Genomic DNA, 117,090 nt, shown 5'->3' with positions numbered 1-117,090 from the left:
TCCCCATGAGAAGTGAATGCCATGCCGGTCGCTTAGTTTGCCGTATTCTCTGGATTACAAGATGCGAACATTAACGGTGCGTCTCACAATCCGGTCGGTTGCGTACGTCACTGTGTGCACGAGCGTGCCGGAGCGTTAGCGGTTAGCGCTACGGTGCGCAACCCAACATCAGTGACGGTTGTCTGAACCAGTCCTGGACCTCCCCTAGGTCGACTCAGCCTCCAAATTAGTACCTGGTACAATGCGTCAACATTGCCACTTAAGAGAGATGAAGGCGGCCGGTCTTCATAGGTGCTGCTCGCTAACAGCACTTGCCCCCAAAAAGTATGTTGAAGGCTATACGGGGAGGCTGGCGGTGGGAATCTTTGGCTGTGTCTTTGTGCGCGCGACCAGCTTCATTAGAACTTTCTGAACACCGTCCGCGCGCGTGATGATGTCGGGTGGGTGGTGGTCTAAACGTTTTCGGCGCGTTTTTTATAATTCAGAGAATACGGTTAAACAGTAGCGGGGAAGAGGTCTCGTTTATTATTATGACAGGGAGCGGGAGGAACTCGCTAGAGCGAAGCCAATGAAGGCGCTCGTGTTTAGAGACCCCCGTCTCGTCGAGCCCCCCCCCGCCCCCGCTCCCCCAGGTGGCGGTGACGCTGATGAATCGACAACAACCGGAGAGAAGTTTGTTTTCCTTCTCGTGATTTGTGTCGAGTACCGAGGACGGTGTTTGTTTGCCATCATTTTAAAAGGCGTCCCTGACAAATAGGAAAAGGTGGTGGGGAAGAAGGGGGGGGGGGGGGGTTGGAGGGTTGTGTTGGGTTGTTGGGAGGGAGGGATGCGAAGGGTCCATGGTGGTGGAAGTTGGTTCGAGGGGGTGCGGGAAGAGATGTTATCTCCATCGCCTAGTATGCAGGAGCTCGTCGGTTTCATCACAACCCTGACACCTCCTGTAGTTTGCACGGTCTCTCGCCCTGTGGTCGCGTGGACTTTTCTCCGGATCCTCCGGGGTTTTCCCTCCACATCGCGAAACGTGCGTTTCGAGTAATTGCCTGCTATTCATTTCCACGTGATAAGCCACTTCGTTGAAGTATCATTTGTGGCCAGGTCGCTGCTTAAAAAGAGCTATATTGCTCGGTGGGCCTTACCTGGTGAAATAAAAATGTAGTTTAATATTTAGTTGTTTTGCTTTATTTTATTTACCAAGGCAAAGTCTCACAGAATTTCAAATCCAAACAGGATCTCCTGCCATTTGGGATGTCTGGCCATTGCCACGAACGAGCGCTTGGATGATCTTGACCGAATCGGCACGTGGACACGTGCAGGCAGATCTCTTTGAGAATCCCACCGCCGCTGAACGAGGGCCTCCCCATTCCCCTGTGTGGGTCACGGGGCCGGGTTATCTGACCATACTTCACCGCTTGGTGCGTGGGAGGTAAAACTGGAGGTGTAAAGCCTACCCTTGGGAAACCATGCGTAACGAAGGCGGGGGCAACTCTGCAAAGTTCCGCAGAGTCGGATTGACGAACCCACTTGCTGTACTGCTTCGTCACTTCCCCTGACCACGCCGCAGCCAAGCGAGTTCGGGGGTGGGAGTTGCGCAACTATTTGCGTGATCCACCAACCCTAGCCTCCAAAAGCGATGGCCTACATGGGCTTCGCCGCTATAAGCCGGACCTGCCACAGCTCCCGTAGCTGATTACACTGCGCGCCTTTAATTGCTGTGACAGTCCTTTGCAGGAAACCATGGACGACTGGCCCCGATCCCAGCACCCCCGCGTCATCAGACGCTCTACCCCAACTCCCATCTCTTCCTTTCTGCTCCACTCCCACCTCCCTTTACTCCCGAACCCCGTTGCCCCACCGCCCGAGCACAGCACGGCGTACCCTGCAATGACCCGCACTCATAATATCCCTTTCGGCGGAGGCGGGCGCGCTTGGGAGACCTTTAACGTGATCTGTACGGGCAGCGGCCGGCCTTCTCTCCGCGCTAATTGCCGAGCGCTTTAATTAAAGCGGCGTCCGTCTGCCGCCCGCCGTCTCCTCTTTGCTTTCCCCCCCAACGCCGCCACCCCCCCCCCCTACAGACCCCACTCCCTACCATTCCTCCTCCACCGCTCATCAGCAGATACAGGTTTCCCTCGCTTTACGCGGTAGATGCATTCTAAAAAATATAAATAACATAGAGCGTAGAGTCCACCCAACCCGCGATGAACCGCACGAGACGGCTGCTTGCTGAGAATATTTGGGATTTTAAAAAAAGTTGTAAACATACAATTATACATCCCTCACAGCGTCTACCTCTTCTCTGTTGCCCATTCTCTTCCTCTTCCTTCCCCTCGCCCCTCCACTCCTTCCCGTCCCTCCCCTGTAGCCCTTTTGTGATCCCCAAGTACGCCTCGATCGCGCACGTCACTCATTCCTCAATCCTTGTAGCACGCCACTGACATCTTACTCGGGTGTATTTCCACCGTGTTTTAAACCACGTCAAGTCCCTTGAGTGAGGGCACTCGACGAACGTAACATTTTAAACTAGATTCGAATCATTCAATTTAAACTCCATCCCCTGCACTACTACCGACTCACGCCCGGTGCCTTGCGAGAGCCGTCGGGGCACGTCTGCATCGGTGGCCAAAATAGTCCCCCCCCCCTCCGCCCCTTTGCTCCCGGAATTATCCATCCGTCCTTGCGGAGATGGATTTGGCCGAGGGCCCAACCCAGCGTCATTCCCATCCAATGGGTACAGCTCCCGAGTGTGCAGGCGGTGCAACTGCACCTGGGGCGCATAGTTCCGCTATGAAGAGGTGGGGGCATTGTATAGGGCACTCGTCCCCGCCCCCCCCCCCCCATTTCATTCCTTATACCAGGCCACTTGCCAACCATGCTTCATCACTGATGAAGCCCCATGTGTACATAAATCAGTTATGCATATACATAAAAATGGGGGGTCTTGTTAATACTCAAATTGTCTGCGATGTGGCCCATCTTGTTGTATCTTGGAAGCCGAGCAGGTTTCTGAGCCTGGCCAGTACCGTAGGCACAAGAAAGCGTGTCTGGGAATACCATGAAGCTCGCTGTAGGCATCGGCTGGGAGTTGGCCCGAGACATGGTAGTCCAGTAACAGATTCTTGCATCCTTCTGCACAGAACGTTTGTGCATTACTCACCTAGCACGCAAGCGATTCTCTCGTCAAAACGGTCGCGAGACTCAAAAGGGAGGCGTTTCTGGGTACACACAGTACATTTAGTTATTTATTTTTATTTTTTTCCACTACACAGCAGAAACAACACAAGCAGCAAGCAGACAGTCTCCCTGAGGATCGGTAATTATTTGTCGGAGAGATGGAGCGATGACATTGGGACCCACGCTGGAACAAGATGGATTGCTGTGGCACACAACCCGGTGAGAGACTGCACACTTTCAAGCCAGCAGCGGATGGAGAATGGCTGGCGATGACAAAGATTTATTGGCCGCTGGTGCAATACAACAGGATCTATTTTCTTTAAACTTTGCTGAAACATAAATATTTAAACTAATACTCTTTGATGCCGACTTGGCAACATAAATAAAAATTTTCTTCTTTTTTTTTACTTTACCGAGAAGTTACGAGCTTGTCACGTTACCGGGATTATTTAAGGCGGAGTTCGGGAGGGAGGATATAGAAAGAGGGTAGAGTGGGAACCACAGGAGTGTGGAGAGGAGGAGAGAGTGGGTTCATTTTGCCAAGGGGGGGCAGGGGAAGAAAAAAAGAGAGTAGCCATAAAGAGAGAGTATAGGAGCGGCAGCAGGCAGGCAGGCAGGGGGCGGGGAAGTGGGGTCTACGCGTTGTCCGTGCATTTGAAAGCGGTTTTCTCTCCCAAAGACATTAACGCAAAGCGCCCCCCACCCACCCCCCCCCCCCCACCTGATGTCAGGGCAAGGCTTCACGATCTTTTGTAGCCACAAAAAGCGCAAGCGGTGGCGGTTTTTGTATTTGGCTCGTTGGTTGCGCATGCGCGCACACACACTGTGCGTTACTAACGTAAAAATGTTGACATTTTTAGTTGTGGCGGTGTCGCGGTGGATGCTGCACTGTACTATGAACCGTACCACCTTGGATCGATTTACGGCAAGCGGCATCTCAACTGGTCTGGGGTGGCCTCCTGTTAGCCACCCAGCACTGACCAAGCAAAGCGAAGTACAGTCAAACAACCTCCATGACCGACAAGGTGTGGAGATGACTACATCCAGCGGTAGAGTGATGAGGGGGCTGTAAATAATTGTAAAATTAAAATGTTGTAGTGTATTTTGGTGGGGCCATGGAAGCACTCGACCAGTACAATTATTTCCGTACGCAAATTAAATATAACTCGCACAAAGAATCATACAGTCGGTGTTGTTACCTACTGCTCCAGTCTTGTTACTGAACGAGGTTTTGTTGGGTGCAGCAATCTACAAAGAGTTGGTGGCTCACACAGAGATGATGTTGTGCAACACACAACAACATGGCCAGAAGGTGGCTGTCGGGTGACAGGACAGCAATTGTGTTTCTGAGTTTCTACTTACGTTAAATTTGAGTGTGTACACGTGGATGAGACATAAGACTCAGCGAGACTTTTCTTAGCACAATAAAGTAGAAAAAAAAACTCACATTGTACGAGTATTTGTCACGAGCCGGCAACCTAAGTTTGATTCCAAAGCCGTGGGTAACATCTGTGCTGAGTAACCTGCACTGACCAGCATGGTGAAGTATGGTCACACCACGGCTGTGACTCACGCGGCGTAGCCAAGCCTTTATCCAGCAGTGAACTGACACAACAAGGGCTCAACGACAACCAGTGGCAGCATCTGTCCAAGGATTCCTTTAAACAACAAGAAATACGACCCAAGGGTTCGGAGGTCTGGGCCCTGGGCACTGATGTCACCGCCGCAGAGGGCCCGTCTCCACCTCCTCCTCACGCTGCTCCATCTCCCGCCCTGTCGCAAACGGAAACACGGCGTTAGAATTCAAACGGTGGCGGTGCGCCAATTGGCGTGGCGGCGACAGCGGCTTTTGTGGCATATTCCCGCAAAGCAAACGAAGCGGCCGAGAGGAGCGGGAAAAAGTCTCACCGCTCCTTGGGTCGTATCTCCTGAAAACCGTCCTCTTCTTCCCGTCGCTTCCCATGATGGTCTTGCGCTCCTCTACCGTCTGGTGGTTAACACGCGCCCACAAAACATGCAAATCCGTCGCCAACAGCTACATAACGCGGCTTACAGTTGTACGATTACAAGTGCTTTTGTTGTGATCCGCTATCGGATTAAGGAGCTCCCCCACGTCATGCGGGTCTCTCTGTGGGTAATTTGACCACAGTTCACCGCGCTGGTCAGTGCAGATTGGTGAAGGCAGGGGGGGGCGGCAGAGATGTTGGACCATAGTACAGTACAACAATCGACTTTGCTGCACTGCCGAGTGAACGTTAATTACATACATGTATAGATGTGCAAAAGAACACACAAACACACACACGGGTGCCTATTTTAGGGCAGAGCATCCGAACCAACTGTTGTTAGCGATCACCTATTTAGGCCAATACGGAACACTAAACAATACTGGGGCCTATACTACCATGCACGCCCGGCTGCCCCTGTCTTGCAAGTGATCTCAACACTATGCAACTATTATTGGGCAGGGATTGTAGCGAGTTGTTTTCTAAACCATAACATCACCACTGCTCTAACACAAACAAGAAGCCGCAAGACGGACATTCACAAATGCATACACTTACGCGAGCACACACACACACACGTCGCCATTCATATCAATCAGTCAAGAAGAAGAGACACACGAGTTAAGGGCTTTACATTCAAATTACCATCATAACAACGCCTAAAAGGGAAAAGCATGGAACCCCTTTTAAGAAAGATATCCAAGTAAATTGAATGCTTTTTTTATCATTAAAAAGGCTCAACAGTAACGCAATGGTTAAAACGGTCGATTCTTTGTGAGCAGTGAAAGCCGTGCGGTTAAAGGGAAAAAAAAAACTGGCGAGTCTACTTAATTGCTGTGCTTGCCATCTTTCAAATCCTAGCATGCGTTGTTAAACCTATTTTTTTCAAACTATAGCGTGGCTTAAGTGCCGTTTCTTTTTTTGGGGTGAGGAGGCAGGGAGGGGGGGGGTGCAGTTTTGACGGCCTGGTAATGAAGTAGAAGGCAGAGCCAAATGAAAGGCAGTGAGGCGGAAGGACGGAGCGTGTTTGAGAGAGGGCCAGAATGCAGGAGACCGAAACGTTACGGGAGATGGCAAGAGAGAGAACGCCACGTAGACAGGCGGCAACTTCTTAACGGACGAAACGCGCACAGGACTTATTCTTTTGTACGGCTAACGTAGACGCAGAGCAACGACTACAATTTCACGTTCAGGTGGTCAAGCCGGATAGCCGCGTCAGGAGCAGCGGAGTGTACCGCTGTATTTGTGGATCGGGTACCGCATCGTTACATGTTGTACGGTCTGTTCTGGATGACCACAAACGCACATTGGAGAGTTTTCCATTTGTGCATCAGGTATCTGCATCTGCCATGCTTTGTACGGATGCGGTTTAGGGTGGACCATGAGCTTCGGGGGAAGATCAAAACTCAGGGATCTTCGGCGTTAGGTCACGCATGACGCGCAACTCCATTAGTACGATTTGTTTACCCCAACGTGATCGGACTGAATAAGACAGGATTTAATGTTTTCACATTATGTACGAGCTAAAACAAACCAGTCAATACATCAGCATAGAACAATTAGTTTTTTTTTTCTTCTACCGCGCGCAATGGCAGCCGCACACCCATCGGTGTACGATACACTGGGACGGTGCTGAGCTAATGTAAAAGCTTTTCCTTCAATTTCCACCAACAAAAATGAGCCGAGCAGACTTGTTCGAAGCATTTTCTCTCTCGTAAATCATCAGGGGGTCCCCTCCTCCTCCTCCTCTCCTTTCTCTGCCATATCAGGCCTCTTTTTCACCCTTATATCTCTCTCCCTGTGAAAACCCAAAACCTGCAAAGGCCATCACAAGCCCAGATGTCTGCCTCCCCTACAGAGTCCGGGCCCCCAATAAACCCGTCACCCAAGCGCACGCATTAGATTAACGAGGGAACGCAAACGACTTTTAAACGAGTGCTCACGCCCGCCCACCGCGTTTGGTCTCCATGTGTGAGTTACGTTTGTCCCTTTTTACCTTTTAAAAAAAAAGGGAGAGGGAGTGGAGGCCCTCCACTTTGTTTCCCCCCCCCCCCTCTCTCTTTCTACTGTCCATGAATCATGGGCATATCGTATATTATGGCTGTTTGCATAAGGAACACAGTTCTGGGTCCGCCGTGCCGCCTGCATGCCGCAAGAGTCTACTTTTATGTCCTCCGGGACAATACGCTCGCGACCCCACGGTCAGGACTTTAAATTACAACTTTTGCCACCCCTTTGCCGTGTTGCTAAAGGGCCGGGGCGAAGCGTCACTACGAGCAGAAGTCGCACCCGAGTGGGGTTAATGCGGTCGATGTAAATCTCCACGGCTGCCTTGCCCTCTCTCGTTCGATAAAAAGCAAATTACCATCGGTAAAACGAACAGGGGGCAGGTACTTGAGCGCAGTGATCTACCCGTGCGGTGACTGCAACCACGTGGCAAGGAGGAGGAAGTGGAATCGCTGTCCGGGCTTGCGCTCGTTGAGCCATTTAAACAAATGCCTCGCTAACTAAACAAACCGATAAACACAGCTTTCTGTTTTTCGTATCGGCACGATGTTTCCTGAATTTTAAGTGAACGAAAGCGAAGGCAATAAGGATCCGGCATAATTTACCAATTAATTTCATTCACTTCACGGAAACTAAAATGAAAAGTTAACAAGCGAAAAATAACTTTACACAATTACCTGATGGAATCCTGCCAAATAACCGTTTCCCAAGCTAAAAATATGAAAAAAAAGGGTTAGCTTTATGACTTTAGTACATCTACACATTTTCATTCTCACAATGAGTAGAATTCCTACACTTTACTCTCAGGACGTAAACAGAAATAAGGAAATATGCACGAAACAGCTCCAATGCCACAGGCCAGTATGAGAAACGAAGCACATGTGGATTGTCAGGATGTGCCAGTTTAAACATCCGCTTCCTTCTCATCTCATTGTAATTTGTGATTTTGTCAATGAATCATCGTTTGACACGAATTCTTATTGTAAACAACTCTTCAACGCTTCATGCCAGAGGGAGCCACGCTATTTACCACCGGGCGTGATGGCGCACGCCTGTGATCCAGCGCTTTTTTCTGCCAAGGGTTTGGTGGCTTGCATAGATTTGGTGGCCTGGGGATTGGGCAGTAGAGTTAACGGTGTTCTTAACCTATCTGTGCAGACCTTAAAAACGTTGTCACCTCAAAGGCCAGAATTTTCTCTGGACACTCCAGTTTCCTCGCACACGAAGCCAAACAATGTTTAATATAGGGGTGGGGGAACCTGTGGGACTGTGGACACATGCAACTTCGTTTAATTCAACCCAATTAACACATGAGGCCTATCATGTTGAAAAAGCCTGCAAACGATGCTTATTCATCACCAACGGTATATTAGCCACACTAATCGGGTACGAGAGGGAAACATTTTTGACCTGGCAACACTGCGATTCTAAATTTGGCAAGCTCTGTAACTTTCTGTCCCCACAAAAGACCTCTTTGCAATGACAGAGAAGTAGCTGTTGTGCGTGTAAGTGAATGTGTGGCCTGCCAAAGATATGTGAATGTCCTATTCGGTCAAGAAAATGGTTTGGAATTGGCCATATATCCACATGCAGAACCCGATTGATGTTCAGTAAGTATTTCCGGGATAAATAAATGAAAAAAATATTGAGATACCGTGAATGCTTAAGCAAAGCAATAAGTGCAATGTTTCTAAGGGTATAATATGGCAGCAAAAAACTTAAAACATCAGTTTCATACCAGTGACAATACCAGTGCTACCTAATTCATAAGTACGGTAAAAATGTGATTTTGTAAGAAGATAAATTAATAACGTTTAGAATTGTAAGAGCCCCATAACTCTGTAGTCATACATGGGATGCGCGGCGACAAAGGACATCAACAAGAAACTTGGGGCAGACGTCGTTTCTGATAAGTGAGGGCTGCCTTGTATACAATGGATTGGACACTTGTTTGGAAAAAAGCTACTTGGAAAAACTATCGAGTCGCGCAATGAAATTTAAACAAGACTCTCAACGCGGAAATATTTACTTCCGCGGAATTACGAGGGACATTTGTACACGGTCCACGGTTTGTTGACTCGCAAGCAGCACATTTGGTGCGCATCTCCTCGACAAATGAACAAATCTCTCACGCACGCACGCACACACAAGGATAATAAGTACATGTGGTATTTGAGGCATTCTTCTCGCACGAAGGCGCTCCGGTTGTTCCTTGCAAGCTGTACAGAACATTATCATTTTAAATTTAGTGCAGTACTGTCTGGCAGTGAAAACCACTCACAGTGACCGGCGATGTGTAGATTGGCTGGACATTGTAAAACCGTGGGGGTTCTCATCTAAGTGCATAGGACGACCAGGTCAACGTGTGCGTCCGACTGGAGTTGATGACGACTGGCATCGGCAGAAATTGCATCTCAACCAGGCAGGATGGTGCAATTTTGGTGCGCGTGCGTACACACGAAAGCAGGCACCCTCGCTCATACGCGCGAGATACGCGGAGCGAAATGTGACGCGACGCGGAGTGAAAATGGCGCCGGGCGCTCACCCCGTCGGGCATGGTGACTGTGGAGACCGACATGCTGCTGAAGAAGGAGTGGACGCCGGGGGCGTGGCCCGGGGTGAGGGAGGACCGTGGCCCAGGGGTGGATTTGGGCGGTAGTTGGCGCAGCAGAGAGTCCAGCCCTTCGGACTTCACGCGCGAGTCCAGATCTTGACAAACGCGCGCGCGCACACACACACACACACACGTGCTTGATAAATGTTGTACGTTAAACCTTAGTGACAGACAGCCGGGGTAAGTGCTGTTGGGGCGCTGCGGTGGTGAGATGTTAAATCCCTCGCCTGATGTGCAGGAGGTCGTGGGTTCGTTCTCGACCCTGACGCCTGTATATTTGGAGTTTTGATGCTCTCCATGTGGTCGCGTGTATTTTTCTCCGGGTCCTCCGGTTTTCCCTCGACATTTAGAAACACGTGTTTGGAGTATTTGGCTGCTATACATTTCCACGTGATAAGCCACTTTGTTGGGCTATCATTTGTGGCCAGGTCGCTTCTGAAAAAGAGCTTTATAACTTAGGTGGGCCTTACTTCGTAAAATAAAAAAAAAATTGGATTTGTTGAGTTGCCAAGCACCTATTAAGGTCGGCATTGTACGACAGGGTGCAGTGTGTCCAGTAGGCATACAACGATGCATCGATTAAAGGTGATTACTACGCGCACAACACATGCTCTGACTTGCACTTGTGAGAATTGGTTATTTACAATGTGTGGACATTCTTTTTTATACAGTTACGTTTAGGCTGATGGGAGTCAACAGAACTGTACAAATGGAACAAGACGAAACAAGAAACCATCCAATGAGGCCTGACAAAATATGACAAAAAATATCTTATTGTTTTGAATCGTGACCATAATTCATACAGTCGCTGTGGGGGGGGGGTGTAAGGTGCCATGCGTGCAGTGTGACATTTGCAACTCAGTGATGATGTTCACGAAAAAAAAAGAGACAACCTCTTTTAGTCTGCACGAACGTGGAGGAGACACAGGCCAGATTCATGCATCACATACTTTTACTGTGCACAGCCCACGGTAAAAATTGCTGCCCAGCGCAAGGCATAGCGGTTTTGCGGATCTTCACATGCGCAATCACGCAGGCAAAAACTGCAGCGTTGTAATTTAGCTATTTCAAGTGGATGGACTACCAACTTGCACATTCGAAATCAAGCATGGTGCAGCTGTTAAATGAACACAAACGCTTCATCTCTCCAGCAATATTTAGCCGAAATCTCGCAAATTGTGTTCAAATGAGAAAACCACAGTGGCATTGCCTGTGCAATATAAAATGGGCGATCACCTGGTACAGCAATGAACGCTTGGCGAAATTACTTTAATTAGTGCTCTAAAAACTTCCTGGATGATTCAAGCGTAAATAAAAAAAACACACCTGTGCACAGGATTAGCAGCGGGTGCACGCAGTGACGGGAGAGTTTATAGAAAATGATGGCATTAAGGCTACTTTTGGCGGCACGGCGGGCGTTTTTCTCTGCGTTTGCGTGGTTACGTGGTTTCTGTAATGGCGTACGTGCGGCGTGGCACGCAGACGTATGTTAAAATGTGCTTCCTAGCGGCGCGTACGCACGCACGCACGCGCACAAGCGGAGACACGGGCCGCGGCTTACCCTGGTCCTCTTTGGCTGCGGGAAGGTGCTTGGGTGGCTGGAAAAATCCTCTCCTAAAAAAATCAAACTGAAAAACAAAAGAACAATCAAAGCGCCCAGCAAGAAATAGATTTATAATTAATACATCGTTGTGCGGCACTTTTGTCAATCCACTGCTGCATGGATGCGCCACCAAGGCATGTTTATCACGGGGGGTTGGGGGTTGTTTGACCATACTTCACCACGCTGGTCAATACGGGGTAAAGGGAGGAGCCCAGGATTGGTCCAGATATCAGTCGTCACTGATGTTAGCCGTGGCCATGAATTGAACTCTGGCTGGCGGTTCATAGCACAGTGCGATTTAATACAGCACTATATTTGTGCAAAAATGCAAATAACAAACATTTGTTGCAAATAAGCATCTTACCAAGCTCATTTTCAGTTGAAAAAAACACTGCAAAATGGCATTTTGAAAAAATGCGATCACGGCTTATGACATACTGAGCACTTGTACCCAAAATGTACATATATAAATAAAATAAAACGTTACAAAACCTGAACGTTAGATCTTTTGTACGAAACAACGGGCACAGAACGCACTGCAAACAGCAGCAAGGCGACCAAAAAAAAAGCACTGTGGGCTGTAGATCAGTGGTCTAGTTACAGACCGTGACTTTGAGGCGATTTAGTCCCAGTTACACATTAACGGGGTCGCAATCAGCCGTGGCCGGAATGTAAGCGAAAGGGTGGCGAGCGTGCAGCGCGCGCAACCGGCGATCTCATTTTAATTCAAAATTAAGGCCAAGTGAGAGAGAGAGGGAGGGACGTGGTGGGTGGGAGGCGAGAGGGGAGGTGTTTGGAGTGCCCACAAAATAAATAAATGTCACGGGCTCGGTCGTAAATTACCGCGGTGCTCGCCCGCCAAAACATAAATCGAGGACGGTTTCGTTGATTTCACCCGTCGAGAACGAAACGCGCCGGGTTTCCATATCCATCTCCATCAGCCCCGCCACTTTTATGGTGACGAATCGAATTCCAAAGGGAACGCTACATTGTTCAGGCAAAGTTTTTGATCCTTTTTTTGGGGGGGATTTTTGTTTTGTTTTTAAACTCTACGGCTTTTCAGCACTCCCTCTCTTTATGTATATTTTTTTCACACGTCCTAAGCGTGAATTTCGTCTTGTCAAACTGTTGTTTCAAGTCAATCTTGCATTGACGAGCGATGGGAGAATCGCACGGGTTTATGCAAACTCGCCGTCTTCCCACGAGCAACCAAAGCGCATTCCGCATTCAACCACAAAACACAATCTAGTCACTCCAAATAATACTTGTAAGAAGCAGGACGCTTGCGTTTAAACAAATGAAAACAATGAGATTCCAAAAGGAATTATAACAAAATTTAAAAACCCTAATGTTTGCTGGACATGCTTTTGTTATTCTCAGTAAACAAAAAAAATCTAAAATAAAATAAAATATAAAAACAAAAATGCAGGCAGTGACTATTAACGATCAAACGGGGCAAGGAAACGTTCTAAACCATTGTGGGGGTGAAACAGTTAATATAAAAAAAAAACTAATAAAAAGTCTCACCATTAATTGCACCGCGGCATTTCACAACCGACGTACAGAAGAATCAGAACGAACTTAAACAAATTTGCAAACGAACAAATACCAAGTCGAATGGTCTGGAGGGATGTGCTGGCAGCCCGTCGAACGATCCCCGGTTGCTGGGCGGCGAGCTGTCCTCGGGAGGACGCCGCGGGTCCCCGCTGTGGCCCCCACCTCTGCCCGGGAGCCCCCCACGGGAGGGAGTGTGGGGTCCGGCACGAAGTTCGTCGTCGGGGCTCTTGAGCATGTAATCTCGGAGAGACTGCCCTTCCTTCGGGCCCGGCTGGTCATCAGGCCCTAGAAGCAAAGGCAGGTCTACCGTGAAAATAGGAAGATGGCACAAATTCTGTTACAACACCATTATTTTGGTGTATAAGTGATGGATTTTTTTGGGGTATTTATATATTATTCCCACTTACGATCCATGTGCATGATAATCAAATTCAAGTGTCACTAAAAGCCCGACTCAAAGGAAAATAGAGTAAAAGGATAAGCATTATTTTGATATCATGCAAACAATGTTCAACTAAAAGGCAATCGACTTAACCGAGGTAACACATATTCTTTGGGTCTTTCGGTAAAGTCACGTAGATAGGTTCAAATAATTTTTTTTTTTTTAAACTAGGAGGTTTCGATCGCAACACAAGCGGTCGACCGCTTGTGTTCCGATCGAAACGTCGTAGTTTTTTGCTATTTTCTTTGAAGCTATCTACGTGACTAATACCGAAAGAAAAAAACTACGACGTTTCGATCGAAACACAAGCGGTCGACCGCTTGTGTTGCGATCGAAATGTCGTAGTTTTTTGTTATTTTCTTTGAACCTATCTACGTGACTTTACCGAAAGATCCAAAGAATATGAATTCCTGAGTCGCGAAAGCTTTAAGTCAAGATTCAAGGTAACACATTTAAAACAATGATGACATTCTGTCAATTTTAACAGTACTCATGGGGTAAATATTTCTCATAATTAAAAGTTCTCACTTCGAGGTTCAAAACAAAATGCACTATTCTTGGGAATCCCCACAAGACAAAGCAACATTAGAGGATGATCCTATGAGACAAAAAAAACCCCACTTTCAATATTTCTCCACCAGGTCTCAAATACAATTAATATATGGCTCGATTCACATCAAATGCTGGAATTTTAAACTAGAGGGTTGGACTGGACTGAAATAAGTGCCACATTTTAATGTTTATGTTCAGTCTTCTTTTGTAATCATCAGTGACCAGGCTGAGACCACCGAATTCTTATTCATACATGACCTCGACTCAGAAGCTGAGACTCAAATCTATGATCTTGATATTGTTTGACTGCGATTTTTTTCCCAGGCGATACACACAGTGACCACAGAGTTGCCATTCGTTCGAACTGCTGATACAGTATCTCCGAACCACCACTTGAAGCGTCTCAGCAATCCTACATAAGTATCGGGCGATAATGTAACATCACATGATGTGGCTGGGCTTCCTGATGGAGCGAGTGCATGGCCAGAGGGTAGGGGAGGGCATCAATCCGGACAAAGCCCGACGTGACACCACAGCAATCATTGCCGACTGGTCCGTTAACAATGCCACGCCAAGCCTGCCATTGCTTTATCTTAGAATAACAGTGCCTGATGCTCCACAGAGCGAAGGTCTTGATAACAATCATTTTGTTGATCTCTCTGCGACGGAAAAGGACCGTTGCCGAAACGTCGCCCATTATATATTTTTCCCGCTTTAGAGCGAGGAGCGTTATTGACAGATGTATGTTGAGTTTCTGCTTATTTCTACATGTGCACTACTGCCAACGCAGTATCACAATTAAAAAAATGGTTAAGTTCCTTGTAAAGGTCACCGATGTGCACAACGGGGCTTAGCGCCGGCACGGTTGTGGCCGCGGCATACCGAAGCGACGCGGCGGCTGCGCGATCGTGCTGTCAATGTTCTGGAAGAGCTGCTCCATCTCGTGCAAGATGTTCCCGAAGCCCAGGTTGTCATGGAAACGGAACAGCCCTTCCGGCCCAACGCTCAGGCCGAAGCCGAAGCGCTTTCCGTCGCCCTCTCTGGCCCCGCCCCAACCGGGCGGGAATGAATCATCGTTCTCGTCGTCATCTGCTAAGAGGCCAAAGCCGCCGAAGTGGTGATCGTCATCTTCGTCGTCGCGCCACGGACCCCCGAAAAAACTTCCCTCGAAGTCCCTGAAGTGGTGGGGGGAGGAGGGGGAAGATACAAGTAGACATTCTTACAGTTATAAGTTTGTTCTCCTTAAACTTATACATTGGTTTGCAATGTTTCTTCTGTTGCTTCAGTTTGCCCATTTCAAATACATTTTGTAACATCTGAACCTCATGGTGGTACCCCGGGGTACCATAGTACCCCGGCTCTCGCATAATGTCCGTGATGCGGTCATTTTTAGTCTGTTGATGGTCGGCGATGCGGCAATCGACTCATCTCGACGAGCTGTACACGATGCACCGTGGTGCGTACGAGCGTTCAGGGTTTCAGCGGAATCGTCCTCGCTGCGTTTCGACATCGCGGAGTAGCACCGATTTCGGATTGATTAGTACCCCGGTCGCAGAGTTAAGTAACACCCCTGGAGAAAAATTGTGTCCCATAAATAAAACATTTAATTGCCTCGGCCATTTTGTATTATTTGGTACCCCGGGGTACCGCCATAAGGATCATCTATCCCTCGTTTATGCTATTAGCCACTGTATTGTATAATGAACAAAAACAAAGATCGCCCATATAGCCTTTAACAGACTGTTGGGTAAAGTGCTGTTAGTGAGCAGCTATGAAGGTGCGCAAGGCACACGATGGGGTGGGGGGTGGCAAGCACCATGTTCGGCAGCCTTTGTCTCCTCCGTGCTGCTGATGTTTAGACACCACACCGGGTAATGATTGAAAGCTGAGTCGACCTAGGGGAGGCCCATAATCAGTTCAGATATTCGCCACTGTTTTTGATTGTAAGGGCAAATCGAACTCGAGTCGCCGGGTTTGTAGTGCAGTGCGAGGGAGGCTTTCATTGAGAAGCGGATTGACAAAGGGCTGTATCATTATACTGTGTTTCGCATTATCCAGTTGAAGGAATAGTAGTTATAACGTGTGGTTCTCACACCCAAAACGCTACAGATTAATTAAAATCCCAGTTGAGCATCGATTCAGCTGTTCATCACTCTTATAGCTAAAATGGGTATTTCTATGTAAAAAAAAAATACGGTGATAATAATCTAGAGGTTGTCCTATGCATTGACTTGCAATAGGAATGTGGAATTTCCACGACTCGCTAAGCGCTATAAACATAAGATAAGGACCGTCTTACACTTGTTTCAACGGAGAAACCACTGTCTCATATTTTTCCTTCGAAGGACGTTATTTTAACAAATGCGTTGCTTTTTTTACTTTTTCTGCTTTTGCACCACTGCGAATGCAGTATCACCAAACAAATGATATCACTTTGACCCTTGTGTCATCAGGCTCCCCCAATTGGTTTAACATCGAGTCTATCAGGATGGAAGCCACACATTGACAGAAATGGTGGTGGTGGTGGTGGTGAAAAGGCGCTTGGAGCCGAGACAGGCAAGGGAAGGAAAAAATAAGTTCAAGTCAATCACATAGCGCCACCACGTGGCATGATCACGTTTCGCATTCTCCCCCCCCCCACCCAAAGTTAAATGAAATTTCCTTTGCATACCCAACCTACGCTAAGGTTGAAGGTTAACCCACACTATACTGAACTTAATTACATTAAAGGTGGTGTTTTTTCGAAGAAGAAAATTACCACCGTGTTTTACATGCGTACATTTTTTTTGTAACATGACGATAATTGTTCATTACACGGTAGTTATAAACCTAATGGTTAATTCCACGCGTGTCCAAGAGGTATATATAACATTGCACACTCAAAACGTTTCCCCAACGTGGAAACTATGCGCGGCATGGTCTAACATTAGCGTCCATCGTCGATCGGGGAGAACCCGTGTGGCTGCTGCTCCCTGGTTGTGGGATCGACATGAACTTACAAAACCGCAAGGCCCATCCCCAAGCCCATTCTGCTTATTATTACACGCTTTCATCATTATTACACGCGTTTATCATTATTACACGCTTTTATTGTTGTCGTATCCTCTAATCTTGTAACTCAATTTTAACCCACTTCCCAATGTGGTTTCGACTGCAAACTTGGTATACTTATGTCATACTGATAACAATACTATATTCTATCATTAAAAATAAAACATATATTTTTAAACAATCTTTTTTATATGTTATGTTTCGGCTTGGGTCTAATTGTCCACTGTCAACTCACGTTGACTGTAAATGACCACGGTCCCCTTACGTTATGGCAAGCTTCAAGGCCACTTCCTGGAGTTCTGCCATTACTCGTACGGTACATTTCATTAAAGCGTGTTTTTAAAAATGTGTTTTTTATTTTATATCTTTTTTTCTCGCACATCTCTGTGAAGACAACTCTGCGGTGCCGTTGGCTTATTGATAAAACGTCGAGTGTCACCATTGACCAACGACGGGTTCGGTTCGATCGCCTGGCGCGGCAGTTCAAATGGGGGTCAATTTCTTAACACCTCCCGGCCCCCACCCAGCCCCCGTCCACCCAGCAGCATAAACAGCGATACTGTGAAGTCAATCGGCAGGTCATATGCGGTGGGCTAAATTGTGGATGATCCCGCCTCTTTCACTCGGTGTCCGTCTGGCCAGACGTGGGAAGAGTAGGCCAAATACCCGCAAAAGGGGTTATCTGTGTAGGTCCTTCTCTGCCCCCACAGTAGGCGAGAATAAGCAATTGTAGGGCTTTCGGTAAAGTCACGTAGGTAAAAATAAAGTTAATCAAATCACGACGTTTCGGAGGCAACACAAGCTTCCATCATCAACGGCTTGTGTTGCCTCCGAAACGTCGTGATTTGATTAACTTTATTTTTATTTTTACCTACGTGACTTTACCGAAAGAAACAAAGTATGGATCATTGCAGTCACGAAAACTTTAAATCTAGAATTGTAGGGCTGCTGCATTTTTACCCCTTTACCAATTATAGAATGTACAGCTTGTAATTATAAAGAAACTGCCGTGGGTGAGTCCTTCATATCACCCAACGATGTAACTAACACCTACGGCTCTTTCGTCAATCCACTTTTGGACGAGGGCCTTTCCCCACGCCGTGTGAGCGATTTGACCATACTTCACCACAGCGGTAAGTGGGCGGGGAGCGTATTCGTTGCAGCACAGTGCAGGTAGTTGACACATTGCCCTCTGCTTCACAGCACGTAGCAACCCACAGGCTACTGTGGTCAGTCACGGGGAGCGGTAGTGTAGCGGTTAGCGCGCTGCATTACGAACCATGCGGACCCAAGTTGGATTCCCGCTCTCTGCCACCGCCAGTAACGAATATCTGAACCGGTCCAGGGCCTCCTCAAGTTCGACTCGGCCTCAAACGAGTAACTGGTGCGATGTGTAAACGTCACCACTGGGGAGATAAAGGCGGCCGGGCATGGTGCTGGCCTTCGTGTGCCGTTCCGGCCTTCATAGGTGCTTGCAAAACAGCACGTGCCCCAACAGTCTGCTATCTTGTCTTTGTGGTCATACGTCCAAGCACCATCTCGTATCAAATCTGCGTCGTTTGTGACATCTGATTAACTAAAACTGCACTACTTCATACTTCGTGAGCTGTAGCGCTGTTTAACAAAAACACACGATTAATGAGGATGTGCAGAGTTGTAATTACATTCGGGTGAATATGGGGCAGGCGAAGCCTGCGCACTGCAGTATTATCATTATACGTGCAAGAGGGCACCTTGGGAGTTTATGTCCAGTCGGTAATAATGCTGCGGTGACACAGCTGCCCTTGATGTGCTGTCAAGAACCCGCCAACAGTAATATCCTTCGAATGCTCAATACAAGTCTGTTTTTTTTCTCTTTCTCGAATAGAGACATCATCATGAGCTGAGATAATAAAGGTCTCCCCAAGCTGCCGCCACCTCTCGTTATATGTGTTGCAGCAAACTAAATATGTATGCACATGTGTGGTGATGTACAGTGGTACCTCGTTATACATCGTTAATTCGTTTCAGAAGGTAGAACTTATACCGAAAGTGACGTATACCAAACGAATTTTTCCCATAAAAAATAAAGGGAAAGGAAATAATCCGTTCCAGAGTATAAGAAATTATATTTTATATGGCATATTATACATTAAAGGGGTTGTATAACATAATGTAGACACTACTTATTACTAAAATGCATAAATAAATTAAAATAAATGCATAAATTAAAATAAATTGAAATAAAAATAAAATGTAACATCACTTTACCTTGTTTAGAGGAGTTAAAATGACAAAAAACACGTGAAAATTCACAGAGAGTTATAGCAAGGGGGTTGTGCACTGAACGAGATCTACAGGCAGATTGAGGAGCGGCGCTTTGTTTAAGTCGTGAACGGGGTCTACGCGGGTACGCGGTGACTCATCCCGACCCATACAAGTTCTAGCCAGCGCGTCGTATCCCAAGAATTTTTTTTCGTCAAAAACACGACGTATACCAAATTCGACGTATTCGAAAGCGGTCGTATACCAAGGTATGGCTGTATATTGAGTCACAATGGCGTCTAGCGCCAGCTATTGGAAGGCACCGTGCATGTTAGCGTTTCTCTCTGGCACCAGTGTATGGCATAGAAGCGGGCCCGAGGGACAATGCTTCTGGTGACGGCCAGAGAGAGGGCACTTCGGGACATGATAGTTTGGGTGAACCCGAGAGGGCACGTGACCAGCAGAGGGTAGCGAGGGGGGGCAAGGGTTGGCGAGAGGGACACGTGACATAAGGCCCAGAACCTTCTAGTAGGATCTAGAAGGGGGCGTGGCCTGGGGCGTGGCCAGGCCACGCTCAGGGGCATAAAAGGGAAGTCCCGAGCACCGATCCAGGCTGTTTTCTGGAATCAACCCGCCGTGTTAAGTCTCCTCGATATTCAGTCTTCGGTCGTCACGTTCAGCATCGTGGGTCAGGCAGTACGTTACAGACCTGACCCGGTTATGTAGTTGCCCGTTGTCGTTTAGTCACTAGTGGAAGATAACTACCACCTATGTCGTTATCCCGTACGTTTATGTAGTTACGCTGTCGGGGGTGTTGTAATAAACGTGTTGCATCCAAGTTCTAGTGTGTGTGTCTCCATGGATGCCACTACACATGTACTGCCTTATGGTTACTTCTATATTCATAATTCGGTTGGGGGTGCTCAGGTCCTGACGAAATACAAGTTGGCAGCGATGATGGAAATGATGGTTTCATACGGTTACATAAAACGATTCAATAGACAACTCTTAAAAGTCAACCAAAAGTTAAAACCCTGGTTAAGTGGTCAGAGGCAGGAGGGTTAGCGGTCGGGTGCCAGTGGGCAAGTTAATAACTTAGTGGGCTTGTGAACAAGATAATATTTCTCTGGTTTCTCCAGTAACGTCCAGGCGATTGGCAGGGCGAGTAGTCGTGGCTGGTTGACGAGTAGGGGAAGGGCGAGCATGAGTGGTTAGCTAGCCGAGTTGGTAACGGTTCAGGTGAGAGTGTTACTACAGTACCGAGTGGTTGGTTGTTTAGAGATAGTGATGTATTGGTTAAGTTTGCTCTTCCTTGCTCCAACGTTGTCGCCTTTTCAACGTTTGTCCACTTTCACGTTTTAGGCCACGTCGTTTTAGCTGTGCCACGCACACGTGTAAAGCCCCCCCCCCCTCCGTCGGTGTTATTTGTATCAGGCAGTATAGCACAACGCGGACACGTGTAATGGTTATACAGTGCATGCCACCTAACACCTTGGTGCCAATCCACTGCTGGATGAAAGCCTTCTTCTCACGCCTGTGCGGTTCGTGGGTGTTATTTGACCAAACTTCGCCACGCTGGTCAGTGTACAAAGCGGTGAGTATATGTAGGAAGGTGGAAAGTAACAGATTGTGATAGGCTACCCTCATCGTCCATCTCCCGTGTAGAGCTCCCCAGACAGTAATGGAAATTCCTCATTCCTGTGGCGGGGACAAGACTTTCCAGAGGGGATAACCAATGTAGACTTCCCCACAATGTTTTACTGTGTTTTTAATCGACCTCGTATGGATTATGGGCGAGTAAACCCCCTCAACAACAGGATTTGAACTCGGATTGCGCGTCGCTTGTTTAACCTGCTTAGCTTTCGCGATCAACCCTAACGAACGACGCAGCGTGGGGCGGACGTCAGGCGGGGGTGGGAGCATTCATCCAGCAGTGGATTTGACCACCGTCCTGTGAAACATGACTTTATGATGATGATTATGGACGCATATTGGCACTCACTGGGGGCCGCGACTCCCACCGCCGCCACCGCCATGGCCTCGGAGCCCGAACAATCCCCGGAAGAGGTCGTGCAGGCTCATGGGCCCAGAGGAACCCGCAAACCCGGGGTCGAACTCGGTTGGAGATAGGCGGTGGTATCGGGGTGGGGGGGTTTGGGAGTTGAACTGCGTGGGAAGAGCTCCACCGTATGTTGGCTTGCCGCCCTATCGGCCGAGCGTTGTAATGAGCGCCTCTCGGCTCTTGTTGGGAGCGGGGGGGGAAGAGGAGACGCGAGGCGGTGGCGACCCGAAACAGAGGAAACGGACGAATGACGTCACGCAGCACGTTCTAGAAGGATGACGCCACGCAAGGCTTGGCGGTGTGAGGGCACGCAGGCACAAAAAAAGGCTTTCCAGCAGCGTGACGTCACGCGAGCGCGAAGACCTTCAAGCTGTGTGACGTCACGCAAGCGCGAAGGGGTTCCGAGCTATGACATCACGCGAGCTCGAAGACCTTCAAGTTGTGACGTCACGCGAGCTCGTGACCTTCAAGAAGTGTGACGTCACGTGAGCGCGATGGCTTCCAAGCTATGACGTCACGTGAGCGCCGCCATTGCATAAAATTCGCTTTGGCGATCTCGCGTCATAACTCAGAGAGACTCGAGGATCGCCTGTTGTTATCGTGCGCGCTGTGACGCGTTTACGTTCCCCCCCCCTCTCCCCAACCCCGGCGTTGCGCATCCGTGCGTCACGACTCCATCGAATTATCGCGCTTCTCGATGAACTCGTGCGCGGTGACGTAAAACCACGGCGGGTGCGGTTTCGGCGTCACCGCGTCGCTTGCGGGTCGCGCGCGGTGACGTCATCGCGCAAAGGACCCCCACCACCCTCAACCACCACCACGACGACTGTCACACCACGAGCGTCGACCGGCAAAGATGAGCGGCGCGGCTCTCTCCTCTCTCTTCGCCGACTACAGGGGCATGGCGGACTCGGTGGCCGACAAGCTGGTGGGCTACAGCAAGGACGACGGTGGCTGGCGAGTCGCCAAGTCCAACGTGAGTTTTGCGCGGCGTTGCTATTGAGATTGAAGCCCCTCCTCCCCTTGTGACCTGGGCTGCGTAACCTCCACCGTATGTTGAACTTCTTTCGCACCGTACGTGGCCAACCGTGCTGATCGGATGATTAGTATTTCATGGGCGCCGGGTCGAGAGGAGGAGATCAGCGTGCATGCTTAGGTCTGGTGTCACAGTGTCCAGGGTCTAAGGTTACAAATAGGTGGGATCTGTCAAGTCCAGCTGTCAAGTTGAGGTGTGGTAGGGTTCGGGACCAGGGTTTGAGTCGTCACGTTTCTTCTCGATGCAAGGTGCAGGGATGGAAGGGTTTAGGTCTGGGGTTAAGGTCCAGTTGTCAAGTTGACAGGTGATCCAGGGTTTATAATAGTAGTGTCCACGGGCTGGTCAGGAGATGTAAACCATGGATCATCTCCTCAGATGCCCTGCAGCGCCACAGTGCATCCTCAAGATTTGGCAATGCCCAACACCAGAAGCGGTGGCCTATGCAGAATATTGGTCAAATACGAGAGAGGTTGGACAGGAGTCACGAATAATAATAAGAAACACACCGGTGGGCTGAAGAAATAACTAATTGGCGTTTTGTTAACGTGACAAAATTTCTTACTGATTGGCCATGTCGGGTGGTGGAGGGTTGCGACACATTTATACTTGGGCGATCGAACCCAAACGCCTTTATTATGAAGAAGAAGCCTTTCCAGCTGTTAATTCCCTCCACGTCTAGGGGTTTGACACGATATAAGATTGAGCTGTCCCGTTCCCTGTTTCAGGATGCAGGGATCAGGGTTAGCTGTGAGGTCCAGGGTTCACTTGTCATAGTAGTGGAGCTCCCCAGGTCTATGGATCTGGTCGATGAGAGTATAGGTCGTTGGCAAGACGTGATGACTATCAACGGCCTTGGCCACGATGGCACCTCGATCGACAATAACGCAATTAAGCCGGGGATCCAGGATCCTGGGTGTCATAGCAGAAACATTAATCTGAGGGCCGAACTGGACTCTCTGCATGCTTTTGTTGCGCAACCACACATTAACACACACGCGCACACGTTGCGTTAACCATTAAGAACGCTTTCGGAACACATCGTGTCTGGCGACATCGCATAGTGCACTAGAACGAAGCGCGCACAGTGACTTAAAAGCGCTGACAGAACAATTGTTGTTGTTTATCCCTTGGAAAATGTTGCGGCTGTGGGCAGGATATAGGTACATTACCCCGTAGGTTGCGACCTGCGGGTGGAGGTTGGTTATAGGTTCACCACCCATTGACTCAGGGTAAGGTTCAAGGTCGGTTGGGGTTACAGTGGTTGTTGTGCTCGTTGTAAGGGGTATGTTTAGAGTGGAGAGTTAAATGATCAGGTCGCAGATTCGTGCCGCCAGTTTCATCATTGGTTGCATGGTTCTTGGCTTGTGGTCCATTGTCCAGTGCCCACGTGGTGCAGCGATGCAGATGGAACTGAAGATCCCTTCTCGCTCTAAGCGACGCCTCGGTTTCCGTGTTTTGAAACCACGCCACAAAAACGGAGCTGCGCCGAGTCTCCAACCCGTGTTAATAGCCACGACACCCACGACACTCCAGTATTTTCGCCGAAGATGTTGTCATGGCAATGAGTTTGCAGAGACGAATTGACTTCTGTAGGTGGCGCTGTCAGACCGATGACTCGCATCGATGATGCCTCTGGAGGCGGTGTCACCGACTCGCCATGTTCGAGCCCCTGCTGGTTGAAGGCTTCCCCCAAATGCGCTGTCACCTGTGACCATCGCGCAGCGTAACAATCCATCCCGCGCCTGCACACAAAGCGATCTCATCACTCCATCTCCCCGCTGGGGTCGCCCGCACGGACGCGTTCCATTTTATAGTTGTCATGAAATGTCTCTTCTCACAATAGGGATTTGAGAATGACAAGATGCCAGTTGCTTAGTCATGAAATATACAGTTCATTGTAAAAAAAAAAGTGAAAATGCGACGTTAAATTATTGCGTGGGGTAGAGGTGGCCCTCATCCAGCCCTACCTTGACAACATAACTGTAAATGTGCCCAGCAGTCACACACGTGTGCTGCCACTTATTTACGTTTACACGGCATTGTAAACGTAAATAAGTGGGTGTAGCAACAGGAAATCCACGTAAGTTCAAGGTCAGGAACTCATGACCGGCGTTGATATTTCCCTTTACATTTGAGAGGCTCCATATACCTTTTTTACGCCTACAGCCAGTGGCTCCTATGCCTCCGCCCTGGCACGTGGTGTCGTCACATGAGGCCACTCTGCCAGCCGCCAATGAGGGACGGCACGTGGTGTGAGGCCGGTGTTGCGTAATGAATGAGCTGTTCATAGCGCCTCCTAGAGCTTAACTTGTTAAGGCTGGGCTGCAGTCACTTTTACGTGAGGGGGTGGCGCTTGGTGAGTGAAGAGCCCCTAGGTTTTCAGAGTTGGACGCTGCTTTGCGTTTCTCTGGCTCGTGGGATGACCACGACAATGGCGGTGCAGTCACAAATGAATTGCTGGATCAGTCTGTGCAGAGCTTTCAGTGTGTGTGTGTTACCTACACCCTTGTTATATACGTGGTTGATTGTCGCTGGTGACTCGGGTTTCCTCCCACATGACAAACACACATGAATGGAATTGGCTAAATATCCCATCAGTGCAGGACTCACGTGAATTTTTTTTAATTGAAACTGAGGACTTGATAGTGTATTAAAATAATTAAACTGCGTTTGTCAAAATGGAAAACCATACTTGTGTTGGTAGATTAACAATTCAATATATATCATGGGATTTACTGTAAAATATGGCAAACACTTCATTAGACCTTTGCCAGTACCAAAATGTAATAATAGGGTTTTCCCCTTTTTTTCTGGCAACAACACTGAAACCTTTTTACAAGGATTCATGTCTGCATTAACCACAATACCTGCAGTCAAAATGCAAACAAAAAACATACTATGATAATATATGCATTGTCCTTGAAACTGATTGGTCCACACAATGCATATATTACCATAGTATGTTTTTTGTTTGCATTTTGACTGCAGGTATTGTGGTTAATGCAGACATGAATCCTTGTAAAAAGGTTTCAGTTTTGTTGCCAGAAAAAGGGGAACAAACCCTATTATGGCAAACACTGTTGTCTAAGGGGATTGCCAAAGCTTAATTATGCAACATGTTGCCTTGGTCTCAAAGATCACACGCAGCACTGTACGTTAATCTAAATGGCAGTTTAGTTTTCAGTTCCATCTTCTTTCATAAACATATAATGACGACGCAACAATTACAGCAGGCAAAGAACAACCATGATGCCTCATTAAGAATGATAGATAGCTTGGAAATCATTGTAATTATGGTGCTAATTTGCAATATGTAAATATGGCTAATTGACGTTTAGAATAAAACTGCCTGGTTAGAATGTTTCCACCCAGCAGACTTTTAGGCATTAATATTTTACTGCTTGTTTTTTTTTGTATTTGCAGAAACTTGTTACCATATCGTGGAGAGCATCTACAGAATTTCCTGGCTACCTGTAAGAAAAACTACAACATGCGTGTACAAACTATACATCCTAAATTAAATCTTTACTTAAAGCTTTCGTGACTGCAGGAATTCATATTCTTTGGGTCTTTCGGTAAAGCCACGTAGATAGAAAAAAATATAAAAATAATAACAATATCACTATATTGTTATTATGTGATATTGTTATTATTTTTATAATTTTTTTTCTATCTACGTGGCTTTACCGAAAGACCCAAAGAATATATCCTAAATTAACTTTTAGTATTTGATTTCATGTTACAAAACATTACCTTTTGGATTTATATAGCCAGTCTAAATGCAACCTCGTCTTGAGACACTGCAAAACAGTGGGACAGGGGCATCATGGGGGAAATTATTATTGTTGTGTTAACAAGAGAAAGAAGCAGTCGGTCATTGGCAGGGAAGAGAAAGTCATAAGCCTGGATTTCAAGAGGGGACAGTGAGTCAAAAGATGGGATTGCCGGTGGGAGATAATTCCAGACCTTAGGGACAGGCTGAGGAGAAAGTGACCTTCTATTGATGGGTGACGGTGGACATTGATATGGTACTGTATTTTAATTTTAACAAGCATCACATTTGTATGTATGTTGGACATCTTTCACACCGTATGTAGCCAAACCATGCTAATCGGAGGTGCGGGGAAAGGACAAATGTAACACCAAAAGCAGTACTAAAGAAATTAGTTCAATCTAGATTCAAAATGTCATGAATACACTATACCCAAATTATATACAGATGTAGTAGAAACACCACATATCTATGTACGTATGTTGCTAATTGTAAGTGCTATGCGTGCCTCTCACATGATGAAATGAAAAGCCAGGGCTTTAAAATAATCGCGTAAACTTGTGCTCGGCGCCCGCTGACACCAGGTACAAAGGCGAGGGTCTACTGGAGATGGCCCCCGACGAGCTGTGGGAGTTCGTGAAGCCCACGCCTGACGGCCTCCGCGTCAAGTGGGATCGCAACGTGCGCGCCTTCCAGATCTTGCAGTTGCTGGACGAGGTACGCTCGCGTGACGGGCAACGACGGAGAAGATCAACAGCGGCTGGGCGAGCCCCTTTGTCAATCTGCTTTTGGGTGGAGGCCTGTCCTGGCTGTGTCGATCGTGGGGGTTGTTTGCAAGGTATAATTTCAGCCCTGTCTGTTCAGCAGATTGACAGTCACAAAATATTTTCTGCATCAGGCACACCACATCCATAATTTCTCTCGGTATGGCTGTGACTATTACTAGTCAAGGCGCCTACTCAAGTCGAACCAGCGACCTGGAAATTGATACACCGCAGAGTACCGCCACTGCACACTTTGATCACTTACTGGCAGTAGTTCAGACATTCACCATGAGGCTACTCCTGAAGCCATCCACCGGCTCGCTCACCAGCCGCGACATGGACGTGTAAACGTTGCTGACAAACTCCGCGCCAAACGAACGAAGAAGAATGAGAACTGATTATTTGTTTTCTCAGGAGCTGTCTGTGTGTCGCACCATCACCTCGTCTGCTGCCATGGGCGTGATCTCCGCGCGTGACTTTGTGGACGTGGTGCTCGTCAAACGGTACGACGACGGCTCCATCGCCTCCAACGGTGAGACGCGTGCGCGACTCACTCGCGAGTGCGTGCTGGGCTCAACCAGTTAACACGCCGGAGAGGCGAGATTGGGACACTGTGTTGTCGAAACCGGTGCGGAGTCTGCTTGTCTGGAATCAATGCTGTTGATATTGCGCACTCCCAGCAGTCCGTGCGGCTGATATGTCGTGTAGGAAATTATTTATATTTTTACGTGGAGATACCTGTGCAGATATATGAGGGAAGACGTATTGTATGCTTATTTATGTTGTTAAAACATAGTAGGTCTTATATGCAACCACTTGAGGGCGCAAGTGTCACAGTTTCTAAGCCCGCTTGCTTTCTCGTTTTATGGAATCCCAAAATTCCTGGGAACATGACTTGAAACTCAGTTTCTGGGGACAAAGAGACTGGAACTTCTGAATCCTCATTGATAACAACACTTTTGAAAAATATTTTGGTGACATCTAAATGTACATTTCTTCCTTGTGAAACACATCACCTGTATTATTACAATTAATTCAGCCTCACAATGATAATTATAAAATACTGAAATGAAATGGGTGAGTAGGGACACATATTCTTTATCACTGCGTGTAACGAAACAAATCAGTGTCAAGATAAGACATTTTAGATGGACGCTTCAGATGCAACAGCTGTGGCTACTCTTCACTGCAACCCTTTGTGGTTGCAATTACAATTTACAACTACTCATCTCCAGTCAGCTTTGGATGTGCCCGTAAAATGACAATCATATATTGCATCTCATTCTACCAGGAATGCATTTCAAGAGACACAGTATAGCTTCACATATCCCGTATATTCATATGAAATGTGAAGGGAGCGATATTTTAATGGAGCCGATTACCGCACGCATCTTTGTGTCTGTGCAGCGACGCATGTGGTCCACGAATCGTGCCCGCCCCAGTTGGGCTACGTCCGTGGATTCAATCACCCCTGCGGTTGCATGTGCCTACCCGTGCCCGGGTAACGCAGCACGAGCACTAGCATGTGCGCTCACTCCGCTCCCGGGTGCACACACACGTCGCACACACTGACTCGCACACACACTCACTCGCTCGCTGCGCTCCCGAGTGCACACACGCACACATTCCACTCCTGAGTGTGCACGCGCACACTCACTCCACACACACACTCTGCTGCCAAGTGCAACACATGCACACTCACTCCGCATGCGAGTGCTTACGCACACTCACTCCACACAAACGCACACTCGCTCCACACATGCGCACTCACTCCCACTGTCATTAGAAACACACACAATGACTCCACACATTTCACACTCACTCCTCACTCGAGTGTATACATCCACACTCACTCCTCGGTTTCTATTCATCCTCTCAGCCTTCTAGTTTAAATTCCACCATATCCTTGATATAAATGAAGCTGCTTTCTTCTTGAACTACCTCCATCGCATCTGTCATTTTATCTGTATCAGGCTGATCGTTTCCATGTGTGGCAACTCCTTTATCACTCTCCAAGGACTCGCCAATTACACTCACTACTGCTGTCGTTGCCTCTGATTGCTGTGACCCCTTCTTTAGGAGGCCCTTTTAAATACGTTTCATCCTAGCTTCTAATTTGATACAGAGTCTGAACCGCTTGTATTACCCACCATTTAACAGTAAAGTTTACGTGTGAGACTAGCTCTGGTCCTAGCCCTATCAAAGACAATAACCAACCGAGTTCATCGGTTAAAGCTTTCTCATCTTATTGAGAGCAGCACGTGGTGGAGATGCAAGAAGCGAATTTCCTGCAATCGCCGCATGTCCCTAACCTAACGCCGCCGACTTCCCACGCCGCTTTCCCGCCCTGCTCACCGCAGGGAGCCCAACAAGACGAAGATGGTCACCTTCTTCCAGACGGACCTGGGTGGCTACCTGCCCAGGTCCCTCGTCGACTCGTTCTTCCCATCCACGATGGCCGAGTTCTACAGTAATCTCAGCAAGGCGCTGACAACGCTCAAGCCATAACGAACGCCGCTGTAATCCTCATCCGTGCCACCCACCCGCTCGTTGGTCTCAACTCCCATCAGCCACACTTTTCACCCTTTTTTGGCCCTCCACCAAATGTAATAATGTCTTCGCGTGGCCTCAAATGCACGGTTGCATATTTTTTTATTGCGATACCATGGAGATCTGTGTGCTGTCCGTGTCATTATTTGTGACATTTTTCATTTTTGATTTGTCACTCTTTTAAAGAGAAGAAGATTGTTATTAATTGTCAAGGGCATTAAGGCGGTGGCGAGAAGCGAGTGTGGGTTAGTGGGTGGCAGTGCTGTCCGTTCCGTACTTTACAAAATGAATGTGCTGTGTGATCACTTAGGTACTGGTGGAAACACCGGTGTTTACATTTAACCTGAAGTCACTTGAATAATTCGAACCTGGTGCGGGGTATATAACGGAGCAGAGGGCACTGCCACTGGTGGCTTAGGTTTTAATTATGCATGAATTGTGCTGATGTTCTTGAACATTCACTCACTGCCCCGACACAGCATGGCTACATTGAGAAGTGAACCCAGGTTCAACCAGAAGCTGATGATGGCTGCTGTGGCCACTGCAGGTGTGGCCCCTGCAGGTCTACTGAGTACAGGGTTAAGCATTGTTTTCCCCACTGTACAACCGAGCCATCCTGGTCTGGTTTTGCTAAGTCAGCCCGGGGCAACTCAGGAGGTGCCAGGTTTTTTTTCTGTCACAACTGAGCCGTGCTGCTGGCATCACAAGCAGTGCATGCGCTACGTCAGACTCGCACGTTAAAGTGTAGTGACCGAAGCAATATAGGGCAAAAAACTATTAACCCCACCTTATCTGGCCCCAGGATGGGCCCGAGCCAGATTTCAGATGTCACGTGAGGCCAAAGTTTTAAGGTTTGGTTCTGGCTCAGCAAATTTCCAGTGGGAAAAAAAAAACCTCTCGTTTTTTGAGGGCCCCACACTGTGCGTGGCTCGGATGTGCCAGTGGAAGAGATGTGTATGAATGTGGCAATGCGATGTGACTTTTATCAAACTTGGGCCACGATATATGTGTTTGCACTGGGCCCGTGTCTATTTTTCCTTGCGCATGCATACAAGGTGCCCCAATAGGTGAGCACTTTGTCTCGATGTATATTTTTGTTGTGGTCTTTTAAACATTCCTGGGGATTGCTGCTGCTCGTTATTATCATTGTGAATACATATTAAATGTGTATACTATAATAAAAATTTAAACAGAAAGTTTATTAAATAATAACAATGCATTTTTGCATTATGTTAGGAGGAAGGGGGTGTTAGCAAAACTGATACGATTGTGCCGTTTTAACGTCGGTCGGTGTGGTCATGTGAACGAGAACTAATTATCAGCGCGCCTGCAGCGATAACCGTAAAGAATGTGTTTTAATGCATTGAAACTTCTTGTGAATGTTGGAATGTAAAATGTTTGTCACATTGATGGGCATCTGAAGTTTCATTTACAAAAAAAAATGTACACGGGTTAAACGGTAGGATGGGGGTGTAGATGCATCCATTTGTACACACGTATCGCAGGAACGCGCGATGGTGATACTTGCGCGGAACCCGTCATCCAGCAGTGGACACATCACGGCCCGATGATGCACGTTACTGGATTTCACGTGACTTCCTCCAGCCGCTGTGAAAAGAACAATAATCTGTGCTGGCATTGAATCGCGAATGGCGACTCGTCGATTCATTGGATGGCGAAATAGGGCCAAACTGTAAAAACACTCCAAGGGTGATGTCGGAAACAGGGCGCTTATTGAACGCGTGTATTGCTTTCACCGCCCTCGAGTCAATCCGCATTAAATGATCAAACAGTGCCTTGGCTGATAACAAAAACAAACTACAAGGCAAAACGTCCCCACCCAGCCACCTTCTCTGACCCCTGAATTCTGCCGTGGTAGTTTATACGGCAGATTCTCTTAAAAACTTGCTTGCCAAGTCACACACTGCCTGGTTTAAATTCCGCCCCCATCCCCCCCTGACCCAGAAAAAAAAAAGTTTTCACCTTCCCTTGCATCACTTTAAAAACACAAAAACTGTACGTGGCAAACACATGTGCAGCCAAGCAATATAAAATCTTTATTTTTTTATTATTTTTTGGTAACCAAAACTCTCGTTTTTTTTTTCTTTTACATCCGGCAGTTTGCGTTTGTGTTTCTTTGTAATTAAAATATAACGTTAACACAATGACACCTCCATATATACAATTGAGTGCACGTTTCACACCAGCTTAATGGTAGTTTGGTTCATAGTGGAAATATTTTCCTAAGCTGGAGCGACAATATTCCGCGTACATTCGGTCAAGGATTGAATGGTGATGAGAAAGGTCACACGATAGTGTGCAATTAAACACTTTTTTTAAGGCAGCAGACACAATGGCTTTTTTAAATGGAGAATACTTGGCTGTTTGTTGAGCAGAATAAACATCTGTTAACCAATAAAAACAGCCTCAAGGTTTGTTGTCATTGTGTAGAGTATGAAAAATCACGCGGCTATAACGCCAGCCCCCATACTGGAAGGTGTCACACATCACCTTCGGTTAAACGCAGCACGGCAGTGTGGAGGCTGTTTGTGCATCTCTTGGCTTGAAATGGGAGGACGTCCACCGAGATGGAGCGATTCGATCGGCTCATGCGAGATGTCTATTGCCTTGAAATCTGAGATATCCACGAAGAAGGTGGAGCAATTAAATCGGTTCGTGTGCAGGTGCCAGGTTGATCGTTACACTGCAGGATCGTGGGAGACGGCGGCAGCTTAGGGGAGGGCCTTCATCCAGCAGTGGATCGACCACGGCTGACAAGGTGACCAGTTGCAGAAAGCACCATAGAGGATTGTTTTTATTTCCTCCCATGAGCTAATTCTGCTCAGGATCACAAGCCTAAGTTACAATACACACTTTTTAAGCCAACGGCCACTGCCGTTTCAATCGCTGAGTTTAATCAAATATATTAAATAAAACAAAAAAATTCCCGCTATTATTATTTCACCATTTTTTTACCATCAGTCCACATCCGAGACGCTAGCAGCCTGAAGGTGGAAGAAAAAAATTACAACAAATGCCCTCCACAAAGTCCAACGCTTGAAACCGCGCTTGCCATAAGGTCAAGGCATCGACAGCTCTCAAGTCTCAACCCAAAACCAAGACGACGCCACATAGTCCAGGGAGAGTGAGCGGCTCAATTCAGTTCCTGAAAAAGTTCCCGGACATGCGGAACGAAACATCGGACACCGTGCTGGACACCACCCGCCGTACAAACCCGAAAACATATCGGAGAGCTAAAACCAGGGCTTAATTTCTCATTAAATATTTGCTGGACATTGCCCAATCCCCCCTCCCCTGCCCCCCACTTCTCCTTTGGTGGGGGGGGGGGGGGATATTTTCTGGAGTTCAGCCACAGACAGCTCCAGTTGAAATTAAGCCCCGGTTAAAACTATAAAACCAAGGCCACCCAACGTCACGCAAATGGGGCGCAGTGCATTGCCGCCACCCATGTTGCATTGACGCATTTCCCTTGTTGCGCCAACCATCGGTGCCAGTAATTGCAGGGTTGGAGGGTTCAATTTCACGCCACTCTTATTAACTCTCCCGGCTCGTGCTGCCCCCTGTTTAAGAACCATTCAATCTTCGTAGGTATGTGTGTGTGTGCGTACAAGCGGGCTTTGCGACGTTGTGCGAAGTAACTTAAAGATAATATTTTATACGTACACAGTAATATACGAATCGCCGCAAAGAAAAAAACGAAAATAAGAATCCTGAACCCTGAGTTACGGTGATAAAAAAGAATGTGTCCGTCAAATCGTAAAACTTTTTTGTTTATTTAAAGCATGACTCCCGTTTTGATTGAGCGCCCGTCCAACTCGTAGGATAGTGAGCACGTGCGTTCATGCGTTCATTGTGCGCGACACGGCGGCGGGGGGGAGAAGCAGCAACACAGCTCCAATGCATTCCCATTTATTTGTGATGCTGCGTTGGCAATTGTGCACAAGAGCACAAACAACAACAACAACAAAAAAACTTTAACGCATTCGTCGAAGAAGGGCATTTGCCTGAATATATTATTTTCCGTTCGCAGGCAGCGTTATTGACGAATGAGTTGAGCTCTTGTTGTTTGTCCCCCGGGGGATTACGAGTGACTTCATTTGCCAAGAGGCCGTGTGCAGCGTGGCAAGACCTTTCGACTTTACGGTGACTACGCGCAGAGGAGAAGGGCTCAAACTCTGGTGAACGTTACGTAAAAGGTGCAACGATTCCGGCGACGAATGTGAAATCCTTTAGGCTCGCGGCACACGCATCGAATCACGCATGTGCAAGAATCCCGCGTTTACTTTTTTGACAATCCGTACACCGCTGTATGCAATGCGTTTCCTGCGAGCCTCTCCATCCAGTGCCCTAGCACCGTGATCGGCATGGACCCTGGTGTGAGCAATGAAATGGGGGGGGGGGGCATGGGGAAATGTGCGATCGGTGGGGAGCAGTTCAGTCACACCGCCTGCACACTCGTCAGTACACTCGGTTGTGCGCATGTCCGTTGTTAGATCCACATTATTGGCGATGCTTTAGCACAAAGAAGTGCTGAGGAGGAGGAGGAGGGCAGCTGTTTCAGCTACTTAAAAGCACGTTAAAATAATGTACAACCCTCTATCGATATACTGCTGGATGAAAATGTGGACTAAACAAACATCCGTCCCTTCCGTACGGGAGAGAGCGTTGGCCCCCTCGTGTAAAAAAAAAAAACTCAACTGGCTGAAGACATCTGAATATATTATAGGAGCGCAGAGCTTGGGCAATTTCTGGCGCAGGCTTACCACCTGCCTGCTGCCTCCTCACCTGTCTGCGGTTCCTGCTCGCGCCCCCCTCTCACCCTCTCTCACTTTTAGAGTGAGCGAATGCTGTGCGGCGCGTCACGAGTTAAAATCGCCCATTCTCCTTATTGCATTATTATTATTATTACAATAAGACATCTTCTATTTCTCAAGAGGTGCTCCTCGCGCCGCCGCCGTCGTCATCGCCGCCCTCGCCGGCCCGGCGTAGCGTGACGGCCGTCGCGCCCTCGGGCAGGGCCTTGATGAGGTTCCACGCGTCGAAGCGCGAGAGGCCGCGGACGTCGCGGTCCCCGATGGAGAGGAGGACGTCGCCGGCGTGGACGCCGCTCGCGTCGCCCGCTTGAGACGGCGACGCGGCAGGGCGGGCGGTGGCGGCGGCGGAGAAACACGGCGGGGGAAACGCGACATCGGCATTAGCTGGGACCAGCGGCGTGCGGGCACATTCGCGGTGGACTGGATAGCAAATGTTCAGACGCTTGCTTGTCTTTGTGTATGCAAGCGTGCGTGTGCGTGAGTGCATTTAAGAGTGCATTTGGGTGTGTGTGTGGCTGCGATTGTGAACACGCGTAATTGAGTGTGTGCGTGCATTCGCACGTGAATTGGTGTATCGGGTGTGTGTGTGTATATATTCAAGCGTGTGTGTGTGTGTGTGCGCGCATGTGGGCCTGCATCAAATTCAGGCGTGTGCACGTTATTGAGTCTATTACGGTGTGTGAATGTGTGCGCGTGTGAGCGAGGGATTCCTCACCGGCGAACACCCGTCTCACGGTGAGTTCCCGGTCCCCGTGGATGGATCCGCGGCCACCCTCGAGGCTGAAGCCTAGGCCCGCGCCTGTCTTCACGAGCTCCATGGTCACCGTCTCCCCTGGCAACCGGATTCCGATGAGACGCAAAAACCAACACAAATCGGAGCAATCGGCGATGCGATCGAATCGAGCGCGTGCCAGTCAGCGGAGTGATTAGGGGAGCACTGAGTAAAGGATAGAAAGGAAAAATAACAAAAACTAACAGCTCTTATCTCTAACACATCGGCTGTTGCGACGAAATATTATGATTCACGTGTCGTGCACCCTCCTCCACCAGAGTGCGTACGACGCACATTGCCATTTTACTTGCGCAATCTGACTCAAATATCGATTATGAATCAGCTCTGGCCTTGTAGCTGCAGACCGAGGCCGCGTGTCACGGGCTGCGTGGCTATTTTCAGGCTTTGCTTAGTGAAAAAAAAGTCAAATCACAGTCAAGATATTTTTTTTTTCCCCAGGGTTGTGAGCAGAGCGGGCGGCTCAAAACTCGTGTTGCAATCCGACGGCTGTCTCCGATTTGTGTTTTTTATGATGGCCTCCGTCTCGCCCCTGTCAGTTTTTAAATTGCATCAGCGCACGCTGCAAGATCCTGTCGTGACTCATGCCGGCTTAATCCTACGAGTCCATTGTGAAACTTTGTTTTCATTCCCGTCGCGTACGCGCTCTGTTCGTATGAATGAGTCTCGCTTGTACTGAGATTTGGGGAAAACCTTTACAAGTAAAAAAAAAATCCGCAGTCAAGCTATCTGCCAAGCACCCGAGTGACATCACCGCACTGACGTTTTTAAACATCTGGCAGCAGCTTCACGGTGATTTAAGCGCAGTGCCATTAACGATGCTCTTGGCCATTGCTTTCAAGCCTTTTGTTTCTCATGAATGCAACTGGACACCCGCGTGGGACAGCCCGGGACACAGCGACAATGTGTGTTCCTACACGATAAGAACCAAAAGCGTTTCGGTTTGAAAAAGAGTCGCTTTGTCGGGACGCACCATCGCCACCATCCCGGCCCTTTTCCTTGCCATCGTCTCCGGCATCGCCGGCGTTGGCCTCGCCAGCCACGGACACCACCGGCGCCACGCCACGAGCGCTGCCCGAAGCTCCGTCGCCCCGCGGGTCCGCGTGCCGTCCCACGGCCGCCGCACCGCCACCACCGCCAGGGCCGCTCTTCTGCACGACCACGACGGCCTGGCGCGGCACACGAGCCTGGCGCACGGCGTAGAGTGCCTCGTCGTGGCTGGCGCCCTTGAGGGAGCGGCCGTTGATGGAGAGGAGGCGATCGCCCAGGTGGATCGTTCCCTCCTGGGCCGCCACGCCGCGCGAGAAGACGCGGTGAATCTGCGAGCGCGCGAGAGAGCGGAGGATGGCAATTCGATTACTTTTTTGTTCGTTAAGTAGCAAAAAGAACGAGATGGAATGAACGTGAAAATGTTTAATATTTTTTTTCATTTGTAGGGTTTAAAAGAACTGCTTTGAAATTCAAGCACAGCTTCAAAGGCATCGCCATTAAATGGGAGGCACGCCAGGAAGATGAGATGTGTGCTGTGAAGAAGGGACATTGCTCACAACGTTGCCTATTATGTTATATGAATTTTAAGCAGTGTTATTGACGAATGTGTTGAGTTTTTTGTGTATATGCACACGTAAATAAAATGTATTGATTAATACAATAGCAGATGTGAATTCCAAGAAGAATATTGAATAAGAGAAAAGGTATTTCATTAAAAAAATAATACTTTAAAATGTTACCCTATTATATTACTTACAGTAGGGTGCAGAAATTCCTTTGACAAGGCTGAATACAAGAGCGGTGGCCAAATCACCCGTAATGCACCAGATCTTGGCAGATCCCAGAAGCCAAGTAGGGCTTAAAATTCTTGGATGACCGACCAATAGAGGTTGGCGTATATTATCCCAACGTGCATCCACGTCCGTGCCTCCTACCCACAATAACCGGCATGGTGAAGTATGGTCAAACAACCACCCACGATGCGCACTGATTGGTGACACCCTCGTCCAACGGTGGGTTGACAAAAGGGGGTTGTGCATGTGAACTAAATGACGAAGCCAATCGTTATGTTACCGTGACGACAGCGTTCTCCTGGTCGCAGCCTCCGGCGACGCTGAAGCCTAGGCCCACGCCCTCGTCCTTGTGCAGCACGACCACGCGCACGTCCTCCAGGCCCTGCACGCCGGCGCCGCGCCAATGGATGGGGGGGTCAAACGGCCTTTGGCCTCGGAAGCGACACTCGAATATTTGCACGTACGCATGTTGAACTTCTGTCCCACCGTACGTAGCCAAATGTGCTCATCGGCGGTGCCGGGGAAGGACAACAAACCAAAATGACTGTTCTGTTTTAAAGAAACTGTTTTAAAGAAATGACTTTTCCATCTAGATTTAAAAGTGCATAGCACCAGCGGCTTCTTAATATCGGAAGGAAGAGCATTCCAGACGGCCTCCTGAACCACGGCGGGATGGCCCAGCGGTGCTAGCGGAAATGAAGTTATGATGATCGTTAAGGAAATGATATCAGGCAGGGTGCGTTGCTAGAAGGGATGGAGGCCTAGGGGGGTCGAGACGAATGGGGTAGCAGCAGCAGCAGGGTGGGAACCGACCTCGTCCCCGAGGGAGCGCGACTCCTCCACGAGTCGCTCGATCTCGGCTGACGGAAGCAGTGACGCAACGGAAGCCACGGAGAGCGTGGAGCTGCTCGACAGCGAGCGCTCGTGCCCGCCCTCGTCCCACAGCGCCGACGAGGCCGACTCGTTCAGCTCCGCCAGGCTTGCGGGCCGGGGTGGGGGTTGGGGTTGGGGGGGGGGCACCACACCGTCCGTTCGCTATCACACTCACGACGCTTCCGCACTGCTTTGGGCCCCGCTCGCTTAAAACTCGGTGCTCCCTGGAGGTGGCCGGTGGTTCAGAGGTCAGAATGCTAAGCTGGTAGGTCTGTAGTGTCTACTTCCACGGTTCATTCTCTAACATGACGGGATGCACTGCTATGTTAAGAGTTCCGAATGCAATCTTTGTCTCAAGATGCGATGCCGATAGTGCAATCAGGACACAATTGGGGGGAAAATTATAATAACGTAATTTATAGCCTTAATAAGTCTCAATACTTATTTTCAGGCGGATCTTGATTTGAAGCTTTCGTGACTGCAGGAATCCATACTCTTTGGTTCTTTCAGTAAAGTGACGTAGGTAGAAAATAAAACTATTATAATTTTTAATAATTATTTAAATTTTGTTTTATTTTCTACCTATGTGACCTTACCGAAAGAACCAAAGAGTTTCAGGAGGATCTCATATCAAGATGTTAGGCCAATTTCATGAATGAGCATTTGACTTGTAGCAGGAGACTGGAGCACCCGGGAAGAAACAAATCAGGAGATATCCATCAAAGTTATGCACAACTCCCACGTTTGACCACCTCACCCCAAAGCAAGCTGCTTTGGGAGTTTCTCAATTTCCTAGGGGAACCAACAACTCTCACTTGCCTCCATGGCACGGGTCCACCGGCGTTGTGCACCACCACGCCACGGTGCCACTGTTCGCCTCACCTGATGGAGAAGCTGCGATCCAGCTGGCAGTTGTCGCTGTCCGCTGCTGAAATGCTGTCCTCGTCGGACGCCGACTCGGGGGAGCTGCTGCTCGCGGTGGTTGTGGCGGCGGCGGCAGCTGTGGCGGCCGTGGCAGCGGTGGCTGTGGCGGCAGCGGCGTTTGGAGGAGGAGCTGGCGCAGCCTCGTCCCGCAAAACCTCTAACCGCCAATGAGCGGACCGGGCCGCTGGCGATCGCGGCACCGCTGGCGAGCTCGACGAGATTTCCAGGCCGTCGCTTTTCGACGAGGCGGAGTTCCCAGCGGGCGAAGCATCGTCGCTCGGCCGCTTCATGAGGTGGCCAGACGTCCTCGAGCGGGAGACGGAGTTTGAGCTTGGCCCGGGATGGTGCTCGGCTCCGGCGGCCGGAGGAGGACTCGTGTCGATGGACAGGTAACTCTCTGCGCTCGCCGTCTGACCCCTGTCGGTAAACGTGTGTCCATCCGCGGATGAGGTCCTCTCGTGGAAGATCCTCTTGGCCTTTGCCGCGTCCTTGCTTTTGCCCGTCATCTGATAAGAATGAACGTCCAACGATGTTGACTTGGAGAGCTGCAGTAGGTTTTCCCTCTTCCCGCCGTGAAACGCGACGTCCTTCCTCAGCAAAGCTGTTGGCTTGTCCTCGTCCGAGTGACCGACGGGGACGTACCCGACCACAGACCTCCTGTCCCCCGGTTTCAGCCCGGACAGGGGTGTGTCCTGGATGCCGAAGAGGCTTTCGAAGGAGCAGATCTTCTGGCGGACAGACAAGCCGGTCGGCTTGGAATTCTCAATCGAGTCCGCCACCCTCGATTTGTCTTTTTCTGTGTCAGACCATTTTACTTTCCGTGGCTGACTATCGGACAGCGCGCTCCTCTCAACGTCACCGGCCATGGGGCTTGCAGTCCGTTGCCCCTGCGTCGTTGTCGCAGTGCACGGGAGGATAACGATCTTCTCGGTGCCTTCAGCATTTGTTGCGTCGCTTCTGGACGCAGAAGACGTTCCCTTGGGAACGTCTTCTGCGTCGTCCAGCATCACCGGCGTCGCTTTCACCTTCAAGAACTTGGCGGGCGTGGTGCTGCCACTGCCGCCACCACTCGCTCTCTTGCCCTCCGTAGAAGCTCCGCTAGGAAAGGATCGGCTCGCGACCAGCGGCGATTTGGGCTGGAAGCTCTGGGCTCTCCCCACTGCCGCCGATCTCTGCTTGGACTTCTCGTCGCCCACGCTGGCGGTGCTGAAGGCGCGGAAGGAATCCGCCGCTGGTTTTGTCGCCACCCACTCCTTCGAGTGCCTCCTCGACAGGATCTGGCCGGGCGTCATGGGCTTCACGGGCCTGCACACCACTGCCTCTGGCTGGTCCTCCGCCGTCGCAATGTTTGTCACTTCAATTGCCCTGTCCTTGTCCAGCGGTTGTTCAGGACCAGAGAGAGTCACAAACGACACCCTGGCCGCCGAGTGAGAGGTGCGTTTATCGGGCTCGGGGTCTGCTCTCGTGGTCACAGAGCAGGCGGCGCTTCCTGGCGGCTCGTCGAGGGAGGAGTTTTGGCTATCGGCACGTTGCAGGAGTTGTGCGAGCGGGATCTTGGGTTTCGGGAGCGTTTTGGGAGGACGGTCGGACTTGGCCACGTTGGCAGAACTCTGACCATCGCAGAAGGTGTGGTGAACCGCCGTGCAGGGCAGTCCCTGAAGTACTGACCTCTCCTGCGGAAGCTCTGGATGTTCCCGATTATTCATCCCTAAGGCTTCTGCCCTGGGGTCACTGTAGTCCAAGCTCGGCGCTGGAGGTGAGTGGGGTCTCATTTTAACGTTTCTGACCTCTCCTTGCACAAAAACGTCGTCCTCCATCTGCCTCGGATTTTCACTCCTCCCCTCGCCACCGTCCACCGCTCCGCCAGTCACAGCTTGCAGTCGAGGCTCAACAAGCCCATCTCCCTTGCAACGGTCTGCCCGTGGAAGGGACGAGACTTCATTCTCTACGCCAGGAGCCGAGTCCACGTCACGCACGTGTCCACCAAGCACCTTGACGCGAGCGGCGTCTTCATCGGCCCCAACATCCGCGGCCTCGCTCCGAGGATCCGAGGCCAAGGGCGCTCGCTCGGCCACGACGAACGCCTCCGAGCACGGATCGCCACCGCGCGTCCTGTCGCCTCCTCCTCCGGTGAGCGCCTCGCCGGGCGTCGCTCGATCGGCGAGATCCTCCTGCTCGGCGCGGGTGTCGTCGTCGTCGCAGTCGGCTGGCGCCGCTCGCTTCGCGGGATCGTCCCTCTCCGAGAAACCGTCCGTGCGCCGGTCCCGCGCCTCCCGCTCTGTCCCGCGCCGGTCTCCCTCGCGGTCGTAACTTTCTAGCGCGGGGAGGGAAGCGGGGCGCGGTTCCGTCGCACTCCGCTCTCTCGCTTCCTCGTCGCTGCTGCCGCTCGTTCCTTCTATCGCTTCCGTGCCGACTATTCCGACTCCGCTGGCCAGTGGCACCGCACTTCCCTCTCCCGCGCCGTCACCGCCGCCGCCATCGCTGCAACCCCTATCCTCGAACGAGATCTGGTCGAGCACGTCGTCGATGTATGACACGGGGATGTCGCTGTGGTCATCGTTGTTGTTGTCGTAGCTGTAGTCGTCGTCTCCGCCTTTGCCTTGAGGAGGCGGTACCTCCTCCTCTTGCTGCTTCTCTTGCTGCTCCCCCTCCCCCTCTTGCTGCTCCCCTTCCTCCTCCTGCTGCTGCTTCTGTTGCGGTTCCGCGAGCAGCGCTCGTAGTGGGAGCTCCGCTTCCCCTGCCGCTTCCCGTTTTGTTTCGCTGACGAGGGGGTCGGAGTCGGGGTCGGGGTCGCAGCGCCGTTGCCGGGCCTCGCCAGCCTGGCCCGCCGGGCCCCCCTCCCCCATCGGGGGGTCTGCTGGCATGGCGCCGGAGCTCATGGTGCCTTTCTCTGCTGCTGCCAAATTAAAAATAAAATTGGTTGATATGATTATTGCTACTACTACAGCATTACGATGACTCACGCATGTTTAGTTTGTTGTCCTTCCCCCGCACCTTCGATTAGCACGGTTGCCTACATATGGTGGCGAAACAGTTAAACATACAAAGTACATACATACCAAGAACTCGAACGGATTTTCATTTTACTGATAAATGTGGCTTTTTGTGGGTAAATCCGAGTACTTGTTAGTTACAGCAGAAACAAGTAAGCATATTGTCATGTTGTTAAAATTGTAATAGTTATGCTCACTGTAGCTATATCTACACACTCAGTGATGTTAAGACAACGACATTATCGTCTGAATATTAAATTTTTGCAGCAACGGATTTAATTTAATCGTTGAAATGGCCTGACGTTGTTCGGTCTTTCTGCGCCGATATTCCATTCTGTGCTTTTGTTTGGACCTTGGGTCTTAAAGAGCTCTCACTTCTGTACTTAAACTGACCGTCTTTGTTTTCCCAGTGCTCGTACTTATTTACCCACCACCGCACCACTGTTGCACATTTGGTTTGAGTTGACCAAGCGTTGGTGTGTGACCAATAATACTTAAACCAAAATCTCCCTGCGCAGGGCACTAACCACTTCCCATACCTTCCCACACACACACACATTTGCCATTATTAATCAACTTGCTTACCCGGGAAAATCTCACTGAGTGGCTCAAGGCTCAACACCCTCCCAACTGGCGCCCGCCCGGTTGACTACGTACGGTGTGAAAGAAATTCAAGACGAAGACAAAGATCCCCCATATAGCCTCAACAGACCGTTGGGGCAAGCGCTGTTAGCGAGCACCTATGAAGGCCGGCACGTTACACGAGGGGGTGGGTGGCCAGAAAAAAGCCACGACCGCCTTTGTCTCTCTTGTGGCGATGTATAAGACGTTCGACATACATACATACAAGTCGCAAGGATCAGAAGGTGCGGGACACGCACATGTCAGTCAGTGTGACTTCTTCACCCAAAGGCAAAACTCGCTTATGAGTCTTGTGGCTCTTTTTCAGGAGGGTCCTGCCAAGTTTTTCACAGGAGGGCAGCGATGTCGCTGCTGTGCGTTTTCCCAATTGAGTGATGTAAGAGGTACTTTTGCAGCGTCGGCATGTTGGCCAATACCAGGAGGGCTGTAACTTCTCGGACAAGCGAAGCAAACCTCACCGCTGCTCCTACTGCTGCTGCCGTTGCTTTTGCTATTGCAGCTCCTGCTGCTTCTTCTTATACTGCAGCTGTTGCTTCGACTGATATTGAAGCTCCTGCTACTGCTGTCTTCTACTGCAGCTGTCACTTCTACTGCTGCTGCTGCTGCTAACCCCCCGAGGCCCAGGTGCAGCAGGCAGCAGCAGCAGTGTGAGGCGGGGGTCAACGCGAGACCCTGACGCAGGAAGACGATCAATCACACAATTACGCACCCCGGCCGCTGTCAACACAGGCGCTGGATATCCGGAGCCCCTCACCCACCCACCCACCTCCCCATCTACCCACCCACCACCCCCACCAATCCCTGGCAAATCCACATCCTTCCTGAACGTGGGGTTTAGTTACAGCTCGAGCTGAGCCGGCGGGGGTCGGTGGTTAATGTTCATTATTGGAGCGTGGCGCTGACAAGGGGCGGCTGAGTCGCGTGAAGCGAGAGACACGGAGCCGATCCGGGCTTCGAAATACTCATAATGATTATGACGACGATGAAATTCATCATAAACATAACGTGGCTTTGTATCGCGTCCAAACACTCCCAAGCGGCTCTAGATATTGTACAGGAACAACTGTTGACGCCAAACGATGCGGAAGGAACTTTCCACGGCCACCTTGCACAGCACATGGCAGGAAAAGATAAAAACATTCATTTCAGTAATAAAAAAAATAGTTTGATCGAATGTGATAACTGAATCACACCATCCGACTGGTAGTATAATGTTTTCCCGGTAGGCTGGAATAGCTGGCACGGTGAGGAGTGGCAGCCACAGGCCAGAGGGAGAGTGCATACTTGATGTGGTGTGCCGGGTAGGAAAGGTGGAGGAGGAGGAGCTGGTGGGGGAGAAGAGGAGAATTTAGGATGATGAGAACGAGGTGAAGTGTGCAGAGTATGATTATGAATGATAAAGGGGTTTAATTTTGGGTTGGATCGCGGAAATAAAAACGTGTTTCGTTCAACCCGCCACCACCTGACAACAGCCAGTTGGCAAGGTTTCGTCACGTAAACGAAACGTGCTCGTAATTAGTTGCTAGTTCAGCACAACGGGGCATTGGAGAGTAAACATACTCTTTGGTTCTATTCGGTAAAGTCACGTACGTAAAAATAAAATGACAAAAATCACGACGTTTCGGCCACAACACAAGTGGCCTTCATCAGGTGAAGGAACCGGACTGTCCAGAGGACAGCGTTGGAGTGAAGACAGCCAAGCCCAGATCGCGTCCTTTATGCTGTGTGGGAGTAAACCCACAACATTTACAATTCGGGTTCCGATGTTTCGCTGGTGATTACGACCAGCTTCATCGGGTGACAGGCAGAATTGTGAAGTCCTCTTGATCTACCCCCCCACCCCCCAAAAAAACCCTTTATCATGGATAATATTGGTGGTGAAAGCCTACGTGTTTAAACTGTGACTATGAAGACGATGGTGAGAAGGAGCTGTGCACGTAATTACTTTCAACCTCTTTCGCACCGTACGTAGCTAACCATGCTCATCGGAGATACATACCGCGTCAACCCATACGGTTTATACCCCGTAATCTTCTTGTACAGGGAAATTGAGTTCAGGTACATACAGCCGTTTCAATATGGAGAAGAAAAACATGATATTTGTTTGTATTTCTCCCTTGTGATGGGACTTTGTAGTGTGAACGTTGAGATTAGTAAGGGCACGGGGTGACCGATGAGGTCCGAATTGGTCTGCAATCACGTGGGGCACTGCTGATGAGGGTTTGACAGGCGTGGAGATGCGGGGGAAGGACAACAAGGTGGGACTATGGCGAAGTTGATGAGGATGATGAGGAGGAGGATCAAGACGAGGATGGCAGGGAGGAGTAGGAGGGTGAGGAGGATGAGGAGGAGGAGACTGAGGAGGCGAGGTGGATGAGGAGGAGGGCGAGGGGGATGAGGAGGGCGAGGAGGAGGAGGATTCGGGGGATGAGGCGAGGGGGATGAGGAGGGCGAAGAGGAGGAGGGCGAGGGGGATGAGGAGGAGGATGAGGGGGCTGAGGAGGCGAGGGGGCTGAGGAGGCGAGGGGGCTGAGGAGGCGAGGTGGATGAGGAGGAGGGCGAGGGGGATGAGGAGGGCGAGGAGGAGGGCGAGGGTGATGAGGAGGATGGCGAGGATGAGGGGGATGAGGAGGGCAAGGGGGATGAGGAGGGCGAGGAGGACAAGGGCGAGGGGGATGAGGAGGGGGGCGAGGATGAGGGGGATGAGGAGGGGGATGAGGAGGGGGATGAGGAGGGCGAGGGGGATGAGGAGGGCGAGGAGGACGAGGGCGAGGGGGATGAGGAGGGGGGCGATGATGAGGTGGATGAGGAGGAGGGCGAGGAGGAGCCGGACCCACCTGGGAGTGCGCGCGTGGCGTCTCGCCGCAGCACCATGCGCAAGGACAGCGGCAAGCTGCAGAAGAGGCGGCAGGCCTCGTCGGGCTCCAGCAGCGACAGCGTCACGCCGTTCACGCACAGCACCTCGTCGCCGCAGCACAGGCGGCCGCCCACCTCCTGCGGACACGCGCAGGCCTCAATAGCTCGTCCCGTGCCCCCACGGAGCAGCAGGGACAGGTGGTCGTCGCTTAAGGCCGAGTCGACCTAGGCGAGGCCCAGGGCAGTGTGTGAACGCACACGTTACGCGCACGCAAATTGGCAAAAGGCAGAGTTACTCTCGCGTAGGCGTGCGGGACTGGTCTTCGTTAAGGAATGAGGTGGCCTTGGAGAGGTACAGTGAGGGAAAAATGTATTTGATCCCCTGCTGATTTTGTACGTTTGCCCACTGACAAAGAAATGATCAGCCTATAATTTTAATGGTAGGTTTATTCGAACAGTGAGAGACAGAATACAAATAAAAATCCAGAAAAACGCATGTCAAACATTGTATAAATTGATTTGCATTTTAATAAGGGAAATAAGTATTTGACCCCCTCTTAATTAGAAATATTTCTGGCTCCCAGGTGTCTTTTATACAGGTAACGAGCTGAAATTAGGAGCACACTCTTAAAGGGAGTACTCCTAATCTCAGCTTGTTACCTTATGAAAGACACCTGTCCACAGAAGCAATCAATCAGATTCCAAACTCTCCACCATGGCCAAGACCAAAGAGCTCTCCAAAGATGTCAGGGACAAGATTGTAGACCTACACAAGGCTGGAATGGGCTACAAGACCATTGCCAAGCAGCTTGGTGAGAAGGTGACAACAGTAGGTGCGATTATTCGCAAATGGAAGAAACACAAAATAACTGTCAATCTCCCTCAGCCTGGGGCTCCATGCAAGATCTCACCTCGTGTAGTTGCAATGATCATGAGAACAGTGATGAATCAGTCCAGAACTACACGGGAGGATCTTGTCAATGATCTCAAGGCAGCTGGGATCATAGTCACCAAGAAAACAATTGGTAACACACTACGCCGTGAAGGACTGAAATCCTGCAGCGCCCGCAAGGTCCCCCTGCTCAAGAAAGCATATATACATTCCCGTCTGAAGTTTGCCAATGAACATCTGAATGATTCAGAGGACAACTGGGTGAAAGTGTTGTGGTCAGATGAGACCAAAATGGAGCTCTTTGGCATCAACTCAACTCGCCGTGTTTGGAGGAGGAGGAATGCTGCCTATGATCCCAAGAACACCATCCCCACCGTCAAACATGGAGGTGGAAACATTATGCTTTGGGTTTTTTTTTCTGCTAAGGGGACAGGACAACTTCACCTCATCAAAGGGACGATGGACGGGGCCATGTACCGTCAAATCTTGGGTGAGAACCTCCTTCCCTCAGCCAGCGCATTGAAAATGGGTCGTGGATGGGTATTCCAGCATGACAATGACCCAAAACACACGGCCAAGGCAACAAAGGAGTGGCTCAAGAAGAGGCACATCAAGGTCCTGGAGTAGCCTAGCCAGTCTCCAGATCTTAATCCCATAGAAAATCTGTGGAGGCAGCTGAAGGTTCAAGTTGCCAAACGTCAGCCTCGAAACCTTAATGACTTGGAGAAGATCTGCAAAGAGGAGTGGGACAAAATCCCTCCTGAGATGTGTGCAAACCTGGTGACCAACTACAAGAAACGTCTGACCTCTGTGATTGCCAATAAGGGTTTTGCCACCAAGTACTAAGTCATGTTTTGCCAAAGTAAATTCCGTGTCGGTGTGAACTTACATGGCGAATAAAACCCTTTCTGATTCTGATTCTGAGGAGTCAAATACTTATTTCCCTCATTAAAATGCAAATCAATTTATAACATTTTTGACATGCGTTTTTCTGGATTTTGTTGTTGTTATTCTGTCTCTCACTGTTCAAATAAACCTACCATAAAAAGTATAGACTGATCATTTCTTTGTCAGTGGGCAAACGTACTAGAATCAGCAGGTGATCAAATACTATTTTCCCTCACTGTACCTGACACACGTTCGGATGTCACTGGCCACTGACGCTAACCGGGGCCCGGAGTCGAACACGGTCGCTGTGGTCGTCGAGCAGGAATCGAACCACCGCACGGCCACCCGCATTTGAGTGAACCTGCAGCTTTGTTCTGGATGCGTTCATACAAAGATCCCCCCCCCTCCCGTACAGCCTCAACAGACTGTCGGGGTAAGTCCCGTTGAGCGGGCACCTACGAAGGCTGGCACAGCGCACGACCACATTTGCCTACCACCCAGCGCCGATGTTTACACACAGCACCAGGTACTCATTTAAGGCGTAGTCGACCTAGGGGAGGGCCAAGACCCGTTCTAAACTCCACCACTGTTTGTTGGCCGTGAGCGGGAATCGAACTCGGGTGGCTGGGTTCGTAGCGCAGTGCGCTAACCGCGACACTGTAGGTCAACCGCTGCGGACTACACTGGGATGTTTGAAGATGATGGTGGTGGTGGTGGTCACGACGATGAGGATAACCATGACGGCACGGAGTCGACGCTCAACGCGGCTGACACTCGAGAGTCCTACGCACATGGGAGTCGCACAACCTGGACCGCTGCTGCGCCACCAAATGAACTCAAACACCTGGCCGGAGCGTCTGTATACGCTCACGCAGTACGCACACTTTTTAAGTAACATTTCCCCCCCCCCCCCCAAAAAAAAAAAAATATAGATTATCACCGGTTTGCTCCTTGCTCGCTTAGCCACGTGCAGAGTAAAAAAAAATCTAACCCCGCAGTATCAAACGGCAACGCAACGCCGCATCCGTGTCAACACGAAGCTTTGCCTGCAACTCGCCATTGCGCAGCTGATGGGAACGGACATAAAAAGACGTCAGGACGGACGGGCGGACAGACGCACGGACGTACGGACAGGCAGACGCACGGACGGACAGACGCACGGATGTACGGACGGACGCACGGACGTATGTACGGACAGACGCACGGATGTGCGGACAGACAGACGCACGGACGGACAGACGCACGGATGTGCGGACAGACAGACGCACGGACGGACAGACATACGGATGTGCGGACAGACGAACGGACGCACAGAGGGACCTTGAGAATGTGAACCGGGCCGGCCCCCACACTCCCACCGCCGCCGCCGCCTCCTCCTCCTCAGCCCTCCCTACCTCGGCTCCCTCGACAGCGCAAGGCGACGATCCGTCAGAGCCTGCGAGCCGTCCCCGCGTCGCCGCACACCCGCGCCTTTAAACAAGCGAGTTCCACTTCGCCGTGCCGACGTTGGGGGCGGGCGAGGAGGCAGCGGCGGGCGGCGTTTTACGCGTGGGCGCCTCGACGATCGCGTCAAAAAACCTCGGAGGAGGGCACCTTGGGCAGAAGTTGAGGGCGGCGAGGGCGGGTGGCCGGAGGAGTTTACACCGCAGAAACAAAATGTGTCGGCGGTGATAAGGAACACCTGGTCTTCCAATGGAAACGCGAAAAACCCAAACCCCGCGAACGTTTCCTGGAACGGGCGCTATCGCTCCTGACCCTCGTGATCACGGGCGATCGCCTATCGGGTCGCTTTTCTACGACATCAACAAGAGCCCGTGGAAATTACGTAAAATTGATCAGATTCGTTGAGAAGAACCTACAAATTCGTAAGAGACGCTACGTTTCTCACGGAGGAGCCGTCGATGCTTATGCTTTCGTTCTCTATTCAATTAGAATAAAAAAGAGTGTGAGCAAAGTGTTGCTTAACGTGCGTTTATAAAACGCACCCAACACATATTAGGGATATTGGAGGTAGCACATACAAGTACCATTATTTTAAGATCACCGCAGCTTCATAAGGGGAGGAAATATGTATTCACCACAAAATCCTTTCCTTCCTATGCCCAGTGTCAGGTGAACGGTGGCACGGTGGTCCGGGCAACGCACCACGAACCCGGCGGGGCCTGAATTGAATTCCTGGCCACTGCTCATGTGAGGGCGGGTAGCAAAGTGCGAGGACCCCTAGCGTGGACAACGTGTCCCTTGAAAGGCTCTCCGCCGCAGTTCTGCGATATCTCCTCCTGTGAGCCGTTCGCACTCAGACAGGTGCTACGCTCTGCTCAGCGAGAAATCCAAATGGTCATGCCACCTGCAACAGTGGAATAAGATTTTCCAAGATAGAGGATCGTAGAGGAGTTCCATTTCTTAACACCGTCGCCACCGGACATTGCCAAAGAGAGAGCCGGCACGAACGCGTCAGCTCACCCGCTCGGCCACTCCGCCGCGCTTGAGCTCCTTGATGTAGACGCGCATGGGTGCCGGCTTTATCTCCAGGTCCAGGCCGAATGTCTCCGACTCCCGCCTCGAGATCTGCACCACCTGCAGGTCGTACGACCCGGGCCGCCCGCCCCGTGGACCCCCCTCGCCATCGCCGTTCACGACGGAGCGCGCTTGGCCGGGTCTCGAGGGCGGGTCGTAGCCCGCGGCCGCCTCCTCCGTGCACCGGCAGGCCGGGTCGCCGCCGACGACAGCGGTGGGCGCACCGTCGTCGCGTCCTCCGGAAGGCGGGACGGGCACCGTCGGATTCCCGGCGTCGGCACGGATGTCCGACCCCACGCGGTCGGTCAGGTCCGCAGCGCCGGATAGATTGCGAAGTTCGCTTTCACGGTGGATATGAATAACAGAATCAGTCCACGTCACAGAGTCCGGACGTTCGCCATCCAGGCCTTGTGATGACGACACGTCCGCGCGTGGCACGGCAACACCACGTTCTCCGGTACGACCGATCCAACCCGAGCCGTCACCGTGTGAAGTGTCGTCCGCTCCCTCCACTCCGGCAGAGCAGGAGGCCTCACCGTGAGCCGCCTCCGGAGCGAGGGGTTCCGTGTCCCCCAGGTCTGTACCCTCCGACCTTGCGGCGTCGACTGCAGAGGGGTCGGCCAATCCACCCTTCGCCTGGGGCTTGGCTGTGGTTCTGTTTGTTGGCGACTGTGCCTGGCATGAGGTGATCTGCTGCTGTTGCTGCTGTTGCTGCTGTGGACACTCTACGCTCAGCATGCTCTTGACACGCATCACCGCCTTGTGCTCCAGCTTGGGCGATCGCTTGAAATCGATTTGTCCGCCGGCGGCGCAACTCACCTCTCCGTCGCTCCGCGGGTCCGCGTGTCGGCCCACGGTCAACCCACTACCCCCGCCGCCGCCGCCGCAGGTATCCGTAGCGCCCCCCGCGTAGTCAAAGTACGTGGTGGCGATGGTGCCACGGATGAGCACGAGCGGCGAGTCGCCGCCGCGCTCCCTGCCCGCGCCGAGCCCGTCCTCCGACTCGAGCGAGCTGCCGTGCTGCGAGCTGGGCACGTCGCTGCTGGCGGCACGAGCGTTGCCGCCGTAGCAGAAGAAGTCGCTGTCCTGGCTCTCGTCGTCCACCTCCACCGACGAGGTGGCGATGACGATGCCCGAGTTGGCCAGCTCCCGCTTGACCGCCGACGATTGCGACGAGGACGACGACGAGAACACGGCCACCGCCGCGGAGAGGGCGGAAGACGACGGAGACGGTGCTCGCGAAGGGCCGTCGGCGGCCGCGTCGGTCACGGGGCGATCGGCGGCCCTTCCTCGCCGGGCCGCCTGGCACGTGCGGAAGCTGCCGCCCCTCCCCGCCGGGCCCCGTCCCTCCCGCGCCGGTCGCCCGCCGCCGCCTTCCTCGTCGCTCAGGCCGTCGTCCTCGTGGCGCAGGACGCGCCGCTGCCGGAGCAGGGGGCTGCGCGACGCCTGAGGGCTGTCCGGCGCCGCCTGCTTCGCCGCCTCCACCTGCCGGTTGCGGACGAGTGGCGGCGGCGGTGCCGCGGCGGCGGCGGCGGCGGTGCCGGCGGCGGCGCTCGGCGTTCCCTCGGACGGAGGCGAACTCCTCGCCGGCTCCGGCGAGGCCTCACGCACCGTCAAAGAGTTGTTGCTGGCGTCCGTGGGGCCCCTGGCGGTGCGGGCGTCTTGTTTTGACGGCGGCTGGGGCCTGTGCAACTGTTTAGGAATTCACGCGTCAGAGAGGTGTTTGTTTCGTGGGGGGTTGGGGGGGAGGGGGCGGGGAACGCACTCCGGAGTTGTGGCGAGTCGCACAATTGTAGCGGTGGCGTTGTGTTAGGCTTCACGGGTGCGATGTCACGGTGGCTTTGCTGGTGCTGTGACGACACGCCTGGCTCTTATTGAGCGTATTTACTCTGAGTCACGCAGCTGAAGACCCGTGTTCATTGTCCTTTAATTGATGCCCTATAGGGAATTGGATTAGCTTCCCTTGACACTCGGCAAGATATTAATGGAATAATATTTGCTGTTATACACATTATATGCTTGCCCTCACCAACCCTCACCAACCCTCATGAACCCACCCCAACCCTCATGAACCCTCGCCAACCCTCACCAGCTCACCAACCCTCACCAATCCTCACCAACCCTCATGAACCCACCCCAACCCTCATGAACCCTCACCAACCCTCATGAACCCTCATGAACCTTCAACCCTCGTCAACCCTCACCAGCTCACCAACCCTCACCAATCCTCATCAACCCTCACCAATCCTCATTAACCCACACCAACCTTCAACAACCCTCGTCAATCCTCACCAATCCTCACCAACCCTCACCAACCTTCAAAAACCCTCCTCAATCCTCACCAATCCTCACCAACCCTCACCAACCCTTATCGACCCACGCGGACCAGCATGGAGAAGTACGGTCCAATAACCACCACGACCCGCACAGTGTGGGGAGGCCCTCATCCAGCAGTAGATTGACAGAAGAGCCCCGTACGTACATATGCATGTACGTTGAACTCCTTTCGCGCCGTACGTAGCCAATCGTGCTAATCGGCAGGTGCGGTGCAGGGAGCATGCACGCGTCACACAATGCTCTTGATCATCACCATCATCATCAATATCAAATTCCCTTCGCTCAAATCTGACCCGAACAGAATTACAACACAGGACAGGCAAAGGAACACAATCGTCAACTTTTGAGACAGATTTTGGAAGATTTTTTTTTTTCCCGCGACACGTCGAAGCATCCCAGACACGTCCGGTGGAACCCTCCCCACCTGCTGCTGTAGCTGCTGCTGCAGCTGCTGCTGCAGCCGTTGTTGCTGCTGCTGCTGCTGCTGCCGCCGCTGTTGCAGCGTCGCCTCCTCTGCCCGAGTGGAGGCGGGCTGCGGACGTCTCTCGTGCCGGGCGTCGCGACCCGAATGCCTCTCCAACTTCGTGTCCCGGCCGGCGTGTCCCCTGCCTGCGAGGGAGAGAGATGCGTGGGGTGGGGTGGGGTGGGGGGGGGCTCACGAACGCCCGGGGAATAGTCGCACGCTCTTAGAACGTCCAGGGAATAGTCGCACGCTCTTAGAACGTCCAGGGAATAGTCGCACGCTCCGGGTGATGCCCGCAGCGGCCGCGCAGGTTAACGTTGGCGCTCGTCGTTTTACGTTCCGTGCGTTCAGCCGTTTCCGCCGTTTGCCGTGACGCTTCTAGTGGCCGGGAACAGTCCCATCTGCATGAATAAGAACACTTAATCATCAAATCAGGAAAGACCACTTAATCATCGAAGAACTCACCTCTTTAGCAGCGCACTTTTTCTTCTTCAAAATTAATGTATTCGCTGTCCTTCCAACACCCCCCCCCCGCACCTCCGATTGTCACGGTTGGAGACGTACGGTGTGAAATAAATTCAACGTAGATAAGAAGACGTTGGATAGAAGAAGCTGCTTGTAAACAATTAGAGAAGGGGAAACGCGGGCTCGACTCGAGGCAGCCGAGGCGGGACCGGATTGCGATCTGAACGAGCGCCGATGCCGGCAGAGAGAGAGATCGGGCGGGCGGGCGGGCGAGTGAGGAGGGGGGCGGGGGAGCTTGTGAAGCGAACGTCACGCAACTGCCTTGCGCGCTTCGCAATAAAATAAATATCCCGACACAGGAAGCCGTGCGGCTCATAATGCCTCTCTCCGAAATACGCACGTGTTGGCCATGTTTGCACAATCCGATAAGCGCCCCGTCAGTGTTTCCCCCCACCCTCCCCCCCCAAACGTCTGTCTTGATTTTTATTTTAAGCTTCCGCCGCTCATTCCGTGTGAAACTTTCAGCAGGAGAGGGGTCGAAACCGAGACGGAATGAGGAACATCTGTCAACACGTGTCTCTGTGCCTTTTTTTCTCTACTTACAGTTTTGCTATTTCCCCCCCCCACCCCCCAACATTTTTGGTTGTCCCGGATCTCTCGCACGGCAGCGCAACCCCGCCACGTGTTGGGGAACGACCCGCGGGAGCGGTGCTCACAGAGCTACTTCTGAGAGGAAAAGGCTTCAAGCGACCTCTGGTCCACACAGAGGAGGGCAGGTACTTGCCCACCTGACCTCACAGCTGGAATTTGTATGATGCAGTCATCGGTGACCAGGCTGTGGCTAGACGTGCACTAGAATTGAGAACCAGGTTTGATCACGGGCGGCTGAAACCAGGAGCCAAACCCCTGGATCTCAGCGGTGCCGACTCAGTGATGGAACATTTCAGCCACCCGGCCACCGCAGGCCACCGTTTTATTTTTTTGTCGATTGGTAAAAGGTTAAAAGGTCAAAGCGCAGCCCTGCAATTGCTCAATCACGCCACCGCTGGTGGAAAGAGCCCCCCCCCCTAGCGGAGGCTATAGAGAGCCCCCCTCTAAGAGGTTATTTGGCCTACTCTTCCACGCCTATTTGTAATTACCATCGCGCCACAATTTGCGCCAACATTACAACAACGCTACCGCGTTCAACTCGCAGAGCTCACGTCGTCCAGGAAAGTTCACATTGGTGGTGTTCGACTGTATGCACAGTATGTTGAACTTCTCTTGCACCGTACGTAGCCAACCGTGCTAATCGGAGGTGCGGGAGAAGGACAACAAACTATGGGTCTCTGTGTGAATCTATGTGTGTATGTATGTCGAACTTCCTTCGCATAGTACGTGCTGATAAGAGCTGCGACTGACCAGGTCGTCGGCTCTCTCGGCCCATCACCCTTTTGTTGTCCTTCCCCGGCATCTCCGATGAGCACGGTTGGCTACGTACGGTGGCGAAAGAAGTTCAACATCCAAAACGTCGGCCGCCACGCCCGCCCGCCCGCCCGCCCTGCACCCATCCCTCTCCAGCGCAGTGCCATTGACGGCACGCGTTGCGTTGGGTGTTCTTTGCGCTTCTTTCGCCAACCGCACGTAGCGCGGCTGGCCTACGTGCGGTGGGCGAAGGGAGTCCAACGTGCGCACGTGCTGTGTGCACCTGCCGGAATCGCAGCGTCGCAAAACCACCGTCGTCCCCGTTGGCTCGGCCAGGGTAGCCAAACGACGGAGTCAATTAATGGCGTGGCATCAAGGGGCGGCGATTGTCAGCGGACGCATCGCGCCCCCCCCCCTCTTCGCAGGAAACAGATGGGATAATGGGGGGGGGGGTGTTATGGGGAAGGTCGTAATTCAAACCGGCGCGCCCACTCCGTTTCCCCAACGTCCCCTCGTGACCCCCCCCCCGCCCCACCCGCGCGCGGCGACGCAGGGGACGTTTTGCGGAAGAGGATCAACGACGAGACCAGGGGTGGCACCCGCAGACGACGGGGGAGGGGGCGGGGGTGGGTGGGTTGTGTTGGGACCACGAGCCACCAGCACCACCACCACACAAAAGTTGGAATTGCGACTGTCATTCCTGCTGTGGCGACTGTATTTGTCTATGGTTTGTGTATTCGGTCGCCACAGATGTATTGGACAGCTCTGTGAAAAAAAGAGCTTCACAGCTCATTGGATTCCATCCAGACTCAATAAATATTCTCGATTCTGATATTTCGCGACGCTGGTCAATGCGGGTTGGTGAGAGCGTGGAACACAGAGGGCACACCACCTGAAATGGATGTTGCTGCACTTACCCTCGCCAGCCCACAGCGTGGCTCTGTAGCACAAACACATACGTAGAAACTAACCCCCCCCCCCCCCCCCATAAAATCATCGTGAAATGGACTCAGACTTTCATGGATCGAATCCGGTAAAGATGCGAGGTGTTGGGTAAGGTGCGAGGCTTTGTCGAGCGTGCGGGCGACAACTGTGAGACTGGCGAGCGACTGGCGCGGCGCGAGCGCTCCCACGCTCCCCGCCAGCCCCTCCCGGCGCTCCCCCGCGCCCCGCCGCTTCCCCTCGCACACCCACGGTTTCCTGGCTGCGCGTGGGGGACACGGGAAGGCGTGCGTTGGTGGCGCGCCGAGGAAGAAGGGGAGAGGTGAGGAAGGGAGGGGCGGTGGCACCTGCGGCCGCGTGGCCTTGAGCTGCCGGCGACGCGCGGCCTCCAAGCGGCGAGTCAGCCGCTCCCAGCGGTGCAGTTTGCACGTGGGGCCCCGGTGTAAGGAGTGTAATGGGGGGCTCCCCTGCTCAATTTACCCCCCCTGGCATCCCTCCCTGCCTTGTCCTCTTCATAGCCAGGTGTCTGGGGCCCTCCTGCCCATGGGCTCTGGTGCAGGGCACCACAGTGGCGAGGTTGTTAACTACCTCGCCTGGTATGCGGGAGGTCGTGGGTTCGATCTCGACCCTGACGACGCCTGCTGTATATTTGGATTTTGCATGTTTTTTTTTCTCTCCCTCCCTCCCTGTGGTCGTGTGGATTTTTCTCCGGTTCCTCTGTTTTTTTCCTCCACGTCTAGAATCAAAGTGCATTCAGAGTATATGGCTGCTAGAAATGTCCACGTGATAAGCCACTTCGTTGAGCTATCGTTTGTGGCCAGGTCGCTTCTGATAAAGAGCTGTTCAGCTCAGTGGGCCTCATTTGGTAAAATAACATAGTTTGGTTTGAGTTTCAGCTGCACCCCCTTAGCGCACATTCGACCGCTACGAGAAAGTCCAGTCAGTCGCCAGGCAAAAAGAGGACGAGCGTGAGCCTGGACTTTAGCAGGGGGCAGGGAGTCGGCAGCACGGGCAGCTGGGGGGAAGGGAGGGAGTCGCAGGCTACGGGGGTGGGGGGACAGCAGCAGAGGAGGACGAACGCGCGCACCTCGACCGGGACCGCCGAGTCACGAACCGTGCGACGACGCCGACGGTGCCGGCGGCGGCGGCGGCGGCGTCGAGGGTGGCGGCGCCGCTCCCCGCGTGGACGGCGGGACGGGCGAGCCGTGCCCCGCGTTGCCGTGAGCGCCGGAGCCGACGTGAGGATGGGGAGCAGCAGGAGGAGGAGCCGGAGCCGGAGGATGAGCCGGAGGGGGAGGAGGAGTGCCAGCGATGTCCGGTCTGTCCAGGGCGGCCGGATGCGCGGGCGCCTCGGCCGGGAAATACTGGGAGAGCTCGGCCTCCGAGCTCACGGATCCTTGCTGCGTGTGTGCGCGTGTGGAGAGCGGTGGAGCAGCGGTTAGCGCACTGAGCTACGAACCCGGCCACCCGCGTTCGATTCCCGCTCACGGCCAACACCAGCGACGAATATCCGAACCGGTGCTAGGCCTCCCCTAGGTCGACTTAGCCTCAAATTAGTACCTAGTGCGGTGTGTAAACATCGCCACGAGGGAGACAAAGGCGGCCGGGCGCGATCTTGGCCACCCACCCTCTCATGTGCCGTGCCGGCCTTCATAGGTGCTCGCTAACAGCACTTGCCCCTACAGTCTGTTAAGGCTATACGGGGGATCTTTGTTTTGTTTGCGCGTGCGCATAAGTGTGACAAGTGGGGAGCGGTGGCGTAGTGGTTAGTACGCTGCGATATCACTCGCTCATGGTGTAACACTAGTGGCGTTTATCTGAACCGGTCCTGGGCCTCCCCAAGGTCGACTCAGCCTTAAATTAGTACCTGGTGCTGTGCTTACCAACATAGGAAACGTCCCACCCACCTGCACCGGTTCTCTGTGAAATCTAAAGGGGCACGGTTCCCAATGGCAGCCGATTGATCAGTTTTGTAGGCTGCGATTGGCGAAAACCCCTAATCTAACATCAGTGCCGGATGAAGCTAGTGCGGGGCCTGTAGCACATGTTATAAAGGGGCGCTAAATAAAATAAAAACATATACATTAAAATACAATTTTATTTACTTGCATAGTAAAGTCACTGTATACAACCAGATAATACGACAAATCGCTAACCTTAAACACCCAGTCGTTCATAAAAGCTGAAGGGCGGTAGAGTACTATAGTAATAGAGCAAGCGCAGAATCACTGAACCGGAATTCACAGGTTCAAAGCATTTAGCGCGGGGCCCTTGAAAGTGCAGGGCCCGTAGCTACTACTGCATGTAGTAGCTACTACTACATATGTAGTAGCTACTTGTGCTACTAGGATAATCCGGCACTGTCTAACATCAAAGCTTACAATCTCTGCATTGCAGCACACCCAGCTTCCCCCCACGCCCCCCCCACACCCATCGCCCGCCTCCACCCAGGGCAGTCTGGCTGGAAGGGGGGGAGGGTGGGGGCGGTGCGTGGTGAGGGGGACGGGGTAGGAGGAGGGGGGGGGGCTCGACCCACCCGACTCATGGGCTCGAGGAAGCGTCGCATCGTCCAGCTGAGTGCGGAGGTCGCGTTCTCGACCTGGCGGGGTCGCGTGGACGGGGAGGGGCCCGGGGAGGGTGCCGGGCTCTTGGGGGGCAGTGCTGGGGGAACGCCGCGGGTGCGGAGACACGTGGGCACGTGAACGGCACGGACGCGCGGGCGAGTGGCGGGAGTGACCGGACGCACAGAGCCGTGAATACGCGTGGACACACGCACGGACACACCGACAGACGGAGAGATGGACGCACAGACGTGTCATCACATGGACACACGTATTGGTGCGTCAAAGCTCTGCGCACGTGGAATGCGAGAATGCTATGCTGTGCTGCCATCTCCCGATCATCTCACGGCCCAAGTCTATGACACCATCTGCTAGCTCCCAGGCAGTCTCCCATCCGAGTGCTAGCCTGCCTCAAGACCTGCCGCTGTGATGCACGGCCGTGCGATGGCTAACGAGGAGGTGATACGGTGGTGACGAGGTTGTTAAACTTAAACTACGTATTTTTTCATTTGACCAGATAGCTCGTCTGCAGAAGACGACCTGGCTGTCACAAGTGATGACTCAACGAAATGGGTTTATCATCACGTGGAAATGTATAGCAGCCAAACACTCGAAGCGCGTCATGTTGATTATGAATGTGGAGGGAACAACCGGAGGACCCGGAGAAAAATGCACGTGACCACGGGGGAGAGAGACACCACAAACTCCAAACATAAAGGCATCGTCGGGGTAGAGTGATTGATCCCGCGACTTCCTGTATACGAGGCGAGGTAGTTAACATCTCGCCACCGTGGCGCGCTTACCGGCGGTGATGCCGCCAGGGGCCGGCGAGGAATCTTTGCTCGTGGCGCTGCGTGGGTTCGGCCTCGCGATCGCCTCGTCCATCTCCTGCTCCGAGACCTGCAGCGGAAGCGAGCACGGAGTGAACGGTGAGCAGTGGGGCCACGATCCGCGTGGCTGCCGCCGGCTGATGCGCACCGGGGATACGGTGGTCTCGTGTTTCGGGCGGAAACGCTTTTGAATAATGCGCGTCCATTCACGGTGTTGGCTGTCGCGTGTGTTTGTCCGAGTGAGTCGGAGGACGAGTGGGTAAGTGAGCGAGCGAGTGGACGAGCATGAGAGTGAACGAGCGAGCCGCTATGTCTGTGAGTGAGCCAGCGAGCGCATTAATGGGCTTGTGAGTCAGTGAGCGGGTGAGCAAGGGAGTGAGTGAGCTACGAAATCTTTGAGCGAATGAGTGAATGAATTGTGAGTGAGCGAACGAGCGCGTGAGCAAACGCGTGAGTGAGTGAGTGAGTGAATAACAGTGGGAGAATAATTTAGTGGGTGTACGGGTGAGTAAGTGAAAGATTATGCTTTGAGAAAGAGCCATTGCCCGAGGCGTCATCTATTATCCTTTAAAGGCCACAGTGTTATTGACGAACGTGCCGAGTTTTCATTCAACATCTTTTCTTCGTGCACCCATGGCGCCAGCGAAAAGCGAACGAGCGAGCGTCGCTGGCACCTTGGGGTCCGGGTGGCGGCTGATGATGAGGCTCACGGGACCGGGGCCGCACTCGCTGAGGGCCGCGTAGGCCTCGCTGAGCGCCGCGTGCCGGAGGCTCACCGAGTCCACCTCGAGCAGCTGGTCTCCCCGGCTGCACCGCGACGGCACGCAGGAGCAGCGGCAGCAACAACAACGACATCAAGTCATATAGCGGCTACGGGCAATGGCGTCTACGTACGCGTGCGTGTACGCATGTACGTTGAACTTCTTTCGCGCCGTACGTGGCCGACCGTGCTAATCGGCGGTGCGTGGGAAGGACGACAAACTCTGAGGACGCTTTACAAAAATAAAGACACTACACGAGCGCAAATGGGACTTGGGGGAGTGCGGTGATCAATGTATTGCTGGATGGAGGCCTCCTCAATCTTTATTAATAAAAATAAGGAATTAAAGACTCTTTACTCTCCCATAATTTAGACCCCCCCCCCTCCCTAATCACCCCTCTTGTGAAATTTTGATTTAAAGCTTTCGTGACTGCAGGGATTCATATTCTTGGTTCTTTCGGTAAAGTCATGTAGAAGGGAAATAATAAAATAATAAAAATATAAAGCAATTAAATTCTCACGACGTTTCGACTGCAACACAAGCAATCATCATCAGGATTTACCATGGAAGTCGAAAAAGATGGCAAGCTACCTTTTTTGGATGTCCTAATAAAAAAGAGACCTGATGGTTCAATGAGCCACTCTGTCTACAGGAAAGCAACCCATACAGATGCTGACCTAAAACCGGATTCCCACCACCATCCATCCCAGAAGAATTCCCTCATCAAGACTCTGCACCATAGAGCCCAATAAATATCCGACCAGGAACACATAGCCAGTGAACTCAAGCACGTACACCAAGCTCTTAAGGCTAATGGTTACTCCGACTACAAAATCAACAAAGCTATCACTCCAACCATGAAGAAGGACCCTCTTGAGGAGCTATTCAAAGCCATCACTTTACCCTACATTGCGGGGACCACAAAAAAGATCTCCAAAATCTTGAATGAACACAAGATCCAGGTCCGATTCAACACATTACATAAAATCCGTGATCTGGTTCTGTCTGTAAAATATGTGATTCCGGACATACAGTACCCTGGAGTCTACAAACTAAGTTGCCTCTATGGTAGTAGTTACATTGGAGGAACCAAACGATATGTCTTGGACCGCATCCGTGAATACAAAGCAGACCTAAAACACGGTAGGACCAACACCTCGGCCGTGGCAGATCACTGTTATAATTCAGTAGGCTCACATGACATTGACTTCTCCAAGACAGAGGATCTCTGCAAGCCATCTGGCTACCATGAGAGATTCATTCATGAGGCTATCCACATATACAAACACAGATAATTTCAACCGAGAAAATGGATTCTGGCTTAGCAATCATTGGAAGAATTTGATAAACCATTTCGGGTCTTAATTGATTGTTCACGCTTACTGTGGCTTTCAGACCGCATCGATTATTTTCGCCTCCCCCCTCCTCTTTTCCGAACATAGATGGACTCGTCCATCTGAACAAACTGCCAAATCGCTCTCCGTGGTGCTAACGTAAAAAAAAACCCGCCACTTTTTTCAAATTGTCTTGCTGTGGTTTTCACGCCTGATGACGATTGCATGTGTTGCAGTCGAAACGTCGTGAGAATGTTATTGTTTTATATTTCTATCATTTTATTGTTTCACCTTCTACGTGACTTTACCGAAAGAACCAAGAATATGCCACCCCTCTTGTGTTTATTAAAATAAAAAAAAACGGCCAACCTTGCGATATTCCCACCGCACTCTTCGTAGTTACGGACGCGTACGACCTGTAACTTCGGGCGGCACTTTTATTGTCGGAAGTGTACCACGGGTTGGACACGTGAATACACACGGGTTGGACACGTGAATACAAATGCAACACACGGGGTTCGATTCCAGTCCGCCGCCCGTATCCAGGCTGCGCTCCAGCGTGAAGTGAATGGGGCGAAGTGAATCGCAGGAGACTCCGCGCTGCGTCGTTGACGAACGGCGCTCGAGACGAGGCCACCGCGGGGTTCGTCCGCACCGGGGCGGTCGGCAAAACCAAAATAACAAGAAGAGGAATTTATTTTTCGAAATCGGAAAAAAAAAAATTCAAGAGCCGCAATGCCATGTGTTGCCATGTGAATACGAGACGGTGGGTCCTTAAAGAGCCGCATGCCTCTCCGGAGCCCCTGGTCTGTGCGTTCGACGACCCCCCCCCCAAGTCCCCCCCCCGTCCCCCCCCCCAAGTCCCCCCCCCGTCCCCCCCCTCCCCCCGCGCGTGGCACACCTGAGCCTCCCGTCCATCTTGGCGACGGAGCCCGGCGCGAGGCTGTGGATGTAAATCCCCGGCGCGGAATTCTCCAGTGCCACGAAGCACGCCACGACGCCAAGTCCCACGCCGGCCTCTGCTCCGGACGAGCGCGCAGAGATGCAACCGCGCGGTCACAGCACGGTGGGGGGGGCGGGGGGGGCAGGGGGTGGCGGGGGGGGCGGAACAACAAAGACAAAGATTCTCCCGTGTAGCCTTGAGCGGACCGTTGGGGCAAGTGCCGCTTAGCGAGCAGCACCTACGAAGGCCGGCGTGGCACACGGGGGAGGGGCGGGCGGCCAGCACCACACCCGGTCGCGTCTGTCTCTTCCCAGCGGCGATGTGTACACACCACATTAGGTACTCATTTGAGGCCGAGTCTACCTAGGCGAGGCCCAGGACCGGTGCGTGTAATTGTCGCTGGTGTCGGCCGCGAGCAGGAATCGAACTCGGGTCGCGCACGCGCACTGGGCGCGTCCCCGTATCTCCCCGGGTCTCACCGCGTCTCCCCGCGTCTCTCCACGTCTCACCGCGTCTCCCCGCGTCTCCCCGCGTCTCCCACCTCTCCCCATGCTCCCACCCCAGGGGTCTCCCTCGTGCGACCTCTCACCCTTGCGCAGGGCCACCTCCATGACGACGCGGTCCTTGGGCCCGGGTCCCCTCCTCGTCGCCGCGGCGACGTCGGGCCCCGCGCCGGGCCCCGCCCCGGAGCTGCTGGGCCCCCCATCCTCGGAGTCCGGCACCGGGGTGCCCCCGCCACTGGCGTTTGAGTTGGAGTTGGGGGTGCTGGAGCGGCTGAGCCGCGTCGGCGTGGGGCAAGGCGTGAGGCTCGGGCTACGCAGACGCGTGCGCACGGTAAGCGTCACGACGCCCTTCTTCAGCTGCTGCGCTCATAAACGTGGGGGGGGGGGGGTGGGGGGGGAGCGGTGAAGGGGGGGGGCACCACGCGTCGATTCAGAAAAACAATCGTCGCCAACATCATCATCGTCATCAGCATCAGCAGTAGACTTTGTTCTGTGCGAGACAGAGCCCTCTTGCTGCCAGGCTCTGCGATTGTGGAATTCCATTCGTCCTCGGTCCATTCGAGTCCACTTTACTATTAAGAGGTGGTCTTGAAACTCACCTGTTTTTACAACGGGCTCTCTCCGTACCAATTGTCTGTGTCTGGTGGTGACGGGTTTAACGACACATTTATATTTACGCGATCTAACCCAAAAAAACCCCTGTATTATTATTAATGATATTTGTCGCGAAAGCCTACGTGTTCAACTGATGTTGAACTTCTTTTGCATCGTACGTAGCCAAACTGCGCTCGTCGGTTGGCTACGTACGGTGCGAAAGAAGTTCAAAATTCATACATTCATACATGTGTAGTGACATATAATGGGTCACTACGGCACCTAGCGCCAGTTACTGATAGAGAGGGGAACTGGGAGTGTAGTCGCCCTCTCTGCCTGCAGGGTATGCTATGTCATGGAAAAGGGTCCCTAGGGGGCATGGTTCTGGTGGCTGGCAGAGAGGGGGCATCTGAGGACGTAGCAGCCCGGTTGGCTGGCAAGGGCACGTGACAGGACAGGGTAAGGATGTGAGCCAAGGGTGACAGAAGGGACACGTGGTGTATGGCCCAGAATCTTCTGGTAAGTTCCAGAAGGGGGCGTGGCCGAGGACGGAGCCAGGCCACGCTGGGGGCATAAAAGGGACGTCCCAGGGTCCCATCGGGGCTGTCTGCTGGAATGGAACCCGCCGTGCTGCGTCTTCTCCTCGGCCTCCGGTCTTCGTGCTCGGCATCGTGGGTCAGGCAGTGTGCCGATTGACCTGACCCGTTTATATAGTTACCCCGTGGTGGTTACTGGTTATGTAGTTACCCCGTTGTGGTCGTAGAATGAACGTGTTGCCTCCTGGATGAGTGCGTCTCTCAAGTGAACCCACGACACGTGCATATTGCCACTGCACCACCTGGCTGGGTCTGTAAATGCGCGACTGTGTGTGTGTTTTTGGCACTGGGTTGCTTGTGGCCGAGTACCTTGAACTTCTGTATGGCCTGCTGGTGAGTCAGGCCCTGCAGCGACTCCCCATTCACTTCCAAGAGCTCATCGCCTTTGAAAAACAAGCACACCACGACACCACGACGGTCACGTGGTGGGTGTGGTGTGTGCAGTGTGTGCGGTGTGTGCGGTGTGGGTGTGTGTTGGTGTGTATGGTGTGTGTTGTGTGTGTCGGGTGTTGGTGTGTGTGGTGTGTGGGGATTTGGTGTGTGTGGTGTGTGGGTGTGTGTGGTGTGGTGTGTGTGGGGTGTGGGTGTGTGTGGTGTGTTGTTGTGTGGTGTGTGTCGGGTGTTGGTGTGTGTTGGTGTGAATGGTGTGTGTTGGTGTGTGTGGTGTGTGGGGATTTGGGGTGTTGGTGTGTGTATGGTGTGTGTTGGTGTGTGTGGTGTGTGGGGATTCGGTGTGTTGGTGTGTGTCGGGTGTTGGTGTGTGTGGTGTGTGTTGGTGTGTGTGGTGTGTGGGGATTTGGTGTGTGTGGTGTGTGGGTGTGTGTGGTGTGGTGTGCGTGGGGTGTTGGTGTGTGTGGTGTGTGTCGGGTATTGGTGTGTGTGGTGTGTGTTGGTGTGTGTGGTGTGATGTGTTTGGGGTGTGTGGTGTTTTGGTGTTTGTTGTGTGTTGGTGTGTGTGGTGTGTGTAGTGTGTTAGTGTGTGTGGTATGTTGGTGTGTGTGGTGTGTTGGAGTACCTGGTGTGGTGTGTTAAAACATCGGCTGTGGTAAGAGGTAGGTTTAGGAATTATCAAAATTGATCAGGGTTCCTGAGAGTGGTTACGGGTGAGGAGTGTCATTGAAGCTGGGGTGAGGGAGGTGGAGCGAGCGAGCGAGCGAGCGGGTGACGATGGTGGTGGGGTAGGCGTTGGAGGTCAAGCGGAGTCGTGTGCCGTGCCGTGCCGGCCGCACCTTCCTTGAGGCGTCCGTCGGCGGCGGCGGCGCCGCTAGGAAAGATCGTCTTCACGAAGATCCCCATGCGTCCCCTCGCCGAGTCCTGTCCTCCCACGATGCTGAACCCCAGGCCCTGTGGGACGGCAAAGGCATGTCCACTTCACGACCGCGCTGATGCCCAGTGGTTCACGTGGATTTCTCAGTCGCTCTCGCTCTCTCTCTCTCTCGTTCACGCTCAACTCACTAGCTCGCTTAAATCCCTCGCGCGCTCGTTCAATCGCCCAGCTCACCCAGTTGCTCGCTGAATTATGACCTGAGGCACCCTTTCACTCAGCTGCACTCAAATGCTGACTCCCCCTCCAACCCCCCTCTTTCTGTAGCTCACTCGCCTCCTCGCTAACTCGCTCAATTACTGTCTCATTCATTTGTGCACCCACCCACTCAAGCACTCGGTCGCTCAATCTCGCTCAAAACACACGCCTGCCCGCCCACTCGCCCGCCCACTCGCCCGCCCGCTAGTCCACTCGCCCACTCGCCCACTCGCCCACTCGCCCACTCGCCCGCTCGCCCAATTGCCCACTCGCCCGCCCGCCTGCCCGCTCGCCGCGGGACGCGAGGGCCCCGGTGCGCTCGCGTCGGGTCGCTCACCCGGCCGTGGCCCTTCATGAGCACAATGTTGGAGATGATGGACGGCTGCGAGAGCCTCCAGGGCGACTCCACCTGCACCGTGCTGAGCGAGCGCGACGACTTCTTGATCACCGTGAAGTCCTGTGGGGGGGGGGGGGGGGGCGGGGGGTGGCGGGGAGGTCGACCGTGGGCAGCGTGAGCACGACTCGATGCTCGCGGAACCACGGAGAATGAACGCCGCGTGGTGCGGACTCGTGGGGATTTAACACGGCGCAACGGCAACAGCAGCAGCACGGCGTGGCTTCGCGGAGCGTTCGTGCGATGGAGAGCGGGCGCAGACTGGTGGAGAATGAACACAAGACCATGGGGATTCGACACAAGCACGGTGAGACTTCAATGCGGCATCGGCACCGCATGCGTATGTGTAGCTTATAGAGCATTAAGACAGCGCAACAGAGTGCAGTGGTCGCCACATTGTTTTGGTTACTAGAACTTCCCCAAGTTAACACCAAGGGAACGCTTTCATCCACCTAAACATCATCTCTTCATCAAACATCGATCTATGGCCAGAGTCACCCAACCTCACCAGACCGTGGCAGCTTGTAAGCCGGCTCGAGCCTGGTCAGCCCACCTGCACGCGCCCCACCTGCACGCGCCCCACCTGCACGCGCCCCACCTGCACGCGCCCCACCTGCACACTCCCCACCTGCACACGCCCCACCTGAACGCGCCCCACCTGCACGCGCCATCTGGAAAACCCGGGGCAGAGTTCCGAAGCCTCCCCCGACTTGGAGTCACGAACCAACCCCCGCTCAGGCAGCGCGCGTGGCTCACGGCCGCTCACCTGGCACACGGCGCTAATGTCCAGCTGCTGCGGGAGCGAGTGCTTGCGGCTGCCGTGGCCCTGGCGCTCGGGGCTGCCCTCTGCTGCCCCTGTCGCCTCGGTCGCCGGCGCTGGCAACGCCGGCGCCGAGAAGACGCCGCCCTCGGCCACGCGGAGTTCGTCATCCTCGCCCACCGACTCGAGGCGACCCCGGCCACCTACCAGGTCCGGAGGCACGAGGGCACGGGGACACGGGGACAGGGGGTCATGGGCAGGGATTAAGCGATGTCACCGGAGAAATGAGGACTAGATTGGAGACATGGAGACAGAGAGGCACGAGGACCTTGGTGGGGGAAACATGAGATGACCGGAGACACGAGGACACGATTGGAAGGCAGGGCAAGCGACCCGCTCACCTGTGGATTTGCTGCGAGGTTTTGAGAGAGAGCGTGCCACCACCATTGCTTGCCCCTCCCCAGCGCCCGTCTCCCTCCCGCCCTCGCTCTGGGGGGGGGTAGGGGGTGGTGGAGAAATCAAAACGTGGCACGGAGTTAGATGGGGACGAGCGCACGGAGCGCACGTCCCCATCTCAACTGCTGCGCCACCGCTCTGCCCACGAGGGGGAAAGTTTCGTGGAACCTTCAAACGACGTTTCGGAAGCCTCGTGCCGCCAATACGACAGATGTTGTGCCATCCAACAGGGCGGCGCAGTGGCTAGAGCATCGTGGCACCCCGCCCTCAGAAGGTTCTCAGTTCAAATCCCAGTCGGGGTCGTGACGACGGCACGTCCCGACGTCACCCCGAGCCCCCTCGCTCACCGCGGGTCTGGCGCCGTCGGCCGCCCCCCTGCCGGCCTGTGAATCCGCCGTCGAGGGACTGCGGCTCTCCTCGTTTCCCCCGCGGGGAAGCGAGCCCGGCGACGGCAGCGGGGCGGCCGCGGGGCTCGCGGGCACGGGGCCACGGGGCGGCCGCTGGGAGGTCGAAGGACACGGCGGGCGGCCGGGGCCCGGCTCGTGGACGCGCGTCGCTTGCTCGGAGAAGGAGCGCGACACGGGAGTCCTCGCGGCGACGGGATCGCCCTGCGGCCACGGCGACAGGCGGAGGTTTGGGATTTTTAATTTTTTTTTCTGGTCGCGAACGCTCGAGGTGTGTTTCTCATTTTTTGTTGCTGAGATTGCTGTCCTTCAAGTAGCGCCTCAAATTTGCACGGTTGGCTACTATGTACAGTGCGAAAGAAGTTCGACATGCATACATACATACATACGTGTGCATACAATTTTAAATTCAGTGACCATCCCCAGTAAACGGAATTCAGCTGCGACGATTGTACTCCGTTGACAGTCGCGCGTCAATTCGTCGATTAAAATTGATAATGACGCCCGTGATGAATGGTGCGTTTCAGAATCGAGTGTTTACGACTCACGCAGATTATATGCTGACCTTACCTTTAGGCTAATAGAACAAATGAAGGCAGAATGAAGGAGACGGACACCATGAATGAAAACGTACAACTGACACAAAACTAAAAAAAACAGACGTGAAAAACTAAATAAAACACTACAAACGAAACAAATACTATAAGACCAGCAGTATAGACAAAAGCAGAACAAACTCGGCGGGCCGTACAACCAACCGCATGGACACAACCGCCGATTGTCAATTCAAACCCTGACCCTGAATTGTACGTATGCATGGTGAACTTCTGTCACACCGTACGTAGCCAACGGCACTAATCGGAGGTGCGGGGGAAGGACCACAAACTAAACACAACAACAAGCAGTTCCAAATAAACAAATTGTGACCATTCACCACAGCACTGGCGGTCATGACACTTTGCGACGTGAACGCTCCGAGTCGGCCGGCAAGCGAGGACCGCCGCCTGAGCGGGGGCAACGGGAAGCGCCGGAAGCCACGGCAGCAGGTTGCCAGGTCTCACCTTTCCCTGCTGCGGCTCCTCCTCCGCCACGACCACCGCGCCCCTCGCGCTCCGCCGCTGGGCTCCGCGCAGCGCCTCGTGCTCCCTCTGCCCGTCCTCCGCTCCGCTCGCCGCTCCGCCGCCCCCGTTCGCCGCCTCGGCGCCGGTCCGACCGGCCGCCGGGAGGCTCTCCCCATCCGCCGCCTCGGCGTCGGCGTGCCGATCGTCCCGAGCGCCGGCGGGGGCCTCCTTCCTGTGCGCCCTCCGCCGCTTGTGGTCACCCTTGCGGCGTTTCTCGCTTCCGTGCGCCGCGCCGTCGGCGCCGCTCGCCGCGTCGTGCGCCGGGCTCGCGCCCTCGCCGTCGCCGCGATCGTGCTGCCGGTGGTGGCTGTGGTTGCTGTGGTGGTTGTGGTTCCGCTGACTGTTGTGGCGGTGGTGGTGATGGTGGTGGTGTTGGCGGCCGCGCGAGTCGTGGCGGGCGGGGGCGGCAGTTGGGGTCGTGCCGGTTGCGGCGCCGGTTGCTGCGGCGGTGCAAACGTCGTTCTGCGGCGCCTCCGGAATCGCGGCCGGCCGCATCGCGGCGTCCGTCCCGGACTCGCGCGCCACCACGAGCTGCACGGTGCCCGAGGAGGAGCGCAGCAGTGCCACCGCCTCGTGGTGCGAGAGGCCCACGAGCGGCCGCCCGTTGATCATGAGCAGCTCGTCGCCGGGGAGCAGGCGGCCGTCCCTGCGCACAGCGACACGGCGGGCGGCAGTGGGGATGGGGCGGTGGGGATGGAGCGGTGGGTGCATGAAGAAGAAAACACGGGCGACCGGTGACGCGGAGGGCGGACGTGCTCGCCTGCAATTTGCCACCTTGGCAGGCGGCGGATGGCCTGCGCGCGGCGGTACAGCAAGTAGGCTGCTCACCGCGAGCGGCTCCGCAGCCCGTTAAACGCAGGCCGCGCCGGATGCCAAGTCAAGTCGAGGGCGAGAGGTCGGGGTCAGGCGAGGGCGGCGGAACGGGACGCGGCGCTCTCACCTCTCGGCGGCGCCGCCCTTGTCGATGTGCGTGACGAGGAGGCCGTGGGGGCCTCCGCTGCGTGAGCTGTGGCCGCCCTTCACCTGCACGCCCAGCCCCTCGCGGCCCTTCACCATGTGCAGCCGCCACACCTGGCTCTCGCCAGACTGCAGAGCGAACACGCGCGTGCACGCCACGGAAAGAGAACTCCACTGTGACTCTGCGCTGCTCTAAAACGTCTTAATTGTTTCATAATTTTTTGTTTGTTTTTAAACCAAATCTACCAAACGTCCCCGCTCTCTTCTGTCGGGGATTTTCGGGGTTGATGCTGCGGCAGTGTCACCCCCCCAAATCTGTCGGGGATTTTTGCCTCGGCGTGAAAGTTTTCTGGCTTCAGGCACGACCCACGGAGTGGCCAAAAAGAGTAGTCGGTCGCGCTGGTGTCACAGGACTACTTCTGAAATGCCGTCATTTAGGGCGCCGGACACAGTCTTCCACGTGCCCTGGCTTCAGGAAAGTACGAAACTATTTTTTTTTTACTATTTATTCTATTTTCCCAGATAAGACCCAATGAGCTATACAGCTCTTTTTTTCAGAAGCGACCTGGCCACAAATGAGAGCCCAATAAACTGGCTTATCACGTGGAAATGTATAGCAGCCAAATACTCTGCATGCACGTTTCTGAGTGTGCAGGGACACACCGAAGGACCCGTAGAACATGGGAGTAACACAAAAACTCCCAAATATACAGCAGCAGGCGTCAGGGTCGGGATCGAACCCAGGCCCTCCTGTATACCAGGCGAGGTAGTTAACATCTCCTAGCCACCGTGGCATCCACAATTGTTGGTCGCGTGGCGATCACGGCCGGCGCTCTTCCTTCTCAACTGTGAAACGTCGCCAACCAAAGTGAAAAAAAAAAACTACCGTTTATGATCGTGTCATTTAAATGTAGTGTTTAGCGACTGGGCTGAGACTCACCGTGAACTTGTCACAGCTTAAGTCACGGGCGTACGGAATCCAGATGTGAACCCGGCGTCTCAGCGTTGCTGGATTAGACTCCTGAGTCACTCAGGCGGCTCAACTCAAAAAGCTGATTGATATTGCGACCGTCTTGCAAAAGGCGGTAATTACTCCTGGGCATCGCCCATTTGGCAATGCAAGCTTGGTCTGTGTGTGTGCGCTTTTTTTATTACCAGACTTGATTTTATTGTTCACATTTGCGGTGCGTTGCAGGCGGTGCCGCAGGGATTGTGCAGAAATAATGTACGAGGGTGGAGCGGTGACACAATGGTTAGCACACGGCACAATGAACCCCAGGTGAGCTGAGATTGATTCACGGGCGCGGCTAACATCAGTGGCGGGTGAGTCCTCCCTTCCCCCCCCCCCCGACATCCCCCATTCGCCAAGCCGTGTTGACCAGTGCAGTGAAGTATGGTCGCGTAACCCCCAACACCGACACGGCATGGGAAGGTTGACCACCGCACCCCTATTCCGGGTCAATTCAGATACCGATGATGTTGGCGAGTGTCCGGGAAATCGAACTCGTGTCGTGGGGTTCGTAGCGCAGTGCGCTAACCACTACGCTACCGCCCCACACGCACATACACACGCACGCACACACACGCACGCACACACACGCAAGCACACACACGCAAGCACACACACGCACACGCGCGCACCTTTTGAATGCGTCTAAATTTAATTTCCCATCGCCGGCTCAAATGCGACGCCACCCATATTTTCATTTCAACAGCCTCCACGCTTAATTGCCCCCTATCCCACCGTCTGTTCGTGACTTAATTTCAAAATCGCCGTCACCACGGCGACGCAGGTACGTAAATAAATAATTAACCGCCATGAATGCGAGGCGTGAGAGAAGGAGACGAGCGAGCGCACGCGAGAGAGAGAGAGATGGAGCGGAGGACACGAGCGAGACGGACCGACGGAGAGCGGCTGGCTTTCTATCGCCACGGCAACGTTGACAACTACGCGCCGGCCACTTTCTGTGCCGCACGCGAGCCCGGGAGCCTCGGTACGGGCTCGGATTAATGCCCCCCCCCCCTACCAACCCCCACCCCCCTGTGGTTATGACTCTCAGAACACCATCAGCACCCGTTCACACACCGCCCCCCCCCCTCCCCACCAAAGAGAAAGACAAAGATCACCCGTATAGCCTGAACAGACTGTTGGGGCAAGTTCTGTTCGCGAGTAAGCGATGAAGGCCGGCACGGCACACGAGGGGGTGGGTGGCCAGCACCACGCTCGGCCACCTTTCTCTTCCCAGTCGCGATGTTTACACACCACTCCAGGTACTCATTTGAGGCTGAGTTGACCTAGGGGAGGCCCAGGACCGGTTCACATAATCCTCACTGGTGTTGACCCTGAGCGGGAATCGAACCCGGGTGGCCAGGTTCGTAGCGCAGCGCGCTTACCGCTACATTACTGCTCCCCACACACAGACACAACAAGCACCCTCCAAGCCTACGGCTGTGTTACCTAGAATAGCCAAATGCCAAACTATTCATTCAGAATTTCTAAATGTCATTTGTGCTCGAGGTGGCTGAGCGACTCAGGGTGCAGGGTCAGAGGGCGCCGAGCCGGCGCTGTTGAGACCCTGGGTTCAACTCCGGGACCTTGGACGCCTGTGGTTGTCAAAAAGTGTGCCGAGCTGATGGTCTCCGCCTTGCAAAAACTAAAACCCCATCGCGTTAAATTTGGCTTCGAGAAATTAATTGGCAACAAATTCCAGTTTGGACAAGCAACATTAATGCAGTTCTATGGGCAAGCCTGGGAGTCGTGTCTGTCTCAGCGTAATAATACTTTTCCTCAGATAATAATGATGTTATATTCTTAGCTCTTTCGGTAAAGTCACGTTGAAGGGAAACAATAAAATAATAAAATATATATAAAACAATAAAAATTCTCACGACGTTTCGACCATAACACAAACGGTCATCATCAGGTGTGAAAAACCAACGGCAAGAAACATTTGAAAGAAGTGGCGGTTTGCATTTGTTTCTTTTTAAACGGTGTACTTATTTTTTTTTTTATAAAAAACGTGAGCGCCACGCGCAGTGATTTGGCAGTTTATTTAGAAGGACGAGTCCATCTTTGTTCTGAAAAGAGGAGGGGGGAGACGAAAAATGAATGTGTGCTGTCTGAAAGCCACCGTAAGCGTGAACAATCAATGAAGACCTGAAATGGTTTATCAAATCCTTCCAATGATTGCTAAGCCAGAATCCATCTTCTCGGTTGAAATTGTCTCTTTGCTTGTATATGTGGATAGCCTCATGAACGAATCTCTCATGGTAGCCAGATGGCTTACAAAGAACCTCTGTCTTGGAGAAGTCAATGTCATGTGAGCCTACTGAATTATAACAATGATCTGCCACGGCCGAGGTGTTGGTCCTACCGTGTTTAAGGTCTGCTTTGTGTTCACGAATGCGGTCCGAGACATGGCGTTTGGTTTCTCCAATGTAACTACTACCACATAGGCAACTTAGTTTGTAGACACCAGGGTACTGTATGTCCGAAATCGCATCTTTTACAGATGGAACCAGATCACGGATTTTATGTACTGCGACTGTGGTTGCTGAGTCTGTGGTTGCTGAGACCGTGGTTGCTGAGACCGTGGTTGCTGAGACTGTGGTTGCTGAGACTGTGGTTGCTGAGACTGTGGTTGCTGAGACTGTGGTTGCCGAGACTGTGGTTGTTGTTTCCCTTCAACGTGACTTTACCGAAAGAGCTAAGAATATGAATTACTGCATTCACGAAAGCTTTAAATAAAAAAAAATAATGATGTTGTTTATAATAATGATGCCCGTATTTGTTACGAATGATGATTCTTCACAATAGGGCAGAGTGAGTTTATTTTTTGTTAAGCGGTTGGAGGCAGCGGAGCATGCAGGTTGCCGATCTGTCTGCGAAGGGGATGAGCATCGTCACCATGGCACGGACCAAAACATAAATACAAGTTTCACGTGTTTTGTCACAATTTCGTTTTAGTTTCGCTATTGCCCAGGGTGTTATCCGGTGAAAGTTGTTTGATACGATGGGCCGAGCTTAGTGTGTATGCTCTTGCTTTTGCCGTTTTGGTGATACCCCCCCCCCCCCCACAGGTCACTTTTGCCAATGTCTCTAGAGTTCTCACCTGGCTAAACAGAATAAACGTAACCTATTGGTGGAGAGGCAGTTTGCCCAAACATTCGGCAGATCAATAGGCCGTCCGCTGATCATTTACGTCGATTCTCGCGGGGAGTGGGGGGGGGGGCATCCTTCAAAACTATCGCTCTGTACGGCGAAACAAAGGAAGCGCACGTGGCCGCAGGCAAACAGACGCGTGAAGAGCACCTGCAAGACGAGCGATGCCCCGAGGTCGTCGCTCGCTCCGTGGGACACGCCCCGCTGCGACGCCAGCGGCGGCCTCGCCTCGGCATCCGTCGCCGAGCCGGGCCGTCGCGGGGCGCCGACGGCCCGGGGACCGTCCACGAGGGCGCTGCCCGCGACGCCGTCCCCGCGGACGCTGCCGTTGCCCCACAGCCACGACGACGACGCGAGATTGGCCGGCTCGAATGACGATCGGCGAGAGCCACCGCTGCCACCAACGTTGCCGCCGTTGCCACCACCGCGGTCTAGCTCGGAGCGGCAGAACACGCCCGAGTCTCTCTGATCAGCGGCGTCAACACCGCCGCCGTGCCGCGGCGCCGATGGCGCAGTTGACGTCGGCGTCACGCCGTTCTCGAGCGAGTCGCGCGGCGTGGACGAGCGTGAGTAGACGCCGAGTTTGCGCGTCCGGCAGCCCGTGGGCCGGGCCTCGCCGGACGACGACGACGACAATGACGGCGAGGAGCAGGAGGACGACGACGAGGAGGATGACGAGGAGGAGGTTGGCACCAGAGGGCGGGGCGCGGGATCGGAGATGGCGGCCGAGGTGGCGACGTGCGTGGCGACGGCCGCGGCAGGGTTGGCCCGGCTCGGGGAAGGTGGCGATGGCGCCCTACGCTTGACACGGCGGAGCATGACGAGGTGCACATGGCCTGCGCGCCAGCTACGCTCCACTAGCGCACTGGGGAGGGCGGTGGGGGGGGGCAGGGGGGGCACACAAGCAACAGCATTAATTAGGCATGTAATTAATAATTCACCCCCACCACAAGCGATTTGATGATTTGCCACCAAAATTGGGGGGGGGGGGGGGTTCATAATTCTATGAAAGAAAGTTATTTTTGTCTCGTTCATTTATAAATATATTTTTCCGTCTGCCCTGTAAAGTCCCTAATGCGCTCCAACAGCTTAAATGTAACATTTAGCATATAATCATCGTCATGGGGCGTGCTCTATCCAGGGCTGGTTGAAGCGGCCACTATGCTTTCGCCACTCCCCACTGTCCCACAACATCATTCGTGAGCTGATCTCATTGTCCCATCTTGGCTGATTCATAACCGGGCTTACTCAAATAAAATTGCTCTTCTTGGTTGTGTAAATTGCTGTTTTTTTCCAAGAAGGATTTATTCTTCCAGCAAAAACTGTTGTACCCATGGCACGCACCATTGGGAGTCGAGTCAAGGATTGCTTGTCACAACTGAACCACAATACCTTTTGCTTATCTCGTCAAGCGGCGGCTTTTGGCTGGCCATCGAACAAAGACGGTCACAGCATCGCGCACTTTCAGATGCGCTTCTGCGGCTGTCTGGAATGCTCTTCAAGCCGATATAAAGAACCCACGAGAACTACGCTCTTTAAAAACCATCTGGATTGAAAACTCATTTCTTTAGAACTGCTTTTTGTGTTTAGTTTTGTTGTCCTTCCCCCGCACCTCCAATTAGCGCGGTTGCTTACGTACGGTGCGACAGAAGTTCAACGTACCGACATACATACGTAGTGCATGGGAAAAAGAGAAAGGAACGAGAAAGGGAAGAGAGAAGTGAATGGCAAATAAGAGGAAGGGCACAGAGAAATGATGAGGAAGAGGGCCTCGACGCTGCTGCTGCCATTGCTGCTGCACGAAGCCACGTCGGTCTTCACATGGGACAGCGGGGAGAGGGGAGGAGTTCAGCATGGGGTGGCCACGCGGGAGTCACGTGATTTACGGCAGGCTTGAGCTGAGTTAGATAGCGAGCTAGAGATCTACAGATGGCAGGGGAGGGATTCAGAGCAGGGGTGGCCGCGCGGGAGTCGCATGGTTTACGGGAGGCTTGAGCCGAGTTAGATAACGAGCTAGAGATCTACAGATGGCAGGGGAGGGATTCAGAGCAGGGTGGCCACGCGGGAGTCACGTGGTTTACGGCAGGCTTAAGCTGAGTTACGTAGACATATTTAATGGGCGACCACTGGTCGGTAACGTGTGACGTGATTAACACACTTGTGGTCGCAGGTTTAACACCACATTTACGCGATCTAAGCCATTAACAAAAAAAAACTCGATTATGCATAACACACTTATAGTTTGTGCAGAATTGTTAACTGTCCGTGACTGGATGGAATCGATTGCACGTGGCTTCTTCCGACTTAACCCGAGACTCGCTGCGTCCCAAATGCATTTGCACGGAAGCGCAGAGACGGCGGCGTTTCTACATCGCAGGCGCGCAGGGCGCACGCGGTTTCGCAGCCACGCTGCGCATTCGATCCATCCTCTCGATTTTTTCACAACCAAACAAACCGCGTGCATTTGAGTAACAAAAACTAAAACGTGAATTGCACCAAACCCTGGACAGGGACTCCTCTACTTACGAACATTCGACTTACACATTTTCAGAGATACGAACAAACATGTCCCTACGTCCAGTTGCTTGTTTGGACCGAGAGTCGTAAGTTCAACCGCCGCGCAATCAGACGGCGGCGGTAGCATCTACATCTGCAGAACGTGAAGAACCAGTGGCATCTACATCTGCAGAACGTGAATAACCAGTGGCATCTATATCTGCAGAACGGGAATAACCAGTGGCATGTACATCTACAGAACGTGAAGAACCAGTGGCATCTACATCTACAGAACATGAATAACCAGTGGCATCTACATCTACAGAACGTGAATAACCAGTGGCATCTACATCTACAGAACGTGAAGAACCAGTGGCATCTACATCTACAGAACGTGAATAACCAGTGGCATCTACATCTACAGAACGTGAAGAACCAGTGGCATCTACATCTACAGAACGTGAAGAACCAGTGGCATCTACATTTACAGAACGTGAAGAACCAGTGACATCTACATCTGCAGAACGTAAATAACCAGTGGCATCTACATCTCAGAACGTGAAGAACCAGTGGCATCTACATTTGCAGAACGTCAATAACCAGTGGCATCTACATCTGCAGAACGTAAATAACCAGTGGCATCTACATCTCAGAACGTGAATAACCAGTTGCATCTACATCTGCAGAACGTGAATAACCAATGGCATCTACATCTGTAGAACATAAAGAATCGGTGGCATCTACATCTGCAGAACATGAAGAACCGGTGGCATCTACATCTGAAGAACATGAAGAACCGGTGGCATCTACATCTGAAGAACATGAAGAACCAGTAGCATCTACATCTGCAGAATTTAAAGAACCGGTGGCATCTACATCTGCAGAACATGAAGAACCAGTGACATCTACATCTGCAGAACATGAAGAACCAGTGGCATCCACATCTACATAACGTGAAAAACCAGGGGCATCTACATCTACTGGAGATGACACTCCTTTTAAAGCCATTCGCCCCCTGTTTAGTGCATATGCCATACAACATGCTTGGAATCGACGAGAGTAAAGTTGGACTTGCGAACAATTCGACTTACGAACAGACCTCTGGAACCTAACTCGTTTGTAAATAGTGGAGTCTCCGTATTCGCTTTGCGATTCATTGGATTTCTTGCCCCACAAATGTAACGGAATTAAATTATTCAGCTTCTTCTGTTGCACAAACTAAAACGCATAAATAAATCCCCCTAACCACCCCCCTCCATCTCCCTCCCCCCCCCCACCACCACCCCCGGCAGCGAGAAACGGAAGCGACGGGAGCGCCGATGCGTGGGAAAATGAGTGGGGCTGCTCGGGAGCCCAGGGGTCCGCCCCACGTGACCTTGACGAGCAATGGATGTCAAGAAGCAAGGTCCACAATCCAATCAAGCAACTACCTGCCTTCCTCCTCCCTATGACTTAACATCTCGCGTTGCATTGTATACAGTCAAGAACGGGGTCTCATTGTGAGCCTATGGGTCTCTTGCATGAGTCTATGGAATCTCTGTGCGAGTCTCTGGGTCCCTTGTTTTAGTCTATGGGTCTCTGTGTGGTTCTATGTATGAGTCCCTGTGCGAGTCCATTGAGTTTATGTGTGGGGCGACGGGTCTCAATGCGAGTCGGTGTGTGTGTGTGTCGGTCTCTATGTGAGTCTATGGAATCTCTGTACGAGTCTCTGTGTCTCTTGTTTTAGTCTACGGGTCTCTGTGTGGTTCTATGTACGAGTCTCTGTGCGTGTCTTTTGAGTCTTTGTGTGGGTGGACATGTCTCAATGCGAGTCTGTGCGTGCGTGTGTGTGTGTCTGCAGGTCTCCATGCGAGCCTATGGATATCTGTGCGTGTCTCTGGTTCTCTGTGCGGGTCGATTGGTCTCTGTGCGAGTCTGTGTGTGTGAGAGTCTCTCTGCGAAGTGCATTCCATCACTCACATCGCCGACCGTTGACCCAGAAATAGAACACCATCTCGCCATCAAAGGGCTTCTCAAACTCTATACGCGGTTATAAACTCATCTCGGGGCTTTTCAGCCACCGCTCAGTGATTTTTTTTTCTTCTAAACATCAGGTTGAGTAGAAAGTGGGCGCCGTAGTGGCGAGATATTAACTCCCTCGCCTGGTATGCAGGAGGAAGTGTGTTCGATCCCACTGCCGGACGCCCAGCTGTATGTTTGTAGTTTGCATGTCTCTCTCTCTCTCCCCGTGGTCGCGTGGATTTTTTTTATCCGGGTCCTCCGGTATTTCCCTCCACATTTAGATACTTGCGTTTCGAGCGTTTGGCTGCTGTACATGTCAACGCGACGAGCCACTTCGTTGAGCGATCATTTGTGGGCAGGGCGCTTCTGAAAAGGAGCTACGTAGCTCAGAGGGGGCCTTAGCTGGAAAAAAAATAATGATTGTAAAATAGTTTTAAATGGAAAGCTCCAACTCGAGTGGGGAAAGTAGGCCACTCGGCTAAAATAAGGAAAGAGAGTTCATTTATATTTAATTCTCCTTGTTATTTGTCGCAAGACCTTCCAAATGTTCATTTATATATTTATATATTCATATAATTTTATTCATATTCTATTCGCCTTGCCATTTGTCGGAAGACCTCTACCGGTTTTCCGCTGACGACGAGCGGCTTGCCCCCTCGCTCTCCACACAAAAAGCGTGGCCACTCAACTGCGTGCGGCGCCCTGTCCACGTGTACACGCCGCGCGTCACGTGACATCAAATCGTACGGCGCGTTGCTCTTCATAGTGCTCGATCACCGAAGCGTTCACAAAGCAAGGGAGCGAGCGGCGGTGTATGCGCGCGCCTGTGACTGACGATAATTTAGGAGGACGACCAACCGCGGATAAGAGACGAATATTTCACACGCCCAGCCCTGTCCCCCGTCGGAGTGTCTGCCGGAACAGCGCACGCACAGATATTACGTTGCTCGTTTGAGGCAGTGTTTAACGAACGACGCGTGATGATTGAGGCATTCTCAGCCGAAGCCCAGCTCAGGGTTCCGTCCCTAAGAGGTTGCTCAAGTGATCATCATCATGAGCCATGGCCAATCCACCGCTGGGTAAAGGCCTCCCCGGACCGTCACCGTCTCTCGTGGTTTTGGCTGTGGAACAATCCTCGCAACACTGCACTTGACGATAGAAATCAATTCGTAGTCGTATAAGATGCATGAATCGAGTCACGCGTGAAAAATCAATTATTCCCAATGCATAACGTGTTGCTTGTGACCGATTCATTGACACCGCTAATAGATTCTTACGCGCTTACAAAATGACAAAGTAAAATATTAATTCAGAGGTCGCCAAGTAAATATTCGCGTAGAGCGGTGATTCTCAACATTTTTGGTATGCACCCCCTCCCGCCAATCAATAAACGACGAGGGTCACGAAGGCCACAATGCACAGACAGATCACGTGTCCACACCCCCAGTCAACGCGGTGTCCGTAAGGGATTTGTTTGACGCTGCGTATCAGTGTGTTCTGCTGCCGCGACGTCAAGCCAACGTTCCGAGCGCACGCTCTGAAATTCTCCTGCACGGTATCCACGCCGCAGCCTGCGCGAACTTCACCCCCCCCCCCCCCCCCCCATAATATATAGATTTTTTGGGGTTAGATCGCGTAACCCTTGTTGTTTACGTGATCTAACCCAAATAACTTATATTGTGTAACATTTACGCGATCTAACCCAAAAACCTTCTATTGTAAAATGAACGCGATCTAACCCAAAAAAAACCTAGATTATGGATGACATTGGTCGGGAAAGCCTACTTTGTCAAACTTCACACCCCCCCCCCCCAACGATGTGCGTTGTTTTGCGACCTCGGGGCAACGGGTCGCCCCAGACAGCGGGCGTCACAAGGCCCTTCTTAACTTGCCCTGACAGCTGCACGGAGTCTTACTCGCTCGCTCACTCGCTCCCGTGCGGGTTCGATTATCGCGCTCAGGAGCGTGCGAGCGTGGAGCTGTTTGTTGTTGTTGTCGTCGTTGTTTTCCTTGGTGATTGTTGTTGTTTGCCGTTGTTGTTTTTCACCCGCCAAACACACGAGAGCTGTTCACCCTAATTAAGTTGAATCGTTGCATCGAAGAATAACATGCACGCATGTGAGAAGAGATGCAGAGGAAGGTGAGTGCGAGAGTCACAGCAGGTGGAAGCGTGGTTGCCCTCGGGAGGTCCGTAATTGTGCTCGCGAAGGGCACTTGCCCCAACAGTCTGTTAAGGCTACGCGGGGCACCTTTGTCTTATGTGCTCACAGCGGTGAAGCGGCCTCAGGCAATGAAATCGCACAGGGCTGGAGTGGAAATACACCCCCTTACCCCGCCACCCATCTCCAGCCAACCCCGTGATGTATCTGACAGGGAGCACCCTCGCCTGCAGGCATCTTGGCAGGCAGTTCACCTGCATTTGTTGAAGCAAGCCCCACTCCGCCGATAAGACGAAGAAATATCGAAACCGGTCCAGAATGGGGTTTCTTTTGCTCGGCAATAAGCCAATTGCCCGATGATGCTGGATGTAATTACCAGCGAAACGTCGTACCACTAAAAAATTATAAATGTTGTGGATTCACTCTTCAACACACCGGTGGGACTAAAGTAGTGAACTATTTTGTCTTTTGTCAACGTGACACTTTTTATTGATTGGCCGTGTCGGGTGGTGGAGGGTTACGACACATTTGTAAATAACGCGATCTAACGCAAAAAACGTGTATTATGAATAATATTGGTCGCGAAAGCCTACGTGTTAAACCAGTGGGTGCTGGGAAGGAAAAAAAACCCAATCACTACAAACAGGACGTTGCTTGTCTCATTATTTATGAATTTCAGTCAGCTCGTATGAGTTCGGTCCCCATGAATGATCGTCTCCCCCCCCCCCACTCGACCCCCAACCACCCCCCATGATGCAGCTGTCTGGGATTTAGGACTGACCTTTGTTAATGAGTCAATGCTGTTGATGGAACTCCCGGGGGCGGGGGGGGTTATGGGGCTGACGGGATACGTGAAAAGTATTTTTACGAGCAAAAACGTGCATTTGTTACGTGGCGAGACAAATACGGGAATTGGGCGCTTTTATTTTGTTGGATTGGCAAATGAGGATTTCTCTATCAATCCCCCGATGCAGAATTGCCCATCGCCTCCTATCGATTGTTTTCCTTGCTACGGCAGCGCTGTTGACGAATGTGTTGAGTTTTAATTATCAGTCCAATTAGTGCCCTGATGAGATCTCTCTCTCTCTCCCCTCCCACTCTGACCGCCTCCTCCTCCTCCTCCGCGTGTGGGACTCATCACGATGCGTCTCTAATGTCCCGGGTCTTTAAACTGCGCTGTTATTGATGTTGTATTCTACGGAGTGTGACACACCCCCCCCCACCTCCCGTATTTAAATAAAAATGTTGGGGGTGCGTATTATAATTTGGTAGGTGCGCACCAGCCGATGTCGATTCTCGCTCACGGTCACCAACAGTTGTGCCGAGAATCTGAACCAGTTCTCTGGGCCTCCCCTAGGTCGACTCAGCCTCAAACGAATACCTGGTGCGATGCGAAAACGTCGTCACTGGGGAGACAAAGACGGCCGGGCATTGTGCTAGCCAACCCACCCCATCTTGTGCCGTGCCGGCCTTCATAGGTGCACTTATCCAAATAATCTGTTAAAGCCATACGTGGGGGGGGGGGGGGGGGGTCTTTGTATTTTGAGACGAGACTTGTGCAACTTGTTGTCGATACGGGGCACAAGTTTGAGGTGCGTCTTACTTTCCGGTGCGTCCCGTAATCGAGCCGCCACGCGCCTTGACGAGGTGACGGCGCGTGGCCGCATGCCCCCACCCCGCCCCCACCCCACCCCCGCCCCACACACGTGTCGCCCTGACCTTATACACAAAGGCGCTCGTCATCGTCACGCACCTGGGGTGATTAAGTAGGCCAGGGCCGACCTGCCAAGGGCCACCCCGAGGGAGTGTCCCTCGCTGACTCTCGAGCCCACGTCTCAGTCCTTGGGCATTCCTTTTCTCTCTCTTCTTGTTGTTGCCTTTTTCTGGCCCAAATGGTTCTAGCAGCTGCGTTTTCGCGACAGAAATGTGAAATGCGAATCTTTGCAACCTCTCCCCACCACCACACACCCCCATCCATTCCAACCTAACATCAACCCTTATTCCACCTACCCGCTCACACACACAAAGCCGCCCTCACTGGTCAATTCCAATCAATGGGAGTTCCCCACCCCCCACCCCCCGCCATGTATGCACAGTACGCGATTTGTTTGCGGCGGGTTTTTCCATGCAAGTCTCAGCGACGTTTGACCATGCTTCACCACGCAGGCCAGTGCAGGCTGGTGAAGGGGGAGGGTCGCGGCGGGGAGGGGGGTAGCTGCGGCTGGGACTGGTGCAGATTTGACTGGCAACGGATTTTGGCCGTGGCCAGGAATGCAACTCAGGTTGGCCCGGTTGTTCAGACCGCAGGGCACTGAACACCACTGCGCCAGCAACCGCGGCATCGCCGCTCTGCAACTAAATCTGCTCGTCGTGAATCAACTTCGTTTCACCAGAATGTGAGATCCCATTGAGGCCATACGTCTCTTTTTTACATTGGAGACCTGGGGGGGGGGTGGGGGGGGCGGGATGGTGGTGGGGCGGATAGTAACGGAGACATAGGAGAGGGGGGTGGGCTGGTAGGATAGGAGTTGGGGGGGGGGGTCTCATAGCAACTGCACAGGGAGATACAAAAAATGCAGGGGTCCAAGGTGAATTATATGGGGTGACGAGCATCATTGGGGGGTGGGGGGCTCGCGGGGTAGTGTGGATTTCACCACGGTGGGGGTTGGGGGGGTATGGAGGGGGGGGGGGCAAGGGTTCCAATCCTCAAGAAGAGGAATTCCGAGCCTCCCGAGCGCGGGCTACCACCACGGGCGCGTCGACACTGAACACGTGACTTAACCGCGCTATTTTAAGGAGACGTCGTCGTCTTTAAAAGGATCCGCTGGGTGTTGCACTTTTTTATTTGACGTTTAGCTCCCACACGTGGGTGTGAAGGGGGGGGGTGTCACCGTGGAGGTGCCGCCTATAAATAATCGGATCTGTGGGTCGCATTCGTGGCGCGTGGTTCCCGTCATCCTGTGTGTCTCTCTCCTCTCATTCCCGTCCTGCGGGCCATCGTCTCTCCATGTCAATAATTCCACCACGGTCCTTAAGATTCTGCCTTCCCCTCCCCCTCCTCCTCCTCCACGTGGCTCCCTACTGCATGAATATTTCCCACTCGTGTGACGGGTTCTGCCTTCCTGGTTTCCGCTCTCTCTCTCTCTCAACTCACTCATTACCGTCCTGGGGCCATCATCTCCACCTCCACTCCACCCACAGTCAAATCCTGGTTCAACACTTCTGGCCACCTATATCTCGAGCCTGCCGAGGCCTGCCTCTCGGTCTGTGCCCTGGCCCGTTGCACGTAGAATAACGGAGCAGACACCGCATTGTGCAAACAAGAAGAGAAAAAGAAATGCAATGGGATCGAGATGATAAAAGAGGCTGAACAAAAGGGATTACATTTTCTTTTTTAATCGTAACTCCAAATCGTGGAAATTGGTAAAATGGCTGCGGGAAAAGGGGTCTGGTGAATTCCACACTTAGAGGGCACAACGTCTTTCATCCAGCAGACGATTGACAAAGCTGCTGTAAATTACCATAATTAATAAGTTATGGGATATTGAAAAAAGAAAACACTTTGAAGTCTATGAAAATTACGTATTTAGAATTTTTTTTTAAGATGTACAATAAAAATGTCCGAAGACCAAAAAAAACCCACCCCTGCCACTATCTCGGGCTCTTTTCACGAGGGCCCTTCCTTGGAATGCTCGGCCAATTCCATGCAAGCAAAGGGGTCGTTGAAACGTGCGGTGGATCAAAATCGGAGAACCCACCAGGCATGTTACACGAGAGGAATGCTCAAAATGTCCTGGGCACAGATTGTCAAGTCGTCAGGAAGCCCACTCGCTGTGTACCCATCACATCTTCTGGTCACCGCGCATCTCAGCGGGGGTTTGAGAACGCCCCGAGTTTATCCGCCGATATTTCGCCTCCCCTCCGATGCACCGGATCAACGTGTGCGGCGCGCGCGTGCCACAGAGCCCTATCGATTGCTCGAATCAGATACAGAGTATGCACAGCGGTGTAAAAACAACCTTCCATTGTGCGTCTCCACGTACGAATACAATATGCTTTCATCATCATCATCAGCAGCAGCAGCCTCCGTGGCCTTCTGCTCGCGTTCGCACCGCATCGTGGCCACGGTCGATAAGGACTCGGGATCCGTGTCGAGGGATGCGGACGGATGCCGGGGATGGAGGATGTCACGCGTGGCGCGGCGGCGGTGCCGTTTGCCTCTGACCGATTACATCGCGTGCGCGCTCCATCTCTCTCTCTCTCCCTCGCTCTCTCCCTCTCTCTCTCTCCCCCTCTCTCTTTTTATCTCTCTCTCGCCCTCGCTCTCCCTCTCGCGCGCGCTCTCTCGGGAGTGTTGCGCAATCAACCGAAACCTCCAGCAAGATCCGTAATTTCCGTTCTCTAAAATGAACGTGTTCCAATAAACACAAACACCCGATTCTATTTTATGTTGTTGTAAAAGTACCGATGCTGTGTGTGCTACATGTCACAACCACGAACAACAACAGAGGGTTGTGTATTTCGAAAGATGTTGCGCACACGGTTGATATGCTCTCCAAGCTGACTTCAGTTTTTTAGGGAAATAACAGAACATCCTTAGGCTCCTAAATGTGACTCTCTGATTTGTCGAGTATTGACAATGATCCATGAGAATCAGAAAGGGGGGGTGGAGGGGGGTGTCTTCGTTTGGCTGTTTGAGACTCTGGCAATCAACGCCCGCAGCCTTGAGGATCCTTAACGGTGCCGGTCGCCTGGCTCTCCGCTTTCTGTTGAGTTGGGGGGAAAAAAATAAAGGTAAGCGGCAGCTGGGGCAGGACATTCCGTCATCAGTTGGTCGAGACTGATGACGGAGTGGCAGCCAAAGGAGGAAAGCGCGCACGCGAGGACGTCCAGTGAGCAGAACGAGCGATGCAATTTGGCGCTCGCGTGAAGGTGCTATATAGAGGTGGATTATTAACATCGCGGGGCGTGAGAGAAATGGCCTTCATTCAGCAGTGGATTGAGCATGGCTGCTGCTGCTGATGATGATGATTACAGAAGGTGATGAACCCCAGACCGAGCGGAGAGAGCGAGACGGAGGGAGACACGGGCGTCGTACCTGTCGCATTATGCAGCAGCAGCAGTCCTGCGAAGAGCATCGCCCCAAAGAGCGGGGTTAATAACCTCTAGAAAACTCGCAGCGAAATACCGAGATGCCGTTTCGATTCAATATACTGTAAAAAAAAGGAAAACGTGTTTTATATATATTTTTTTGGGGGGAGAATGTAATTTATTTATTTTTTCTGCAGCCCTTCTGTCTTCGTGTAAAAATCAATATACTGTGTAAAAACAAAAACAAATCCTGTTATATATTTTTTTTGGGGGGGCGGGGGGAGGGGAACATAATTTATTTATTACTTCTTCAGTGCTTCAGTCTTCGTGTAAAAAATATAATAAATCGGCGTCGTTGATCTCCCAATGCTTGCGCTATGAAGTCTACAAAGGGCTCGGCCAGGCTGTTTACATATTTGTATTATAATTATTTTTGTATTATTATTACTACTTGACTGTATACGCATTAAATAGTAATTGTGTCAACCGCTGGCTTTGTAGAAAACGGGAAAAAAGAATCGCTCGTTTTTTCCATCACGAAGCAGCGATGAAACTTTAAAGAGGGAATGTCTCGCTCCAGAGTAGCAGCGGGACTCAGCACCGCACCGAGAGCAGCTCTCTCTCTCTCCTTACCTTCTTTCACTCTCCTTAACTCTCCCCTCTCTCTCTCTCCCTCTCTCTCTTACTCTCTCCTCTCTTTCCCTTACACTCTCTCTTACCTCCCTCTCTCTCTCTCCCTTGACCTCTCTACACTCCCTCTCTCTCTTCTCTCTCTTCCTACACCTCTACACTCTCCTTCCTCCTTCTCCTTCCCCTCTCCTCCTTACACTCATCTTACACTCCTCTCTCTCTCTCCTCTCTCTCTCTCCCTACACTTCCTACACTCCCTCTCTCTCTCTCTTACACTCCCTCTCTCTCCCTCACACTCTCTCTTACACACCCTCTCTTCCCTTACACTCTCTCTTACACTCCCTCTCTCTCCTCTCTCCCTTACACTCTCTTTACACTCCCTCTCTCTCTTATTCTCTCTCTCCCTTACACTCTCTCTTACACTCCCTCTCTCTCCCTCCTCTCCCTTACACTCCCTCTCTCTCTTTCTCTCTCTCTCTCCCTTACACTCTCTCTTACACTCCCTCTCTCTCTTACTCTCTCTCTCCCTTACACTCTCTCTTACACTCCCTCTCTCTCTCTCCCTCACACTCTCTCTTACACTCCCTCTCTCTCCCTTACACTCTCTCTTACACTCCCTCTCTCTCTCTCCCTTACACTCTCTCTCTTACACTCCTCTCTCTCTTATTCTCTCTCTCCCTCTACACTCTCTCTTACACTCCCTCTCTCTCCCTTACACTCTCCCTTACACTCCCTCTCTCTCTTATTCTCTCTCTCTCCCTTACACTCTCTCTTACACTCCCTCTCTCTCTTACTCTCTCTCTCCCTTACACTCTCTCTCCCTTACACTTTCTCTCTCCCTCACACACTCTCTCTCCCTTACACTTTCTCTTACACTCCCTCTCTCTCTTACTCTCTCTCTTACACTCTCTCTCTCTATTACACTTTCTCTCCCTTACACTTTCTCTCTCTCTCACACTCTCTCTCCCTTACACCCTCTCTTACACTCCCTTTCTCTCTCCGGCCCTCGCCCTGCTAAGGAATGCAGGGATTTGCCTGGAAAGGAGCTCTTCCTGATGGACCTGAGCCTGGTCGACTACACGAGGCTGCCAGGTTATCACCAGAGCCTCTTGGACGCGTGGCAGAGCTTCGAGTGGAGCAGAACGCGCGCACCCTACGACCTGGCGCAGTTCCTCAACGAGCCCCTCGTTCTGCAACGGCCTCATCCAGGGGATCAGAGGAGAGAGGACCCTGGCTCTATGCCTCACATCAGCAGGGCTGCGGACAGTCTTCGACCTCGTGCAGGCCCCACCAGCCCAAGTGGAAGACCACAGCTGAGATCGCCAACACCGTAGGGCTCCGCTCCGTGCTCGCTGGGGAGAAGCTGCTGCGGGACGTCGCTCCGTGCCATGAAGGAGCTGCGCCTGAAGCTGGAGGCACCGGGGGATCGTGGTGGCCCTCCACCCCTCTCCTCCTCTTTCCCCGAGTTGTGCTTCTCCTGCGCGCACCCCCCCCCCCCCCCCCGGCCACAGCGACTCCGGCAAGCTACTGAAGCTCCGAGGCTGCAGGAACGTGCCCCTGAAGAGCGCCCCGAACAAAGCGCTCTACACGTGGCTGTGTCAAGACGCTGCATTCCCAGGACCTGGCCGACCTACCGGACACTAAATGGAGAGACCATTTCTCTCCCCTCATTGCGGCCGCCCCCCAGTGGAAACAAATGTACAAGTCTCCCGTAGCCAAACGCTGCGGTGACCTCCAGTGGAGGTTGCCACACTGCACGTTGCCATCGGCCGTGTGGCTCAGCCGAATCTTGCCAGGGACACCAGACTTGTGCATTTCCTGCGGTGCCAGGGAGGATCTGCCCCACCAGTACTTACCACTGCCAGCGGCTCAAACTCAATGTTCCGCCTTTTGGGGGACATCTTCAGGAAACTGGGGGTACCCTTCTACAACAGAAGCTTCGTATATAGGGTGCCTTACCTGGCTAACAAGCGCCATGACCTCGCCAACTTCGCCTGTGCTCAGGCGAAGATGGCGGTGTACAGAAAGAGGTAAAAAGATGCTGGAAGGTGACACTGACGGCTGCTCTGTGCTGCTTCCAATGTTCAGGGGCCTGCTTAAGGCGCGGCTCCGGCTGGAGCACGCATACCACGCACATGTCGGTGATGTGCACGTCTTCTTCGAACGCTGGGAAGCCGGAAAAGCCCTCTGTACTAGCATAGACAGCACCCTCATGTTCACCTTCTGAAGCGCTCGCTCATCAACGTGGCGTGCGCAAATGACCACCACAACCACGTGACTTTTCTTTCATGTTGTGCGCGGTGCTTTTAGCGCCACAGAGCGTGGATTTGTAACGTTTATTTTCATTTGTTTGCTGTTGACTGTGTATTGCATATCGAAATCGCCTCCAGTGCTTTTGCTGCTGGCGGAAATATAAGTTGTTTAAAAGTCAAAGTCTCTCTCTTTCTCTTACACTCCCTCTTCTCTCTCTCACACTCTCTCACTATAATTTCCCCTCTCTCCTCTCTCACCCTGCAGCCTTTTCAGCTTTCGCTTTCTCCTACCACTCCCCCACCCCCGTCCGCCCCGTCCCTCTCTCTTTCCTCCTCCGATCTCTCAAGCTCACCTCACTCCCCACCCACCCATCCATCCGCACTCCCGCGCCCCTTTCCATTCCACTCCCCCTCCCATCTCCTCTCATCTGCCCCGACTCTGCCCACGTCTCATCTTCTCATTTTGCCCCGATCACTTCGCTCACCTCTTCGCGCTAACCGCTCTCCCACCGCTCACCATGTCGTTGCACACATGAGCACAAAGACAAAGATCCCCCGTATAGCCTAAACAGGCTGTTGGGGCAAGTGATGTTAGCGAGCACCGATGAAGGCCGGAACGGCACACGACGGGGTGGGTGGCCAACACCACGCCCGGCCACCTTTGTCTCCCCAGTAGCGATGTTTACACACCGCACCAAGTTCTCACTTCAGGCTGAGTCGACCTAGGGGAGGCGCAGGACCGGTTCAGATATTCGTCACTGGTGTTGGCCATGAGAGCGAATCGAACCCGGGTGGCCAGGTTCTTAGCGCAGTGTGCTAACCGCTACACTACCGCTCCCCACACACACACGCACACACAACGCAAATGCACGCACACAGACACACACACGCTCGCGTGCATTCGAGATGAAGCCTACGAACAATAAATGCGCTTAAATGGCTCGGGGCGACACCGCAGGATGTTTATTAACCTGCATAATGCACTTCCTCGGCGGTGCCAGCTGTTAAGTGCGTTGATCGCGAGCACCGCACAAGTGACCCCGGTGTTGCATAATTGAAGCGCGGCGAAGAGGGGGGGAGGGCCCCCCCCCCCAACACGGGCGCGAGCAGTGGACGAAGGGAAGCGGAGTCGACGATTTCCTTGTGCTCATCAGAGGCTGAGGCGACCTAGGGGAGGCCCAGGACCGATTCAGGAGCGGGACTCGAACCCGATTGGATTGGCCAGGTTGGTAGCGCAATGCGCTAAACCCACTGCGCCACCTCCTCCAAAGAGGATGCCACAATTATTGTTATTACGATGCACACACCAGCACCGTGCTGGCTGAGGGTCGCTTCTCCGTAGCTGCACCGAAAGCAGCTGCCGTGTGGAATTCTCTCCCCGCTGCACACACGCGCTGGAGCAGCAGCAGCAGCAGCAGGAGTAGCAGCATCCATCTATCTTCAATAGATACATTAAGGCTCACACCTAGTTCAGGCTCTCACCCGGTCCAGGCTCTCACCCATCCAGGCTCTCATCTGGCTCAGGCTCTCACCTATCCAGGCACTCACATGGATCGGGGAAGGCACTCACCTGGTTCAGGTGAGAGCCTGCCTCGAGGCACGGTTGCAAACAAGACTCATCCATGTCTCTTGAATTCTCACCAGCTGGTTAAACACAATCAACTTGAAATGTCAAAACGTATCCAGGCTCGTTGCTGCTTAGCTTCTGAGATGCAACGCAGTTGGGCGATTCGCCGCGTGGCACAGCACGTGACGAAACGAAGGAGGTGACATTTTTTTTGTGCTAAAGAAAAAAGGACGAAAACAATTGTTTTGTGGGGAAGGGCGCCGTCGCCACTGGCGCCGCCAGACTCCTCACTCGAGCCCGGACACGCGACCCCCACCAGCGCTCCAAACCCCTCTGGCTCCCAAACCAAATCCCGAATCCATTTCAAGATCGCACTCATGGTATTGAAGATTCTCCATGGACTCGCCCCTCCTACCTCTCCCCTCCAATCTCACTCCACTCCCCCCCACGCAATCTCCCACACACTCATCTCACTCTACTCCCCTCCACGCACTCTCCCACCTCATCTCACTCAACTCCCCTCCATGCACTCTCCTACCTCTCATCTCACTCCACTCCCCTCCACGCACTCTCACACCTCTCCCCTCTCATCTCACTCTACTCTCCTGTCTCCTATCGCATCTCACTTTGCTGTCGTTCATGCACTCTCCTTTCCAGCAACCAAGGCTTTCTGTCGAATCCCCCTCCCCCGCCCAGTCAAATTTCACTCAGTGGCAGGTCGCTTATTCTCATATGCTGCACCCATTGCCTGGAACTGCATTCCACCAGCCGTTCGTGATGTCGACTCCTCGCTCCTGTTCAGGGTCAGGCATACGTCCTTGCCTCTTGGCCCCTGACTAAGACTGCCCGTGTCTTCCTCTCTAAAAAATAATATTATCATTCCTACCGTTTTTGTGCAGGATAGCGAGATGCAGTCACGTGTAGCTACCATATAAATGCAATGTATATTCCATTGTAACCTTTAACAGACTAATGCAACTGTTTACACAAATGCTGCTGGAGAAAACAAAAAAACATTGGTCCCAGACATTTCGTGGTCTTCTGGACTAAACCGTCGAATTTTTTCCATTCCCGTGTCAAAAAGACTTCCCCTTGTCCGTCTTTTCGTTATTTTATTTAAAACCCAAAAATACACCTCTCTCTCTCACGATCTTCTCGTCACGTGCGGAAAGTGTTAGAATCCGCTTAAAATAAACATCGCGGCGTCAGACGACGGCAGAAGGCAGCGTGCGATCGGAGGTGCGAGCGTCCCCATCTCCCGAGCGACTACGACGCTACTGACAGTGTTGATGATTATTATTATGACGTTGTAACGATGTCGCACACGTGGGTGGGTGGGGGTGCCGGTGGACAAGGCTTAATTTCCCCACCGAATATTTTCTGGGTCGCCAGTGGGGATCGCGGTGGTGGGCACGTGACAAATAGTCGCGTGCGTCGCTTGGGGCGCAATAGATGTCGCGTGCCAGGAGCGGACACTTTTATTCTCACAGATCGCCAAATAAATAAGTAATATTTAAAACAACTTAAAAAACACACGCTTTTATGAAATGTACTAGTAATGGCAGAACTCCACGACTGCGGGAAGTGGCCCCGAAGCTTGCCACGACGTAAGGGGACCGTGGCCAATTACAGCCAACGTCAGTTGACCGTGGATAATTATACCCAAGCTGAAACATAACAAATAAAAAAGAATGTTTAAATGTTTTATTTTTTATGATAGAATATAGTATTGCCATCAGCATGACATAAGTATACCAAGTTTATAGGAATAGGTTTTACCCTTTTAACTGGCACAAAAACTGACACCTTTATTCAAGGCATCATGTTTGCAATAACCACAACACAAGCAGTCAAAATGCAAACAAAAAGCCAACTCTGATAATAATATGCACTGTCTCGGGTGTGGACCAATCAAATTCAAGGACAGTGCATATTATTATCAGAGTTGTCTTTTTTTGTTTGCATTTTGACTGCTTGTGTTGTGGTTATTGCAAACATGATGCCTTGAATAAAGGTGTAAGTTTTTGTGCCAGTTAAAAGGGTAAAACCTATTCCTATATCTTGTTACTGGCAAAGGAGGTCTCATAATATACCGAGTTTTCAGTCGATACCACATTGGCAAGTGGGTTAAAATTGAGTTACAAGATTTGAGGATACAACAACAACAACAGAGTGAGTTAAATGAAAGCGTGTATGTAAGTTGGCACGTGACGAGTAGCGGCCACGGCCATCGCGAGAGGCACACTGGATGTGGTGCATCCTGAGTGCGGGAAGTGTTCAGAGATTCCTGGGGCACCGACTCGTACGGACATGTAGGTTGAACTTCTTTCGCACCGTGTGCAGCCAACCGCGCTAACCAGTGGAAATGCAGCCTGCGGTGATGGCACGCCCCACGTATGGGCGTGCGCGTGCGTGGGCGGGTGGGTATGCGTGCGCGTGCGTGGGTGGGTATGCGTGCGCGTGCGTGGGAAGCGCTAGCGTAGCGGTTAGCGCGCTGCTGCGCTACGAACCTGGCGACACGAGTTCGATTCCCGCTCACGGACGACCACCAGTGACGATTATCTGAAGTGGTCACGGTCCTTCCCTAGGTCGACTCAGCCCTCAAATTAGTAGCTGGTGCGTTGTGTAAACATCGCCACTGGGGGAGACAAAGGTGGACGGGCGTGGTGCTGGCCACCCATCCCCTCGTGTGCCGTGCCCGGCCTTCATAGGTTGCTCGCTAACAGCACTTGCCCCAACAGTCTATTAAGGCTATATGGGGGATATTTGTCTTTGTGGGTGGGTATGCGTGGGCATGCGTGCGTGCGTGCGTGCGGTGGCCCCCCGGATCAACGTGGAAAGAGGAGAGGCACTCTCGGGAGGAGAGATTCTTTAAAAAGGCGCACGGGCAGAACTGTAGCCAGCAGCTGTGGGCTCACCCTGCACCACCGCCCTCCAAACGCCTCGCCGCCGCTTTATTTACCGCCCAGCTTTGGGTTTTCTTTTTTAGAGGTCCATTTTTTTTTTGCTTGCACGGACTCGGGACGCATTTCTCCCACGAGCCGTTCTCTTCTCGCGTTCGAACGTTCGCTGGGGCCGGACGTGCTCATGAGAACAGCGACTGGTCCACGCGCATTCCCAGCGGACCCACGGTGGGGGTAGATTTCCACGTGTTTAACAATTGACAGATGTGTAACGCGTGTCATTGAGTGGTTACTTTTTGTAACATTTTTTTTGTATATAAAGGTGGCTTAGCTGAGATGATCGGGTGGCACGGAGAGCTCAGAACGCTAAGCTGGAGTAACCACAAGCGCACCGCCGTTTTGACCGCGCGTACAATATCCCTTTCAGGGACTGGCGTTCGTCACGAGAGTGATATTCCAATGCAATGTGCCGATCTTGTTCTTCGATCCGCACGTTCCTCATCTCTGCCTCGGTGTGTGCGCCCGTGTGTTTACATTATAAGTAGCGTCGCCGGCTGCTACCAGGCGCAGAGTAATGTGTTGTAGGTAAATGTTTTATGACTGTTTATGGTGCATGGCAGTAACGCCACTGTCCCCCCCCCCTTCCCTCAACGACCACAAACACCACCACGGCACCCATCAATCCCAAAGAAAATAATACCCCGCATTGCCTGTAACAGACTGTTGGGGCAAGTGCTGTTAGCGAGCACCTATGAAGGCCGGCACGGCACACGCAGGGGTTGGGGTGGCCAACACCACGCCCGGCCGCCTTTGTCTCCCTCGTGGCGATGTTTACACATCGCAGCAGGTACTCATTTGAGGCTGAGTCGACCTGGGAGAGGCCCATAACCGATTCAGATATTCGTCACTGATGTTGGCCGTTGAGCTGGAATGGAACACGTAGCGCAGTGCGCTAACCACTGCACCACCGCTCCCCACCAACCCCACCAACTTCCACTATCTCCCACCAACTCCTACCGAACTACCGAAAACTCCCCTACCGCTAATCCCACTAACTATCGCAAATTAACTACCTAACTACTGCTAACTTGACGATACGTTGCAGCCCTTCTGACAAATGTGGTGAAGTGTGGTCAAACGACCACCGGGTCAGGCTTTCCCTGAAGGTCGCAGCAGGCACACCGCATACAGTATTCCACTTCGGCTGTGGCTAACGCCTACGTGCGTCTACCGGCGACCCGGAAAGTATTACGGTGAGAAATTCGGCCCTGGCACAGGGCTCCTCACGGCGTTAAACTATCGCCAAAGTAAACCTCCAACCTACTCGTCCTCCTCAATGGGGGGATTCATGCCAGCAGCCCTAGCACTGCCGAGGCGAGATGGGGACAGATGAACCTCCCCCCCAGCCCCCATCACTCGCCCTTCACCCTAACCTCCCCCCACCGCCTCATCCCATGATTTTACTCCATCGCAACGGCTGCCCCTGTGAGTACGCCCTTTATAGGGTAATCAAAATTAAATTACGCTTTTATTCCTATTTTTAAAAAATATTCGTGGGCAATGACTAAAAACCAGCTGGTGTGGCCAAGTGCTTTGGCTGGCCCACTTGTTGGCAACGGCCGTCAGCTTCACACGGGGGGGTGGGTGGGGGGGGGGCAGTGGTGGGGAGGGGGGGTACGCCCGGAATTTTTTTGCGCGAGTGAAAGTGAAACTGCGTGAGGACCCAGCGATTTGAAATATTTTATTTCGTTGACTTAAATTTTTTGTTGCCATTTTCAAATTTCAGAGGGTTTCGCAGAAATATTTTCTCGACAAGGGCAATTGGTTTGGGTGAACCCTTAAAGACGATGCAAGTTGTGGGTTGAATTCACAAGGACAAAGATCCCCTTCCCTCGGTAGCCTAGGGAGACTGCCAGGGAAAGAGCTGTTAGCGAGCGCCTTTTAAGGCGGATATGGGCTTGGCGTGACTGGCACCACGCTCAGCCGCACTCACTGCACCAGGTACTCATTTGAGGCTACGTAGACCGTGGGGAGGCTCAGGACATGCTCTGATATCACTTGCCACTCTTGATAGCCATGGCCGGGAATCGAACTCACGAACGCGAGCGCTCACTGAGCCCTCTCTGTCTAACGTGGCCAAAAGTGCGGCCTCAAATTAAGTGGACACTTAAAAAAAAATCAGCTTTTGATGAGTGCTCAAACAAAGATCATAAAACCATTTTGCAGAGATAACGCTCTCCGAGTTGCATCTTATCAACTTCCTATTTTCGCCTTCTTATCTCAACGCTTGACTCAGCCTGCTTGCCAGCTGCGGGTAAATGGGCACATCAGGGTAACATTCGGCGAATCTTCGTCAGCGAAAGTTGCCAAAACAATCTTCCGTTGTTCTATTGACACAACTCGCACTGCCACCCGATTCCAATGTGCGCACAGGTCGCCGCAGCCATCCCCGGTAGGCGCCCTGACGGCGGAGGTCCACAGCTGTACGATGCCGGCTCTGAAATCTTCCTCCCTTGCGGGAGTCGTGGCCTTGACCTGCCGCGTGTACCGCCGTTAGCTCACGAGGCGCCCATGGTGGAGAGGCCACGAGGAGGAGGTGATGGAGGGAGGTGGAGGTAGCGGTGATGGAGCAGGAGAAGGAGAAGGAGGTGATGCAGGGAGGTAGCGGTGATGGAGCAGGAGAAGGAGGTGATGCAGGGAGGTGGAGGAGCGGTGATGGAGCAGGAGGTGATAGAGGGAGGTGGAGGTAGCGGTGATGGAGGAAGGAGGAGGAGGAGTGAGGTGGTGTGAGAAGAATTGAGACCGACATTACGGGACGAGGTTGGGTGTGGGAAGACCGCACGGAGAGGCACGGTGTTCAAAATAAAAGACGATGACGACGACGATGATTGCGATGACGATGGTTTAGTAGGAGCGTGGGGAGCTGCTGGGGGTGAGCAGCAGATATCACTGCGACTCTGACGTTAATGATACACCTGAAAATCCCATGCAGAGATGTTGGGTGGGGGGGAGGTGCTAAACGAGTGGGGGGGTGGGGGGGAGCTGTCGATCTGTGCAGGCAAGCAAGAGGTAGCGGTGATGGAGCATCCACAGGTGTGCCGCTACACCCTGGGGATGTGGGGCAGGTGCTGCTAACGAGGCCGACCATGATTGAGGGCGTGGGGAGGTGGGGTAGGTGGGTGGGGTAGGTGGGTGAGGGGGGGGGTCGTAGGGGGAGGGAGGGGAGTTATCACCGCTGCCAGCACCACCTGCAATAGAGCCAAGCGCACGCAGCGGGCCCTCGTGTCGGCGCTCGGAGTTTGCGGGGGAGGCGGGGGAGGGGGTCGGATAGGGGGGGGGGGGTAGCGGGGGGCAGGGGGGGGTAGCGGGGGGCAGGGGGGGGTAGCGGTGGGCAGGGGGGGGGGAGTTCGGTTGCCAAAATCTCTCCCGTGCCGCAGGAGTCCGCCCGCCGGTGTTGGGATCGCGAGAGAGCCGCAACGAACGCTCGGAGTGCGCGCGTCGGTGTGGTTCGGGCCGGGTTGCGCACGAGCGCCGCCGTGCCGACTCTCGTGTGCGCGCGCGTGTCTGCGTGTGTCCCGTGAACCACGTGTGCATGGTGCACACGTTCAAAGACACACACACACACACACGTACGTACACAGGCTATTTATGTGCGTATAGTTGAACTTCTTTCGCAATCGTACGTAGCCAACCGTGCTCATTGGAGGTGCGGGGGAAGTACAACAAACTAAAACACAAGAAAGGTTTACCCCACAGGTAGACGATTCGACACGCAGACACACTTTACACAGACAAATGCATAGACATGCATATCGGTTACCCCACACACCCACGCTCCAGAGACAAACACATGAGGTTTACCCATACAGGTAGACAATTGCACACATGCACACGCTGTACACACACACACACACATTATTTACACACTGAATAAGCCACAAAGAGTTACACACACAAACACACGTATACAGCTTGTATACACAACCAAAGCACCCGGCACACCACCTCCAGTATACATCTCGCTTTGGCCGTGTCCACTACTGCGACTGGCCACGCGCCACCTACCACCAGTCTACCAGCGGCCCGAAAAATATCCGGTGATGGATTTAAGCCATACTGGCGCTGACATCATCGTCAGACGCCGCACACTAACACGAATCGTTGTGTACAACGCGCGGTAAATTTCCGACACATTGCCTGGTGCACGTAACCGTTCGCTTAGTCTCGGGTGATCTGCTGAAACCGCCTCCCCTCCTCCTCGCTGTCCGGCAACTTCGATCCATCAGAATCCCGGGGCACCGTGAGTGGAACCGAGGACAAATGCGTCTGCGTTCAGTGGGTGGTGACAGAGCTTTCAGGAGCCGGGCGCTACGTTTGTGGGACGCTCCGTCAGTCGAGGTTTTTTTTTGGGCTCGTCTGAAAACCACGTTTATTTTCCCCGTCCGTGTAAGGGGGTTGTTTGCCCCTTAGTTTTAATCTTAAGGTTTATTTTTATTACTGGCATGGTGTCGTGGAGCGCTCTGCGGCCTTCAAGTCCATGCTCAAGACCTCTATTGTTGTTACTCTACCCGTGACCTACTAACTGCCTCTCTCCATTTATATTTAAGATAAGTGTTCCCCCTGTGTCTGTACGGTGTCTTGTGACGCGGCCACATTTAGAAGAGACGTACAATTCAAGCGGCATAAGTGTTGGACCGTATGCATGGTCTGTCTGTCTGCCTGTCTGCTGATTCCTGTGGAATCTGAACGTTCATTACACGAACAACTGACAGAAAAATAAAACCCAAGGGCGTTCAGCCGCGATGAATAAACGACGGCGACACAGCAGTAGCAATTAATGTAACCGGAGCCACTGAACTTAAATAAATCGTGTTCAAAAACGCGTCCTGCAATTCGAGTGTGCACTCATAGGACCACGGCAGATGGCAACGGCATGAGACCTCCATCCAACAGTGGATAGACAATGGATGTTGCTGATGATTATCATCATCAGCAGCAGTAGCCAGACACTACAGAAAAAATCAAAGACACTAGCAAGGCAACAGATTCACAACGGATAAAAACCCAGAACTAAATACACTCGTCCAGCAGTAGATTGACAAATCACTGTACATAGGGTTTCATTTAATCCGGATCTATCCGGGTTGATGACCTGGAAACACTATTTCCGCACACGGCACACCGCGTCCAGAATACCTCTCACTGCCAGCTGTGGCTACTCGTCACGCCCGTAAATCACGGATGCTGCGCACAGGGCCCAAACGCCCACAACGCCAAGAGTCAATGCGTTGTCCTGAGGTGAGCAATGTTCTAAGAACGTGGGAAGGTGGTGGGGAGGGGGGATGAGTGAGAGATTTTAGGACCGACGACACTTGGCAGGTGATTCGGCGGCAGAGCGGGCGGCTTGCAATGGGTAGCTTCCAAGTTCAAATCCTGACTTAGCCCATCATCATCTCTTTGGGGTCGATAAAACGAGTACCACTTTGTCAGAAAGTGAAAAGTGCTTATCCTATTGTTTAACTTTCCCCAACAGAGGAATATGGAATTTCCGCCAACGGCACAGGCCTGTAGACAGGAGTTGACCAATGCCTAACTGTTGCTCATTTGAGCAAAATAAAGAAAAAAAAATCACTGACCTTTAATTTTAGCACATGTACCTAATACGCTACTCCGGCGCTCACGACTAATCCACCGCTCAGATGACTTAACAGCCCCCGAGGTGATCAAAGAATGGTGGTGATGTGTGCAGACAAACCTGGCCGGCAGCTCTCCTCTTCATCGTTGCCGCGTCAAACCGCGTCGTCTCAACGTCCCCCCACCGCGGTCGCGCCACATCGCTTCCTCCACAACAGAGTCCGGGTGACCACCCCCCCAGTCCGCCCGCCCGCCCACCCGCTGTGCCTGCCAGCCAGCCAAGCAAACAAAACACCGCGGCCGTGACCGTGGTGGCACCCGATTCTGTGAGACGGACGATCGAGGCCGACCGCGAGGTCCGGACTGGGAGGAGGGGAAATTTGACGCACGCTCGCTCGCTCGCTCGTTCCCTACCCTCCCCCTCCCTTCCCCTTGCTCCCTCCCGCCCTCCCTCCTCCCTCTCCCCTCGCTTACTCCCTCCCTCCGCTATATATTTTTTGGGGGTTCGCTTCGCATTAATCACCGCGCGTGTCGCCAAGTGGGAACGCCCCGCATGCAGCAGCAGCAGCAGCAACTCGCATTCCTGCGCGAACGAAGCTGCCCCGTGTGTGTACACGTGTGTGCGTGTGTGTGCGCGCACGTGTGCGCGCACGTGTGTGTGCACGTGTGTGTGGGTGCGTGCCCGCTTTTATAGGCACTTGCCCCAAAAAGTCTGCTAAGGCTCTACGGGGGATCCTTATCATTGTGTGTGCACACACGTGTGCGCGTGCACGTGTGTGCGCGTGCGCACCTGGGTTCTGTCCCGTGACCTCCTGCCAGCGGGCCTTCGACACTTCACGTAGCCTTAACGTGCACATAGCCTGGCACAATCGCCGAGGTGACGTCACCTGTTGTTATTGTTGTACGTGTGTGAGAGCGGCATTGTCGTGGTTAACCTGCTGCAAACCCGGTCAACAGCAGTGGCAGCGAATATTTGAACCAGTTCTGGTCCTCCCCCTAGGTCGACTCAGCCTGAAATGAATAGCTTGGTGCGGTGTGTTCAGAACATCGCCACTGGGGAGACAAAGGCGGCCAAGCGTGGTGCTGGTCACCCACCCCCTTTTATACGCCGTGTCCGGTGTTCAAAGGCACTACTCGCTAACAGCACTTGCCCCCACAGCTTGTTAAAGGCTATGCGGGTGCCCTTTGTCTGTGTGCGCGTTGCACGAGTGCGCGCGCGGTGTAGATTACACAGGCAGATGAAGAGCATCGCGAAGAGGCGAGCTTCAAGTGCGGCACAGTGAATCGTTCTCTCGTGATTCGTTCTCTCGCGATTCGTTCTCTCGCGATTCGTTCCCTCGTGATTCTTCATTCTGCAGCCCCCTACTTCCCCCCGCCCCCCACTCTGCGACACACGCCTAGAGCGAGGTGAATCGTTTTGTTTTTCTTCATCAAAACTGGGCGAAGGAACGCATATCCCTTAATCCTCGCCGCTTCCTTAGACGGCGAGGTTGTTGGTCATTCCGGTAAGTAACACGAGCCACGGTGAACCACGAGGATTGACAGCACAGACAGACACACACAAGCACCCACAAATAAATAATCCGCAAATAGAAAAAAATGTTAAAAATTTCACTTTAAACAACAAAAACAACAACAAAATGTGCTGCTTAACCTAGAGAGCGTGGTCACACACACACGACACACCACACACACTAACTAATAACTGTGCTTGGTCAGGAAGGGCACGTGGCCCACAGCTCCGATTAGCACGGTTGGCTACGTACGTTGGGAAAGAAGTTCAACATACGTAGTGCACACATGCATAGCTATCGGGGACGGCGGCGGTGCGAGAGACGAATAATGGATTGGCACCAAGATGACAAATCACGCGTGGAGGGAGTTTTCGTCCAAATGTGTTGATGAAGTCACGAGATCGGCCAGTGCACGGTGCTAGGTGAGCGTTGCATCGCGTGACCGTGAGAGATGGCCACGGCTCTGGGAGCCCTTCAACCAGCAGTAGATCGATCATGACTGCTCATGATGGTGGTGATTATTGGGGTTACGGCAGCAGCAGCAGAGAGAGAATGTTGTCGGGAGGAGACTCTCGTGTTGTTAATGTTCGACTCTGGACTTGCCACGGCGGTCTCATTTGTCGACCTAAATACAATTCTTACGCTCACGATAAGCGTCCGAAGCCTCACTTTGTTTGCACCGATTATGTATAATTGCTGCGCGCATCACGTGTTGTTTCATATTTCGAGGCTAAAACTATACCTGGACGTGAACGTACGAACGAGGGGGAATACAACCGATAAACAACACCTCGAAAACTGTTCTCGAACTTAGAACAGCCACAATATTCAACTCGTAAATTACAGGGGGGCGGGGGGGGTTTGCACTGCGGCATTTAAATGAAGCACAGGCAAAAATGTCCACCCCCCCCCCCCCATGAGTCATTCTCCATCGGGGTGGCGGCTGCTGGCGAGGTCACCAAATCGGGGGATCCACTAAATTTACCCCACGCGGTCAAAAGCGACGTGCACCGGACACGCGCGCACATCGCTACCACTCGCCACGCCGTCACCGTCCGCATCAACGAGCGAGCACAACAAAAGGGGAATTAAATGGGCAGCGTTGCCCCATAATTGCGGCCACGCTTCGCTGCGCCCGTACCCACGCTTATCGCCCGTCCGGTGGCCAAAGAAAAAAAAACACCCTAAAAAGTTCACCGTAGCCACGGCAGTTGAGCCTCGCGAGCAGAGCTTAAACGAGTCGCCAATTAAACGATTTGGTGGTAGCGCTGCAGCAGCAGCAGCTGCTGCTGGGTTTGTAGCGGTACACAAGCACAGTTTACAGCCACAACAACAAAAAGTCAACAACGTTGGTCAATAACACTGCGATTTTTAAAATGAAAAAGGGTATAATAGGCGACGTTTTGGGCAATGGTCCTTTTTCAGATCACAGAGAGGACACGTTTAGGCACGTGAAGAGGGTCCATTGCTCAAAAGGTCGTTTATTAAACATATTTTGTACTCTATGTGCGGCTAAACAGAACCCACGTGATAGCAATTCAGATATGTAGGCTATCATTTATGTTCTGATATCCATACAGTGTGTACTGTATATAATTGGCTAAAATTAATAAAAACTAATTTAAACAATAACATTGACGGCAATTAACATGAATTGTCCCCTTGTTCAATGTTCATTGGGTGAGCCAATGTTGGGGCATTCCACGTTCCTATGGCAGCGACCAGTCTACCTTGAACAGATAACCAGTCTCGGAGCGCCACGGTTACGAGATGTTAACTCCCTCGCCTGGTTTACAGAAGGTCGTGGGTTCGACCCTGATCCCTGACGCCTGCTGTATATTTGGAGTTTCCATGTTTTCCTTCCACATTTAGAATCAACGTGCGTCTAGAGTAATTTGGCTTCTAGGACATTTCTACACGATAAGCCACTTCGTTGAGCCATCACGTGTCGCCAAGTCGCTTCTGAAAGAGAGCTACATAGTTCAGTGGGGCCTTACCTGGCAAAATAAAATAAAAAAAAATGTAGTTTCGTCACAGTGATTTGTTTCACAAATGAAGTCAGCAACACGTGCGCTGTGTGAGACAGGTGGTTGGAGCCGCTCATTATTTACTTTGGCTTAAAGTAAATAAACCCCACGTGACAGCAATTCAGGTGTTTGGGCGACGTTTGTGGTTGTGATGTTCTGTGAAGTGGCTGCCTAATCCTAATCGCAAACTTTAAACAACAAATAAATAATGTGGGTTAAATTTAAGATCAAGGTATTCCTCTTCTCAAACATGCACACTGGGGCATTATGCGTTGCAGATTCCGGCGGACCAATGTTGAGATTTAAAATTGCTATGGCAAGTTCCCAGGAAACATTATTATAGTAATAATATTGCAATTTATAAAAATGGTAATGCAGTAAAGTAATTAGATTTTTTTTAACAATTCTAATTATTCAATTATCATTAAAACTTAAAACATGATCTCATCATCATCGATCAGCCATGGTCGATCCACTGCTGGATGAAGGCCTACCCAAGCAACTGCCATCTCCCACGATCCTGCGGTGTAATAAAAATCATCCACCTAGGGTCCTGCACAGGAGCTGATTTCACCGCTCCATCTCCTCGGCGCACGTGTCCTCACTCTCTCTCGGGACATTTCTCTCGTATCCGTGTCTTGGCTGTGAGATGAGCTATTGTCTGACAACTGTCGGTTTCGCACTGCCACAGATACGTCCGTTTGGAATCCAACATCACGGGGAAGGTCGAGGCAGAGAATCTTGCATCCCTCGCAACCCGTAAACGCCTTACCGCAAAGCAAACACGCGAACTGTACCTGGGAAAATAAATTAATAACGAACACAAAAGACGAGGATCCCCGCGGACAGCCTTAACAGACTGCTGGGGCACGTGCTGTTAGCGAGCACCTATGAAGGCCGGCACGGCACAGGAGGGGGTGGGTGGCCAACGCCACGCCCGGCCGCCTTTGTCTCCCCAGTGGCGATGTTTACACAATGCACCAGATACTAATTTGAGGCTGAGTCGACTTAGGGGAAGCCCAGGAACGGCTCAGATAATCATCACTGCTGTTGGCCTGTGACCGGGATTTGAACTCTGGCGGCTCAGCGCGTTTAACCGCTGCAACTAGCACAATCCCCGCGTACAATATCACAAAGAAATAAGTAACACACCACCTTTTTATTTTTCGGTGGCACTACTGCGTTTTTCTAGGGCAGCCAGTGATGTTTTTTTAAATAGCTTTTGTAAGTTTGCACTGTATATGTGTGCGCGCGCGTGTTGTGTGGATGGCGTAGTATATCTCGGCAAGATTGCGGTGTTATTCTCCCTCGGCCAGTTTGCTGGAGGTTGTGGGTTCGATCCCGACCCTGACGTCTGCTGTATATTTGGAGTTTGCGTGTCTCTCTCTCTCTCTCTTCGTGGTCACGTGGATTTTTCTCCGGATCCTCCGGTTATCCCTCCACATTTACAAAACACGCGTTCAGAGTATTTGGCTGCTATACATTTCCACGTGATAAGACATTTCGTTTACCTATCATTAGTGGCCAGGTCGCTTCTGAAAAATAGCTCTATAGCTCAGTGGGCCTTACGTGGTAACATAAAACATCGCTTTTTAATAAATAGTTTAGCTTGACTCAGCCTCAATTGAGAGCCTGTGTAAAACATCGCCACTGGGGAGACAAAGGCGGCCGGGCGTGGTGCTGGCCACCCACCCCCTCGTGTGCCGTGGCGGCTGTTGCTTTGCTCCTTATATTTTTCCACAAAGACGCTACGTGAATACACACACACAGACACGCCACTTGCCCCAACAGCCTGTTAAGTCTATTCGGGGGGAATCTCAGTCTTTGGTATGTTATTGTTCCAGGCGTCATGTCCTTACCTGGTCGGGCTTGGGCCCAGCAGAACTCGCTGACTCGGAGAGAGACGATTGGCTGCTAGATGGCCACTAAAGCAGGTTGGAAAACAAACGTCCGGAGAGGGCGTCCCAGCGGTGCGAAACGGAACGGCGCAAATCAGGCGGGTGGGTGGCGGACCGTGGCTTGGGGGGGGGGAGAAAGCCTTCATCCAGCGGCGGATAGACCACAGCTGATGGGCGATCATCGACCTTCGTATTCCTTTGTCCGAGTCAACAGGCATCCGCGAAAACACCGAACCCGTACCGTCTCAATGGTCAATGTCTTCGAAGCGTGTCATTCACGCGTGGGCGAGACACCAAATCAGTGCCATGAAGAAAACACAACAGCAACAACAGCACTAATATACTATTGAGCCTATTAAACTATTAATCAACGAGACAGCCTGCCAATCAATCTACTTGCTAGGTTGATTGGCAAGGGACGGTGGGGAGGGGATAATGTAGGCCGACCCCACCGAGTTCGATTCCCGCTCACGGCCACCAACACCAGTGACAATTATCTGAACCGGTCCCGGGCCTCCCCTAGGTCGACTCAGCCTCAAATGAGTACCTGGTGCGTGGTGTAAAAGCAACGCCACTGGGGATACAAAGGCGGTCGGGCGTGGTGCTGGCCACCCACCCCCTCGTGCGCCGTGTCGGCCTTCATAGGTGCTCGCTAACAGCACTTGCCCCAACAGTCTGTTAAGGCTACACGGGGGGAGGGGAGTCTTTGTCTTTTATCTTTATTAGGGAGGGGAAGTTCTTCGCTCCCGGCGTTCCTCTAAGGCAGCAGCTGCCTTTGTCTCGGTAACTTGATCTCAGGTGTCCGGAGGTTCGAGAATCGTTTTTTTTGTGGCAGCTTCGTGTTGTTTACTTCGACTCTCGTGAAACTCCACGCAGAAATGTGTTTGCAGGGGGGGGGGGGGGTAGGTTTGGGTGGAGTGTAGGATGGGGGGGGGTGCTTCTTAAAACTTTAAAAAGAAAATCTAATTAGGAAAGCTGGTTTGACCAGATGGCGATGGTGTGCGTATCCTGGCAGGAGCAAAGAGTCGAACGTGAAACCACAATTTTATGTTTTTCCCCCTTTCCACGCTGCGATTGCTGCTGCTGCTCACGTGGCCTGGAGCCGGTGGTTTGGTTGGTGGCGGGGGGTGCTGAGAGGGAGATGAGGGATGAGTGCGGGGTAAGAGCGGGGAGTGTGCTGAGAGGGAGGGTTAGGATGCGTGCGGGGGTAAGAGCGGGGGGGAGCTGAGAGGGAGGGGAGGGAGCGCGTGAACACGACTTTGAGAAGATAAATGGAATGCTAATAGAGCTGTAGTTGAGAGTAAAATAAATAAATGATTCACTGGGAATTACAGTCGTGGCGAGAATTAAGGTGTGTTTGTGACTGTACTGTAATGCTAATTACACAGTGGATTGTGATATCGGCAGGGCAGTGAGAGATTGTGACGCCTTCATCCAGCAGTGGATTGACCATGGTTTATGATTGATGATCATCATGAACGGGTCACTGCATAATGACAGAGCATGTTAATGATACGAAAGTCGTAAATGTTCGTATTGTGTTATTAATGATATACGCTCTTGATTCATCAATAAACATTGATTCGGATGTTCACGACAAATGCAACGGGCTTATTATGCGAGGAAGGATTATTTACGGCGTATGCAAATTGTGTGCCGTTACAACATTCAAGCTAATACATGCTAATGAGAATCTACACAGGCGAGGGCGAACACACCAGAAACAATACAAACGAGACGGTAACAAACTGGACAAATAAATCCTTGCGTTCGCATCTCCGAATTGTGGCCTTTCGTGAACTCAACGGAGGATGGGTATAGAATTAGTACACGTCTGCCATCTATATGCTGTGTAAAAAAATAGCTCAAGCCTCCCGTAAATCACGTGACCTATGCATTCTCCCCCCCCCCCCCCCCCACTGAATCCCTCCCCTCTCTCCGCCCCCTGTGAAAACAGACGCTGCTCCGTGCGTGAAGGGATGATGGCCGATGGGCCAGGGGCAATGGAACGCGTAGGAGAGAAAGTTCACCTTGGCAGAGCGGTTGTGTGACCGGCGTGGACACTGCGTGGATTGTTACACCGCAGGACATGTATATGCATGTTAGTTGAACCTCTTACGCACCGTACGCAGCCAACTGATTTGAGGTGCGTGGGAAGGACAACAAATTCAACATGAAAAGCAGTTATAAAGAAATGAGTTTTCAATTTAACTCCGAAGCCAATTTCTGCTTGCTCCGACATTCTCTCGTTTCTCTCTTCACCCTCTCATCCCGGACATCTTGTCCTGGGTCATTCCTTTTCCCCCTGCTCCTCTTCCTGCCCCACGCCTTGCCCTCTGTGTCTCTCTTGGGGGGGGGGGGGGGGGGGCTTCCCTTCCATTTCCCGGTAAATGTCGCTGCCTCGCCTCATTTTGCACAACCGACTCTCCCCGGCGTCCCATCGTGTGCCGCGTTTCAAACAGCCTCGTCTCGAATACCCCACGCGTGTGTCGTCCCGCTAACAGAGAACTTGTGACAGCAGCAGCAGCAGGAGGACACCAGTAGCAGCACGGCCGCCTCTCACACTTCAACACCGGTTCGAGGTGTTGGTGATACAGCCCCCAGCCAGCCCACCCTTGTGACTCCGTAAGGTCGGCCACGTTTGCGCTCCCCTCCCCCCCTCCCCCGCACAAAATGACAGCTCAACGAAGATGCCAATAGCGTGGCAATGTATAGCAGTCGCCAAATATTCTAAACGCGTGACGTTAATTCTAAATGTGGAGGGGGGGGAGGGGGGGAAGAAAACCCAGAGGGCCCGGATACAAATCCACGCGATCTACGGGGAGAGAGAGATACACGCAAACTCCTAAATATACAGCAGGCATCCTCGGGGTCGGGATCAAACCCACGATCCTCCTTGTACACCAGGGGAGGGAGTTAACATCTCCTGGCCACCGCGGCGATCCCCGCGTCATCCCACCCGGCGAGCTCACTTGCGGACGCGCAGGCACGAGGGCGGACCCGCGACGCCCGGGCGTGATGCGACACGCGGCTGGTGGGGACGGCTTCGCCCGTGCAAGACTCCTCGCCTCTTCAGCTTTGTCTGGAATTGTTTGTGATTATTATCGTCATCGTCGTCGTCGTCCAGCGCGCCATTGAGCCACCGTCAACAAAGACAAAGATCTGCCGGGGGGCAAGTGTACACATGGCTGTCAACCCATACGGTTTATACCCCCGTGTTCTTGCACAAGGAAATTGAGTTTTCAGGTCCATGCGGCGTACAGCCGTTTCAATCCGGGCAACAACAAAAAAACAACACTGTTTTGTCTATTTGTTTGTGTTTGTCCCTTGTGATGGGACTTTGTGGGGTGAACGTTGAGATTTATAAGGGGCACGGGGTGACCGATAAGGTCCGAATTGGTCTGCAATCAGGTGGGGCACTGCTGATAAGGGGTCGACAGCCATGAGTGTATTGACAATGTTTCGTGAAGCGTTCTATGCGGAGGATTTTAAGGAGCACGGCGATCGGCAGACAAGAGGCCTGGCCAGCAAAGGGGGTTAAATAAGTGGCGACCCTTCCGGGGGTTGCTTCGGCGCGAGCTGCTGGTGACGATTCGCAAACGCCCCTCAGGCTTCCTCCGTCGATAGAGACCCGAGGGGCGCACGTGGCCATGAGGATTGTCGCAGCCAAAGTGGCGGCGTGCGTTTACTCTCACGGTGTCATAATAATCCACTTTGTCACAAAAAACATATTTTTTTGTTCCTGGGTAGTAAGTGATATTTTCCAATTTCTTATGCCTCAAAAGTACAGAAAATTGCTATTATTCCCCACAAACCTTGCTTTTGTGACCAGAACAGTGATATTTTGAAATGTACCTATTTTCAATGAGAAAACGTGGTGCGCATTTGCGTCATTCCTGCACTTAAAGTCCTGGTCACAAAAGCAAAGTTTGTGGGGAATAATAGCCATTTTCTAAACGTTTGAGGCATAAACAATTAGAAAAAAAAACACTACCGAAGGAACAAAAATCGTGTTACATAGTGTATAATAACAATAATCACAACGTCATTTAGAGCCCCTTTTGTTAATCCACTCCGTGTCAGTCACGGGGGTTCTTTGATCATACATCACTGTGCTGGTCGGTGCGTGCTGGTAAAATTGTGGGGAGCGGGGGGGGGGGAAGAATACCCAGTACCTGTTTAGACAGTGCACTAACCATTGCGCCACCACTCCTGCGAGTCGGCTTATCCTGGCTTAGGGGAATTTGACGCGGCTGCAGGAAGGTTCCCAGGATGAGTCAAACTGCGTTCCCGTGCTCAAACGAGCCCAGAGAGAACGAGAGGGTATTCCTCTGCAAAGGCGTTCCAAGGGGCCAGGAGTGGTAATTCCACATTCCTAAGCGTGACAAAGTCTCAACTTCACCAACGACCGCGTTTGACTTACCCAGAGCGACAAAGCTCCCAACAGGTGGTACTTTAGGCAAGCCTGAGAAACTTGATGAACGACGAATGGATGATAATGACGATGATGACGGATGAGTGGGCGATTTATGACGACTGTTGAATGGATAGACGCGTGGACAGACGATAGCGATCGTGATGAGCTGCATCCATGCGATAATAAACACGTGGACATTTACGTACAGTGATGTAATAAAAGGGTGGGCGAGGTCCCTCCACCCACGTTTTAAAATCTGCTATGGACTCATAATGGCAAGGAGGTACAGGGACATTCCATCCACCTCCTAAATACATGCGTTGCACAGATCATCACGATTGTTACCAGCCACGATCAATCCACTGCTGGATAAAAGTATCCCCAAGCCGCCTACCCCTCTCTCACGGTCCTGCGATGTAATAGAAGATGAAGATTCTCCGTGTCGCTTTCAACAGACTGTTGGGGCAAGTGCTGTTAGCGAGCTTCCGTCTATGAAGCACGCGAGGGGGTGGGTGGCCAGCACCACACCCGGTCACCTTTGTCTCCCCAATGCTGATGTTTTACACAACGCACTAGGTACTGATTTGAGGCTGAGTCCACCTAGGCGAGTCCCAGGACCGATTCAGATAATCCATCACTGGTGTTGGTGGCCGCGAGTGGGAATCGAACTCGGGTAGGTAGGTTCGTAGCGCAAGCGTGCTATTCGCTACACCAACAACAACAACAACCGCCATTCGCCACTAAGTGGCGGTGACGTCACCACGACGCTTGTGCCAGGCTACGTGCACGTTGAGGCCACGTGAAGTGTCGAACGCCTGCTGGCAGGAGGTCACGGGGCAGACAAGGCGGGTGCCACGGGTCGACTGACTGAGATGACCGCTACACCACGCCTCCCCTCACACAGACATACACACGTAGACACATATGTAAAACTTATCTCGCCGATTATCACGGTTGGCTACGTACGGTGGTACGTAGCCAACCGAGATCATCGGCGGGGGAAGGGCGACAAACTAAACACGCACACCAGTTCTCAAGAAATTAGTTTGCAATGTATAAAGTTAGTGTTCAACTTTATATAAAACATTTTTTAAAAAGTGTATATACACACACGTGTTAAAAGTCCGCGATCTCGGGTGTGTGTGTGGGGGGGGGGGCAATTTGACGTTCGGAGAACAAAGCGCCATTGTTCGGCCGAGCCGGATGTCCAGCGGGTGAGCGGCATTTCGCGAGACGGCAACATCGGGTGAGCAACTTTTCACGAGACCCCAACATCGGGTGAGCAACTTTTCACGAGACCCCAATATCGGGTGAGCAACTTTTCGCGAGACCCCAACATCGGGTGAGCAACTTTTCGCGAGACCCCAACATCGGGTGAGCAACTTTTCACGAGACCCCAACATCGGGTGAGCAACTTTTCACGAGACCCCAACATCGGGTGAGCAACTTTTCGCGAGACCCCAACATCGGGTGAGCAACTTTCCGCGAGACCCCAACATCGGGTGAGCAACTTTTCGCGAGACGCCAACATCGGGTGAGCAACTTTTCGCGAGACGCCAACATCGGGTGAGGAACTTTTCGCGAGACCCCAACATCGGGTGAGCAACTTTTCACGAGACCCCAACATCGGGTGAGCAACTTTTCACGAGACCCCAACATCGGGTGCTAACAACTTAGTTCGTCCTCTGACACATTCGATGACAAAAGCCCTGACGATTGTCAGAAGTTCCCCCCCCCCTTCCCCCCTCCCAGGGCTCCTTGTTGAAGCTCCGAGACTCTCGCGTTTTGATTATTACGGGACGAGAGAATCTGTACTTTTTGTATGTTAAACTTATTTCGCAACGTACCTAGCCCACCGTGCTAATCGGAGGTGCCGGGGAGGGAGGGGGGTACAACAAACTAAACACAGCAAACAGTTCTAAAGAAATGCGTTTAAAATGTATATCTAAAACAGGGGCGGCGCCAGGGGGGTGACAGGGTAGACAATTGTCACCCCTGAAAAAAATCTAAAATCTGAAACATTCTGCGTATAAGTGTACGACACTCGGTCTGGCGGATTCCGTGCAACTGCATTGTCAGAGTGTGTCGCCAACCGATGGTGTCTAGTTCAACAGCCTGACTCTCTAATTATTCTTTAAATTAAAATTTGTTGAATATCACCCCGGGCTGAAAATCCTGGCCCCGCCCCTGATTTAAAAGTGCATTTGCTCCAGTGGGAGAGCGTTCCGGACGGCCGCAGGAGCAGCATCTGAAAGCGCCGCGCGATGCGGTGACCGCCGCCGTTTGTTCGACGGTTCGCCAAAAGGATCGCACACACCTCGCGGGGAACTCGGGGAATCTGCGGGACCGTGGCTGGATTCGCCAACGGCTATCTCGCTCTCAGGCGGTCATTGAAACGTGCAGCATTCACTCGGACATCAATCTAATCTAATGAACCGCCCCCACCTTCCAGTAATGTGGACGCATACTCATTAAGGTCCCATCTCGCCATCCTCTCGAGAGGATCGTTGCAGCGTGCCGTTGGCTTTCAAGGTAACGATTATTACCCACGACTATGCAAAACACAAAGGTATGCGTAACGGTGAGAGCTGTAAATTATTTACAGAGCAGCAACACTGCCACCTGCTGGAATTTGTGTCTGGCCATGTGGAGGGCCAATGAGAAAAATATCACCCGTGATATTCACAGCGTGCCAGTTGTGGCAGTCAAAGCAAGACAGAACAATGAGATATTATCATTATTGCTTGGATGGTCGTGGTGTGTGTAGGCAGGCCTTCATCCAGCAGTTGATAGACAAGGCTTGACATGATGATGATGATGGTGGAGTTTAAAGAAAACGTGCGGGTCATGGTGTGCGTTTTGCTGGCTCGAGCGTCTCGGGGTCATCCCAGGTGCCACTGAGAGACACACGGTGAGCACCCTGGCCCAAACAGCCGCGCGCTCACGCGGCTTGTCAATGTTTTGCTGGCGCACAAAGTGGCCCGCAATTACCAAAACACCCAAAAAAAAACCCAATGACTGCATTAAATTCCCCAGAACTCACGCTTAAAACAACAAAATCACACGTCTGTGAGTCACGCTCACATGCGTTGAGGTCTCAGACGATGTTGCTGTGGCATTAGTCATTTGTGTTATGTTTTGGTGGCGGGCGGGAGGGGGGAATACACTATTGAGTCAGTTTTTTCTAGAAATGTTTTAATCCTCTCCCAGAACCCACAAAAATGTTGTTTAAATGAAACAGAAGTGCCGCATTTAAAATGCACAGTGCGCCGGCGGTGCCTGCTTTACAGAAAAGGAAATAATTTAGCGGAACTACTGGGAATCACTCGCAGTCACCGCGATGAATTTACACGGCCGGGTGACGCAACGTGGTGCAGAGCACGCGTGGGCTCCGGTGTAAACACGCCTTCTGTGACGTCACCACAGCACGTGACGTCACCAGAGCACACGTGCACTTTGAGTGCCACGTTGCAGTGTTTGAAGCCTCGCTGGCAAGGAGGACACAATAAGTAAAGACAAAGAGCCCCCCTCCAGCCTGAACAGACTGTTGGGGCAAGTGCTGTTAGCGAGGAGCACCTATGAAGGCCTGCACGGCACACGAGGGAGTGGGTGGCCAACACCACACCTGGCCGCCTTTGTCTCCCCATTGGTGATGTTTGCACACCGCATCAGCTACTGATTTGAGGCTGAGTCGACCTCGGGGAGGCCCGGGACCAGTTTAGAAAATCGTCACCGGTGTTGGCCGTGAGCGGGAATCGAACTCGGGTCGCCGGGTTCGTAGCGCAGCGCGCTAACCGCTACACTACCGATACACTACCGCTCCCACACAAATACGCACATATCATTTTAATATATAAAAAATATCACGTAGCATTTATGATGGGAAAAATATATATAATTCGGCTTTATTTACCCTTTCCGGAAAGAATACAAAAGGTGTTAAGATGTTCAAACAAAGTTTGCATGTATATTCTTGGTTCTTTCGGTAAAGTCACGTAGAAGGGAAACAATAAAATGAGAAAAATATAAACCAATAAAATCCTCACGGCGCTTCGACTGCAACACAAGCAATCATCATCAGGTGTGAAAACCACAGCAAGACATTTTTTTAAAAGTGGCGGTGTTTTTACGTTAGCACAAAGGAGAGCGATTTGGCAGTTTATTCAGATGGACGAGTCCATCTATGTTCGGAAAAGAGGGGGGGAGACGAAAATAATGGATGCGGTCTGAAAGTCACCGTAAGCGTGAACAATCAATTAAGACCCGAAATGGTTTATCAAATCCTTCCAATTATTGCTAAGCCAGAATCCATCTTCTCGGTTGAAATTGTCTCTGTGTTTGTATATGTGGATAGCCTCATGAACGAATATCTCATGTTAGCCAGATGGCTTGCAAAGAACCTCTGTCTTGGAGAAGTCAATGTCATGTGAGCCTACTGAATTATAACAGTGATCTGCCACGCCCGAGGTGTTGGTCCTACCGTGTTTAAGGTCTACTTTGTGTTCACGAATGCGGTCCGAGGCGTCGTTTGGTTTCTCCAATGTAACTACTACTACAGAGGCAACTTAGTTTGTAGACGCCAGGGTACTGTATGTCCGGAATCACATCTTTTACAGACGGAACCAGATCACGGATTTTATGTAACGTGTTGAATCGGACCTGGATCTTGTTTTTATTCAAGATTTTGGAGATCTTTTTTGTGATCCCCGCAATGTAGGGTAAAGTGATGGTTTTGAATGGCTCCTCAAGAGGGTCCTTCTGCATGGTTGGAGTGATAGCTTTGCTGATTGTGTAGTCGGAGTAACCATTGGCCTTAGAGCTTGGTGTACGTGCTTGAGTTCACTGGCTATGTGTTGCTGGTCCGATATGCATTGGGCTCTATGGTGCAGAGTCTTGATGAGGGAATTCTTCTGGGATGGATGGTTTCCACATAACTTTGAGATCCTTCAACATTCTCCGGGATAAGAAGGCTCAGCTGATCGAGTCTCTCACCTTTCTGAAGAGATGCCGCGACTCTGGGGTAATACCAATCGCATTTACACTGACCTCTGCTGCTGTAACTTCTTCTAATGCGAAACGAATTCTTTCCAAAACTAGCATAGCTCTTATCTCAGAGAAAATCAGACTTATACGCACCGAACTAGATCAGTTAGACAAGACACTCTACAAATCACACTTATCATTGACGGCAACAATGTCCACATCGGATTGGGAACATGTAGACAATATGACTGCCTCTTCAGCTGCCACTGTCGACCAAATGTAAGGACAACCTGATTTCCAATTTACCCTCCTCTCCAACAAAAGACCTGACCCACACACCAAAAAGCTAGAAGTTAACAAAGTCGTAATTAATCGCAGTAACAGTTCTATTTCCGATGGTCTAAAATCCGTTTTAGCTAAAGGGTTAAACTTTGCAGTCACACTAAACACATACCAGTTAATGATATCATTGCCCAAGTAGACGTGGATCTCAAGGGCCTGGGTCACATCGCTGCAGACGTAGCAAGATCTGAAATCGCTGCAACCCTCAAAAACGCTAAGATGCCAGCTAGCAACCTCAGCAAAGATAAGCGTTTTGAATTATATAAATTAAAAAAGAGGGATGACATTGTCATCCTCTCAGCCGACAAAGGCAATGCCACTGTCATCATGGATAAAATAGAATATAACAACTTCAAGAATTACTCAACGATGGCAGCTATACAAAAATAAAAAGAGATCCCACCAACAGCCTCGTCATACAAACCAAAAAAATTATTTCAGATTCAACCACCTTAATTGATCAAACCAAACAGTTCTCGTTGAAACCTTCTGCTGCCAAGCCACCAAGATTATACAGCTTACCAAAAATACATAAAGTAGATACACCCCTTCGTCCCATCGTCTCTATTATCAACTGCCCCACCTACAAACTGGCTCGTTTTCTGTCTGAAATCCTGCGGCCTTTCACTACAAAAACCACCTCTGTGGAACACAATTCTACTCACCTGGTATCGACAATCACGGGTATTTCCCTGTCCCCAGACGACCTGCTTGTCAGTTTTGATGTAGTTTCCTTATTCACCAAAGTTCCTGTACCTGACACCATCGCAATCATTGAAGACTTGGTTCATCAAGGACTAAACACTGAGGTACCCCCCCTGGTGAGACACTGCTTAACCAATACATACTTCACTTGGAATGTAACTTTCTACAAACAAACTGAGGGCACCCCAATGGGCTCCCCCCTATCTCCGGTTGTAGCCAACATTTTCATGGAGAAATTTGAGTCTGACGCCATCCAGACTGCCGCTCTGCGCCCAACCTTATGGAAGATGTACGGGGATGACACTTTTGTCATCTGGCCACATGGCCTGCCTGATCTAGACCAATTCCATACACCCAGCCATCAGATTTACCATGGAAGTCGAAAAATATGGCAAGCTACCTTTTTTGGATTTCCTAATAAAACAGAGACCTGATGGTTCCATGAGCCACTCTGTCTACAGGAAAGCTACACCATACGGATGATTACCTGAAACCGGATTCCCACCACCATCCATCCCAGAAGAATTCCCTCATCACAATAGAGCCCAATGCATATCCGACCAGGATCACATACAGTAGCCAGTGAACTCAAGCACGTACACCAAGCTCTTAAGGCTAATGGTTACTCCGACTACACAATCTGCAAAGCTATCACTCCAACCATGAAGAAGGACCCTCTTGAGGAGCCATTCAAAACCATCACTTTACCCTACATTGTGGGATCACAAAAAAGATCTCCAAAATCTTGAATAAACACAAGATCTAGGTCCGATTCAACACATTACAAAAAATCCGTGATCTGGTTCCGTCTGTACATACAGTACCCTGGCGTCTACAAACTAAGTTGCCTCTGTGGTAGTAGTTACATTGGAGAAACCAAACGACATGTCTCGGACCGCATCCGTGAACACAAAGCAGACCTAAAACACGGTAGCACCAACACCTCGGCCATGGCAGATCACTGTTATAATTCAGTAGGCTCACATGACATTGACTTCTCCAAGACAGAGGTTCTCTGCAAGCCATCTGGCTACCATGAGAGATTCGTTAATGAGGCAATCCACATGTACAAACACAGCCAATTTCAACCGAGAAGATGGATTCTGGCTTCGCAATCATTGGAAGGATTTGATAAACCATTTCGGGCCTTAATTGATTGTTCACGCGTACGGTGACTTTCAGACCGCATCCATTATTTTCGTCTCCCCCTTCCTCTTTTCCGAACATAGATGGACTCGTCTATCTGAATAACTGCCAAATCGCTCTCCGTTGTGCTAACGTTAAAAAAGCCACTTTTTCAAATTTTGTTGCTGTGGTTTTCACACCTGATGATAATTGCTTGTGTTGCAGTCGAAACGTCGTTAGAATTTTATTGTTTTATATTTTTATTGTTTCCCTTCTACGTGACTTTACCGAAAGAACCAAGAATATGAATCCCTGCAGTCACAAAAGCTTAAAATCTAAATTTAACGTTTGCATGTTTTACCGCAAGCATGTTGTGGCTAATGCAGACTCGATGCCTTGTGATAACAGGTGTCTATTTGGTGTCTGAACATCGTAACAGCTCCTGTATCCGAGCCGATAACGTTTTCATCATGTTGATACTGGCAAATAAAGGTTCCCATAGACGTAGCTTTAACGTCACCTGTGTAGCCTTATAAATGCTAGCGGGGGGATGGGAAAGTGTTGTTAGTGAGCACCTATTAAGGCCAACATAGCGCAAGAGGGGTGGCGTGGTCCCGGCCAACTTCGTCATCTTTTAAACACCACCAAACCAGAGAAGCATTTATGGCTGGGTCGACCTAGAGGAGGCCCGGTTCAGATATGCAGCTGCGAGCCGAACTGAAGTCGCCGGACTTGTAGCAGAGTGAGTGAACCACTGTGTTACCTCACCCACCATAAACCCAAAACATACAAAGATAAAGATCCCCGGTGTAGCATTCACAGACCGTTGGGGCAATTGCGTTTAGCCAAAACACACATGCACTTGCCACGTTCACTCAAAACATAAACAACCAGACCACGAACAATTAAACAAAGCCCAACGAAACCCATTGGAGATGTTATCACTTTTTTTTTTTCAAAAAAAAAGCCACAATTTCGAAAGGGGAGAGCGATCATTGTGAAACGAGAAAACGTGGAATGAACGTCATTGTGTTACCACTGCAGCGAAGCCGCTCCGTCGGGGCCGTGCCCACCACCGTGACGCCGCCACCAACGAGCGACGGGGCCGACGCTGCTCGTCCCTCGCCACCCCCCACATGAACACCCGCATGCCCCCCACGTAGAGCCCCCACATGAACACCCGCATACCCCCCACGTAGAGCCCCCACATGAACGCACGCATGCCCCCCACGTAGAGCCCCGAGGGGAGGTCACCTGGCCGGCAGGTTTTCACCCAGAAGCCCCTCATGGGATCAAGCTTCACGGTTTCCTGCGACCAGGGGATTGGGCGACCTACCCCGAGGCTAACGCGCACCGCGGCGCCGTGACCTGGTTTGTAGTCACATGGTCACGACGGGGGCTGCTGAGCCACCGCGGGTAGAAACACCCACGCTCAACACGGGTCAGCAGGCAGATAGAGGGTGGGGCAGAATAGCGAGCGGCGGGAAAAACATGGGGGCCGTCCTCTCCGTGTAGGACGTGTGCGCTTGGGTGAAGGGGCAGAAAGCGGACGTCGGAGAGAGCACTAATCTGGTCATCGAAAGAGCGGGAAATCCGAGGCCCCTGATTGGACGGGAGGCCAGGGGGGGGGGGGTGGGCAGCGCGGTGCCCTTTGATGTGAGGACGATAAGAGGGGGTGAACCAGGGAGTGAAGGGAGCGGTGTTCTTCAAGGCATCGAGGTCAGCAGAGTGGCCGGCCAGTAGTTCGAATCGTCCGTGTGACGAGCCTCCAGGGCAGCCGGGCCCGGTTCTCCACGGAGACGACGTACAGCATCGCCCTTCCACAGCTTCCGGCGCATCAGAGTGGGGAGCAAGAGTAAGTAATGGAGAGGTGAGTTTGGGCTAATCAACCAGAGGGTAGAAAGTGGAGCGACAGGCAGGGTAAATTGAGTCCCAGATCACCGAGGGATAGGTTAATGTCTGCTGACCCACACAAACACGCGGAGTTTAGTTGGTTTATTCGCGGGAATAAATCATCAGTAGAGGATAAACTGTGTCGCGTGGTCTTTGTGAGTGCGAAGAGGAGGGTGGAGTGCCTGGTGTTCGCGTGCACGTGCGGCTGTTCACACGGACTTTAAATCGGCTCAGAGGCGCCTCCTCCAATCGGCGGCGAGCGCGCGGTGGACGCCCCTGCCCTCTGACCCCTGACCCCGAGTCCCTCGCGTGCGATTGGTGTACGGAGCCGGACAGGTAGCGGCGTCGGGTTTGTTAGTGCCCTGGCACGTAGGGCACGTGTGTGCGAACGGATCCCGGGGGGCTAAGCGCCAGCCGCGGACCATGCCTCGCCCAGCAGCGGCGAAGGTGGGAGAGGCGGAGGGTAGCAACCCTCCCCCGAGTGTAGGAGAGGAGAGCCTCGGATCGCAAGGAAGTGGG

General features: G+C 52.1%; 3 protein-coding genes across 3 annotated transcripts; 1 reads left to right on the top strand and 2 right to left on the bottom strand.

Moving 5' to 3' along the window:
• Positions 1-3,226: 3,226 nt before the first annotated feature.
• HAX1 (HCLS1 associated protein X-1) lies at positions 3,227-21,596 on the bottom strand. Its single transcript, XM_032949960.2, has 7 exons — positions 21,250-21,596; positions 14,835-15,127; positions 13,011-13,243; positions 11,360-11,426; positions 9,730-9,893; positions 5,080-5,158; positions 3,227-4,944 (listed from the first exon to the last, which is right to left on the bottom strand). The coding sequence occupies exons 1-7, from the start codon at positions 21,327-21,329 to the stop codon at positions 4,889-4,891; spliced, it is 972 nt and encodes a 323-aa protein (XP_032805851.1). The 5' UTR covers positions 21,330-21,596; the 3' UTR covers positions 3,227-4,888.
• A 276-nt stretch (positions 21,597-21,872) lies between these two features.
• Positions 21,873-31,853, top strand: STARD5 (StAR related lipid transfer domain containing 5). The gene is made up of 6 exons (XM_032949947.2): positions 21,873-22,285; positions 25,769-25,818; positions 26,702-26,834; positions 27,296-27,413; positions 28,289-28,382; positions 29,242-31,853. Exons 1-6 carry the CDS (start codon positions 22,166-22,168, stop codon positions 29,387-29,389), a joined length of 663 nt encoding a protein of 220 aa, XP_032805838.2. The 5' UTR covers positions 21,873-22,165; the 3' UTR covers positions 29,390-31,853.
• LOC116941895 (uncharacterized) lies at positions 31,466-97,922 on the bottom strand. The gene is made up of 25 exons (XM_076067328.1): positions 97,789-97,922; positions 73,085-73,799; positions 68,756-68,901; positions 67,756-68,461; positions 66,638-66,898; positions 66,236-66,323; positions 65,841-66,037; positions 65,018-65,137; positions 64,388-64,502; positions 63,468-63,541; positions 62,055-62,328; positions 61,424-61,541; positions 59,102-59,234; positions 58,401-58,497; positions 57,573-57,697; positions 56,151-56,436; positions 52,187-52,371; positions 49,372-51,117; positions 45,110-45,266; positions 38,596-41,533; positions 37,654-37,819; positions 37,121-37,222; positions 36,030-36,375; positions 34,982-35,098; positions 31,466-34,572 (listed from the first exon to the last, which is right to left on the bottom strand). Exons 2-25 carry the CDS (start codon positions 73,751-73,753, stop codon positions 34,382-34,384), a joined length of 9,357 nt encoding a protein of 3,118 aa, XP_075923443.1. The 5' UTR covers positions 73,754-73,799; positions 97,789-97,922; the 3' UTR covers positions 31,466-34,381.
• Between the last annotated feature and the right edge of the window lie 19,168 nt (positions 97,923-117,090).

Source organism: Petromyzon marinus, chromosome 1 (genome assembly GCF_048934315.1).
Source record: "Petromyzon marinus isolate PM22_M1 ecotype Great Lakes invasive population chromosome 1, UKy_Petmar_22M1.pri1.0, whole genome shotgun sequence".
NCBI lineage: Eukaryota > Metazoa > Chordata > Hyperoartia > Petromyzontiformes > Petromyzontidae > Petromyzon > Petromyzon marinus.
This window is presented reverse-complemented; position numbering and strand designations above follow the sequence as displayed.

Bases quoted from the DNA above. Each gene is read 5' to 3' on its own strand.
- HAX1 (XM_032949960.2), bottom strand. From the start codon at position 21,329: ATGAGCCTGCACGACCTCTTCCGGGGATTGTTCGGGCTCCGAGGCCAT. The intron at 11,427-13,010 runs GTATTTGTTCGT...TTTGTTTTTCAG, and splicing joins CCTCCAGACCATTCGACTTG to TTTGATTTTTTTAGGAGAGG. The intron at 9,894-11,359 runs GTAAGCCGCGGC...GCGTTTGTCAAG, and splicing joins CGCAGCCAAAGAGGACCAGG to ATCTGGACTCGCGCGTGAAG.
- STARD5 (XM_032949947.2), top strand. From the start codon at position 22,166: ATGAGCGGCGCGGCTCTCTCCTCTCTCTTCGCCGACTACAGGGGCATG. The intron at 22,286-25,768 runs GTGAGTTTTGCG...TTGTATTTGCAG, and splicing joins GGCGAGTCGCCAAGTCCAAC to AAACTTGTTACCATATCGTG. The intron at 26,835-27,295 runs GTACGCTCGCGT...TTGTTTTCTCAG, and splicing joins TCTTGCAGTTGCTGGACGAG to GAGCTGTCTGTGTGTCGCAC.
- LOC116941895 (XM_076067328.1), bottom strand. From the start codon at position 73,753: ATGCTCCGCCGTGTCAAGCGTAGGGCGCCATCGCCACCTTCCCCGAGC. The intron at 62,329-63,467 runs GTACTCGGCCAC...TTATGAGCGCAG, and splicing joins AGGCCATACAGAAGTTCAAG to CAGCTGAAGAAGGGCGTCGT. The intron at 37,820-38,595 runs GTGAGGCGAACA...CCGGCCCGCAAG, and splicing joins GATCGCAGCTTCTCCATCAG to CCTGGCGGAGCTGAACGAGT.